General features: G+C 32.5%; 2 protein-coding genes and 2 long non-coding RNA genes across 4 annotated transcripts; 2 read left to right on the top strand and 2 right to left on the bottom strand.

Annotated features, from left to right (window-relative positions):
* Positions 1-25132: 25132 nt before the first annotated feature.
* On the bottom strand, positions 25133-30845 carry LOC134277374 (uncharacterized). The gene is made up of 3 exons (XR_009994231.1): positions 30751-30845; positions 30300-30355; positions 25133-25218 (listed from the first exon to the last, which is right to left on the bottom strand). It is a non-coding gene; the product is annotated as an uncharacterized LOC134277374 (long non-coding RNA).
* Positions 30846-62131: 31286 nt separating this feature from the next.
* LOC134277383 (uncharacterized) lies at positions 62132-65958 on the top strand. Its single transcript, XM_062759722.1, has 4 exons — positions 62132-62243; positions 62346-62410; positions 65534-65671; positions 65855-65958. Exons 1-4 carry the CDS (start codon positions 62158-62160, stop codon positions 65956-65958), a joined length of 393 nt encoding a protein of 130 aa, XP_062615706.1. The 5' UTR covers positions 62132-62157.
* A 24021-nt stretch (positions 65959-89979) lies between these two features.
* On the bottom strand, positions 89980-127197 carry LOC134277373 (uncharacterized). The gene is made up of 8 exons (XM_062759717.1): positions 127110-127197; positions 123859-123937; positions 106679-106767; positions 106018-106240; positions 105430-105546; positions 96211-96307; positions 92500-92599; positions 89980-90149 (listed from the first exon to the last, which is right to left on the bottom strand). The coding sequence occupies exons 1-8, from the start codon at positions 127128-127130 to the stop codon at positions 90006-90008; spliced, it is 870 nt and encodes a 289-aa protein (XP_062615701.1). The 5' UTR covers positions 127131-127197; the 3' UTR covers positions 89980-90005.
* A 4043-nt stretch (positions 127198-131240) lies between these two features.
* On the top strand, positions 131241-132364 carry LOC134277372 (uncharacterized). The gene is made up of 3 exons (XR_009994230.1): positions 131241-131366; positions 131916-131975; positions 132295-132364. It is a non-coding gene; the product is annotated as an uncharacterized LOC134277372 (long non-coding RNA).
* The last annotated feature ends 11815 nt before the right edge of the window (positions 132365-144179 follow it).

The raw sequence follows: 144179 nt of genomic DNA, 5'->3' as shown, positions 1-144179 counted from the left end.
GGAGGGTTATCAAAATTGCTTCAAATGGTGTCAAAAATAATTGTTGGAAACCTAACACAACAAAAGTATTAGAATCGTTTGAAATCCAAGCCTGGGAGGTCGTAACTTGCCAATTTATTGTCACGCAAAAATACATCATATATGTATCTGCACTCAAATAAATCGTTTTAATTTTTTGACGTGGAATCAGGTCATTGGTTTTCAATGCCATCCCTTGCTCCGACCCACTCTTTTGAACAAGCTGTCCACGGGTTTAACACTCACTAGTTAGTTGATATGTATTTTCTTATCATTCAATTTCTATAAAATGCTCGATACTGATTGGATTAAAAATTCTTTTGATAAGTGCATAAATAAAATCTAGAGTTCGCTTGCACTAAGCAGTCGGAACTACTTTGATAGTCTTTAAATGTATATTTTCGCTTCCAGATTACTTTTTGAAGAAATAATTAAATACTTTTACTTTAATAAAAATTTTCCTGAATTTAGAAACCTGTCCGTTACATTTCTGACTTATTTTCTACTTTCGTTTCTTTTTTTAATTACCCCCCCCCCCCCCTTTTCTAAACAATTCACATCGTCTGTATAACAACAATACAATTTTGGTAAAGAAGGAATGAAATCGGCATACTTTTGTTAAATATTTGACTTAGGATATCTGGTATGAACAACAGAAATCTGAAGAAATGTTTTTTTATGCTACCAGAGCTCGGAAAACAATTAATCTGTTAAATCCTGGGAAACGAATGATCAAGAAAAACGACACTGCATGAATGAGGAGTGGAGGAAATTCTTTAAATCTTAAACAGTCGGTAGCAGACTCCTTCAAGTTTTACAACATTGACAGGTGATACATATTTATATATATGTTCGGATTGAAATTCAGATGAAAAGATGCGCAAGTGAATTCCTGTTTTTGTTACCTAGAACTGTTTGAGTAGCTTCTCTTTGTTACATTTACAAACTTAGATAACTTACCGGGGAAAATATACCCATTGGGACAACACAACAGGTAAGTTCTTTGTGTTAAAGAACTGTAAATTATCTCAGAGAATTCTAGTAATGACACATCATTATTTGAGAACGTCTTTTCGTCCGCCAGAGCCACTTTGAATATCAGCAACGTTAACGTCGTTGTGATGTATTCGTGCGCATTGTTTAAGATGCTAAAATTAATAGAAAAGTGAAAGAAAATTTCGTCTTATAAATTTAAAGTCATAATTAAATGATAAGAAATGAATGCTACGCGCATTGATGAAGTATGCCGTCCAAATTTTTCTTTGATACATCGATCATATGAAAAAATATTACATTTATTTCTTAAATCCAATAAATTGCTGATTTCATAACCAAAAAAAAAAAATGAAGCTTAACAGAGGAAAAGAAACACTCGTGACTTCATTGTTTTTTTCTTATTTGCTCGAATTCGAAAGATCTCAAATATTATCGATCTATTTCACTGCATGCCTGTTTCTAGCCTAAGATTATTTTGGTGTAAAAGAATGAGTGCACTTAAGATATGAGAGTTGGATCCCGATGTTTTGCGCAAAATAAAATTCCAAAATTCATTAAATCTATGTTTTATAGGTATTAAACAATGTTATAAGAGTAAGTTTTGGTATATTATATTACATGAAAGCATTAAATAATGCCGAACGACACTAGCTTTTGAGACGAGGGTCAAACAGTTTTGTCTCATTTCTATTGTTATTCATATGCATACCAGTTTTCAACGACTTTGTTTACATCGAGCCGCAACTTGGCCATTTTTCTTATTTGCACAGAATATGTATTATAACTTAAACTTATACATATCCAAAGGACAATGTTGGCCATGTTGCGGCTCATATCGAATTTTCAAAAAAATGTCCCCAAACTAGGGTCGTGATAGCTACTAAATTAACCGGTCACTGAGCAACAACGATTGATATTATAATCACCTTTCTCACGTGACCTTCTGCTTTTCGATACGCTAACGCTTTCATTGAAAATATCATTGTGTTTAAGTCTCTGTTGTGACATTATCTATCGTACTTCCAACTTCAAACTATGGGAGATTTTTGCGCAAATTTTAATAGGGTTTGAAGATAATATGTCCATTATTTATCTTTATGCTTTTCATTATGGGTGTTTTGAAAGAATTCTGGTTTTGACAGTGTCATTAGTAAGTACATGTATAGGCTTATGTCGCCTCTGTATTATGGTCTGCACAGCGAGACATTTACCCCATCCCTTAACATTAGAATCATTTAATAATTGTGCACCATGAAATCAACACGATCTCTCTCTCTCTTCTCCATTTCAATTCGCAATGCGAAAAAATCATATGTGCTAATGTTTACATTCCACAACCATGCGGTTTAAATGTCTCCGCCTATTTGTGGAAACCTTAAATTCGAAAGTGGTCCCGTTCAAATTTCCGGAATTTAATGCTTTTACGTGTTCTTTGCAATTACATTTTCTGTATTTATAGAAATATATACAGGTGTCTCATTATATCGCGGTACTTATAACTTTTTGCATAAAAAGTATAATTCCAATTTTTTACTTTAACTTTCATCAAATGATTTTCATAAACCAAACTATGGCCTAACTTTTTAGTGTCAAATTATTTCCCAAGCTAGCATCGTTAAATTTGTAGTCTATCTTTAAAACCGGAAGTCTTATTTACCTTTTAAATTGGAGAGTCTCGTAGTATCGCGGTATGGGGAAACAATGAAAACTTTTAGTTAACACGGACTTCAATTCTTATTTTTAAATTTACGATGTAATTCTACATTAAAAATAAACAATTATACAAACTAAAGACTTTCAAAACATGAACTTTTTATGGATTTCACTAGGTTATAAAATCAATGGTCTAAATATAATAAAAACGGGATTGGAAATCTGTAAAATTACGTTTTATTTGAATAAAAGAATTTCAGACGCATGTTCCACTATTTTTAATCATCACAAAAACTTACATTTAGACGACAGACAGATAGTCCATTAACAAAAAGGGTATGAGCTACGTATCCGATTTTTTGGAATATACCGCGATACAATGGAACCCGCGATATATTGAGAATCGAGTATATATGACAAAAAATTCTAGAAATAAATATCAAAAGCATATGCTTGCACATTAATCATAGATTAATTTAGCGATATATTGTAATGTTAAGCTTAAAATGGGTAGCCGAAAAGGTTCCAAATGACGTATTTAAGTGCACTCATTCTTTACAATGAAACCACTTTTTTGGTTTGGAGGGTATTTTCCCCTGGTTTCAAGGTTTTGAAAAGATCCAGTAATAGTTGTTCTTAAAAACAATTAATTGCATTCATATGTAAAAACACCTTTAAATAAATCTCCAAAATATAAACCAAATCCTCAAAAATCAATATTTTCCATTCCATCTTTGAGAAATTGCTCCCATGATAATGTATAATTTTCATTAATTGAAAAGATATCTCAACAAATAGCCCCTTTACCCTTACCCTTAATTGCATTGACATTCTCTATAGACACATGTTACATTACAACAATTAAGAAAAATTATTTGGTGTGAGTTATCCGTGAGTAAATTACACAGACCTGTCACGTTGGTATATCATAGAAAGCACGCTAGTTTACATCGCAGGGGTAAAAAGGAAGTATTCTAATATATAAGCAAATATTCTACCTTGACTAAATCAGTGCAATACCGTAAATCTGGAAATTTTTACGTCGATTTTATTTTGCGAATCTGGGTCAAAATGCTGTTGATTAATTTTTACGTTTCAAAATTTTGCCAATTACGTCTACTTTGTTTACATTTTCTTATTGTTGAATTATTTTTAAGAAAAATATTTTTGCGAATGCAATGAACTCGCAAATTTGCTAAAAAATTATCTACAGAAAAAATTTCCAGATTTACGGTATTATGACGTCATAGTCGGTGAGATGAATTAAATTTTAGAACACAAGTTTTCGTAAAAATGGTATTAGAGATGTAATTTAACTCTATAAAATGAATAGGAACTTATAAACATTATCAAAAATTAATTTTTTTTTTTTGTTCTGCTGTATCTTTCATCTTGATGCAAATATACCACTGATGATGTCATATGTCACAGGCGCGGATCCAGGAATTTTTCAAAGGGGGGGGGGGGGTTGAAGGATTTTTCAAAGGGGGGGGTTGAAGGAGAAAAGAGTTATCTTAACAGATGTTGTACTCATACACATAGTTATAAATAGCTCAGTAGGATACAGGGTAGAGTATGGTTTTTAGTTGGAGAATGATCCACCTGGGAAAAAGTATTTGTATGGATTAAATACCAGAAAGTGTTTGAAATAGGAAGGAAATTAAATTTTTGAACCTGAAAATCCTATTTTTGTAAAGGGGTAGGGTATTATTTTGTTTTTACAACCGATTTTCTATATATATTAAAAAGTTAGGCTTTTACTAAACAGTTTCTATAGTAAAAACACAACAAAACATTGGAATTTGTTTCTTTCTCTTTCTTTTTTGCGAATCCAAAGGGGGGGTTGCAACCCCCGTAACCCCCCCCCCCCCCTCTGGATCCGCCACTGTATGTGTACATCAAGTAACTTGGAAATTGGTCATGTCGTGTAAAGAGAATTTGGCTGAGACGACATGAACAGATGTACGTTAAATGGAGTTTTAAAGCAAAAATTGTAAATAGTATGTAAATTTCATATTGAATTCAGTTAATTAAGCATATAATTATTTGATGACCCATTTATTTTCATCGGTTATATTCTCTTTCAAAGACAGTCAGCTATATACGAATCCCGGTCGGACTTTCCTCTGTCATTCGTGACAAAAACAATGCAACTGAACAACAACAATCTGTATATTTAAAAACATAAGATTTTTGCAGAGTTAAGCATGGTTTTACGAGACGTCTCTGTTCATTTGTATAAAATTTTAAACATCGGGTAAGGTTTCGTGCGAATATGTTGTGCATTACTCTTGTTTCATTTAATATTGTATTTAATATTTTTCAAAATAAACGATATGACTTATTAGCATCTTTTTCATAATACATGTTTTGGCATTTAAGTTAAAACTTTTCGTTTTAAACTAATTTTCCAATGATGTGTCTCTAAGGTGTAATTTTATATACACTCTAATGCGCTTTGAAAAATCTTAAAAGTGCGTTGATGTGGTACCTAAGCAATGCATTTTGATTTTTTTTTCAAAGAGTTTTGTTTTTGTCTAAATTTTGACGCACTTTGATATATATATTTTAAGTACTCGTACTGTTAATAATATAAATACTTTTGAAATCCATTGCTTCTTGGGTAGCCTGAGCGAAGAAGTATGTAAACAAATGGGGGTCAAATATGGACTTTGGAAGGAGAAATGGGACCTCCATGTTTTACACGGATTTCATAAGCAGAAAAGTTAAATTTTCATACACATTACCTGTAATTTTTGATTTATTCTTTCGTTACTGAATCATTTAAATGTCAAAGGGAAAAAAAGTCAAAGATCACCTGCATGTTTATATACAAGGTTAAAACCGGATGTTGTTTGTGCTATGTAAAATTTGAATCAACAAGAGAGCAAAATACGGAATATTTTTAAGATCCATTTTGAAAATGAATTTATCTTTTTTTCCTTTTTTCTTTCTTTTTTTCCCTTGTTATTCAGTCAAAAACTAATTATTTACATGAATGTACAAATAAATAAAGCATGATATCTAAAAAGTCATGATATACAAACCTGTTCTTTGTAATTAAATAGATATTTTATCTACATGTATATACAAATGTTTATTTAATATGAAATATTTTTCAATGAAATAGGTATAATTGTGCAAATAAAATAACAGCATTGATGAATAACCATCATGACATATATTTTTTTATTCTTATTATTATTTTTCGATTGTGTAAACTTTTGTAAATTGAACATTGAATAAAAAATGTACCGATCCAGGGAGCTCCTGGCACCCCACGTGAGGTAGTAACTGAGGGCTTCTGAGGAAGTTTTACCTCAAAATGTATTGTATGTTTTGGAAATAAATGCTTAAAAGAAAAAAAAAATCTTTTAAGTACATTTTTATTCAAACTGTGTTGTCACAGATCTTTATGTACTATCTTAGTGATTTAAAAGGTAAAAGAATAAAAAGCAGTTCATGCAGTTTTCTAAAAACAGATCTATAATTGATTGATAGATTGTATACTGTTTAACGTTTCTTTCCAGAATATTTCACTGATATGGAGACGTCACCATTGCCGGTGAAGGGCTGCAAATTTAGGCCTAGGCTCGGCACTTACGGCCTTTGAGCAGGGAGGGATCTTTATCGTGCCACACCTGCTGTGACACGGGGCCTCGGTTTATACGGTCTTATCCGAAGAACCGCTCCATTTAGTCGCCTTTTACGACAAGCTAGGGGGTACTGAGGACCTATTCTAACCCGGGTCCCCACGGGGCGATCTGTAATTGAAGATAATGTGTCAGAACTGAAAAGTTTTCCTTTATGAGAAGGTAATAAGGCTTTTAAAGCCCAGTAGTTACCATTACATTACTAGTTTCTCTCCACAATCCTCTGATGACTAGAACACTTTATTTTATCCTTCTTTAAATAAATGTACTAATGATTGAAGTGAGAGATTGATCTCTTCAAATTTTACGTACGTTTTGTATTATATACAATGATTATATACAATATGAATATTAAATTTTGGATAAGTACGCAAACTTTACATGTGTATTATTTATATGCATTGCGTACTTATCCAAAATTTAATTACAATAATCATTTCGACTTCAACAAGGGAAATTCTCATGCTTTTCTGTGTAAATAGATTACTTATAGGCATTAAAAAGGTAAAGATGGGGATTCTTTTAAAAGAAAACTGATTGCTTTCATTCTTGATTTTCGTAAAAAGAATAAAGGAGAACAGGGCCAAAAATAGATACTACATGTTTTAAAGCATGCTATTAGCACAAGAAGAAAAAATGACTAAAAAAGCTTAATTGATAAAACATTAAATATATAAAACAAATGGAAGTGATGGAAATGTAATCAAATCACATATCTGTATGGAAAAAATAATAAAGCATTGATTGCGTACCTTCCGAAGTACCCAACAATTCACTTTCATTTGGTTCGTCTTTCACTTTTTTCTACAAATATTAAGAAGGATTTTTATTTTTCAAAGAAAGAGGGCGTATAAGGCGTGTACAATCCCCCGCTTTGAGACAAAATGTTTTTCAATTTTCAATATTCACAAAAAATATTTTTCTAAAAACATGTTCTCAGTTATTTCATCTTCAAAATATTTTATTATTTTATTTTACTGAACGACTTATCATTTGATAATCTTTATTTCAAAGTTGACAGTTAAGCATATTTAGTGGAAAATGGGTTTAATAGAGCTATAAAAAACGAATTTTGAACATGATTCATGAATGGATCAAGTCTCCATTCTTCGTGAACGCTTAAATGATGGAAATGTAAATGTGAAATCCATTTCATTTGTCCAAAAAATGGAATCTGAACCCATTCTATATAAAAATCGAACTTTTCTGAAAAAAAATTCGCTTCAACAAACCCGTCCATTTAAATCACACTGAAAGACGTCGATAATGCATATACTTCGTAGCGTAGTGGTTAAAGCGATTGGTCTTGGACCATAACTGCGCTATGGAGAGAGTTCGAATCATTCATGAAGCTTTTTCTTTTCAAATGTCTTAAAAACATGAGTGAAAAATAAATAATTAAAAAATCATTAAAACAATGAAATATAGAATTTGATATGTAAAAGATGATATAAACCATAAAATTTCGAAAAAATACTACTTTTTGAATTGAGAAATGTCTTTTTTCAGAGCGGGGGATTGCCCTCGCCTTGTACGCCTCCATTATTACATTTTTCTGCGTTTATATGCTCTAAGCATCACATACATTTCATTGAAGGTCAAAATACGTTTCCACAATCAATATGAGGAATCACTGCATTAAGATTTCTAGTGTTCAGTAACTTTTCTCCAGATTTTAGTGCTCTTACCATATGTGTCTGTTCTGTCCACTGTTCCTGTTGTCTTTTTGAATTAGAGTCTATAAAATGTGATCAATAAAAGTAATAATATCATAAATATATAGACCAGTAATTGACTTATGTATAATGTATAATGTTTTGGGCCTATTTGATAATCTTGCACGCATATTGAGCGCGTCAAATTTTGACCTTTACTCGGCACAAAGGGCAATCGAACAGTAAGGGATTTTTTTTGTGCCACCGCCTGCCGTGACAAGGGACCTCGTTTTTTTTTTAGGTATCAGTTGTTGAGCCTACGACTTTTACTTCAAGTTCAGAGCGCATGGTAAAGAAACATTTGCAACGAATTCTATTTCAATTTAGGTCAATCGCAACCGAGATTCGAAATCAGGTCCGTCTGATCACGGAGTGAGCACTCTACCTACTGAGCAAACGTGAATGAAATATGGACGGTTGATGAATGAATATAAAATCTAATAAGCAATCGAGTTAGAATTTTTTCTTCTCATGGACTTAGTTTGCATACAAAAATTTATCTTTAAAAATAAACCACGTAGCTTGAATGAAGATTAATTGTAAATGTATGTTTCTGTTTTTAAAATTGACTGACTCATATAGCAGCTTCAGTAACAGTGACAAAAACTTCGTGTTGCCTGTTTGTTTTCTTTATTTGTTTGATGTATATGGTATTGCCCGTAGAATTACCGTCAACCGTACCATGATTACGGAAAATTCAAACTGGCTGTTCACATAGATAAACCGTATCATATTAACATGCATGTGTGAAAAGACTTCATGTCAGATCTGTGTTGACTATCGTAAAATACATGTATGTAACGAAGACACTCCGACGACTGATTTTATTTTAATTTTTGGTCATGCAATCCAATGAATTTTGTATAGTTGCTTACCCCGCGATTGTTTAATCTGGTTCCGTACCAAACATGGGATATCTTATTAAGTGAATGTTCTTTCAAATCTATAAGACGTGAATATCATTGAGACAAGACCTTTAAAATCAATAAGATATGTTACTTTCATATATAAATACGATAATGAATCACATTTGTTATTATTGTTAGACCCTACATAAAAAAAAATGCAGTACCTTTAAAAAACCATTAAACTTTCTACAAAGAGATTCACCAAGAGACATTTAAAAATCCATCCATCAGTCGAAAGAAATCAGAACTAGTGCTAATTGTAACGGGGACCGTTACAGATGTTCCCCAAACGCTCCTCATGTCCCTTTTCGTGCCTTATTCCTCTGAGACCTTTTATAAATATGCTATATATCCAAGGATTTCATTTAAGAATATAAAAGTTACAATGATATCAACTATCAACTGTATATCGTTTAACGTATTGCATGCGCGCACATTACATGTACATGCATATGCAAGATGATTATGGCATGTTGGTTAAGCGATTAACATACACGTATATTTCTATTCCGCGAATCAAAGAAAAAAAATACATATATAAAGTTACCATATTTCAAGCATATGTCATTTTTTAATATTTCGATTCACATTTCATTTCTCTACCTATTTTAACCTCGGGCTCAAAGTTGGTTTTATTCCGACGACAAGGCAGGGTTAAAGTCGACAAATGGTATCACGCCGATAGCTAACCAATCAAAATGAACTTATCCAATAGTAGTTCCATACATGGAAAAGGGATTTTCCTTTCTGTTCAGATTTTTTTATATATCCTCTCAGGCCATTTTGACAACGCTGGTACCTGTGCCTAGTAAATTTTATATACATGTACTTTGTAAATGAATATATAAAGATTTTTGACCGGAACTATTCATTTTTTCCAATGCATAGGGGGCTACTTTATTGGGTTTACAAGAGATGTTTAAAAAGATATTTGTGTCAGCTAATGAGACCAATATTGTTTAACACCTTATTAATATTTTTCTCATGAATGCAAATACCTGATTATTTTACGAAGGAGCGTACATGTATATTGATTTATAATATACCGAAATCGCTATTTCTGGGGATTGCGTAATTTTAAAAAAAAATTCAAATAAATTTCAAAGGTTGAATACACAAAGGATGCTTCGTATTAAAATATTATTTCAAATCAGTGGAATTGAATGCTATTAACGACATCTGAATGAATAGGCTATAAAAGGCTTATATACCAACTTTGTTCATCTGCACTTTAATTATAAACACGACAGGATTTGTAATTTTTTCTTTATACTTTGGAAACTCAAATCAAATATTTTAGTACACTTTCCTCGAGCTCTTTTCTGCAGTTTTCCTGAAATTTTATGTGGGTCCGAGGTGTTAATTGAGATTAACAGCGATTCTCTATGTTGCCATTAATTTGATTTTTTGGTTATTGCGGGGGGAGGGGGGTATTTTTATTCTTTACCTATTTAACGTTGGAGTTGAATCTTGTATCTTACTCCAAGAACTTAAGATTGATTGTGACATTTGGATGAAAGGTTAAGGTCATTAAACCCACCACCTCTTTAACTTCTATACTGCCAACCGAAATAAACTCTGAAAGGTGTTTCTAGATACATGTACATGTACTTCATGTTTCTTTTTACCTTTGGGTCAAGGACAAAGGTTAAGGTCGATTTCAAGTTCGTAGGTCAAGGTGAATTTGGTAAATAGCTAATATCAACATTTTGTTCAGGTTACCGGTGAGCTTGACCTAAGTTTTAAGATCAAGGGTCAAAAGATCTGCATGCTTCAGTATGTTACATGTCTTGACATTTAGAAGTTCTTAATTCTGCATGAACATCAAAAACTCAAGTATACTGTCTTTTAATGCATTGTGTGCAGGCGCATGTGCATGCACGTCCTTGCATTTACTTTTGATAGAATATAATGTAGGCAATCATTATATCTATTCATATTCGAAATTTCACCCTGTATTATTAAGAACCAAGAAAGTTGTAGGCATTTAAAGTTTTAGCCAATCAGATTGCAGCAGACGTGCATGTGCGTGCGTTCATGATTATTCTTATATATCATGCTGTAGATCTTCATAATGTACGACTATGTTCAAAATTTCAAAGGATTTTGTCAGAAAACAAAAAAAAGATTTGAGACTTTTAGTTTCAGCCAATCGGAACGAAGCGCACGTGCATGCGCGTGAGATCTTGCTATTTTGACCATGTCATCATGTCTTTACTACTAATATATCCTTATATTATGAGTTTCAAAGCATTTCATCCAAAATTTAAAAAGTTACGGCTATATCTATTATATTGGTCATTTCATGTGTTACACGTGTGCGCACACGCACGCACGTGCGCGCAAAATGACCTTCGTTCCGCACATCTACATAACATACCTAGTGACCCTAAAAAGGTTTCACCTAGATCAGATGAGTAGTTTATGAGAACACTCGCGGACAAAAAAGTACCGGAGAACAAAGTAAAATATTCAGAAAAAGTAAAAACAATATGTTCCCAAACTTCGTTTGGGGAGCATAATTAACGATAAACTTATATTTATCGGCAACTGTACAGTAGGACGCAACTGTTCCTAACTGTTTGATTGTGTCAGTGTCTTTCTAAAGTTAAGTCTTTTAAGAATTTCCTCCATAATTTATTCCATGGAAAACACGGACCTTTCAGTTCAATAATTAAAGCAATTAAATGTTTTGATATATTAACCTGATGTTCCTCTGCAGTTGACCATACACTCAGTTGCTTGAATACTCATCTCCTGTAATATTGAGATGCATGTACATGTATACACTGTACATATACATCTGCATATCAATGAAAATCATTTACTGTATAATGGAAGTAGGTTCTTAATTTGTCATATTTTTCATGTAAATTATCGACATGTTGTTCAGAATGTCAAAATTTCTGTTCATTTCATATGCACATAAATTGTGGTTATTTTTGTTTTTCACACGAAAACCATTATTTATGGATATACTTATGTTATGCTTCTCATCGTGCATAACGCCATTTAAAACTGATTGAGTTCTTAAAGGCAGAGATTTTAAGCACCGCCTTCAAAAATACCTGGTCTGGGTAGTTCTGTCAATCAAGTGCATGAAGGTCCATCATTGGATGCTGGAACTTGTTTGACATTTACTTACTGGTCTCTGTGTATACCCTGTACATCTTGTTTGGGACTCGTGGGGACCTTCTAATTAAGTTATGATCCTTTAATGTTTATTGAATATAGTACACAGAAACTGTTTTACCATAAACATTTTTAGATTAATAATATATTAATTTAAATATACCTTTAGTATTTGAAATGATTTTAATAATATAATATGCATTAAAAAAAAAACAATTGGTTCATTTTCTTTTTCAAATGAAATTTCAATATTAATTTTAATATGCTAAATGGTAAACCTAAAGTGGAAATGTTATTAAGGTTATAAAGTTCAGAGAAGCACTGTGTAAAGTAAATAATTAAATTAAAAAATAATGTTTCTAATCATGGGTCACTTTATATATTTTCCTATTTTAATCAAATTTACAAGCAATCTTCTTAGCATGTTAATTGATGACAAAGCTTTATTAAGGTTAGGATAAATCTACTAGATTCTTTTTTTACCGAGTTGTAGTTAAAACAGCTCTCTTTTCATTTAATTAATAAATGGGATCCTGGGGAAGAATGAATTATTTTAGTCTAATTTGGTTGTTATAGGAGTTTTTTTCTTATTAATACATGCATTAAAGTCTAAAACTACGAAAGCCGGATAGGCTCATTTCTGAGAAGATAAAAAAAATTTAACTCGTTATAACGAGTTAATTATCTCGTTATAAGGAGTTAGTATCTCGTTATAACGAGTTAATAATCTCGTTATAACGAGTTAGTATCTCGTTATTACGACTTAGTTATCTCGTTATAACGAGTTAGTATCTCGTTATAACGACTTGGTTATCTCGTTATAACGAGTTAGTTATCTCGTTATAACGAGTTAATTATCTCGTTATAACGAGATAGTATCTTGTTATAACGACTTAGTTATCTCGTTATAACGAGTTAATTATCTCGTTATAACGACTTAGTTATCTCGTTATAACGAGTTAGTTATCTCGTTATAACGACTTAGTTATCTCGTTATAACGACTTAGTTATCTCGTTATAACGAGTTAATTATCTTGTTATAACGAATTAGTATCTCGTTATAACGACTTAGTTATCTCGTTATAACGACTTAGTTATCTCGTTATAACGAGTTAGTTATCTCGTTATAACGAGTTAATTATCTCGTTATAACGAGAAAATTAACTCGTTATAACGAGTTAATTTTTCTCGTTATAACGAATTAATTTTCTCGTTATGACGAGTTAAAAACTGATCTAAAGTTGATATATCTAAGTGATAGGAAGTATAGTAGTATAACATATAAAACCGAGTTGATCAAGTTTGTTTATAGTGTGTATGATAAAGATTTTTATTGAAAAACAGCAAACTAGTTTATTTTTTTTTTGTTTTTCGAGGTGTTGTGCCTGTGATTGTATTCTGTTTATGTATAAACGATGCAGTTGATATTTTATACTTAAAAGACCGAAGACAAATACATGTACATGTATACGGAAACTTATGACTGCCGCTTGATGTTGTGTTATGAGTGAGCAGTAGCCCCCGAATTTTACGCCCATAGCCTCATTGCTGATGTCTCCATATCCCCCTTCTTCAAAATATTTCTGACTCTCAAAATAATATATATATCACACTGTAAGTGTATATGATATATGTTGCATTAACGCCTGCGTTAGCTTCCTATTATACTGTATTAATTTCGGTACTAAAACATTGGTTATGAAAGCTAATAAGTCATCCAAACATATCAGAAAAATTAGTGTCTTTTATTGGAGAAAGTTGTCAAAAATAAATTACCAAACTTTGAAGCAAGTGCATTTGGTAATAGATTCTTTTTATATTGTGTCCTTGGAGACGTTCACGTATAAATGTGTAAATAAAGATTGCTATACTTATCAAATTGTGATTATTGACAGCAAGATAGTTCAGGATTAATATTATTTAAACCATATCGCAAATTAAAATTGCAACTTTCTATCAATATTGAAGTGAAGTATGACTGATAATTATCAACTAAACATCAATGACATTAAAACTACAGTCATTTGTAATTCATAACTAACTCGTTATAACGAGTAAATCATCTCGTTATAACGAGTTAATTATCTCGTTATAACGAGTTAATTAACTCGTTATAACGAGATAATTAACTCGTTATAACGAGATAATTAATTCGTTATAACGAGATAACTAACTCGTTATAACAAGATAACTAATTCGTTATAACGAGATAACTAAGTCGTTATAACGAGATAATTAACTCGTTATAACGAGATAACTAACTCGATATAACGAGATAATTAAATTGTTATAACGAGATAATTAATTCGTTATAACGATATAATTAACTCGTTATAACGAGATAACTAAATCGTCATAACGAGTTAATTAACTCGTTATAACGAGATAACTAAATCGTTATAACGAGATAACTAAATCGTTATAACGAGATAACTAAATCGTTATAACGAGATATTAACTCGTTATAACGAGATAACTAACTCGTTATAACGAGATAAGTAATTCGTTATAACGAAATAAAACTAAGTCGTTATAACGAGATAATTTACTCGTTATAACGAGTTAATTAACTCGTTATAATGAGTTAAATATTTTTTTATCTTTTCAGAAATGAGCCTATCCGGCTTTCGTATAAAACAATCTTTTTTGTTTTTATTAATTTTTGAGTTTAATATCATAATAATCTTTTTAAATAGGTAGGGGTGTTTTCAAAAATAAATCAATATACGAGGGCCGTTCAAAAATTACGCGGACTTGTTGCACAGAAAAAATATTTGACGACATAATCGGGCGAAATTTCACAAATAATATAAAAGAGTCTTTAATTATATGGTCTTCAAAATTTCATAGCAAAATGTTGTAAATTGGTATTAATTTTGAGTGATTTTTCAGGACATACCATTAAGTCACGGCGCAGCAAAATCTTCGACGTCACAAGCATTATAAAAAATATGTGATTGAGCTTTCATTTTCTCAATATTTTCCCTTGAATACCTTATCTACTCAACATAAAAACACCATTTCTTGTCAAGCTTAAAATCTATTAAACAAGTAAAGAATATTCTTTTTGTTTTTGTTTTAAAACCAAAAACTACTTATGAGATATATTGTGATATTGGTGACTCTCAATCACGTTCTTTACAGTCCGGATAAAGTTAACTTTTTGTCTATAATCTTCTTCCCGTCCTCCCGTATAGCCGTTTTACAGAGGTCTAACTGTCTAAAATTTCAATTTGCTATTTGTGGGCGAATGTCACGAGTAGCCTAGTTTACTACATGTTTTATTATGCATATTTTGGATCTATGTTGCCGATATCTCGAGCATTACACATATTTTAACAAAAGTGTGGTGCGCCGTCAATTCAGGAGACGCCATTTTCACAGTCGTTTTCACGGGAATCGCATCAGAGAAAAATCACTATATTTCTGTTAGTACTTCAAATATTATGTCCGAAATCTAAATACATAATATTAGAACACTTTAAAGGTACATCTGAGAAAATTGTTGAAAAATATCGCATAATTTAGAAAATAAATGAGTTAAATTTTTGAATCCGCATGCTTTTGCTTCAATTTCTTTGTCGTGCGCCGTACCTCTCCATCAACGATATCAACATACCGATAATTTTAGTAAAAATTTTTTAAAATACAGAAATTTTGCCCAAAATTTATTGGAATCTTTAAGATACATATTTCTGTGAAATTTTATAACTATATGACGTCTGTAAGAGTAAATAATAGCACAGTCCGCGTAATTTTTGAACGGCCCTCGTATAATTGAAAAAAAAAAACTTTTACTAGTAATTTTAAAATTCTCTCAAAATCACCAACACAGGTAAAGTTTGACACCTGGGGTATTTCACTGTGTTTTAAATCACTTTCTGTGTGTAGGGATAATGAGACAGATGACCACAGGTAGACTGCTAGCCCCAAGGCATTCACACCTCTACAAAATAAGCCTCTCCCTCACCTGGAATTTACCACCCGGTAAAAAATCTCTGCCTTTAAGAAAGTATTTCTAAAAATGTGTATCCATACCGTATGACTTTTCTTCCTTCTGTTTATCCTTTTCGTATTATTTTTCTTTGACTCTTCATCAAAGTAAAAACAGAGGAATTTTAACTGTATTTGCTATTATGATATGCATCTTTAAAAAGTATTTATTAAACAGGAGAGTGCTTGTTTTGTTTAACAGGAATAAACTTGTCATAGCTAACAAATGAAAAAAAAGACACCTAACAAAGTTATTGTATAAAATGTTTCTCTGCTATATTTGTGATCATTTATCTTCGTAAAAAAACATCAGGATATTTCTTTCTTTCTTTTTTGTATACATTCTTAGAATGTTGGCTTGAGTATTTAAAATGTAATATATCATGTATCGAATGATACTCTCATAGAAAAGCATACATGTAGATCTTTAAGAGATCTTTCCTTAACCTGGTTTTCTCAGCATGGTTTCTACGTTAACAATAACGATATTTATTTACCTGGTGTCCCGTCGACTGCTTCCATAAATTCAGGTGTCTGAATACTTATTTCCTGTAAATATATATAAAACGTAAAACGGCTGTTTTTCCATTTCATTACTATCAGCAATTAATACAATTAATTCATTTAAGGAGAAAAAGATTTGTATATGCTTCTTTTGTTTTCCACACACTACAGAATATAGAAAGGTTTTAAAGATTCGTTTTTCTTCGTTTCTCATTCCTGTAACTGAAAGAGTGATTTAGATACAAATGGATATTTTGGTAAATATATCATAAATGTTTACAAATCTAAATGATCTTAAAGCAGAACTAAAGCAAAAACAGACTCTTGAATTGTTGATGATTTCTGTTCTTTCAGTCGCTAAAATGAATAAGAAGTTTTAGAATATATGCATATTTCTTGCTTGAATATTGAATGAAAAAAAAAGGTTCTTGTTTTTTCAAATGTATCTTTCTTCTATGTAAATTTGGAAGAATATCATTATTTATTTGTTCGCACAGTCATGGAACAAGGATTATTTTCGTGTTTTACACAGATTTATATGCAAATGCTTGCAGAACTATTTTCAGCTTGCTTACTGATTTAGTTGTTACATAATTTCATTTATGTTATAATACATATCAACACGTTTTTTTTTTTTTTTTTTTTTTTTTTTTTGTTTTTTTTTTTTTTTGGGGGGGGGGGGGGGGGTTGATCCTTGTACTTAATCATATTAGAAAGTAGTTATTTAAATGTATCTTGTAAACTTACCAGATGACTTTTCCCCCTCTTTTTTGACCTCTTCGATTTCTTTGTATCTTTATTAAATGCAAAATAACAAATGAATTTGAAGTTCATTGTTATTATGTTATACTTCAGGATAAATTTCGTATTAAACACTTTGTCTACAATGTTATATTTGTTTTAACGAGGATAAACATTTGACACATAGCAGAAAAATGATAAAAAAAACCCTAAAGGTTTACATTATTTAAAGATTTTCTGCAATGATTACAATCGTTAATTCAAGTATAAACAAAATTCATTTTATATTTATCTATTTCTCCTTTACAATGTCGTAGTTGGAATGTTTTCTTGAATAATTATGTTTTTTTACATATCATGTTCCTTTCTATATATTCACAGAAGAGAACTGATTTTCAAGAAATGTTTACCTTCGCTCTTTATTGTTTTCATGATTTTAAGTAGAAGTAGAACATTTTTTTTTTACGGAAGATTGATAAATTGTAGTAAATAAATATGCTGATTTTATTCATATACACAATTTAAGACTTGAACGGAGACTTCTCAAACATGGATATCAACCATTGTGTTTTTAGCTATTCTCTTAAATGCATTTAATATTCGATATTTCAAATACTGATATCTCGAATACCATGATCGTGTCAATGGATCTGGAAGTCCAAAAACGTATTCTTGAAGTATTTTACCCTCGATATCTGATCCAGGGTACATGTAGAATACTAGAAAAATACTAAAGAAAACAAATGTTTTGACTTCAAACTCACTTCAACATGTCCATGGTGTCTGATTTATCTGTGCTAAAGAGACCAAAGTCAAACTCTTTATAGAATATGTATACTTTATTTCATTTCATCAAGTTCAATCTAACGATTAATGATATTTTGTTTGTATCTTAACTCACAGGCACCACCTTTATTGATTATAAAAATGCAGTACATATAAGCACTCGAATTGTAAATTTTATACCGTCATGATACCTGTATTTAATAACATTGTGACTGAATTTCTTAATAGATAGAAGAAAAAGTGATTTGCCTAAAACTTTGAAATGTTAATGTTGATTACATTTTTACTGCATAAATATCTTCGAAATGTGTTATTTTTCCCGGAACAAAAACTTATCAAATATCTTTAATTTTCTTTTGTAATCGCTGATAAGCATTTGTGACCATTTTAGATATCCTACAAACATCCATGAACTCATAAATGAAAACGTATCCCCTTAATTTGTATTTTTTCTTCATCATTATCGACAAATTGTCCCACAACTGGAATTTCAGGGGATCTGTATATCTTCTTTACATATTTGGATTTTTTTTTTGATTTTTAAAGTACACGTAGATCACTACTCGTTATCTTCATCCGTTTCCTCAATTTCTGTTCCAGCTTTCATAAAGTCATTGAACATATAGACGTTTAATATTATAAATATTCCAAACTACTGAATACATTTTTAATCTATGAGTAGATTCATGCATTTGTGAAAAAAAAACATTTTGTTTGATGCGAATATAACATTTATAATCTTAAGAGAGTGTTGATTTCAAAACCAATATCAATATAGGATTTCATCAGTATATTTTTGTAAACAGTATATGATTTAGATTTCATGAAATAAATTTTTACATCCTCAGCATGAAATCTAATCTTTTCATCTGAAAAAAAAAAAACCCCTATGTTTTAAGGGGGCCGACTATAGTTTTATTGTGTGAAAACTACAATAGCGAAACTCTTCATTTTTATACCATATATAACTAACATTAACTCCAGTGTACAGACTGTACATGCAAAGTTTGGAGGAAATCTACCGTCCAGGTATTTTTTAGGTCTCAAAATACAGGTACATTTACTTAAGGAATAACTGTCTTATTTTTCGAATTCATGAAGTGATCAATGGATTGGCTTGTGTGATAATTTGCATAAACGCCGAAGGCGTTTATGCATAAAATTATCACACAAGCCAATCCATTGATCATCTTCATGAATTCGAAAAATCTGACAGTTATTCCTTATATTTACGACATGCTTTGATTCCGCCAATCCACGGGCGTCAAGCCTGCTTCTCTCTAGGTGTTGTCCCGCCCTGCACGTGTTTTTTTTTTGGAATCGCGCCAAAACATTCATGAGGAAATCAATTACATTTACAATTGGTAATTTTATCTCGGACAAAGACATTGGAAATGTAAATATTATAGGATTATATAGGAAAATGCCAATTTTTAGCACTTTAAAGCAAATTATACAAATACTACAATAGATATGTTGTTCAAACTATAATATTTGATGAGTAATACTATATTATACAATATATGTAAGAAACACAAAATTCTACCGTCTTGTTACCAGAGGGGGCATCTCAAAATGCAAAAAATTAGCAAATTTTACTATTTTTATAGAGTATTACAAATTATGACGTACACAATGGATTCACATGAAAACACAATAAAAATATTGAAGATATTCTCAAATTTCTATGTTTTAAATTTCAAGAGGGTATGTTTATTATTTTTTCTTTAATAATATTTTTATTATCCCTTTCTTCAAGAGCTACAGATTATCATAACGTCAAAAACACACTGCAACGACGTCAACCTACCTACCAATTGCAAAATCGGTTAAAAAATCAGTTATATCAAATTGTAATTACATTTTTATACCTATAATTTCTTAATTTTGTTTAATTTTATTATTTAAGCGAAAAAAGTTGCATTGAAACAGTAAATACGCTTCATTTTACTATGATGCGCGAAATATTGCGCAATGGAACTATAGTCGGCCCCCTTAAATATTATCTATTTTGTTATATGAGTTATTCATCATTACGACAAAAACTGGCGCAAAGATTTCCTGCCAGATCTGAATCTGTGTGCCTACAATTTTTATATGAACACACTTTAATTCGAAATCTAAGGGAAAAAAATAAACATTCAATACATACAAGGGAAGTTGAAAAGACGAAATAATATTTGACCCTTAAGTGAGACAATTCGACATTATTAATATCATAAACCGTTGATCATGTCCTACGTGGTACATGTAATTCATTTCTTGATCAGTATCATCTAAATACTAACAAATTCCCCATGCATATCAAACCGTATAAAACCTTTTCATACAAACTCAACACAGATTCCACGGATTCGAAGATAGGGTCAGTGTCTTCTTGGAAAGTTTAGTATAAGTATTTAATAACTCCGCAAATCCTAGCCGACCCCTCCCCCCTCTCCATTTAGATCCGCGCATGGATGAAAACTGGATAGACAGACAAAGTAGGTAATTTTTATAACTTAATCCAACGAATTCATATCAAATTGCTACACTGTATCTTCTCAGAGGAGAGAAAAAATGTGAAATATACACATCCATACACATACACAATACCAAGCTAGCATATTTTAAAATTAGGATCTATGAAGGCAACTGCATGAGATAAATCTGATATAATGGGACACCCCATGTATTAAACATGTTAAATACCTGCTGTCATTTTATATAATGGTTTTATACCCCCTTTTGATCTGAACCTGGAATATATGTAAGTCCGTTCAAGTGTAGACCAAGGTCAGTTGTATGTTATATATGCAGTTGAAGATTTTAAACAAAAAATTAAAAATCACCCCCACTGTGATGTGGAAAGCTGACGACCATAAAACAAATTATAAGGTGATATCTGGCCACCGGCGATCGAACCCAACTGACCGTCACACTTAGTTAATATAAATTATAGAATAAAGAAAAAAAATTCTCTAGCCTGTTGATCAAAATAGTAATCATATGCAATATACAAGTATTTATGAATACATGTACCCCCCTCTCAACCACTATCGAATAGATTAAATTCTCTTTGTCAGCTTTTCACTTGTAAAAATTGATTTTTTTTTTCGATTGAGCATGTAGGTATAATTTCTCTGGATTTGCCCTTGCATCTACCTCCAACTAACTGACGACCTGAAGAATAGATTACTTATGAAATATTTGTAAAACCTACAGATAAATATTTAGAACACATTGCAAAGGCGTTGCGAAAATATTTTATAAATACTGAATTCTAAGACACACCAATACGTTGACATATATCTGTACTTTATGTTTTTGCCAAATGGAAATTTATTTGTTTGAAATTTTTATGAAAATATCAGTATACAGTATGTATTGGATATATGCCGAATACAGTTCTGTATTAAAAAATATCAGACAGGTTTGAGGCCCGTAAGGGCCGAACACTGTCTGATATTTTTTAATACAGAACTGTATGAGGCATATATCGTACTTAAAATATTGCTTTTGATTTACCTGAGACAGTCCGATATTAGAAGAAAAGACAAAGGTGTTAATGACCACTGATGCAATTATTTCAAGAATGCAAATGAAAATGAAAAGTACTCAGTATTTAGGGAATTGGCTACACTGAAGAAGGTATTTGAAAGAATTTGAAAAGGAGAGTAGGAACAAAATTTTTTTTTCATTAAAATATGCACGGAGATTGAAGCAGTGTAACGAATTAGATAATCTAGGGAATGATAAATTTGTAATCGAACGGAAAGCGCCGATATGAAGAATATCCACAGAAAATTAAGCAGATGCTAAAGGTACACTAGTCCATTTAATTTTTTATGTTAAGAGTCTACATTTACCTCTGTTTTTGCTGTTTCATTATAGAAAAACAAACATACTATTAATCAATATTCCAGGAGTTTTGAGGGAAACGTTGAAATTCTTCAAATTTCTTTCAAATTTTGTTGCGAATCTGTCAAATCAAGTATTAATTATCACATACTAGGCCTAGTTACCTTGATATTGCATCTAAATATTTTTCTTTTAAATAGAAATCAAATTGTTTGAATGCTGCTCTTTATAGTGTCTAAACTTTGTGTAGTATTATGAATTTATTTTTGGAACTTAAATTAAAGTTTATGTGACACACCAGTGTACAATGTACCCACTCTTTTTCAAAAACCAGAGAAAGGGGTTAAAACACCTCCAATTTTTAGAAGTTTACCCGTTTTGTGTGTTGTGTTTTTTGTTTTTTAATTTGGATTATCTGGTCTGTCGCAGGTTCTTCTTCCTGTTACAGTATATTCGTGTCATTGAAAGTTTATTTCTTTTTTTAATTTTGCAATACTGTAAGTTAAAGACTTTGTTTCGTGGAATTGTAGACAATTAATACCTAAATCCTTCAATTTCGTACATTATTATTTTTTTTATCAATATTTTAGCAAGCTAGCCCAATATTATTTTGTTTTTATAACAAAGGGCAGACGTGATTATAATATTCCCTGTTTTAAGCATTGAATTCATATTTTTGGCTGTCTTCGGTCTTATAACACACCTGGCCGTGCCGACAAATTGAATACCGCGCGTTAGCGCGGTATGATAAATTTGTCGGCACGGCCAGGTGTGTTATAAGACCGAAGACAGCCAAAAATATGAATTCAATGCTTATATTTACATTCTCTAATTTTTCTGCTTCATAATTACTGATTTCGTTAATCTTTAATGTGAATTTAGCGCCCTTCAAAACTGACGTGGTTAATAGACGTAAGAGCCGTTTGTGACGTCAGATGACGTTGCAAAGTCAAATAACGCAAACAAACATTGCGAGGAAAAAAAGTGACAATTTAATTTAAACGCACATTTGTAGTAATTTTACGTTAATTTTAAAGGATGATAATTTTTGCTTAAATTGAGTCAACAAATTGTACATGTTGGTGTTCCTTGATTATAGAAAATGCATATTGTTCCTACTGTGTATTCTAACGCGCGGTGACAAGGTTTTGCGTGTGTTATAGAAATTTGAATGTTGTGGATTTCTAATGAATTTCATAAGGAAAAATACACGGAATGTAAATATTTCACAGCGATGGATCCAGAATGGGGTTCCATTCTTTGAATTTGCTAAAAAGAAGAGAAAGAAGAGTCCCTAATTAATTTTTGTTGAGTTTTTTTAAGAGTACTTTATTGAAAGGCTCAAGTAGTAATATATGTAGAAATTCAGTTGTGAAAAAAAAATTGGATTTACATGTTCAGAGATTTTAGATTTCTTTTCCTTTCTTTCTCAAAAAATTTCAGGAAGTAAGTCCATAACTTTTCCCAGTCTGACAACTTTTCCACTTTTAAAACGATACCACATCCCTGTATCCGTTTATCTTTCTTTAAGCGTACGTTATAATAACTCTTTAATTTCCCCCTCTTTTTTGGAAAAAAAAATTCTAGATCCGAGTCTGTTACACTTATGTTTTTACAAGCTAATAATCTAGTAATCATATAAAGCAGTATTAAGATTTGTCTTTTGAATAACAATAGAATCTTAAAATTAAAAAAAAAATTAAAAACGAAAATAGTGTAGAGCTTTAGAATGAAAACAGGCGATTGAAAGGGGTACATGTAAACTAGGCGGTAATAGAAATACATGAAGAGCTCTGTTGATAATTTAATGATATTATCGAGTAAAGTTTAAGTGAGTCATCTTGAAAAAAAAATTCAATAATTTGAAAGAGCACCATCTAAAATAATTACAGTCTTTATGACGTCACAATTGACGTATATGTATTACTTTTTACGTCATGTTCGAAGATAAATGTAACTTATTTATATCTTTTTCGAGTTTTGAACTCAGATAATATAAATCAAATATCATGCCTCTCCAAAATTATCGTTTCAAACGAACTGCTAACTTTTTTTAATGTATAGTGTATAATTTTTATAGCACTTTGTTAAATAAACCAAATATTACCGAATGATTAAGAAAACTGATGAATCTTTGCGACATCAAAATTTAAATGTAAAGTCATATTTCATATAGGCCACACGCATGAACATAGATTTTATTAAGCGTGTAGATTCGTATCAGCAATATTTAATTTTTTATACACATGGTAAGTATGAAAGTTGTTCTTGACTGTGGCCACACTTAATTTTGGCAAATTCTGTCGAAAAATCGGCATTTTTGAACGTTTTGACGAAACCTTTGCATTTTCAAACCATCGCACGTGCCTAACAGCACATTATTTAACACAATGAGTTATGTAAGGAAAATAAGTATGTTTTCCTCTAATAATTAACGTATAATACTGGCCATAAATAGAAACTCGATTTTTGTGACAAACATAGGGCCAAAAATGATGGTTCGTGGCTTTACCTCTTTTCTATTGTCAAAGGTTTATAAAAACGTTAAAACATTATACATTATTGTTAAAAACTCTAATTCGTGTTATCTATTTTTTGACAGAATTGAGTTCACAGGGTATGATGCAGTAACATTGATGCATTCAAACATGGTTCTCTTGCTTTTAGAAAGATAATTGTTTCCATTGAATTCTTTTTAAATTAATTTTTATCCGCCCCATATAAATCAACTTTATATTCACTTTTAAGGGGTGCTTATATATCCGTATGATTAATCAAGGCCTAATACCTTTCAAAACTTTTATCTCTAATGATATCAACTATTGAATCCTCTACTCTTGCCCATGTTACCTGTGAAAGTCATAATTAATGGAAACTTAAAAAATACAAAGTTTGTAATACATGTAACACCTTACTTTAAATAATAATACAAAGTTAACACTTGTTTATGTTAGAGCTATCATTTCTAAAGTCTACCCACAAAATGTATATAAAATACCCTTTTCGGAATTTTTTTTAGGAAAAAACATTTTGTTGAATAACTCCTTATTTTGGATCTTAGTAGAAAAAATTTGCTGTATTTGTTAGCAGTTCTTTCAAAAACATTAAGATGTTTACAGATGATTAAAAATCATGAGATATCCGGACATCGGTCAAAATATGATAAGAATATAACATTTCCATTAAATTAAAAAAGTACTTTATCATTAGTGCAAGACAAAACATACCTAATGTCTCGTGTAAGGATTCTATGAACTCGGACGTTTCCAGTTGTAATTTCTACAAAACCAAAAAGATGAACTTGACATGATATGTTTAAATTTATGTCTTTAGAGTAAACATATTAAAAAAAGAGAGAAGACCAGGGGCAACCTTGCTCACCTGGGCAACTAGCTACGTAAAAGCAAAAATCAGTTCAACTTATATTAAAACTTCCTGTACACATTTTTTACTGCATACACATATAAGATTTTTTTTTATTGATATAGCCTTTATATTCCCTTACTATAAGCCACTTAAGTTGCTCCTTTATTCTTCTGATTGGTCATGATTTTAATAATTCAAATATACATTTTCGCTTTGTTAAATTGATGATCGATTACTTTGTTAAAAATTCTAACGATTTTTTTTTCCAATTTTTTTCTATTTAAAACATTGATTACCCATTCTGGCCCACTCTCCCCCACGGGTCATGGTTTGAACAAACTTACCTCTATAATACCCGAGCATGCTTCCACATATATACTGTATAGGGGATTAATTTCACGGGGTGTAATTTTCACGGTTTTCTCTCATCGGACACGATCGCGGTTTCTTGAATTCGCGGACTTCTTATGTTATAGAAGTTACCTCCCTTGTCTATACCCGTTTAATCCATATCATAGCTACATATTAACGACAATTATCAGCGTCCTGTCTTTATTTCACAAACAACAGGGTAGGTTAATACAAAATACCTAGACTTAATAAATAATTGACGATGAATGAAATCAGATACAGCCATCAAAAGTCCTTGACTACATGATTGTATAAACGTCAAATGACTTTTCTGTACATGCTATTACAATGAGTGCATGTACACCCCACGCCTTTCAAAACAACGCGGCGAAAAAATACTGGACGGTAATAAATGTGTTAATGTAGGTCGACGAAATAATATCCTTCCAAATCTTCAATAAGTTCAATAGTTATTTGAATGATTTTTTAAAATCAAAAGGTTGATAAAAACTATAATATGCATGATAATGCAGGTAACAAATACACCGTGCGTGGTAACATTAGTTACGCACGGGTAATCAAAACTCATGGCCCACGTGTTTTGATTGAAGAAACATGTAGCATTGGCTATTTAAAAAAAGCCTTTTCACAAACACTGGTTATTATCTGTTGATTTGAATTAATGGGAAGCGTGTTAATTAAAATAATTGAATGAAAAATACTACTCGTAATTACTGAAATGACCATGTACTGTGGTACATGTATTTAAACCTATCGTAGTCTATTCTCAAATTTCCAAATTAAACATGGAGATAATTGAAAAATTATTCACTGTTTCTTGAATTCGCGGATTTATAATCACCGTGAATATAGCGAATATTAACACCGCGAGTTATTTTCCCCCTATACAGTAACCAATTTTAGATTTGCTTTTATCAAGAAGAAGAATTTGAAAGATATTTCAATGCAATTCTTTTTTGATCACCCATAGAGGCCTCACCCTTACCCCCAAGTGTCAAGATTTGAACAGATCTGAATCTATACTGCCAGAGGATGCTTCCATGTTACTACATGCATGACCAATAATGGCTGTGCTGTTCTTGAGAAGATTAAGATCTTAAAAGATTTTTTTCTATGTATTTCTATGTAAAACTTTAATCCCCCATTGTGCCGCCCTACTCCCGAGGTTCATGATTTGAACAGAGTTGAATCTTCACTTTCAAAGATTGTGGTCCCACCCTATCCCCGGGGATCAGGTTTTGAACAAATTTGAATCTTCACTTCCAGAGGATACTTCTAGATGTGTTTCTTTTGTTGCAGGTTTAGTTGAAATTGTCGTTCTTGAAAAGAATATGAAAATGTGAAATGTTTACGACAACAACAACGTTTATGATATCTGGATAGTCCTTCTGATGGGACCGTATAAACTGAGGCCCCTGTCGCAGTAGGAGCTGGCACGAAAAAAATATTTCAATGCTTAATTGCCATGAGTGCCGAGTATAAGGAGCAGCTCTCCACCGGGAAGTCGTGGTGTCTCCATGTGTGTGAAAAATTCTCGAAAGGGACGTAAAACAAGAAACAATCAATCGACGACAACGGACAAATTTCGATCAGAAAACCTCACTTGAGCCTTCGGCTCAGATGAGCTAAAACACACGATTTTAATATTCAGAAATAGGTACAGTACCGATCATACCCAACCTGACACAAGGCAGTCCCACAGCAGTCCCGGGGACTGCTTTCTGGGACTGCTAAAGCAGTTCCACAGCAGTCCCAGTGGTCCCAGAAAGCAGTCCCAGTGAGCGGGGTTTATTAATTTAATGGGCGGCACTAATTCAGAAATGAGATTTCCAATAAACAACGGAACTATAGAAGGCGGTTGAAATTGATTCTGAATAGTATGCCAGGAATATTTACATGTATGTGAAGGTCATTTATGAACAATACGCGCAGAGAAACGATTTGAAATAATATAAGCTATAGGAAGAAGGCTTTCACACTTACATGTATGAATTATTCTGAACATGAATATTTAATCACAATTATCTGGTTTATTAATAACTCAATTTCTATATTTTCTGTGATTGATACCGGTTCCCAAATTTATTTTTTATACAGAAAATTAAACTTGAATTGATTATTTTCCATCAGAATTAGCTTTAAAAAGATCTGATTATTCCATCCTTTTGGGATACCCTAAAGGCATTTTCTTCAGTATTGGGGCTTTTGAAACATTCTTTATTAATTTGCCAAGTATTATTTTTCAGTAATTATTATTTTTACTGACATGTCAATTTAATTTTAGTTAGTTTCTCTAGCTCTACAATACTCAGCTTTGGGTGTTTTATTTGTAAACACGTCTGAGTGTACATCTGTAAATTACATGTACCAGAATTGATCCTACGGATTATGTTCAACATTTAAGAAATTTATACTCAGTTCATTCATCATTTTTTGTATTGACCGAGAAAACAGCAATAATTGTTTTATTATATGATTCACTGATAAAATGAGACAGGTCATTACTTGTTTGCATTTAATTAAGTCCTAGCCAAATACAAGAGAGAAGCAGAATTAGAATGTAATTAAATGAACCTTACCAGTCGTATAAATTTTAAGGGTTTTTTTTATCAATTTTAGTTGCCATGAAAAAAAATATCACGTCAGTCTTTTTTTATAGGATAGCTTTTCACAGGAAGGAGTGTTATCAGGGAAAACTGACTGCTAAAAAGTAAAGATTGTTGTTCAGTTAAAGTGTTGGAGAGGGATTCCTGCATCCCTTCTTACCACACTCGCCCGAAAATATAAATTCAATTATGTTTTGTTCACATGAAAAAAAGTCATAGTCGTTTAAATAGCTTTTAAAATTAATTTGTATCCATTTGGAATTTCCCGATCTATTTTTAGATCAATGTAGAGGAAATAAATCCTTGTGTTGACCTGCAACGTCACTTGCAGGTCAATACAACGTAGTATTTTTCTAACATAGTTGGATCTCAGCCAATCAGAGAGATGGAAATCATTCAATCATATAATAAAATTTTATATACATTAATCGGCCTGGTAAACACAAGAAAAACAAAAAAGAAATGAATCCCAATTCCCGGTTTTTTCAACTGTTTATTTTTAAAATTAAAAAAAATAATTCATTAATAAATTTCCCACATGACCTACATGTAGATATCTTTTTTCTCATAATTCTGTAGTTTATTTCTATGGATAAAAAAATCTTTTCCTGACTTCCTTATTAAGCAAACTAATTTTTTTTTTAATTATTCTAAACCATATTTATGTTAAAATACAGTCTCATAAAATATTAATTAACTATAGTAATCTCTACTTATTTAAAAGATTGTAAGAAATCCTCGCTTTTTAAATAATTTAACCTCCTCTCTGCTGCAAGTAAACAAAACGACTGGGGACCTGCAAATCCAGAATACACAAGGGGATGGAGCTATCATATCACTCTGAAACTTTTTCACACATGAGTGAACAAAACAGTTCCAGGGACAGCTGGGACTGCTTAGACTGCTGGGTATCCTTTTTAGAGCAGTCCCAGAGCTGTCCCATAGCGGTCCCAGAGCAGTCCAACAGCAGTCCCAGAGCGGTCCCAAAACAGTCCCGGGGACTGATACAAATATTGAGTATATTTTTGATGCTGTTAGACATTGAAAATTTTAATATAAGGAATGTTTTTAAGTTTAGTGTGATTTTTTGGTGTGTGAATCACACCAACATACACATAGGCATACTTTTCATAAAACGCGCTAGCGCTTCATGAAATATGCCTAGGTGACAAGTCTTTGTGATTCACACATCATTAGCTCACACAAAACTTAAAAAAATCCTTAATTAAATAGAATTTAATTTTTGTTTTATCACTACATTTAGTTTGATTTGCAGTGTAGGATCCAGATTTAATGTTAAATCTTAAAAGTGATGCAGAATTTTAGAAATAAAGGTCCTGACCAAAATCAGCTCAAAAGCCCAGGTTTGAACCTCCTTTATCAAGAGGACGTTAATTAATATACAATCAATCAATCAAATCAACCTCCTGAAAGTAAATCACTCATGACTTTTATCAAAATGTAATTACAATATTATTTACATGTAAGTTAACCTATTACATATATACTCAGTATAGCATGACGGGAAATTTCAAAAAGAAATAGCAGAGTAAAGTTTTAGATTTGCAAATTGATTATTTTGCATTAAAATGAATATAATTTTTCTAAAAACTAAACAGTAATAAATAGTTCTTTAAGATATCTCAGTTCTGACCCAACGTTTTTCAATAGCTAACAAGTGATATAAGTTATATGCATTTGATTTGCAATCAATGTACATTGTTGTACTGGAAATGTTTGCAAGGGGAAGGGGGCATCTGCGAATTTTACGATGACTATATGCATTTTGCAAAATTTATCATCATGCAAAAGGGTCAAAGAAAAGAACAATTAAAACAAATAAGTAAAACATTATTTGATTCCTTTATTTTTTTCCCAAAAATTACCAATTACCTCAACACAAAAGATCTGAGACAATGACAACGTAAAAAGAAATATGCGCCTTTTACCAGTCAACCCGCAACTCCTCTTCGTGAATATTATCATTTAAATAATCAGAATTGATAAAAAACTTACTAATTTATTCTTCTTTCTTTTTTTCTTTATCCCTTTTGTTCTCCTTTTCTTCACATCTTCAGACACATTAGGAAAAAATCTCAATTACATGTATAAGACAAATTTTAAAATCATCATCCAAAATTTAAAAAGTATTTGTACTTAAAACAGACCAATGGACTTTGCAAAAAAAAATTGACTTTTACAGTTGACAGTTATTTTTGATATTTAAACCTGTATCGTGTTCGGAGGTACAGAATTAATATTAGAAACTTTTCTATTGGAAATACATGTAGGTATGATGCTAAATGATTGTCGCAACTTTTTGTACCTTGCAATGACTCTTTTTTTTCGCTGAATGAAATGCTTATCTAATTTTTTTTTTATCGTAAAAGAGCCTCATTACATTGTCGTTGTGTAAATGTAAGCTGTAAAATGTAAAAGTCAGCGCTCCTCGAAAAAGTCCATTTACCTTTCTTGTTTTCTGTTATGGTGTCATCTTCCATATCTTCGTATTCTACTGCACTTGACATTGAATGCATTTCCTCGTCCTCCAAAAGATTGTTTTTCTAAGAAAGATCAAGTAGTTCTTTTCTAAATTATTTTTCAAATGGGAAACCCATAGAAGTTATTAGGTGATATCACCTTTTCCCGTTATTTCCCAGAATGCATTCATGGCAATTATTGAAAAAGAATTTAAAAAAAACATCGCATAGGAGATCATAGAGATAAAATTATGTAATAAGATGAGAATAGGAATCGTATTTTTTCGAAAAGAAATGGATGCTAGTATGTTTTCGAACAACAACTTTATTGCATATAAACCAAATAATTATCGAATAAAAAAGATAAAATTATCGAATAAGAATGACAACATTAGCGACTAGCAACCGATTGTTTTAAATATTAATGACATCGAATAGGAAACGCGTGTTTTCGAGAAAAAAAAAATAAATTTTATGATATATGAATCATTTTGTCACATTTCCTGTAATTGGAATAGCAATTTATCGAATACAAATTACAAAAAATGGAATAGAAATTACAAGTAATCAAAAAGGAATCACATTCTATAGAATAAGAATGTTTTAGAATAAGTATAATCTCATTCTCAAGGTTATGGTCCGAAAGCAATCAATTTTTAAGCCGAGACAGGCTACTGACAAATAAGTTTATTATTACAGGGATTTCAACAATTTATTTAAAGTTAGCAGTACTTACATGCTATTGTCGCTATATTGCTCTTTTCACAAATATAACCTGTCATTGGAATCATTTTGGTCGATGTGTTTCATTCTAATTTTTAGGCTATAAATTTTGTTATTTTTATACTGAATTTGACTAGTTGGGATGTTCCACCCACCTGATCAATATAATTATGTAGGGCTCACTTTCTAGACAGCAGATTTTTTAAATTTTTGTTTTACACCCTATTCGTTGTTTTGTTGTTATTTATGGATTCCATGAATTTTGGAAAGTATTGTCAAAAATAAAGTTGTCATGCTTGAAGATAACTGAAATCGTGCACTGATCAAAATGTACATGTATACACGGGGTGATACTGTATGTTTATTTCTATTATTTTTGAAAAGGGAAAAAATTGAAACCGAAATATAAATAAATTGATACTGATAAATCCCGTAAAACAACTTCCCAGCTAAAAAAAAATGTTCAAACTTTGAGGTGGGGTCAATATTCAACAGGGTCAATTTTCAACTTGTTGACGTCATCAGGTGTAAGAAAAAAATTATCAAGCTGTTGAAAAATGACCCCGAGTATATATTCAACGACTTTTGGTCTCAATATTCAACGTTGAAAAATGACCCCGGTTCAATATTCAACGTTGAAAAATGACCCCCGGGTCAATTTTCAACTCGGGTCAATATTCAACGTTACACCTGATAAAGTTTTCGTTTATAATTTTCTTCCTGTCCTCCAGTAAAGCTCTTTTACAGGTCTAAAATTTCAATTTGGTTTTTATGGACGAATGTCACGAATACCTTAATGATTTCAAGATCAGAAATGGAATGTCGGTATATATACCTAACGAAAGACCATGTCAAACGAATTACACATATGAAATATGAAAGTCATTGCTCCGTATAATCAACATTTATGGGCAAGTATGGAGTTGTTGCCTACAGACAACAATCAGGGAGATGATTAAACAGGAGAATTTTTAAAATCCCGATTCTTCGATTACGGGGAATAATGATCATATGACATATCACTGCATCATATTGTTTCGGGATTACCAATAGTTTTATAGCTGTAAAATGCTCAAACTTAAAATAAAATAATTAATAAAAAATTAAAACAGTTGTTGTTACGTTTCTTCTGTGTTCAATTCCTCGTCAAGAATAAGTTCATGTTAATGAAAGTGCTAAACGATAGAGAAATTAACATAATATAATTTACCATGTGTTTGTTTGGTTCCAGATGATTTCTCCATTGCGCAGCTGGAATATGTCCCATTTTGGAAAATACGATAATTCACCGTCTGTTTGCTGTAAAAAATTTAATTAAAAAAATATGTATTAAAAATTAAGTTTCAGATTGGAGATTTATTTTTTATTAAGTCTGTCTACCAATGTATATTATATTTCCTTTTTCGTGACATTGCTTATTAATTTGTCATCAATGGAAAAATCACTTCATATCACAGTCTGCTCATTAAAAATGTTGTTTAAGTTAATTCTATAATCTTTGAATAACTAATTTGTTTTTATTTTTATGTGCTAAGAGAACATGTACAGTTTATCATTTAGTCAAATGCTCAATTACTTTCTTCATAATGATTGTCGGGCTATTATTTTTACACTGAGTTAAATCCTTTTTTCTCGCTATTTCTCGATTATATGTGATGTTTGGCAGAGGATGCGCACTCCTCCATGGCATCTGATCCTACCTCTGCTGCTTTGGAGGTCGGTGTTTGCTTTGATCCTATTTTTTAATGTTAAATAGACTTTCACGCTCAAATACTGATTAAAGAGTCTTAATCAAGAGCTTGGTGATTACGTGTTGTCCAAAAGTCACAACATTCTCAAAATTCTAAACTGCCATGTAGAAACATTTATTGTTTCAGTTTGTTAAATAAATAAATATATAAATTGAAGTTCTTTAATCTCAGACGATATATTGATAAATATGACGTTGCGCACGATATTGGTGTCAAAAAGTTAAAAAGAATAACAAGGCGGCAGCATTTGCACATATTTTATGATTTTAAAACAAAACACTTCATGAAAACTCCATATTCGGTTCATAATCGAACACTTTATACATTTTAACAAAAACTATATAATATTTTTTTTTATTTGACTATTACGCCAAAAACGTCAAAAACGCATGTAGATCTGTATAGAGCGTCGCATAGCATTAACAAAATGTTGATAAATTCCACAAAACAAACAACAGTTATTTTATCATATTGAATGTTTTATACTAATAAATATAGAAGAAATTGCGGGAATAATGCTTGGCATCGCGATTACTTAACTTAGCGAAACTATTTCGCTAAGGAGATAGGAAACGTCTGTTGGATGGGGGCAAATATGCCATTATATACATTGCAAGATCAGTCATTGTAGAATTTATAAGGACAGACAAGTAAAAAAATCGTGGTGGGATACATTTTTTAAAAATAGCTGGATCTGTTAATTTTTGAGACGAGCTAATCCTAAAATGTTACATTTTTAACCTTAGTTATAACGAAGCGGACTCTTCTTTTTAAATTTTCATTGAAGATAGTCACATTTTAAAGCTGATAAATATTCTAAACTTTCCTTATTTGACAATTTACCATTTAGAGTTCAATTCTTGGCAAAACAATGTACATTGTTCGAATTATTTGATTGTTACTAATGTAAACAATGTCAATTGCCCCAAAAATCTAGAGCATTACTCGCTTTTATTTTTATGGCGCGAAAAATACAATGTTAAATCTCTTCATGAATCGTCCATTAGAGAATAATTATTCTCGATAATAAGAACTCGCAAAAATAAGAAATCTACAGTAGTTTAAGTTTTTGTATGTTTCAATTCATTTCTATGCGATCAGAAATCAATCTTGAAATATAGATTCTTAGAGATCTGTACCTCTAAAGTTTACGTAATATAGCTGACTATGACATTATATTGTATTGGCAAGTGGAAAATTAAGTTGTCGTCTTTACAAATCCGAGTGAAGCAACATAAGATGGACCCGCTTCCTGATGTATAGCGTATTATAATTTCATTGGCAAGGGACCGACGACAAGGTACTGTATTAATTAATTCATTTATTTAATTTTATTTGTTTCTCTCCGTATCCTTTAGCGGAAATATTTCGATTAGTATGCTCTATTTTAAATTTACCATAAAAATTTTGTTGAGTAGAGAAAGGAAAAATATTCAAAAAACGTATCAAGAAACGTTATTGTTGTCAATACAATCTAAGTAAGGTCGGGGAAAGCAGGGGATATAACTCTTTAAAGAAGTATTTATATTTTATTATATGTAAGTTTTATTAAAGCCCATATAAAGATTAATAATAAAAAGGACCATAGAGTAATTTTTCCTTGTGAAAATGTTATTCTTGCATTTCACTCTCATTTGGTCTGCACACATTATACAGAGTGTTATCGATCAAATTGTATGTGAATTAAAGTGTAAAGACCAGTAAGTTTGTCGATAGATTTGTTTTAAACCTATAGCTATCTCTAAAATATCTCTAAAATAAGTATTAAGACGTGTCATCGTTCACCGCTTGTTTACTGACGATGTTCAAAGCAATTTACCGCCTGCTTTATGTTGTAAAATTCTTTTAGAATTAAACGTGCATATTTTAATAACTTATGTAATCGATAAAGTAAATTATTTTGAAGACAGCAATATGGGAATTTCTTTACTTTTATAACTTTCTAACTTTCGAAAGAAAATTATACTCGCCTCGTGTTCTGAAGGCTTCTGGATCTGCTGATCCCCAGAATCATGTAATTTTCCATAGAATAGATATATTTCTAAGCAGTTGTCGGTATGTATTCATTTCATACGCAATTTTCCGAGTTCACTATATGATAAGTATGTTTATTTTAAAAAAGGAATTTGTTTTTAAATAAAATTTATTTATAAGCATCGCATTTATTACATGAAATTTTTTCGTTTATAAGAAAATAGATTTAAACAAGCTAATTCAGAGAATTTGTGTCCCCCGCTTAGGAAAAAATTAAACCATGCGCAGGGGGGTGGGGTTCGGATCCCCTTGACTGAATTTGTAGAATTATTAAATGTATACTGAAGCAAATAAAATATGCCAATATGGATATAAAGGTTTGATTGATTATTCTTTATTATATGTGTAGATTACTCTTTTAATATGGAATATTTATCACACTGTGATGATGAATTTATGAGTTTTTACAAGCCAGACCTCATAAATTTTTCATTTCACATGTTGAATGCAATCATTTAGTAAAAAAAAAGTATTTTGGAAAAAAAATTGATTATTCCGGGATGCGAACCCTGGCCCTCTCACATGTGAAACGAGAGACATACCACTAGAACACGGAGCCGCGTTAACCCGGCGAAAATTATATACAAACATTAAGTCACATACATGTATATATTCACGTTCGATATATTGTCAAAATTAAACATATAATGCATGGTATCTAATTTAACCTTTATTAAATAGTTCTAATAGATGTAATAAGAATATAAAGTCCGCCGAGAACCTGTTTTATACGTAACAACTCTCCTTCATGCCCCTGTGCTAAAAATAGCGACATGTAATACAATCAATACTAATAAACAAACTGGGCGGGGCACTTTGAGAGGGGTGAGAGAGGTCCTAGGGAATTTTGATATAAAATAACATTGCAAAAGCTCAACATCCTCTTGAAATATAGCCCGAAAACGATAGTGTTACACACAAACAGAATGTATGCATTTATGACCTTGAAGTTTGACCTTTTGACCTCAAAATCAATAGGGGTCTTTCTTTGGCCACAGGGAGTTGTTATGTAAAATTTCATTGCAAAAGCTCAAAGGGTTCTCGAGATATCGCCCGGAAATGAAAGTGTTATAACAGACAGAATTTGCGAATTTATGACCTTGACCTTTGATCTTTTGTCCTCAAAATCAATAGGGGTCTTTTTTAGTCCATAGGGAGTTGAAATGCAAAATTTCATTGCAAAAGCTCAAAGGGTTCTCCGAGATATCGTGTGGAAACGAAAGCGTTACAGACAGACAGAAAGACGGACGGACGGACAGACCGAAATTAATATCCCCCACTTTTCAAGCGGGGGACAAAAAAAAAAAAAACGAATGGCATATTTCAGGTGAGCCGAAATGCCTTTGCAATGATTTATATAGTAAATCATGTAATATAACCAGAATATTCACTTTAATCAGGAATGTCAGGCTTAATTAGAGAAAGCAAACTTTTCTACGATTTATTAGAAAATACATGAAAGAAAATAAGAAAGTTTGAAAATTTCATTTTAGGCACATATGATCTAAGACAAAATAGGCAAAAAAAAAATAAATAAAAGAATTGTAGTCCCCCGTATTTAAAACTTAACATTAAAGTTGGTTTTAGTTTTGAAAATTATTTAAAATATTAGGGTCAATAGGTCATAGCATGCTCGGAAATATCTTGTCAAAATATGAGTATCCTATTCTACATGTATTTTATTCAAACGTTATCATCAATGTTGATTTTTATTTTAAAAATTAGATCAAATCTGAAGGTCAAGTGGTCAGGGATCACATCATGCTCGGAATATCTTGTCACACGTAATGCACATTTCAAAAATGAAAAGTTTATCTCTTCTTAATTTAGACGGAAAAATTAACACTTTTGGAAGGAATGTCGAGCTTCAAAGTCAAGGTCACGAGATAAAAAAAGACCACAGTGTATTTAGAAAGGATATTATTTTAACATGTACTACAATTGTACTACACATATTTAATATGGAAAAAAAAACTCTTTTCATTCAAAAGTGATGGCCAAGGTTAAAGTTTTTGTTAAGAAGATCAGACTTTAAGATGAAGGTCACAAGTTCAAAAATAATATTGTATTTTGAAAGGATTTGTCACCGATAATACACAGATTTAATATGGAAGCCATATATCTTCCCATTTAAAAGTCATGGTTATTCGAAGTTATGTTTACGTTTCTTAAAGTAAGGCAAACTTCAAGATCAAGGTCACGGCTTACAAAATTGTAGTGTATTAAGAAATGTCTTGGAATAGGAGATATGCCGTTTTGATATGGAAGCCCTGTAGCTTTCTCTTGTTTTAAAAAAAGTGATGACCAAGGTTTAAGTTTTAGAAAAGTAGATCAAATTTCAAGGAAACTGGGTCAAACATCGTAGTGTATTTAGAAAGGTTTTGTCAAAGGTAATTCAAAACAAAAAAGTCCTTTCACTTCTATTTTAAATGATATGATCAATTGCAAGGTTGACGTTTTTGTGACGGACGGAGAGTCTGACAAATGAATAGAATATAACATTCTCCCGATTTCGTGAGAACAAGGAACATAGTGTTTAAAAATTTTCCCACTCGTTTTAACAATAATCAATATTTGGTCTAGAGCCAAAAACGTGACCTTTTATCAAAGGAGTTGATAATGTTTAAGCAGAGTATCTGACCCACTTATCAGATACATAATGCATATGTGTGATCATATGCAATCATTTTAAAACAAAATCTACAATGTGTGACCAGTTCTACTTGTCTTTGTAAACACAGAGTCATTTTTTTGAATTGGGTATGTATTTGTCCGACAAACGATAAATTAGAATAATGAAATTAATCTTATTATCAAAAGAGGTATTTTAGTACAATAATTCATGGACAAAGGGAGAACAAAAAAATACAAAATTATTATGTAAAGTTTTGACCTGCTGCCTTCTTACATGAGGAAAATTATTATAAAAGTCAAATATTTTTATTATGTTCGTTAAAATGTTATCATAGCTAGAAATAAATGACAAAGTAATATATTCTCAATTACATGTAGTAGTTCCCTACATACAAATGAATACTTTATAAATAATGAAGGTAACCTGAAATTGATATAATCATGAAATTATATTACAATGTAACCCTGGTCCTAAAGTCATTACAGAAAAAAATGAAATTATGACAATTTATAAACATATGTCTTTTTTATGCTAATCTTCAATTTCCATTCTCAATACAATTTCCTTTGTTGTACGACGTATATACCCAAAGAATCAAATACTACAGTGTATATGTCAAATCATCTGAGATGTTACAGACAAAAGTAAAATGAGAAAGAAAGAGAATGAGTGAAAAACTTTTTGAAAATGGGGAAGCTGTAGAATGGAATGAAATTTCCACAATAGATATTCCATGTTGTGAATTTTATAAACATCCAACTAAAATTAACAGCCCATTGAAAAATATCGGTGAAACCAGAGCTAATTCTTCACACCTGATACACATACATGTACAAACATCCACAATCTGTACAAAAATTCACTATCATACGAATTTTGTACTTAACAGTCCAAATAAACAACTTATTTTTATTTCGATCCACACCTTAAATTGTTTATGCCTTAAACAGCTCCATACCAGCATTAATGAATTTAAAGTTCCAAGTAACTTATTTTGCAAGCAAACGATCGGTCCTTTATAAGCAGAACACTGGGTGAAACAACTATACCTTACCTTTGCTGAATGCACAGAAGCCGTGTGTGACAACCTTTGGTTGAAAATGTTTAAATACCCGGAGAGCATGTGTATAAATATGCGCATAACCTTTATTGAACGAATTTTACGCTTGGTTATCAGAAGAGACGCATGTTTACCATTTATCTATCTATATGTATAATAATTAATTTAGACAAGCCACTTAAATAATTTAAACACGTATAATACTTAACATTCAAGTAACATAATTCTAAGTAAATTATGATTAAGGAAGAATATGTTTTTTTTATTTTGAAATTTTTAATATTCCAGACAAAAATGAATTTGAATTACCATATCTATATTGAAAGTAAAGGGGACTTTTTACAAACAAAGATATCAACCAAGCCTCTTTCTTTACTCTTCACTAAATTATATACAGCAAGGAGGGAGAAACTTCAGACATATTTTATTACAGTGCATTCATTCGAGATGTGGTTTTACTTAAAAACACCAATGCTTATTGTAAGAAAATTTAAATCGCAAAATTTTACCCAAATAAATAACATCAAAACATACAACTGCTTTATACTTTTACAGCCATTCTACTTGATAAATTGAAGTCAAGGCGTGATATCATAAACCATTTACTTTTTAAATAAAAAACTTACCTTGTTACTAGTCATTTGCAAAATTATTAAGTCAGAAATGCCCTGATTGTTACCCATTGAAACTGATTCTCTGAAAAACAATATCTATGTTTTTTGAGAGATCAGTTCTTCCAATAATATGTTGGAATTATTATCAGTACACATTTCACATAGGTTACACAAACCTATACTTTTGTATCATACACTGTATATTTCGTTAATCGTTTAATTTCAATTATTAAAGTATGAACCAATTTAAAGAATCAAGAAAAGGTTCATTTTTACGATTGACACTAATACTAGTAATATAAAAAGGACCAAATATAAACACACAAAGATATGTTTTTAAGTTTGTGATTATCCTGTAATGTTATCGAGATATCCAGTTATAAATGAATATGTCATTTTAAAATTGAGGATTGATAGAAATTATTTATATTATTAAAATAATGCACACCTGATCGAATGTTGCTCATGCTAAACTTTCAGAGCCTTGCTTTTATTTTCAGGCTTTATAAATCAATTGATATATAATTTTCAATAACATATTACAAATACACGTAACCATAAACTAGGTCATGGACGTTTATTTCCATAAACGATTTCCCTGTACCCACAATACTTGGAAAAATTAATTAAAGGGAATCTTTGTGAAGAAAACAAGTTTGATATTTTGCCAAACACAGGTCACATTTGGCGGAAAAAATGAATTGTTTATTTTTTAAGATAACAGGTATTAGAAATTCAAATGAAAGCATCCTATTTATATCAATATTAGGCAAAAAATATGAAATTTTGTCAAGGTTCAAATGTACATGCAATGAAATATAAGGAGAAAACAAACAGTATTCTAGATCAAGGTCCATATAACATTTTTTTTTAATGGGAGAAGAGTAAAGATGGACCTCCAAAGCATCAGAGGTGGGATCCGGTGCCATTGAGAAGTGAGCATCTCCTGTCGACCACCGATCAGAAGTGCACAAAACAATGCAAAAAAGAGCAAAGTGGACTTCTAAAACATCAGAGGTAGGATAAGAAGTCATGGAGGACTGAGCAGCCCATGCCAACCTGTCACAGCTCAGCCGCCGTATTCTCATGAATAAACACTACATACCTTTTTTAAATAATCTCATCAAAAGCATAATAAAGATATAAATAAATTTTGAAATTTTGAAAGGAACACAGGGAATGCCAAATAGGATTTTGGAATGTGTTTCTAATCTTCATTGTTTTTCACTTTGATGTGTGTTCGTGAAGGACAAATTAAAAATCCATACATGTGTGAGTGACGCAACTACTTTTTTTTTATTAATTGATAAGAATGGTGATCTTGGTTCTATTATTTGTCCATGGTACATGTACCTGAAGGGAAAAATATGGCCTTTAAAAAACTCTAAATAAACAAGAGATATAAACATACAATAAATAGATTTCTCTGTTGTGCCATATATTTGTTTTATGTTCTTTTACCCACCTTTTTTGATAGCAGGCAGCAATGTAGCACATTTATTTTCATGTATGTTTAGAATTTTTTATGTTTAATAGGGGGTCAACTGAAGATATATAATATGTATACTTTACATGACAATGTTTTTTCCAGGTTTTGATTTCTTAATTAGTCTGCAGGTTGATCCCCCTTTTTTCTATTGTATATCATTTACAATGACATAATAGTGCTGGGGGTCAGATTGTGCAATATTGTGATAAAGATATGTAATATATTTTATTTAAGTCCCCTTTCCTGACCCCCTTTCTAGTATTGTAAATATGTTTCACTACTTTTACGTCATTTACTTCAATAAATGACATTTTTCATTTCTACATCAGTGATGTTTGCTTTTGTCTGCTTTAGCCAAAAAAAACAAGCTCAGTTGTCTGGCAGACGAACTAAGGAACATAAATGAAATATATATTATTCTCTACATATCAATTAATACCTTAAGTTGGAAACCTTAGAGAAATCAACTACGCTTTCAGATATAGTTTTAATTACTTATAATTTTAAGAACTTGGCTCTTACTTCTAGTCTATTAATTAGTGTTTACTGACGTTTTACTTAATTGGACGTAATAATACCGGACCATAAGGTGTTAGAATTTTGTCCTAATTAAGGTATTCAATCCCTAATAGCTCCTTGAATACGTAACAGACGAGCAGGTGTTAAATTTTTAGACATAATTCTATATATGTATAGCATGTAAGGGTGGGATGTTTCCTAATTTATGACCTTGATTTTTAGTAAGTGATATGTCCCTCTATTTTAAAAAAAAAAAAAAAAAAAAAACAGTTAGAAAATACTTACTTCGGCAAAATAAAATGTTTTGTGGCCAACAATTTGACACGGAGAACATAGACTTACGACAATTCCTTTGTCTACGATATAAATCTGTTTTCTATATTAAGGTGAACTCAAATAAAACCTAAAACGTTATCTTCCAAATCTATGTCATATTCTATCTATAAACATTTTTCTCAATTTATGAAATTAACTTCATAATATAACATTGGAGGGATATGGATATAACGAACAGTATTTCAATATGAAAAAAATACAAAATATTAGCAGAGCAAACATGGACCTCCGAAACATCAGGTGGGATCAGCTGCCATGGGAATGTTCTGACTTTTAAGAATGTAGTACTACATTACATTGTTTGAAAAGATGCATTCCACCTTGTGTTCATTGACACATGGATAAAGATGTTATCTTCATATTATGCAGAATTATTACCAACCAATAATCATGGCGGTCAGAACTGGTCTTCTTTGTTACTTCATTAAAAAGTAACTGTTTGATCACATATAGCCCTAAAATGTTTAGAATTTTGACTCAAGGAAACATATCTGTGAAACCCATCGTTCATACACTGTTTCAAAATAATTGAGAAATGAACTACTATCACTTCACATAAATGAGAGTTTTGTGAAAGTATGCAAAATATTATCCTTATTTCCGCACATATGGTATTTCAACCCTAAAAAAATAAAGAGGAATACCTATTCTAACAGAATATGTGGATAAAAAAATAATAATAATGGCAACTACTTTTTTCATCATTTTATTATTTTTTTTTCTGTGCATATAACTTTCATAACATTATAAGGTTTAATATAATTGTAGAGTAGTTCAAATTATATCGAAGACCACTACAGACGTTCCCCAAAACACTCACCCGATCCATTTTGGTGCACAATTCCCTAGAAACTTTATGCTAAATATGTTTATTTTAAGCTTTCATTTTCCGAAATATTTTAGGAAAGTATAAACCATTCAAGCTCACGCAAGCCATTTTGCGTATATATCTTCTCAATACATTGGACGTTTCCAAAAAAAAATTGAAAATAAATTGATAAAATTAATCAAAAAAGCTTCACATAAATTATTAAAATACTACTAAAAGAAATGTTCCCTGTTTTGCAATAATTTTTTGTTTCTTCGAATATTCTTATAAGGTACTGTTATGATTTCTGTATTATTTCCCGTACGAGTTTTTGGTCAAAGTACGAGGGGTGATCAAAACGTTCGCGAACTATCTCTATATCTACAAAACCACAATTCAGAATAGAATGAAATTAGGTACACACATAGCCATACACAAGTTCTATAAACAACATAATTTTTCCTTGTTTGTGACGTCACAAAGTGAAAACGACTTCACCATGTAGGTCAGTTGTGACGAAAAATGGTTGTCTCAGTCGAACTCGTTCAACAAACGACTGTACAATTTATTGTTGATCTTAGAAACCCCTCTGCAGTATCATATAATAATTTGTTCACAGTTTATTGAGATAAATGAGTTCCTATAAATTCAGTTAATATCGGATTGATCGTTTTAGTGAAGGAAGGCTGATGTTTAAAAACGATACTTGTCATCTTGCCCAGTGAAAGCAAGTTTGAAAAGATATGTATTTTTAATTAAGCAATTTGTTATCAAAGGCCTCCAATTAACACTTTGAAAAATATTTGAAAAATAATACATGTATAATTATTAAATACCTAAGATATCGTTTACTTTAGATTTTTAACATATTAGATATAATAAAAATGAGGCACCCATTCTCTATCCACCTTAAATAAAGGTCTCTCCCGAGACAGAAGATTCGTGTTTTAATGGTCACCATGCTTATTTTAGAAAAGGATATTTTATCCACCCATTCTGTTGCCGAGAAATGACCATTTCTGACAAATGAACGTTTCTTGTCATAAAAATTAATTCACATGGAAAGAATTATAAAATTAGGAAATTTTTTTTACTTCTGTGACAGAACGCTACGGAGGGGGTCACGTGACCGCCAATATCACGTGATTCACGCATGCACAGAATGGTGGTTGACGTGCATTAAAATCTGGTAGGATTAATTCAAAATATAATCAACATTTAAACCAAATATTATTTCTTTTATGCAAGTTATTCAATTAGTTCGCGAACGTTTTGATCACCCCTCGTATTTTATACTCCAGGTAATATTTTAGATTTGCCGAAACACAGATCGTTATGCAATTAATTTTAGACCACAAAAGGGTGTTTTCCACACAGTATGCATCATTTTTTTTAAATAAAAAAAACTACACCATTTGTTAAAAAGTTTAAATATTTCATAGGCATGTAGTTTCGAGTTCCTTAATCATTTTGCGTTTGCTTTGTATTTGATATTCATCATTGTACAAAGTGCCAATAGCTGACTCATACATGTAGGTGTGCTTCCAAAGGACATTTTAAATGTCCTTTACCTTAGAACAATGCCTTAGGAGTGCATGGTCTAATATATTTTTTTTAATCTAACATATTTATGAATATATAATAAATTATAATTATTTACTCAGCGTCTAAAATATGCATGTCATATTTCAGACAAAGCTTCCAATTGCTTTTGATTGTCCTCATGCAACCTGAGAGAGAAATTAGCCCGATATTTTTTTTTTATTCCGTGAACTCCATATTTACCTGAAGTCCACTTTGAATACCTATCCATAATCGGAATATATCTGAGTTCGATGTTCCTGATTTTCAGATTTGTTCGATGAAATGTAATTTGATATACATTTTATTTTTCTTTTCATTTTGTTTTTGATGTCATATATCAAATTTGTTGAATTTGGTTTGAAAATAAAAAAAAATGTTGTAATAAAAAATTTCCCATTTACATTTGATGAAATATGATTCGTTAGACTGACATGTAAAACAGAGTTTGAATAAATTAAGTTTGGTTGAAGGAATTATTGTGATTCATAAATATAGAACTATATAGACTCTAAATTACAACTTGAATTAAACGATTATAGTTCAAATTTTTGAATTCGTATAACGAATTAGATCTATGAAAAAAATTATTCATCTTAATGAATTCAAATTATTTTAATAAAAATTCATTTCTTTTTTAATCGTATACTTTTCAGCTGTTGATATATAAACTAGAGGTACTGTGAGCAATGAGCTCACTAAATGATACCCTCCGCCTCCCATATGAATAAAATGGCAGTGTCCATGTTTTGCTCTGGAAAATCCCAAATATATGTCAGATCAAAAAGTAAAAAATAGGAGGTGCGCAATGGCAATATATAATAAAGACTCTGTGAAAATTTCATTAAATTTCCTTCGGTGGTATGAGAGGAGTTGCGGATAAGAGATGGGTACCCCAAAGAGTAACAGACAGACGGAAGGACAGACGGACGTACAGACGGACGGACGGACGGAAATACCGATTAATATTTACCCTCCCGCTTTTCAAGCAGGATGTATAATAAATCTTGCAAGACTTAATGGTTAAGCAGTACCTGATCATAAATGAAACCACAGTTAATGGAATTTCTAATTACTTTCAGCATCATTTTTTTCTATTAAATCCATTTTTTAAAAATTCACCTTGGTTCACATTTTGAGGTCATTGGTTCTTTTTTTTTTCTTGTTTCTCAATTCTCATTTCTCAATCCATGCTTTACACATATCCATAAATTTGTGATCTTGTTTGCCCTCTCCAAGGTTATCGACGTTAGATATCGATCTTGCACGCATGTTGTGACACTTCTCAATTCTCATTTCTCAATCCATGCTTTACACATATCCATAAATTTGTGATCTTGTTTGCCCTCTCCAAGGTTATCGACGTTAGATATCTTGCACGCATGTTGTGACACAAAAGCTTAGTTTTTCTCAATTCTCATTTCTCAATCCATGCTTTACACATATCCATAAATTTGTGATCTTGTTTGCCCTCTCCAAGGTTATCGACGTTAGATATCTTGCACGCATGTTCTGACACACAAGCTTAGTTTTTCCGATGAATTGTTACCATTTTTAGTTTATAAGTTATAGGTTTAGGGTTATAAAATATAAAACGGTCATTGATGTTTTGATTTTTAATGTGGTATTTAAATTAGAATATGATTAAATCGACAAAAGATTTTGAATACGTTTTCTGAATAAGCAGTTGACTATAATAGACATCATTTCAACTTGATTTAAAACACATCATGTTTAAAGAAAAGAACATAATTTTGGGGACATTTATAAACTTTACATTTCCAGGGAAAATGCAGTTTATCAACGTAATTATGTTTTCGGAAATGTTCCCAACAATAAATATTTACTTGAGTTACCGTACCTATTCTGAATTCCTAACTTGACATAAATTCCAGTTAATTCTATACCGAGCCCTAGTTCTTTTTTTTCAAAGCAGCTGTCTGACCGATGCCTTAATGTCTGGTTTTTAATTTATCATTGAAATGTGTAAGATTAAATATTGAAAAGTCGTGTGCTTTGATGTTACTGAAATTTTGTCAAGTTAAGTGTTCAAATCTTTAGTCGACTTTATCCTTGAGGCTGAATTACCGATCGATGATTTTGCTGAAGTTTCTCCTTGCCGTTGATATCTACGTGAAGAGTTATGAAAGGAATATGACTGCCGTCACGAGAAAAGGGCCCGTCAGGTCAAATTCTAAGAAATTGATTTTTTGGTAAATTTTGATAGCCGGGCTCTTTCTAAATGCAAATATACTTAAATGTTGAAAATATTTAATTTTCAGTATTTTATAAGCATTTTAGTAAGGCGAGCCCAAACAATTTTGACGTTATACTTTCTGAAAACGTAATGACGTCGCCTGCATCAATTCAATTTCCAAAAATTCTTAAAATCACATGTTATTTAAATAACCTCAATCGTTTTGAAGATTATATACTTGAGAAATTATTAAATTTTTTCCTTCAATATTTCTATCTATTCCTAAGGGATATCATATGTTATTACTATTTTCATACTTTTAGAGCAGATGTAGTGATTCCGTTAAGGATGTGTGGGTCTATACATAATCTAGAAACGGCTTATAATGTATTCAGTAGGAAAAAATAATACTTGTTTAAATCCATACAAATAATTTTTTAGAAATAATCTAGCTCAACTTATAAAATATATGAATCACTTGTATCATTTAAACGTTTTAAAAGGGAGAGAAATCCAAGGACATCACGAAAAAGGGGTATCCCTCGCAAAAAAAAGCACGTCGATCCTGATATTTTTTGAGTATTAGTCAGGAATCACTCACAAACAGACACGCAGTCACGTAACTTTATTCGCTATATTATAGTTTGCAGCTAACTGTTAAGTTTCACATCCAGTCATTCCCGTATAATTCATACAATTACCAAGTCCAAAGTATTGAAAAACGAATTAAAGAGCAATGATATAATTTTGTGTTTGATTTATAGCTATTCCAACTCACCACATGCAAGAACTCCGTAACGGATGTTACAACTCAGAAAAAAGCAGCTGTAAAGTTATTAAAGCCTTTGTTCATGTTTTAATTTTTATTGAACTTCGAAGCTTTATCAATATACAGCTAAATTATAACAGAAGAAATTCTGAACTGCAAACATAAAAAATATTTACTAGATATGAGGGTTGTCCCAAAAAGTCGTAGACAGGGAAAACAGTTTTGTTTCTCTTTACTTTATTAAATTTCATTCCTTGTCATAGCAAAGAGTAACATTTTATGATCATGCAAATCAAGTTTCATGATGAAATCACATCTTATAAGAAAATTATGAAAAAATAAAGAAAGAATATAAGTGTACACCGGCGCATGAAAGCAAGCGTAAATTACGTCTATTATAACGTCATGATCTTTAGGTCTGCTTCAATTGCGGGTATTAACATTCGATAATTTTTTAAAGTGATTAGACCACTCTTGATTAAGGACAGACGAGACGTTCCTTAATAATAGATAAATTTTTCTAAGAGTTTGTCATTGAAGTATTGCTATTTAAACATGTTTACTCACAAATAATTGAGGTACCTTACCAGGCATTTCTGCAAGATACCAGGGGTAGTTTTTCTTATATAATCCTTTGGGGAAGAAAAATAATTTTCCAATTTCAAATGTTTAAGTGTTTGGATCTTTTAAAAACGTTTAGAAACTGGTTTTAGAAATAAGAATGTTATTAAAATTTTGAATATTTTTCATACATTATGAAGATATACAAAACAGATTTTGAGGAACGTCTCATCTGACCTTAAGGGACATATTTAAATTCACTACCGTCCGTTTGTTTTTTACTTGTTTTTTTAAAGCAGATTCAAATTTCAATCAAAATTTAGTCGAAAGATCGTCTTGTAGGCAACAGAGAATACAAATTGTGTGACGTCGTTCGCGGCCCAGATTGTTCCCAATTGTTTTAAGTTTTACTTAAAATATTTTATGTACATTGGAATGCTCTGTGTGTAGGAGTTATCGCGCTTGCATTATCCTTGGGAAGTTTTTGGTGTGTCCAAATTAGGAGAGGCAGATGCAAGCGATTCTTGGAAATGTAAACATTTAGTAAACGCCCAATGAAAATCGTTCGCGGTAAAAAATCTGGACCCGGTCGTCCAGATAGCGTCATTTTTCAGTTTCTTTTAGGACGCCGTGAAAAGTACATGTGTGTTGGATAGCTTCAAAATTATTTTAAGCGGTAAGGAAACACGTTTGTTTTTTCCTCATACTTATTGGTTTTATTTATCTAACAATCTTTCAAAGATGAAGTGCATAACATTTTGCTGTTATCGATATTAATAATTGCTATCCATCGATATTGTTATTTTGTATACTATTTGCATATGTGGATAACTTGCTACTGTAGAATAATATTTAAAAAAAAAAAAAAAGGAGGAAAAGAAATAAACTGATCGAGAATCGCTATCATAGTAGCGATAGTAAGCCTGACTGTAGGAAACGTAAATATTCCGTTTTCATTCTTAAATAATTGTAAGAATATTGATTATTCATTTTGCTTTCCTCTAAATTGACTCAGTCTAATTTAATTTTGCAAGAATTTATGTTAGATGGCGTCCGTTTTCGATTATCTAGGTTGAAGCCTTTGTGGCCAGTACTGGCCACGTTTGTTTTACATGTGTAGGTCAACATGACCTCACTGCGCTCACTGCGGAAGTGATAAATCATTTTAGACGGCTGAAGCCATTTCTATGTGTACAAGTGTACAAGATAAAGAGAACTTTTGTCCGATAGAGAGTAGAAATGCATAACGCAGAAATAATAATGATTTATATAAAATTTTATATTAAAAAAAATAACGATAAAAAAAAATTATGTTGAAACGATAATCGAGTTCTGATATTGATTATAAACTTTGCTTGTTCTTATAATCAAAAAACGCTCATTTCTTTGTTGAGGAAATATGTTTTTATTCAATTGACATGTACTTTATCAATTGATTCATTAATCATTTATTTTGTGTTTTATTGACTTAACTACTGATCGATCTATTTAAATCTATAATTTATTTATTTATTTATTTATTTTTCTTTTTAATTTCCGATTTACTAATATTTTACCTCATTAAGATCAACACAAGTTGTTTGAATTTCTTGTTGTCAATATAGTATTAAAACTCCTCTATCGAGGTTTTCCTCAATAGGATCAACACAAGTTGTTTGTGTTTCCTGAGGACAATATTTCAAACTCCTCTTTTGAGGTTTTCCTCATTAGGATCAACACAAGTTGTTTGTGTTTCCTGAGGACAATATTGATTAAAACTCCTCTCTTGAGGTTTTCCTCATTAGGATCAACACAAGTTGTTTGTGTTTCCTGAGGACAATATTGATTAAAACTCCTCTCTGAGGTTTTCCTCATTAGGATCAACACAAGTTGTTTGTGTTTCCTGAGGACAATATTGATTAAAACTCCTCTCTTGAGGTTTTCCTCATTAGGATCAACACAAGTTGTTTGTGTTTCCTGAGGACAATATTGATTAAAACTCCTCTCTTGAGGTTTTCCTCATTAGGATCAACACAAGTTGTTTGTGTTTCCTGAGGACAATATTGATTAAAACTCCTCTACTGAGGTTTTCCTCATTAGGATCAACACAAGTTGTTTGTGTTTCCTGAGGACAATATTGATTAAAACTCCTCTACTGAGGTTTTCCTCATTAGGATCAACACAAGTTGTTTGTGTTTCCTGAGGACAATATTGATTAAAACTCCTCTACTGAGGTTTTCCTCAATAGGATCAACACAAGTTGTTTGTGTTTCCTGAGGACAATAATTTTTTATTAAACATTCTATGGTAACATTTTAGTTTTTGAAATCAGCATTATTTTAGAGGGTAAAAGTTTTATTCGGAAAGGCTAGTATATAAAACAAAATAATGATAATGATATTATATAACAATAATTAAAAGGGGATTTTAGTAAATGTATTTATCTATTTGTCGTTGTTTACAGGACAAATCTTGAAAATACAAATCTCACCATATCTAGTGATTTTTATTGACAATAAGTATTTCTTTTTACAGCATCACTGAAGAATTTAAAAGTATATATTTTCAGTATATATACAATGCCTCCAAAGAGACAGTCAAGTAGGGCACGAGCGGTTCCACCCGCTACTTCCCGACTAGGAAAGAAAAGACGATTGGTAGCAGACCAAATCTCGGTACCTGATGATGTGGTGGAGGAAATCACCAAAAGGGTTACGGCTTCAATAACAACACTTATTAAAGAAGTTGTCAACGCTAGATCATCGGATTTAGATAATCAGGGGAGTATAGATAATAGTAACGTGCAAGCATCTCCACAGATTACCATCTCAGATAATAGTGCCACGGTAAATTCTCAATTTAGTGTATTGCCCGAGGCCACTGAAGCAAATAAAGGTAAGGGACAAACAGGATTTGTCAGCACAGCAGTGCCAATAGAAGCTCTTGTGTCTGACCAAATCAAGTCTAAGATATGGTCGAATCAGTGCATTGATTTTGTCAAACTTTTATCGAAAGAAAAACAGAAAAAGGGTAAGTTTTCTTTGCAAGTAGAAAATAGTGATTCTCAGGGGAAATTAACCATTCACCAGGTTGAGAACGATGCTGAAGACAAGTCAAGTGTTTCTTCTATGCATGACTGGATTACAGCTTGGAACAGGTATGCAGCAATATATTGTATAAAATATCCTGAACAGCAGTCAAAATTAGCCAAGCATTTAGAGGCAGTACGAGACATTGCTGATGCCAAAGGTAATTGGAAATATTATGATGCAGAATTTAGACAGCTTGTATCTCAAGGACAGGTTGCATGGGGTGATGTTCATATGGAATTGTATGTTAACGCTAGACTCAAGACCGATCTATTGACAAAAGTAAGTAGTGAAGACGCACCATTAGGGCCAATTCCAAAAGGGGCTTGTTTCAATTATCATGCAGGCAAGCAGTGTCGTGCAGGTCTATCCTGTCGCTTTCAACACAGGTGTTACAACTGTGGTAGCAACCACCCATTTAATCACTGTAACAAACAAACTCAGCAGCCCTTTCGTTTCCTTAGAAAATTCCACACCCAAGCAAATAATAACAAGGAATCTACCAACCCCTCCAAACAAAGGGATGACAAAAGTAAGTAGATTGGCAAAATTGTTGGCTGGGTTTTATTGGTGAAAGCCCGAGTATTGAATCATAGAATTTAAATTCTGCTCTCCAAAACTCACAGCTAATGTCTCTAAGATAGAAAAGAAATTTTGGCTGGGAGGGTTCATGGACCTTTTGAAATCAAACCAATGAACTGGATTCAGTTAAAATGGAATGTAGGCTTCCAGATGATAAGATCCTTAAGTGTGTTAAGAAAATTTAATGAAGTTTACAACAACAAAAATTGACGCTTAAGGAATTGCAGTCACTATAAAGTTTATTATATTTTGCATGTAATGTAGTATTTACCGGTAGGTCTTTTCTTAGAAGACTTATAGACTTGACAATTGGAATTAAACACACACACCGACAAAAACAATACTATAAGATTAGAATTAAAAAGAAAATGTAAAAGGAGATCTTAATGTTTGGCTGAGTTTGCTTTCAAATCACAATAGATCTACCAAGTTTTTTGCCGGACAGGTTACTGATGCATCAGGGTCTATTTGATATTCTGTAGTGCTTGGTAGTCAGTGGTTTCAAAGAAATTGGGATATTAATTGGAGACACCAGAATATTGCTATTTTTAAATTTTATCCTATAGTATTCGCTATGCAAACGTGGTCAAAATATCTTGCAAATAAATGTAATTTGTTTAACACTGACATTCAAGCACTTGTTTTAATCTGTCTGGAATTTAATATTCATTTTAAAGCAAGACTTTTGTCAAGCAAAGAAAATTTGCTATGTGACTATCTTTCTCGTTCCAAGGTACAGCAATTCCGGGAACTGGCTACTTGGACAGAACAGACTTCCAGTAGGGATACCTCCCCTTCCGCCTTTTCCATCTTGATCGGCGTTAAGGGGAAATTACCAACCCTGGACATTTCATTGGAGATCATCTTAATTTCTGATCCATACAATATTTGGTGATACTTTTTTTTTAGCAGTAACGTAAAAAAAGTTAAATAAGAACATACAGGAGTGTGACAAACGTTCCACCTAGGCAAGAACACGTGTTTACATGATGTCGTCGGACATAATTTACCAAAGTTAATATCATTGTCGGTGAATAAACCTTCCATGACATATTCAGTCCAGGGCATATGTTTATCCCTGGTTTGGATTAAAACAGTACACTTGTGGCATTTTTTTCCCCCCCCTCAGTAGCAGTAGTTCTAGTAATAAACTGACTTGAGTAGACTTAATTACTTTTGTGAAAGACAAGCAGGGCATATGTTTATCTCTGACTTGGAATTTTTCATCTAGTTGTATATTTATGACTCTTGAATTCATTTTGTACATGATAGGACATATGTTTATTCCTATCTGTTCATATGTGTAGAAGTGTTACATGTGTATACAGACATTCAAAAGGACAAGCAGGGCATATGTTTATCTCTGCTGTCTTAATTGTACAATTACTTTTTAATTTGACAGGTATAACTGCACTTTGCCCCTTTGTTTTGCTTCTTTTTCTTGGGGTCTGAACTTGATTAAATTTAATTTAAAGTATAAATTTAATCAAGTACATGGCGGTTTCAGACCACAAGAATGTTTGATATATTATGTAATCAATTACGCAATATATTATGTAATCACGATTTACATATTAATCATATTCATAATTCGGTTTCATTCTGCTGTGAATTTTTGATACAGATAATAAGTTGTTTATTAATAATTTTCTGGATTTTATGATCAATTATTACATAATTAATTACAAGTATTTTCTACAATTAAAGTCACATTAGTGGCAAAGTGCAACATACCTAAATGTCTTGTTGTTTATGAGAATGGAGAGTGAAGGCGGTTTCTTGAAATTCTGCGATAGTACAATAACTGTGAGTTGGGTTCTTGATAGTACACGAAAATGTTAATGATCGAAAAGTTCCATAAACTGGTTATTATGTCAAAATGAATTTGCATTGGCAATTGTACATAAATGAATTTTAAGTTTTACTTAAAATATTTTATGTACATTGGAATGCTCTGCGTGTAAGAGTTATCGCGCTTGCATTATCCTTGGAAAGTTTTTGGTGTGTCCAAATTAGGAGAGGCAGATGCAAGCGATTCTTGGAAATGTAAACATTTAGTAAACGCCCAATGAAAATCGTTCGCGGTAAAAAATCTGGACCCGGTCGTCCAGATAGCGTCATTTTTCAGTTTCTTTTAGGACGCCGTGAAAAGTACATGTGTGTTGGATAGCTTCAAATTATTTTAAGCCGCCTCCACCCCGTCACCTTTTCCTTTTTTAGGATGTTTTATTCTAGCTTTATATTCTTTTCTTGGTGTTTAATGTGTTTTACTTCGTTTTCGGTTTCAGACCACAAGAATGTTTGATATATTATGTAATCAATTACGCAATATATTATGTAATCACGATTTACATATTAATCATATTCATAATTCGGTTTCATTCTGCTGTGAATTTTTGATACAGATAATAAGTTGTTTATTAATAATTTTCTGGATTTTATGATCAATTATTACATAATTAATTACAAGTATTTTCTACAATTAAAGTCACATTAGTGGCAAAGTGCAACATACCTAAATGTCTTGTTGTTTATGAGAATGGAGAGTGAAGGCGGTTTCTTGAAATTCTGCGATAGTACAATAACTGTGAGTTGGGTTCTTGATAGTACACTGAAAATGAATTTGCAATGTACATAAATTACATTACTTGAAAAGTTATATCCATAAACTTTTAAAAGAAAAGTTATTATGTCAAAATGAATTTGCATTTAAAAGGCAATTGTACAAGCGATTTTTAGACTACCTATTAGCATTACAAACTTATGTCGCTCAGCATTACTAAGCGTCAATCAACTTAACGGTGTGAATGCGTTTACCTAATGGTAAATTTAAATAAAAAAACAATTAGAAAACATACTTTATTTGTAAAGAAACGATAAAAAAAAATGTGTGTAAACGTTTTTTAGGCAAATACATTTATTTAAAAAAAAAAAAAAATTATAACCTCCGTTACGAAATACCTTATTGAACCTTGTAATAATGAAGTGATCTATTGAATCATTGTGAAGTAACTGTAACACATCACCATTATGTTTTAAGAAAACTTATTTAATATATCATAACATGTGACAAATTCACTAAAAGACACAAAAATCCATTTTTTCCCAACAAAGATAGTTCTGCTCTTTTTTGACAAAGTATCTATGTTTCAAAGCTTTCGAGGCGTACATACTTACGAATGGCATCCGAGTTCCATCGGCCCATTTTTTGAATGCTGTTTTCTGAAATAACTTTGCAGCATGTGTAGCTGCTCCTATCCTGACCAATGAATTGAATTGTATTTGAAGATGTTTTGCCACAAAAGAATATGGGACTGGTTTCCCATAAATGAATTGGTAAAGAGGCCCGGTGTGATGACCAAACAAATTTACATATTCATACAAGGCATTCACATGCAGGACACGCGATGTTGTTGTCTTTTAAGGCCTTCAAGTGGATCTGGAAGAGGCCCTTTGTTTTATTTGTTTTAAAGTGTTTCAAGACAATTAAAACTTCGATGGGTGAGTTCTCCTTTAGGGTAAATGAAACATCTTCTCGTTGAATGACTGTGCTAGCTAGACTTTTTGACTTAACTTCTAACTTCCCCTAGCCGTAAAAATGCATTGAAAGCAAAAAAAAAATAATTTAAAAGAATTCTTTAATGCTGATTCAAAACAGAGCACTGAAACCCTTGAAATAACTTGTGTAAATTGGAACCTGTGATTGGTAAATGCGAATCTTTACAAGGGGCTAAATGGTGGCAACCTTGCAAGACCTTTTCTTTTTTTACCAAAAATGTATCCGATGGGTGTGTTGTCCCTTACAATTTATAAACATAGCTAATTGCTATCAGCAGTGATAATGTGTTTTCTTGGAATGTGTTTTGCTCGGATATGAATGTTGTTTTCTAAGGTTGCTAAAACTAAGCGGCGCACTAATCTCATAATTGTTTTGTCTTTTGACGTTTGTTTGTTAATGATTTATGCTACTGCCATATTGTCAGGCATGAAAAGAATTCTTTTATTTTTTATTTTGTTCCCCCATATTTCTATAGCTTGTACAATGTGTCTTTGACTGTTATTTGACAATCCTTTTGTAAAAAGTCCCAGTGAGATGCAAACCATTCATAACCTAAAATCGTCGCATAGCTCAATGACCCTGATGCATCTGTGTAAAGGGTAAGATGATCTGTGGATAAACACTTTTGAGGAAGAAAAACTGACTTTCCGTTAAAGCAGCTTATGAAAGATAGCCATGTTTCCATATCTTCTTTTGTTTCTCTAGAAAAGTGAATGTGTGATGCAGGTTCAGTTACTCCACAAGTTAGATCGATCATGCGTCGGAGAAAAGCACGCCCTGTAACCACTACTGAGCACGTGAAAATGAGTAACCAATCAGAGATTGAAGTTCACGTAATGTAGTCTGATCTTTTTTGTAAAAGTTCTACCGAATTCATTTTAATCTTGTTAATTTTGTCCGCTGGTAGCCGTGCTTCCATTTGGTCAGAATCAATTTCAATACCATAGATTTTAATTTTTGAAGTTGGAGTCTGTATCTTTGACATTTTGATAGGGACACCAATATTTTGCACGGAAAGAGGAAATTTTTTAAGTCGTTCTTCCAGTTTTCAGAGTTCGCAGGTCTAATAAAGAAGAAGTCATCTAGAATATCTGACATTCCCCCAGCCCCGAATTTTGATTGTAGTAGTTTTTAGGGTACCAACTCCATAATAACATATGCAACCCCAAAACATGACGGAGGCCCGACAGTTCGTTTCCCAATCACCACGCAACCCGACACATTCAGGACGTATCCTTTCCTCACTCTTCCTCCATACATGAACTTTATCGTTATTTCCAATAACTATCTTCACTCATCACTAAATATTATAAATGACCAATGATTGTTACTGTTCAGTGCAATTTTTGTCTACAAAATCGGATTCTCTTCTCTCTATTCACGCGTGAAAGGTTTTTTTTTTTTTAGAAACTACACACCTCTTGTAACCTTCCTCTGATAATCGTCAATGAACTGTTCTGAGTGACACATTTGATCCTGTCCTGGCATTAAATCTGGACGTAATATCTTTTAAAGTCTGACGACGTTTGATTTTAATGCTTCGGAAAAGAACCTTGTCATCTCTCTGCGAAGTTTTTCGTTTCACCCCACTTCTCGGTAAATTTTCTATGTTACCTCTTTCCCTCACACGTTTTGGATGATACGACTGTTTATTCCGGTAAGATTCTCAATTTTGTAGCATGACAGGCCTTAAGTTGACATCTGAATGATTATTTCCGTTAGATCACTCGTCAATTCTCGGCCATGGGGAGCCATCTCTAAGCAGACGATAATTGTTTATCAAAGGGGAATAATCCACATTTACAACAATGGACAGATTTAGTTAAGTCGTACCTAAATTTCAACTAAATATTTTTTTTCTTTAAGAGAAGCTTTTACGTTAATTCAGCAACTGATTCACCGCCCTTCTAAATACTTACGATGACGGTGGCCATTTTGGGAGCTCATTTATGTCGCACTACTGTGGGTTCATTCACATTTCTTTAATGATTTGCCTACTTTTCCTGATAGTACTTTCATAACATGCACTCCCAAAATCTCCATCGACGATCATATCTTTGAAGTTGTGGATTCATTCACCTACCTTGGGTCCACCATATCAAGTAACCTGTCTTTGGATACAGAGCTAATGTAAATAAGTGCATTGAGAAAGCAGCATCAGTAATGGATCAGCTGGGAAAACGAGTATGGGACAACGACATGCTGACAACAAACACCAGGATAGTGGTATACAAGGCGTACTCAACACGCTCCTGTACGGCAGCGAAGCCTGGACCCTGTACTCTCGCCAAGAGCGTCGACTCAACACAGCTGGAAGGATCATATCACCAACAAGGACGTATTGAGACAGTCAGGGTTACCCAGTTTGTTCGCCTTGCTAAGCCAAAGGCGATTGAGATGGCTTGGCCACGTAAGCCGCATGGACAACGGCCGTATACCGAAGGACGTGCTATACGGAGAGCTGGCAACTGGATCAAGACCTACAGGAAGGCCTGCTCTTCGCTACAAGGATGTCATAAAACGTGACATTAGGGCTGGAGACATCCACCCGGCGTGCTGGGAAGCAGTGGCTGCTGACCGAAATCGATGGAGGCATGTTGCCAAAGCAGGCCTCCAACTCACCGAAAAGAGGAGGGAAGAACAGTGGGATGAGAGAAGACAGCGCAGACGACAAAGAATAGCTTCAGTCCCAGCTCAACCAAGCGAGCATTACATCTTTGCGATCTGCAACAAAGGATACCGCTCCCGAATCGGACTTTCCAGCCACAGTCGGCGCTGTCACTCAACCATAGACTGATCCTGATCCTTGACACGATCTCCATTGTCTCCCGAGACAGAAGGATACCAACAAGAACAACTTTCATAACAAAATTGTTAAACTTTATCACCAATTAGCCTATAATTTTGTCATTTTAAAAAACCGGACTGTTTTGATACCTGTAACACATAACGACTGAGACTTGACATTTTATCTGAATTTATACGGAAAAAAATATGATTAGAATATAGTTCTGTTGGTACACAAGTAGCACACGTCTGTGGTACGCATATTTTTTGAAGCCCCCCCCCCCCCTCCCGGAAAACCTTAGCTACAGGGCTCTATCTAGCTGTATTTAGATTACTGCATAACAAAATATTTTGCAGGCCTTGATTTATAAAACTAATACCAGTAAAGACTTGATATATTTTTAAAAGCTAGAACTAGTGGTGGAATGAAATTTGGAATTCAAGTTGTTAAGTTATCTATATACTGCAAGTTCTTTCTACTTTTTAAAATGCTTATGCCATAGAAACAACGTTTAGCTTGTATATAAAAGTATATGTATAAGAAAGAAATTCTGATCCACCAATGAATATATAAATACATGTACGATATGCAGATTTAAAAATGAATCCTGGCATATTGTATTTCAACTAGGGCGGACAAGTTGTTTTAGAAGCGAACTGTCTAACATTATCGCACATGCGTGGCATGACGTTTGCCCATGGCACCCTGTTTAACCTCGATTACTTTAGAAGTACATTTTTCCGCGTGGAATTAATTTACATTAAGTTCGCATTCACAAATTATCCGCGGAAATTTGTCCCAGCGTATTTAATATACATGTAAGGCCTTTAGTGATAGTTTAGGAAATCTGCGTAGTTTTCTACCAGCGGATGAAACATAAATTGAGATTCCGCGGAATTATGACGTGAAAAAAAGTACGTCTACAGTGTATATTTTCTGCGTCGACCTCAAGGTACACGCTATATCTACAAAACCACAATTCAGATTAGAATGAAATTCGGTACAGACAAAGTCATACACAAAGTCTAAAATAGAATATGCTGAATAAAGTTTTTCTTCTTGTTGTGACGTCACATTGTGAAAATGACGTCACTATGTAGGTCACTTGTGACGAAAATGGTTGTCTCAGTCAAACTCGTTAAACAAACGACTGTTCAATTTATTGTATATCTTAGAAATTTCTCTGCGTTATCATATAATAATTTTTACATAGTTTTTTAATGTAAATGAGTTCCTATAAATTCAATTAATGATTGGATTGATCGTTTAAGTAAAGGAAGGCAGATGGTTAAAATTGATACTTGTCAATTTCTCAGTGAAAGTAAGTTTGAAAAAGATATGTGTTTTTAATTAAGCAATATGCTATCAAAGACCTCCAATTTACACTTTGAAAAACAGTTGTATATTTGAACAATAAGATAATTATTAAATACCTAAGATATTGTTTTGTTTAGATTTAAAACATTTTAGAAATGATAAAAAGGAGGCACCCATTCTCTATCCACCTTGAATAAAGTTCTCATCCGAAACAGAAGATTTGTGGTTTAATGGTCCCATGCTTATTTTTGGAAAGGATATCCATATCCATCCATTCTGTTGCTGAGATTTGACCATTTCTGACAAATGAACTGTTCTTATCATAAAAGTTAACTCACATGGAAAGGAATATTAAACTCATAAAAGTCTTGCAATATTTGTAACAGAACGCTGCAGAAGGGGTTACGTGACGGCCAATATAACGTGATTTGCGCATGTGCAGAACGATAGTTGATGTGCATTAAAATAGAAGAGGATTAAGTTAAACTATAATCAAGATTGAAACCAATTTTTTTTTTCTTTTATGGAAGTAATTCAATTAGTTCGCGAACTTTTTTATCACTCCTCGTATATATATATTTGATCTCTTCTTTGTTTAGCCAAAACGACTTCACTTATACCAGCAGTCTCTCACGGTACATATTTTACATAAAAATGTATGTTTATGGCTACAAAGATCATAAAATTTCAACGATATGCATATTTTACCCCAGACCATAAAAATGATTTTGTTTCGTTTTAGAAAAATTGCTTTACATGAAAAGTGCTCCGGTAGCAACTTAATCATTCCACGGAATGGTGTAAAACTAAGCTGTCTTTGGATAAACTACCGAGATTGACACAATACACATAACAACAAAGTTAAAAGACGAAACAAGTTGCTGTCCTTAAAAAAAGGACTGCAATACGTGGACCATATGCAAGTGTTTCTAACCGAAATTCATTTTAAGAAAATATCTAGGTGTATTAAATATTCATGTAGGTTTGTTCAAAATTTCTACAATGATCGCTTACATATGACAGATTTTAGTCTCAAAGCAAAATTGTTAACTTTTATCTCTGATTAGCCTTTAGTTTTGTCAGTTTTAAAAATCGAGCTATTTTGATACATGTATCCCATAATGGCTGGGACTTGACACCTGTTCTGGATCAATTCGAAAGAAATCTATTATGGGAAAAATAGATCTGAAGGTGCACGTGTAGCACGGCTCTTTAGTACGTAGATTTTTTCTCGAAGCCCCCCCCCCCCTTACCCACATTAAAAACCGTTGCTACAGACCTCTATCAAACGGTATTTGGTTTGCTAAAATATCGATAATTTTGAGAGCCTTGATGCACAAAACTAATGCCAATGAAAAAGTGTTCTATCTTTTAAAAGCTAGAACTAGTCGTTGAATGACGTTTTTTTTAATTCAAGTTGTTAATTTACGTGTATCTTTATACTGCAAATGCTTGCTAGTACTTTTCAAAATGCTTCTGCCATAGAATAAATGTTTAGTTTATTTATAAAAGTATATGTTTATGAGAGAAATTCGGATCCGCCTATGAATATATAAAAAAGATATGCGGATTTATAAGCACAATTTGCCAATGAATGCATACTCTTATTGGAATAAGGCGAATTATTCTACGGGCAAGTTTCCTTAGGGGCAAACTCTCTAGCATTCTCGCGCATGCATAGCCTGTCGTTTGTCCATGGCATCCGGTTTAACTTTGCTTATATATTAACTGCGTGGACCTCAGGGTCAACGCAACAAGCTCCCAGCACTCTCAAAATTAGTTGGAAAAATAGCCATACCTTTTTACAAAAATCTAAAAATTTTATAGAAACGAATATATCTGAACTTTTCAGATGTTCGAAGGACTGTGTCTGTCATTTAAGTACGTTTCTGTAAAAAAAAAAATGTGACTTACTGTGTCTTTGTGTGGGGTTTATACATTTTCAATTTAATCAGTTTTACAAAGTAATGATCTTTACATTCGATAATATTTCTCCGTTTTGGTCAGGAAACACTTGTTTAATTTAATTTAAATAAATATATACATAAGAATACGTAGTTTTGACACGTTTACTTATTCGTCGATTTTTGCTAATGTTATTTAAATGAAAACATTTTTTTTTTTGAGAGTGTATGAAAATGAAAATTAATATTTATTCACCAAAGTAGAGTTAATAATATAAAGTGAAACCTGTATTTCAAATATTTGTGGGAATAGAGAGGGTGTCTGATTTCACAATGCAGAGTTAATAATATAAAGTAAAACCTGTATTTGAAATATTTGTGGGAAATGAGAGTGTGTCTGACTTCACAATGTTCAAACATCGAAATAAGTAATATGGGAAAGAAATCTTTAACGTCAAAATTCACAGTGTGTCGGATTATTCAGGTGTCGGATAAGACAATTATCACTGTAGTTATTTTATTGTTTTAATGTGACATAATAAATGTCTTCCCGAACCTCTGCATAGGGCGATGTAATTATGAGAGTCCTTAACCTAGCTGCCTTACATGTATGTGTTCAGCAATTTAGAATTAAAAGGAGAATTCGATTACACGGTCAGTTTGTACTTGTTCCTGATGACAAAGCACTCATCAGTCATCAATCTTGTAACAAGATTGTCTTTATTTGAAAAACTCATTTTCTTAAATGTAATTTCGAGGAACTATGGATTAATTCTCCTGGTAGTCATCCATCGTATACATACAGCTTCCTAACAATGGAACATTTTTTAAAATCATATATGGATTTTAAATATATTAATATTCCCAACAACCGGAATGAATTTGAAATTTCCCTATAAACATATATATATAATATATCATTCAGGAAGATAATATCATCAAAAATCAATTACTTCCTTACATGTTTTGGAACTTAATGGCAAGGCTTAATATACCATAACGGAACTATTGAATGTATTAATATCTATGCAAGTACTTTGAATTTTTAAAAATCGCGTACATGTATGATTTATTAGACTATTACATATCATTAACTGGAATGGATGGGTACAATTTCAAATACTCCTTTCTCCTCTGTTTATTTTACTTCAGTATGAATAATGCACAACGCAATTTGGAATGCAGGTAAAGATATCCGTTTTAAAATTTTATTGAGATTTTTTTTTTAATTTTTGACAGAATTATCATTTACACTTTTAACATGGTCAATTTCTTCTTGATAATCAGTTTCCCTTATGGTCTGGACTGTTGTGATGGCTATTACAGGAATGTCTCAAGCAACAAATGCATAGGTTTGCTAATACATTATTCACAATTTTCAATTATTATGTTTTGTTTTTTTTCGGCCCGTTATCGAGGTTACTGTTTTTCATAGTCTTTTGGCTTTGGTTGTCTGCTCATATATTACTAAGTAATCTTCTTTTGTATAAATAACGTTTTATTGATAAGAACTAGATTTTATTAATCAAATCTGCATTTCTTTTGACAAAACCTTTCGTTGGATACTAATAAATAAAATCACTTTGCCTTGATTTTTGAGGTTGACCTCCTTTTACAAATTCTATCAAAATTTAACCTTGTACAGAACTTCGGTCGGTTAATACTTTTATGTTTATATGTATTTTATTTTTTACCAGACCTTTCTTTGGAAAAGAAAAACCCAGAAGTTGTTGAGTTTATTTTAAGGTTTTGCATTATATACGTATTCCTCTTGGCAAGTCCCTGCCTTCGGGGTCATAATTTTTCAGTGATTGATGTTAGACCTTTCACATTGAATTCGTTTTATTATTTTTTTGATATACCAACATTTTTACTCTAGATATTGTTACCCTCGAATCATGAGTTTTCGTGGTATTACGGTTAATTTGTAATAAATTTCTTCAAGACTGAATAATTGAGTTGTTTGTTATTTATCACACATACAAACAATAATTCTCCTTATTTTAAAATGATTTTAACTCACAAATCATTTATTATTTGTTCAGAAGGTCATTGAATTCTTGCATAGTTGCTCTTTCAATTTTTTTGCCGACGTCATATGTTTTCGTGGTATTTATAAAACAAGTAAACTTTGGAAATCTAGTTGGGAAAAATCCTTGTAAATTTTACAGTGTCAAAAATACTATAGTTAATTGACAAAATGATTACATTATTTGACATGGAAATTTATTTGTTGTTAATTAAGACCACATCTATCTAGGCGTGTCTCAGATGTATTGCTAAATAATGTAAAAAAAAATTCTCTCTCTTAAGAGTGGCCTAGAAATAATTTTGTAAAGCTTTATTTGAATGTTTCATCTTTTAAAATATAAATTCCATGTATACTTAAAGAAATTAAATGTTTAATTCAATTAATTATCAATGGCATAATATTTTTCTCAGCATATACCTTTTTAACACCCCCGATATTTTCTTTGAAAATTATATAAAAAATGACGTTACTAGATCACCGTAGAAAAAATATCAAAAGTGGGAAATTCCAAATTATTGTCACATGACCGGAAGCTGTTTGGATAGTTAACAGACGATGATATGCAGGATCGCCGGCTATTAGTTTGTAAGTTTGATATTCTAGTTCAAAACACGACGAATAAGCATATATTACGCAAATCGTCAAATTTGCGAACTATGCATAACTCATTCGCTATATTTTATTTTGGCAAAGGCAAAAAGGTTTAACATTTGGTCATAAAACATGCACAGGGTTCCCCTTTATTAATAGCATATATGACGTCATTCCGATCTCGCATTGCCGGATTATTCCTAAAAATAAAAAATACCACGAAAACGTATATACCACGAAAACACATGACCGGACGGTATATGGATTTTTGAGTTTGAACTCCTTTGCAAATCTTTGCTCTTTAAGTTTTATAGATACAAATATTATATAGATATTTTCAAGATATTTAATCACATCAATAAAGAATTGTACATGTATGTCTATATTCTATATGAGAAAATAATTATGAAGTTATATCGATGTAACTACTGTTGAGCTTTGTCATCGCAAATGTTTTTGTCGTCCCAATGAGTCCAATAATCCGGGAGTGAAAAAAGAATGAGATAAATTAATTGATCAGTACGTATAAGTCCTTGCTGTCAAAGCAGGTAACATAATTGTCTTCGTTTGTGAGGCTAATTATAAATTGTATTTTTTTCTACTTGGATTTAATTCTGCAAGTGGTAATCCAAGTTATACTCGTAGTTGGGAATTCTCCAAAATCATAAGTCAGTTTAAAATAACTTTTTTTTTATTAATATTGCAAGAACCAAAACGAATTGTTTTGCTTGAAATAGACGTTAATGGTAATCTTACAACCAAGTTCTATGAAAGACGTGAAGTCTTTAACTTTTCTATCGTCAACGCCCCTTACTGCAATATACTTTCATAACATATATACGGGTTTAATATATCTTTGTTGATTCGATAAATTAAGCAAAAGTATGCTACGTATGATCATTTTCTAAAACGATGTAAATCATTGACAAAACAAGTAGATGAAACAAAATTATCAGAAGTCACCTTTAAAGTCATCATTTCGTACGATCTACGGTCGATACAATTGCCTTGTCAGCACACACAATTTATCATTGAATCTAATGCTGGCTGACATACTTATGGACTTTTACGAGAAGCTTTGACTTTTACAGTTGACGACCTACTTTTACACAAGGCAAATATACGGACTCTTTTACGATATAAATATTTACCTAAACATTTCATTCAACAAAATAATGGGTTACCCCCATCTCTCGGCCTTCTTACACCATTACTATGACCACTAGAAGATTGTCTGATGAATTCTGTGCCTCCGATACAGGTTAAAATATCCATGTAAAAATCAACCGTAAAAGTCAGTGCTTCTCGTAAAAGTCCAATTATAAGTCAATTATTTATACACTGGATTAACGACGGATTTTTCCGATATTTCCCAATAATGACAAGATGCACACGGCGGCTGTGACCGATTGGCAGGGAATGCTTACACCTTTATGGCATCTGATCCCACTTCTGATATTCTGTAGGTCCGTGTTTGCTTTTCTACTGTTTTGTATTGTTTCATTTACATTGATATTGAATACTGTTCGTTATCTCTATATTCTACATGAAGTAAGACAATGTACAATAGTTTAACACAAGTATAGAGACCTTTAAGCTTCCGTTTTATCTTGTGATAATGTCTTTCGTATGGTATCAGCATGCATCTTTTAACTCTTAAGTGTGAACTTCCTTTAAAAAAGAGTCAAATCTTAATATGGTTTCTTAAATTAATTTTCTTAAATTTATACAAGGAATTATAACAGTTACTAACGGACCATTTAAAAGGTGTTTTGAGAACTATTTGTTGTTTTAACATACATTCATTATCAAGATGTTATATGTACCTTTATATATATGTCTTATTTTTCAGCTTGTCAAATTGGCTATCATGGACAAAACTGCTCTGTAAAATGCGTGTTTCCTTCCTTTGGGATGGCTTGTGATAAAGAATGCAAAGAGTGCAACGAATCAGAATGTCATTATGATGTAGGATGCAGTGGAGAAATGGGTAACTATGAAGTGATTCTATATGCATTGTTTTTTTTAAATTAAAGATATTATAGTTATTGAAAAAAGGTTAATGTTAAAGGGAATTTCGTCTAAAATACCTTTTTCTGATGTTTTATTTTCTGCGTTATATTTCATTCATGATATATTAACGATCGTCATTTTAATTCTATTTTTATGTTAGATGTAAAAATCTCTACATACGTCACATTTCAAAGGATGCAAACAACAAGACTATATCGGGTTCTTACAACAACAGGCAGCAAAAAAGGCAATATTAATTTTTAGTAACATAAATATAACACTGAATATGAAGGAAGAAAATATTAGAACATGATTTTCACTTTCAATTTGATGTTTTAGAGTTCATCGAAGAAAATACAAAGAAGATGGAAAAGGTCATGAATAACATAATCTATCAACTAATTGTAATTCTTGCAGTTGTTTCTGGGATTCTCGTGTGTGTTTACTTTTTACTTTATTTTCAAACGAAATGTAACCGGAATGAAAATAACGAATTCGAAATGGATGTTGCTGTCCGACATGAAAACGTAATTCCTTGAGTTAAATTTCCTAATTGATTCCATATATAAGTTTAACGATTGCAGAACAAAATGTGGGATTGTGCAAATTTTTGAAATGTTTAATGATTAAAGATAACTTGGAAGTACATCAAAAAACTTAAAAGATGACTTTTTATATATTTATTCATATTTAAGATCATTAAGCAGCATTGGTACTTTCAATACATTGGAATAATACAATTCATTTCAACTTAAAATTCTATTTCAAAGACGTACCGGAATGTTATTAATCATTTTATCTAATGGTGCTCAGTCGGTAGAGCGCTAACTCAGATCAGAAGATCGAGTGTTCGAAACAGGGTGTCAGTTGATCTAAGTCAATACAACAGGTAGCAATAAATCATTCACCAAATTGCATTTATATAAACATATATTTGAAAAATTTAGGATAAGTAAAAGGTATAAGAAAAAAGGGGTTATTTGGTAAAATTACATACAGTTTATATAGTATTTTTCATAAAACAACACAATTGCACAACTAGATTAATAGTGACATTCCAATTGAGTGTTGAATTTGGGAAAACAGAAAAAAAAGTTTTTTTAATCATACAATTATATAATCATTGTATCAAATTGGGATATTCACAGAACTATATACGAGGGTTGTTCATAAAGTTCGTGGACTCCTGCCATATCTTTTTTATTTAAAGTCATATACTAACCAAATTTGGTAGAAATGTTTTAACAATAAACCCAATGATTTGTATTAAAAATTTCTAAATTATCATAATTTACTTCAAACCTATCCAGATTGATTGATCGATTATATGTTGTTTAACGTCCCTCTCGAGAATTTTTCACTCATATGGAGACGCCACCACTTGCCGGTGGAGGGCTACAAATTTTGTCCTATGCTCGGCACTCAGGGCCTTTGAGCAGTGAGGGATCTTTTTTGTGCCAGCACCTACTGCGACACGGGGCCTCGGTTTATACGGTCTCATCCGAAGGACCGCAAATCTATCCAGAATTAAAAACTGCAAAAATCGGATCGCTGAGCAGGTCAACATTAAGTAATTTACAAACAATACACGAAATAAATATGACAATTTCTTCTCTGTCAAATGGAGCATAAACCAAAAAAAAAAATCCTTCTATATTATTTATGGTCCATTGATTAATATTCCAAATTATGCCTTATATCTTAATTCGTTGAAAAAGAAATCAATTTGGGAAGTTAGGTAGTCCTCATTAAAAGTTCCAAAAACGACGACGTTGTTGAACGTCAAAGGGCAGCATGCAGATAACGATGCAATTGTGTGTCATACTCGAAAGAAAATTCTAAATTAAATCTAAAGATGTAAAAGGAATCAAAAACTATGTCACAATTAAGTCGTGTATGTGTTTATTGATGGTATAGGTGGTATTTGAGTGCCAGACACTCTGTATCGGACGAGAACAATCTGTGAAGAAATGGTTTGTTTGACACAATCTGATCAAAAACTTAGAAATTTGGATCGTCATGAAAAGACATACTAGACAGATGCCTCTGAGTTGTTGATCTTGTGAAAGTACAGCTTAGTGGAAAGAAAACCCAGACTCGGGAAATTATACAACGAGAACAATTGTTAGAAAAATGAATTTCAAATGCTAGAAAAAGGCTTTTAATAAGTATTTGTTAAACTAAACAGTTGAAATGTACAGAGATAGTATTTGTAGGAAATTAATGATAATAATCTTTATAACTAATAATCTTTTTGACGTTACATTGTCGTTAGGTACAATATTTTTACACAAAATTTCAAGCTTATATGAAATTTTTTGAAAGTAGTATAACGAAAATTGACAGCGTCCACGAACTTTTCGAACAACCAGCGTACATTGTATTTCTTTTTCTCAGACCAATCTTTCAATCTTAAACCATATTTAATGTTGGTTTCTTAAAGATATTAATTACAAAAAGGTAAGCAATGTAGCAGTTTTTTCTTAATCAAACTAGCAGCGCTAAGTAAAAAAAACATTGATATGAAAAACAGAAAAATCAAAGGACGATTATACTTGATGAAATTGATTTCATTTTATTTCAGAAATTTTTTGAGCATTTCCATTTTCTTTTAAGTGTTCATTTTCATTGTTTTTTAGTTAAGAAATGGGTGTGTTATCTCTATTCCATTCTGACTATACGACGTAATCTCTTAACAATTTGCTAGTTTTACCCAAAATAAACATAATGTTTATATGTGAATCATTTCAAGCCAAGATTTAAGATTTTAAAGAATTACAGGCCTTTTCTTTTTCTTTTTTTTAGAGTGATCCTCATTTTTCAGCAGGTTAATCAATTCTTTTAAAAGAATACAATTTCCATTTATTTACTTACTATTACGGATAAATCTTTTGTATTGCACCACAAAATATGTGTTGAGAGGAAACTGTTAATAGTCTTGTTGTTTTGAACTTTGAAACTTCGATATTAATTATAAAAATTAATATATTTAAAAACCATATTGCTCTATAAGATGCAAGTTTTTTGTACAAATATGAAATGAAATTTTGAACTTAAAAATATGAAAAACGTGTATATTTTAAAGTATAATCACTCTTTTACACAGGCATACACAAAAGAACGAAGTTCAATTGTCGACAAATTAAGCTCCATTTCAAAATTAAATAATGATTCTCCGATTTCTATAATAATATATATTATTATGAAATTGGGAATTTATGCTTGGCCAAAGATTTGTAAGTTTGACATAACTGGAAATGTAGCATAATTTACCATAACCCTGCGATATTCTTACGTTGCTTTTTGCGACTTCATGAACAAAAATGGCCAGATGTGAAATTTCAAAATAAACCAGCTACATATTGTAACATGTATATTCCATTTTGTACTTTCATTTAATCTCATTCATAAACGTGCATTGCAATGGGCTGTGGTGCATAAGAGTATATATGTAAGATAGGAGCGATAGACCTATATGTAGCATAAACTGAATCATAATACATAATATATACATGAAGTAATGACAAAAAGAATAGACAATTTACATACTTATTCATTAATTGTCTAGAATCACAAGGTTTGTATGTTTTTCAAGAAAGCATTGCCTATATCTGCGTGTATTTACAAATATTTAATCCTTATCTAGACATTCATCTTTGCTGGAATTTCTGATCCTACTATGTAAGTTTCATGCAATAAAACTTGTTACCTTAAATAGTATTGAAAAAACACCATCCCCTCCTCCCCCCTCCAGAAAAGGTGTAAAAAGTAAAAATTTTACTGAATGCTACTGATCGAAATATGATCGAACGCAGAGCGAACGGTGAGTGAACGATGTGCGAACGCTGAACGCAACTTTGTGAACGATGTGTGAACGCTGAGTGAATGCAGAACTCGATTGGAGCGCGAACGCAAGCGCAATGTGAACAATGAACGAACGGTGAACACAAGATGAACGATTTATTCGGAATGCCTCTTATCATTTCAAAGCATGGAATTATTCTATCATTCTATAATTTTTAATTGCAGGTGCTAAAATATAATTAAACAATAGATAAATAAATAAATAATAAATAAAACAAGCTTTTTTTCTGCTTATACATGTACTGTACGTATGTTTGAAATCGATATTTTAATAACACGATTTTAATTGCCGTAAAACATGTGTATTTATTTCGAACGGAAATTACTAATTGATGTGGACTTCGGAAGATAAATCTTGTACTTATGAAATGAATTAATTACATTATACCCGGTTGAAACAACCATACATGTATTTCCGTGCCAAGGTGATTCTGAATAGAATAACGGATTTCTTTTTTTAAATTTACAAATGTCTGTTGATGTATTGCAAAAGTACACTTGTCTTTTAAAATTCTAATGCAAAATATTATATATTTATTTATGTGTCTTTTTTAAAATTCTTTTATGATGATTATTTTACATGTGGCTAACTTCTACATATGTATCTGTAGACATTTCCCGGCTGTGATTATACTCGGACAAGATGATAGAAGGAGGCAATCAAATTATTTAATTGTAATACATTAAATTTTCAAAACTAAAGAAGTAAAGTGATGTCAAAGTCTTGTTTGAAAAAAGAAATGTACAAGAGAGAGAGAGAGAGAGAGAGAGAGAGAGAGAGATATCCCCCTCCATACTTAGATATCTGTTTTATCAGTTTGAAATAAAAATTCTTATTTTTTCCTAAATATTCCAAGCAGTAAAAGTAAATATTTTATTAGAAATTCGGTAGCGCACAATAAATTTTAGCTCTCATGGGCTCTTGCGTTAAAGGTGCCAAACTAGTAGTGCGCCATATATTCTCGTTTTAATGTAAAATGATATGTTACCTAGAATATCAAATAAGAACTTGAGGTTCAACATTTAAAATATTAGAATGGAACTTGACACATGACAAATGTAAAATATTAAACGGAAACTGAAGAGTCAAAATACAGAATATTCTGCTTGTTTGATTTGCTTGTTATTGAGCGCCAAAACCAAACTCTTTTGATTTCGGTATGCATATTTTTTTTAATCAGCTGTTTTCCACATAAACTCTCAAGCTTGATTACATTCAATTTTAAATTGAATTGTCTTTAATCATAGATTTTATAGTCTTTGAACACATGACCTAAACTGCAGCATTAAATATCCATACCCATTATACGGATTTGTCTGTCAAAAATAATGTTTTATCTCACGATCGAGATTTATGCTATGCATCCTATAGATTTATCAGTTCTTATGTTACACAAAGAAAGTTGACATGACCTTTTCTTTGATATTTTATTCATTGATTATATTTACGTATATTTATATTTCCAATGTCTTTGTCCGAGATAAAATTACAATTGTAAATGTACTTGTAATTTCTTCTGCAATAGCTGCTACCGTCCATTCCAGTAATAACAAACAAAGAAAGAATTTTATTGTTTATATTTATATCTGTTTAAATAATCATTTAAAGTTTGAATATAAAGGTAAATTATTGTATTAATGATGCAAATGTCTTTATACGTTTCATCGATGGAACAGCCACTGATCAAGAAATCTGTACTGGCGACATGCCTAATGTAGTTCATGCAGTGATGAACGCAATGGGTTTTTTTTAAGAAATAAAGGAGAAATTATTCAGTGGATGTAAATATTTCTCCATCAATTTATTGGTGCGGTTCCAAAAACCCACGTTCGGGGCGGGACAAACAGCTAGAGAGAAGCAGGGCTTGGAGCACGTGGATTGGCGGAATCAAAGCATGTTAATATAAGGAATAACTGTCAGAGTTTTCAATTTCATGACGATAAGAGAAAGTCACGTTTTTTCAAATCTCATATTTTATGACAAGCGGATATCTTGGACATTTTAAGAGTTTCAAAGGACTGTGTCCGTCATTCAACTGCAGTTTCCATAAACTGTCTTGCTACATTTTTATGTGAAGTTTATACATTTTAAAATAGTTTATTTTACAAAGAAATCATTTATTCATTTAAAAATACATGTATTTCCCAGTCCTGGTCAGAAAACACTTGTCAAATTTTTCTTTTTTTTTATTCACATGCTACAATAAAATCTTAGCTCTATGTACATACATGTGTTTACGACTTGAGAATAGAGAAACTATGTGTCAAACTGTAGTCTTTGATGACATCAAAGCCAATACATTGCGATCAAAAAGAATTTATGTATGCATACGTGTAAGAAAAGTGTATTTATTGAACTTTAAGTTTTCGATTTTTGCATTATTTTATATTATTTTAAGCAGTTAAATGGACTTACATTTTTTTATTTATAACACAGATTAGAACAGCATCAAACATTTACAAAGTACAAAGCCAGTCTCCATTTTATAATCTTTCTAATACTTTTTTTCTTCGTCAGCAAAAAGAATAAATATCAAATATATTTACATGTATGCAACACCGAATCAATGGTAAGGAGTGATTGTCCTTACAATGTAATGCATTTAGTCTTAGTAATATTAGTTATGCATTTTTTTTGCTACACACATGTAGCAGAACATTTTTATTTTTAAAAAAAGTTTGATTAATGAAATTCCTAAAAAAGAAAAATATTAAATTGTTATTGTAGTTGTTAAATTAGATCCGTAAATTCTAGTAGACAATATCTTATTAATTAAAATGATTCGATTAGGATTGATGTTTGCTTCATTGGGGACGATCAAATTCATCATTTCCTTCCACCTCTCTAGATCCCTTCTTAAATATGTTTCTTTTAAAAGAATAAAAACAAGTATTTGTTACTTTACACGTTACACTCTGACATTGTGTATGTGTCGTCAATTAATATGAAAGATGTGACTTTTCAGTAGATTTCAGTTCTTCCGCCTTCGAATATATACTGAAAGGATTAAGAAACGCATATTAAACTTTTGAGTTAAATTAAAACAATTATTTCAAATATGTTTTTCAGCATTTTTATCATACATTTTAATTCATCTTTAATCAACAAGTTACAAAAATTTTGTGCGATTTTGAGTGATAGTTATTGAGATATTGATATCAATATGTCGACACCCCCCAAAAATAAAACTAAAAATTCTCATAATCTCCCTTTTGCATTAGTAACAAACTTGATTTTCCTGTGCAATGAATTCACCAGAGCATTTATTTTTTCATAGCATTATTAGTCAACCCTTCCGACGGTAGTCTTAATGGCTGACTATAGCTGTATTATTTCAAAGTCAACAAATCCCCCCGCTCGATCGAATCCCGTGAATTTTCGATTTAGGATAGAATATACAGAACCCAGCAGGTTTGGTACTTGTTAATGTTTGTAAAAAAGTATCGACAAATATTAGCTACATTTTTCCAGTGTAAACATGCTAAAAAATATTACGCAAACGACGCGTACGTGCACATTTGAGAGTAAAATCGACGTAAGCTGGCCAAACTCGCGGCCCAAATTAGAGCGGAGAGTTTCTGTCAGTTTAGGGTGAAAAAAGTGAGTATGTTTGTCTGCTGTATAAATATCAGTTCCGGTGATAATGCCTTGACAATAACCGAGGTGGCGTGATGAAAAGCTCTATCTTGTTGTGACGTTGGTACGCGACAACGTCACCGTCATGGTTGGTTGGAAACATTTTAAGTTCACTCTCTGACAACCAAACAACACTTTTATTTGGTTGAAAAGTTGAAAACAATCTGTACATCAGTATGTTTTTGCCTTTTTATTCACTTATGCAATATTGAATTCAATTACTAAACCCACAGTAGATTCCGTCAGCCATACCACGATTGCAAGAAATTTATACTGACTGGAAATATGCAAAAACGATGTCTATAAGTCTAATGCATAGTATGGTACTACAAAATTTTATTACAAGATTATCTTCATTAACATGCACGTGTTTTTTACATTTTTTCATTTCCCCTACGTGATGCCATACATTTCATGGTTGAGTAGTTTTGACTAAGGATTTTAGTGCAAAGTAACGAAAAATAAACATCTGACCAATTTTCATAATTTTCGGTCACATAGTCAGAAAATTTTCCCATATCATGTTCTTGTGCGTTTCTTTTTCCTTTCAGTATAGTTAAAAGGCCATATTTTGCAAACTTTCCTCTTGGAAATACATGTATTTGCATATTTATATTGATTTAGCTATAATGCATATGCGGTGTATTTTTATTGGAAGTGTCGAGCTATGTGTAACTTCATGGACACCGCCAATTCTTATGATCAAATTAATATTGTCAAATCGATATTATTTATTTATTAATCGTTTTCAACTTAGCAATAAAATATACTGTTCTATGAAGACGCTTTCAATTATATGAAAATGCTCTGATACCATACAACATATAATTGAAAATAAGAAATTAAAACAGTTTATATGTTGAAAAAACAATATGAAGTTAGGCAATGTTCAATAATTTAAAACAAGTGTAGAGACCTTTACGCTTGTGTTATTCATTAAGGTGACAATTTGTCTGTCTGTCCGTACCTTCATGCATCTTTTGACGCTTCAGTTTGACCTTCCTGAAAAAAAAAGAGTCTAATCATAATAAAGTTTCTCAAATTATTATTTATACAATGATTTATAGCAGTTTACATGTACTAAGGGGCCTTCTAACAAAGAAATTTTGAGAGCTATTTGAATGTTATTATTCACTGTAGGAAAGCGGCTGACCGTAGTATATACTACGGTCATCAAAACATGTCGGCTGAGGTCACCGGTTAGAATTTTTCAGTCAAGATTTTAAACATTTGCAGGGTTATCTGTGTTAATTCATGCAAAATTTAAATGTACGCTAAAGAGAACTTGCTATTGGTTATTATAACTTACTTGAATTCATAGAAATAAAGCTGTAGGACGACCTCAAAGTTTTTGACAATGATGACCGTAATAACCACATTCAACAAAGTAGATGACGACCGTAATATAATTATAGAGATGACCGTAGTATATGTACAAAATCAATCGAGACGAAAATGTCTTATTCAGTATCAGTACTAGATGTTCAATACAGATTACATTACAAAGATCTATATACTAATTAGTATGGAGGTCATAAAAAAGAACTGAAACGTTTTTAAATATGATTGATTTAATACTTATTGATAAGAGAAGCCACAGTTGATTTAGAATGTTAAACAAGGTATTTATGAAAAAATCTTGAAAAAGTAACACTTTGAATTCTCTTCGACCTTATTTTATTTTTATCAGTATCATTATACACATTATTCATATAAAAATAATGATTAATGATTTCGACTATCAAAGTTAATTTTGCATTCTTCAGGAATAATATTAATATTGCGACCATCACTACATTGTAAGTCCTAGTCTTCCTCTGAAAAAAAAGACAAACCTCGCCCTTCAAACAGTTTTGCAACTGTTGCCTAAAATGACAGTGACTCATCACTATATCTCATGTTATAAGCCGTCCTTTGATTATAGAACTGGCCGATATCAAGCAACAAGTGAAGTGCAATGTTGCCATGTTTTGATGAATTTCATTAATGCACAAAAGTCGTCCAAACGACTAATTATAATTTCTTCCATTTTCCCGATAACATCAGAAAGAACACTAAATTTCACTGCTTTCTGTGTTAGTCTCAGCATCTTGTCCAAACTCTTTTTTTTAATTCTTGATTTATTTTACACATTCTGTTTCATAATTCATAATACACAATTTAATATATTACAGATTGTTTTTTAGAGAGAGAGAGAGGGGGGAGAGAAAAAAGAATAAAGAGAGAGAGATGGCATGTTAATTCCTTTACATAAATAAGACTATTTCCTTTTATAGCATTTTATAAAAGCAATTGATTCCACTGTTTCCAGTTGGTGTCAAAAATCTCTCTGTCACCGTTTTTATATGCTAAATATTTTTGAGTTTCATAAAAAAATTTAATATGTTAAGTCACAAGTCTGATATCTAGGTTTTTTTCTAAACATCTCATTGTATATACATGTATATAATATTTTACCCATAGGAACAGCAAGTTATGAATATCTTTGTTTTTTCTAGAAATCCCAAAATAAAACTTTACTTTGTAAAAGAAAGTTGTAACCCTATTCTTTCCTCACAATATCCTTCAAAACTGTTGAGGAAGGTCTATACATTGTCACACTCCCATAAAATATGTATTATTGTTTCTTCTTCCATATTACAGAAAGAACATAAGTTATTGTCTCTTTTCCTTATTTTACATAGATATTGTCCAAACTCACATTGCTGATGACGTTTACTTTCATGAACTTCATTTTTTTTTTACTCTCAACATTTATACGTACTGTACATGTATATCCATTATTGAGTTCTTTTTTTTGTATTTCAGAAAAGTACTGTAAATCACTTTTTATTCGAGAGAACTTTATTTCGCGTAATTACGCGAGACAGTGTGCTCGCGAAAATTTTATTTTCGCGTATAATAGTATTCCTTATGATAATATAGAGCGACAACCACAATTCGTGAAATTTTTGTCTCGCTAATCAAGAGCCAATGACTATCTCGCGGAAATAAAGTGTCGCGAAAATTTAGTGATCTACAGTTTATAGATTTATATATATAGTTTTTCCAGTTTCTGCATTAAGTTCTAACTTACGTATGCTGATTTTTTTCGCTTCCAAATGGTGAAATATGCTTTGTACACTGAATCAAACTTATAAGTGTTCATCTTATGTATTTTTGAAATTATAAAGAACAAATGCAAACAATAAATTGTTTCTTTCATTCTCGTTGATGATACATATTTAAGTTCAATGTTGCATAAATTTCATGCAAGTATCTCGTCACAGTTTTAAGCAAAATGTCAAGGAAAAGATGTACGCTCAAAATGAAAATTTGCTGAATACCATGTAAAACTGAATAGGAGATTGACCCATCTGCTGCCACATCTACTGTATTGTTCTTTCCAAACCGTTGAGATTGTGTGGAAAGGGAGGGCTTTGACTTTTCTCATAAAATCCCAAATGTGTTCACTGGGATTCAGATCCGGGTTTTGACAGTGTATCTTCACATAGATGCCTTTTAGTCAATATCCTAGGATGTGAAGCAAGTAAGTGCACCGATTCAGACTACTTGGACTGATATTAGACTGTCACGAGCACCGATTTTTTTTTTTATATTTTCGTACGATTGAAATTGTGTTTTCATGTTTCTAAGATTGTTTCAAAACAATTTAACACTTTTTTAACCTGGTGTGACGCGAAATTTTGTCCTCAGACGAAGATCAAGGTCACTTCCGGTTTGGTTGATTTTTTAAAAAAACTTTCAAATTGTGTTATTTTAGTGATCGATGAAAAATGACGCACAACATATAGAAAAATGTGCTAAAATGGGTTTTGATACTGTTTGTTAATTTTTAAAAGTTAATAACAAGTACAACTAGAAAGTCTGCTATTGCAAGCAATAGCGTATGTCGCCCCGAACTGTCCCCCTATTCCCATGGCAATTATTGATAATTTTGGATAAGACTTTCATTTTTTTTATTACACAATTACTAATCACTAAAATAAAAAACCAGAAGTCTCTGTCGAGACTGAAGCTCTACTGGTTTGTACTTATAGCAAAGGAAGAGAAAAGTACTTAAGCAGTTGGAAATTGAAACTTTTCAACAGCAATAAATAGAATAATGATCCTTGATTAAGTCTCTTTATGTTCTTAGTGTAGTCTACTTGCATGCCACATTATATTATAACCAAACTAAACTGTTATTTGGAGTAGCATTTTGAGAGTATTTAACAGAAATTTCTATTTTTAGTAACCATGGCAACACCATTCATTGAAGTGAAAAACTGATATACAGAATTATGTACCTTAGTGTAGTCTACTTGTGTGCCAAGTTATATTGAAATCAGACCAAAACTGTAGGAGGTGTAGTATTTTGAAAGAATTTCACAGAAATTTCTATTTTTAGTAACCACGGCAACACCGTTCATCAAAATCAAAAACCAATATACAGAATTATGTATCTTAGTGTAGTCTACTTGTGTGCCAAGTTATATTGAAATAAGACCAAAACTGTAGGAGGTGTAGCATTTTGAAAAAAATTCACAGAAATTTCTATTTTTAGTAACCACGGCAACACCGTTCATCGAAATCAAAAACCAATACACAGAATTATGTATCTTAGTGTAGTCTACTTGTGTGCCAAGTTATATTGAAATCAGACCAAAACTGTAGGAGGAGTAGCATTTTGAAAGAATTTCACAGAAATTTCTATTTTTAGTAACCACGGCAACACCGTTCATCGAAATCAAAAACCGATACACAGAATTATGTATCTTAGTGTAGTCTACTTGTGTGCCAAGTTATATTGAAATCAGACCAAAACTGTAGGAGGAGTGGCATTTTGAAAAATTGTTTACAGACAGACAGACGGACAGACAGACAGACAGACGGACGGACGGACGACGGACGCTTTACCATCGCATAAGCTCTTCTGGTCTCTGACCAGTAGAGCTAAAAATTATGACGTATGATCAAGGGACCAGAGAGAACACTCGCGGATAAAATTCGTCGCATTTTACAGGTTTCCATGGCAATGGTAGCTATTTCGAACCTGAATGACCACATGGTACAACTACCATCCTTGATCGTCCTTTGAGGAATGTTTCAGGAATATTGTCCAAACCAACTCCGAGAAACCGCCTGGACAACAAAAACATGCGTACATTCGCAATATGTCGTCCCCGACTTCCTTTGTGACGACATAACTATAGAGTCTACTATTGCCAGCAATAGCGTATGTCGCCCGAACTGTTCTCCTATTTCCATGGCAACTATTGATAATTTCGGACAAGGCTTTAATTTTTTTTGTATCACTAAAACAATACCCATTAGCTAGGCTTGGACAACCATCAATTCGTATCAGTCGTTTCAGTACTTTGATTCCAAAATTAATGTTAAAGAATTTCAAGTTCTTCTAGTTTCCATGGCAATAACCGATTATTTGAAAATTTTGAATGCGAATCGCACATCTACAATTACAAATATCTAGAATTTAAAAAGTTTCATGACGAATGTTCAAGGGATCGGAGAGGACAATCGCGGACAAAATTCGTCGCTTTTTGTAGGTTTCCATGGCAACTGTTATTTTGAAACTGAATGACCACTGAATGGCACAACTACAACCAGTGATCGTCTTTTGAGAAAAGATTCAGGAAGATTGTCCAAGCCAGAAACAGCCTGGACAACAAAATCGTGCGTACAATCGCAATATGTCGTCCCCGACTTTGTTGAGTAAAACGTGGTGCAAAGATGGTCCAGATATAAACATTCCAACGATCTTTCTTTTTCAATGGTCAGTTTGCCAATGTTTTGTGGTTTTTAGTGAAACCAGTTTTTTTTTAATTTGATGATGATCACAAATGATGCAAATTACACAAGACACGTGCCGCAAAGTACAAATTTATTGTTTTTAAACTTAGTCTTGGAACATTGCTTTTCATCGGTGATACTTTATTTACTTTCTAAAGTTGTTGAGAAGACTCATTTGTTGTAATAATTTTAAAATATCATACCATTCGATTTCTATAAAGTAGTTTTAAAATAAATACATTTTTAAAGTGAACACTTAGAAGTTTTGTTAAGTGTGTGGCACGTCAAATTCACAAAAATGAGCCAAACACAGTTTCACAGTTGATAAAATAGGTTTATCGACTGTACACTATAGTTTACAAACCGTGAACTAAGTTTTCATCTGTAAAACTATATTTAAAATTTGTTAACTATAGTTTACGAATAGTAATCTAAATTTATATGTCTTTAATAAAACGTTTACATTAGATTTTATTGATAAATATAGATTCACGTTTGTAAACTATAATTTACAATCGTAAACTATAGGTAAGAATTGTTAATCATAATTTCACAAATCGTGAAACTATATTTATCAGATCGTTAACTATAGATAAGAATTGTAAACCATAGTTTACAAATAGTGAAACTATATTGAACAGATAATCTATGTTTTGCAATCGCAAATTATTTTTTCGGTGTTAAGTATAGTATACGGTTGTAAAACATAGATAATAGCGTTAATTATGGTTTACAGATGTAAAATATAGATATATAAAACTATAGTTTACAGGCGATAAACCTAGTTTATCGATTGTGAAACTATGTTTAGCTCATTCTTTGTGAATTTGGCGTGCCATAGCTATGGTACAAATTTACATTAACATCTTTGTCTTTTTATACACAAAACTAACATAATATGTCTGTCTCTACAACAGAAAAGAAAACACATTAGATTATATTTATGTATATTACGGTCATCCTACTTCATTGGAAAAATCCATAATACGGTCATCTTAATATTTTGTTACGGTCATCATTGTCAAAAACTTTGAGGTCGTACTACAGCTTTATTTCCTTAAATTCAAGTAAGTTATAATAACCAATAGCATGTTCTCATTAGAGTTCATTTCAATTTTGCAAAAATTAACACAGATAACCTGACAAATGTTTGAAATCTTGACTGAAAAATTCTAACTGGTGACCTCGGCCGACATGTTTTGATGACCGTAGTATATACTACGGTCAGCCGCTTTCCTACAGTGATTATTATCACACATTTAGTATCAAGATGTTTTATGAACCTTGATGTATCTATTTTATTCATAAGCTTGTCAAATTGGCTATCATGGACAAAACTGCTCTGTAAAATGTGTGTTTCCTTCCTTTGGGATGGCGTGTGATAAAGAATGCAAAGAGTGCAACGAATCAGAATGTCATCATGATTTAGGATGCAATGGTGAAATAGGTAACTATGTAGTAATTCTGTATGCATTGTTTTTTGAATTAAAGGAACTATCATTATTTAAAACTGTGTATATGAAAGTTAATTTCGCCTAAAATCTTTTTTTCCGATAATATTTTATTATCTGCATAATCTCTTATTTATGATAGATTTAACAAACGTTATTTTATTGCTATTATTATTAAAATCTCTACATACTTCACATTTCAACGGTTGCAAGACAACAAGACTATATCGGGTTCTAACAACAGTAGACAGCAAAGAGGCAATGTTTTAGTACCATAAATATAACAACAAAGTATAAAGAAAACTAATAACTAGACCTGAAAATGATTTTCACATGCAATTTGACGTTTAACTCTTTACAATGTACCGCATTGTTTTGCAACATATACTTAATGTCACGTCATAGAAATATGTCGTTTCCGTTTTTCACACAAGCACTTTACAGCCTGGTACAAGATTCTCTGAAGATAAGCGTAAATAATATTATGACACGATTTCTTAATGAGAAAGTAACTGATCTTCTTTTATGAGATTTAAGCAAGTATGAAACAGAAGAATTTGGCAATAAATTGTTGATTAAGTTATCTTTTTAAAGTGCGCGAAAATGCGTAATTGCAGGGAAACAGTATATGCGTGATTTTGCGTTAGAAATATGTCTGGAGTGGTAGATTCGTTGAAATGCGTGACTGCAGGGAAGGGGGTAAAAATTTCATCAACGAAGATACAAGGAAGATAAAAAGTCATGAATAACTTATTCTAATAACTACATGTAATCCTTGCAGTTGTTCCTGGAATTTTTGAAATGGATGTTGCTGTCCGACATCAAAACATAATCCCTTGAATTAAATTTTCTAATTGATTCGATACTTAAGTATATATAGGTTGCAGAACAAAATGTGGAATCATTCAAATATTGCAAGAATTGATTATTGAAGATATTATGTAAGTACCTAAAACAAGTTATAAAATGTCCTTAAACACTGATATTCTTTTTTTTTAGATCAGTAAGCAGCATTATTTCTTTTCAATTCAATAACACGATTCATTTCAACTTAAAATTCGATTTTAAAAAGGTATAATAATGTTATATTATAGATTTAATAATTCCTAATGGTAAAAGCTCAGTCGGTAGTGTACTAACTCAGATCAAAATATCGAGGGGTCTTACTAGCGTCTCCGTTGATCCAAGTCGATAAAACAGGTAGCAAAAAATCAATCAAGAATTGCATTTATATAAATATATATTTGATAAACGTAGGATAAATAAAAGGTAACATCAACAAGAAAAAAAAGTTCTTGAATAATATTATGTATTTCTAACAACAATTTTTCAGAAAACAACATATTTGCAAAACATGATTTATATTGATTGGGTGTGACATTTCAGCTAAGTGTTGAATCTGGTTAAACAGAAATAAGATTTTTAATCATAGAATTATATAATGTAACGAAAATTATACATTTGATTAATAATTAATATGCCGTGCCTTAAATATTTGTAATAGACCCGGTATAAATAACTCTACAGCTTTTCGTTATAATAATACGTGGGCTCTGTACCTTTAGACAGTCAACAAAACAAGAGAAAGTCTTTGTATAAAAGAAACATGTAATAATTTATTGTATAAAAGTACATAAAATTAACGCGATATTTGGAACCTCCAGGATACTTTGGGAAGGTGTAAAAATAGAAGGTGCACCACTCTGGAAGCGAAGGTGCAAAGATATGGAAATGAAGGGGCGGTAGCAGACGTTGCTAATGTAAACAAATATATGTCAGGAGTATATAAGGGAAACTCTGGTAACTGGAGAAGGTGCACACTATTACAATTAAATAGTCAACTTCTGTAATTTGGATGGGTTATTAAATAACACCTTCTAGGCCATTCTAAGGCTCCGTAATCACAATCTAACTCTGGCAAATGTAAATTCCAAACTGGTACCTACAACGGGCCTCTGTTTATAAACACAGAAGAGTTACGTCATTATCCAATCAGCGAGCGTCTAACAAACAAGGTAGCGCGTGCGAAACTTCAGGCCGAAGTATTGAAATACGGAGGGAAATCGAAGCACATTAGGGCTGTAAACATGGATTATGGATAAAATATCGCTTATGGTGGATGGTAAAACATGAAATAAACACAGGTAAGCATTACTGTGCGTAATGACACATATTTAATGCCACAAGGGTCGAGAACAACATCCCGAACGAATGTAAACAACACATTCAGTCCTTGTGAAACGGCATGTTTCTACTTTCGCTTTCAATCAAAGCTAATAGATTATAAATAAATTGGCATCAACACAAATAATCACTTGAAATATGGTATCTACACACCGTAGTAATTTGTAAATATCCATGCTAAGGTAAAATAATAATCATAAGTAATAACTATGGTTGGCACAAGGTACAGGCCCACCTAAATTCATAACATTATCCCCCTTCTTTCAGAACATTTGTCCTCAAATGGAAACAAATAAGAAGGCATGGATGGATGGAAATGGAACCTATGGAAACTGTTGGTATGGACGGTAAAGCAAAGTATGATTAAATACAATGTATGACAATGAAATGATAAAACAATAACAAGTACTACGACGTACATGTCAATAAAATAGTTAACAGTTAAATACAATATGACTTTCAACAACAATATAGCATAACATCCTCATAATGTCAATGAAGATCCATAATGTCACAACACATAAAACAATATTCACTTATAATCACAATTTTCTTTTGTAGTCAGTCCCTTATAATCCTTTGTCTCAGCTAAAGGTGAAATGGATGAATAATGGAAGGCAAAGGTAAAGGCAAAGAAATCCAGCTATGGTCTGAACCATGTCGGAACACTATCTCCCAGGTAAGGTTTTAACCTGTCGTGGTGTACAACTTTGGGTTTTGAATGGGGGGGACCTTTGGATTCTGAAAAGGATATCAGTAATTTTATGGGTTATTGTGAAACCCAGGGTCTCTGGAGTTTTGGGCATCTCCCTTTTGTTCTAATAGGATTATATAACCAAACGGTATCCCCTGATTTGTAAATGTGGGCATTACTTTGGTTGTCATATCTTCTTTTCATATTTTTAGATGAAAGGTTTAAATGTTGTCTGGCCCAGTCATGTATTTTGTCTAGTTTTTGTCTTAACTGTTCTATATGGTCAGAATGAAAAACGTGGTTGTCTGTGGTTTCAGGTCTTCCTAAAATTAGGTCTATTGGTAAGGTTGGCTGGGTGGCAAAAACCATTTGGTAAGGGGAAAAACCTGTTGACTCGTGTTCTGACGAACGATAGGCCAACATGAGTAAATATATGTACTCATCCCAGTCGTTCTGATTTTCAGAGACAAATACTGTCAACATGTTTTCTATGGTTCTATTGGCTCTTTCAACCATGCCATCAGATTGAGGCCGTAGTGGGGTTGTGCGGGTTTTGGTGATTCCTAATAGTTTACAAAGTTCTTGGAAGACTTCAGACTCAAAGTTCGAACCTTGGTCTGAGTGGATGGAAAGGGGTACACCAAATATAGATATTATTCTTTCAACTAGTTTGCTTGCTACGGTTGTAGCTTCCTGGTTTTTCAGTGGAATAGCTTCCAACCATTTTGAAAAGTAATCTCCAACAACAAGTAAATATTTATTTCCTTGTTTGGTACGGGGTAAAGGTCCTAGAATATCAATGGCAATTCTCTCAAATGGAGCACCAACATTATACGTCTTTAATGGGGCTTTGTATTTCTTCTGGGGATTTTTCTTAGAGGCACAACTATCACATTTGGAACACCAATTTTTAACATCACTTCTCAAATGAAACCAGAAATATCTGGCCTGAACTTTAGACAAGGTTTTCTTAATTCCCAAGTGTCCTCCAATGACACTATTATGTAAATGTTCCAGAACAAGGGCCTTTAACTCTTGGGGTACTACTAATTTCAGAATAACATCTTTTCCACTGTCTGACTCCCATTTATAATACAGGATGTCATTTTGAATAAGAAGGGATTCCCATCTTTGCCAATAATATTTGACAATTTCATTGTATGAGGCTACGGCTTGCCAGTCTGGTTTTTGGGAAATCTTTTTCCATTCTAGTATAATTTTCAAATTTGGGTCATGGCTTTGTAATTCAACCAATTTTTCATGTGGAATTGGTACTGTTTGGTCAAGGGTTTCTAGGGAACCAGGTTCTTTATTTAACTTTTTCTTTCCCCGGGTAGTAACATTGTGTACACTGTTTTGTACAGTAACATTGTGGGGTTCCTCTAGTTGAGATTCAGGGTCCTTGGTAATAAAATCGGTCTCTTTCCTTTCGGTTTGTTGGCAGTGTTTACACTTGGTGCTAAAGCATGGATGTCTGGAAAGGGAATCTGCATTTTGATGGGATCTACCAGCTCTGTGGACAATTTCAAAATCGTAGGATGACAAAATCTCTAACCATCTGGCCATCTGACCTTCAGGGTTTTTAAAATTCAGTAGCCACCTTAAGGCTCCATGATCAGTTCTAACAGTAAATTTCCTACCATATAGGTAATGGTGAAAATGTTTAATTGAAAGGATAATGGCAAGAAGTTCCCCTCTAGTCACACAATATTTCCTTTGGGGACCACTAAATGCTTAACTAAAGTAACAAACAACTTTCTCACATCCGTTCTGTATTTGGGATAGCACTGCTCCCATACCATAATTACTAGCATCAGTGTCTAAGATGAAATGGTCATTCTGGGAAGGGTATGCTAGGATGGGTGCCTGGACAAGGGCAGTTTTTAAGATTTCAAAGGAATTCTGGCAATCCTCAGACCAAATAAATTGCTTGTTCTTTTCAGTAAGGTGGTGTAAGGGTGTGGCTTTTTCGGCATAATGGTGGATAAAACGCCTGTAATAAGAAGTTAAACCTAGAAAACTTCTGACATCTTTTATAGATTTTGGGACTGGCCACTCTTGGACTGCCTTGACTTTTTCAGGGTCAGTGGACACACCATCTTTACTAACAATATGTCCAAGGAAAGACACTTTACTCTGAAATAGACAACACTTTTTGGGACTTAATTTTAAATTGGCACATTTAAGTCTCTCAAAAACTTTTCTCAAGTTTTGTAATTGTCCTTGAAAATCTTTGGAAAATACAACTATATCATCTAAGTACACTAGGCACACTTTCCATGAGAGACCATTAAGAACTTTCTCCATGAGTCTTTCGAATGTGGCTGGCGCATTGCATAGGCCAAAGGCCATGACAGTAAACTGCCAAAGTCCTCCACCTGGGAATGAAAATGCTTTTTTTGGGCGGTCTGCCTCAGAAATACCAACTTGCCAGTACCCGGACTTTAAATCAAGAGTACTGTAGAATTCGGCACCAGATAGGGCATCTAGGGTATCATCAATTCTGGGCAAGGGGTGAGAATCTTTCTTAGTAATGTCGTTGAGTTGACGGAAGTCGACACAAAATCTTAAGGGATAATGTTTTTTGGCTTCAATTTTAGACACACACACATTGTGGAAATTTTTAGTATTTGGTTTTCTTGTATGTCACTGTCATTGACTGGTTCACAGTTGGCGGCAATGGTATTTTTGTAAATTTTGCAAGGCTCATCTTGCAAGTTTAGTATTCGCAGTGGTACAATACCTTTACTAGGATTTACTAAAGACCTAGCAATCATAAGACCTTGTTTTTCAACAAAAGTATTGGTTGGCTCCAATAAGGCAGCACATTTGTTGATATGACCAGTGGATCTACCAGGAACTATCATTTCAGTTCCAGGAGGAACAACAACGTTCTCTGTCACAGTAATTCTGCAACAGGCAGGTACTTCATTAGAGTATCTGAAACATGGAATTTTGTCGCCTTGCACATCAAGACAACTTTTGCTTAATAGCACATCACATTTGTTGGCAGTCAGAAAATCTATACCAAGGATGACATCATTATTTATGTCAGCCACAAGAACATCATGGGAAAATTTGTGCTGGTCAATTTGTATTTCAACTCGAGTCTGACCAATGAAAGAGGAAGTGGTTCCAGTTGCAGTAACCAATTTTGTATTGACCGGGGTAATTTTTGTGTGTTTGGAGGGATTTATGGTTTTAAATGATTTTTCACTCAAAATGGTAACACTGGATCCAGTGTCCACTAATAATGACATAGGGGTATCCTGCACTTTGGCAGCAATGAACAATCCCTCATCCCCGGACATGGTTTCATTTACTAACACTGTTGAGGGCCATTTTGAGGAAGTCGATCTGAGGCCCCCAGATGCGACCTCATCTCGTTTCCCGGATTCTGTTGATTTCTTGTGTCAGGTCTTGGCTGGTTTTGTCTGTTGTTGTTAAAGTATTTGTTATTTGGTTTCCATTTGGATTGAACAGGTCTTGGTTCATTGTGGTTTTGGGGAGGGTATCCGTATTGGGGTTGTGAGTTGACATTTACTAATTTTCTGATCTCCCTGGTTAGAGATCCTATCTCGTTTTTAACTTCTGAAAAACCTTTTCTAATAAGGTCTAATGAATCACAGTCATTGGTCTTGTTTGGTTTTTCATTGACAAATCTAACTGTTCGGTTTGAACCTCGTTGTCTGTCTGCTAAATGGTGTGTCTCCAGTCTAATGGCTTGGGCCTCTGCCTCGTCAATGTCATTTGGATTGGCTTCTCTGATTCTCAGTCTAATGTCACTGTCAGGAATGGAATCAATAAAATGGTCCCTAGCAAGAATCTTGGTAAGTGAGGATGGTGCGTCTGGGTAAGCGTGTCTTGTTAACTTTTTAATAGACTGGGCAAGTTCAGATATGGATTCATCTTTATTTCTTACTCTAGTTTGGAGTTGAGCACGATAAATCTCGGCTCGGCCATGGGATCCAAAACGTGTCGTAAGGGCTTTGACTAAATGGTTATAGTCACGTCTCTCTGTACTGGACAACTCACTAAGGGTGGCACGGGCATTGCCTTTCAAGGAGCTTGCTAGGTGTAATGATTTTTGATGATAATCCCACCTATTTAATTCACACAAAATTTCAAATTGGGCTAAATATTCATCTAGGTCCTCAGACCCATCAAAACATTGTGGTTTGGTTTGTGGAAATCCCCCAACTTGGCTATGATGGTGTGGTAAGGGCTGTTTAGTAGAAATTTCTGGGTAGGAAATGGGAGAAGGATTCAATGCATTTTGATTGAAAGGTACCTGGGGACTGACAGGAGAAGACTGGGGTTTGGAATTTTCTGATTCAACCTTCTGTTGGATTTCCCCTATTCTTTGTTTCATGTTTGAGAGTTGTTCATCAAAATCATTTTTCATGAGATTTACATCTCTGGTAATTTGGAATTGCACCTTAAACATATTTCTGTTGGTTTCATCACACATATTTCTGAATTGCTTGGTCAATTCACATTGCATTTCTTTAAATTCATTTACTAAAGCTTTAGTAATATTTTTGGTAGGGTCAACTGGTAATTGGACACCTTCTCCAGCACCAGCAGAGATGCTGCGGTCAGCAGGGGAGATTTTCTGGATCACTATCATTCATGGTAGAATGATTTTCATCACTTGGTTTAAAGAACACTTCATTGGACTCAATGGAAATATCCATTGTAAAATTATTTGGAATAATAAAAATGTTTATAAAAATATTCTTGTGAACTTTAGTCTTGTTTGTCAACTGCAAGGTACAGAAAAAAAAAATTCAATCAATTTTCTACAATCCCACTTCTGACACCAATGTAACGAAAATTATATATTTGATTAATAATAAATATGCCTTGTCTTAAATATTTGTAATAGACCCGGTATAAATAACTCTACAGCTTTTCGTTATAATAATACGTGGGCTCTGTACCTTTAGACAGTCAACAAAACAAGAGAAAGTCTTTGTATAAAAGAAACATGTAATAATTTATTGTATAAAAGTACATAAAATTAACGCGATATTTGGAACCTCCAGGATACTTTGGGAATGTGTAAAAATAGAAGGTGCACCACTCTGGAAGCGAAGGTGCAACGATATGGAAATGAAGGGGTGGTAGCAGACGTTAATTGCTAATGTAAACAAATATATGTCAGGAGTATATAAGGGAAACTCTGGTAACTGGAGAAGGTGCACACTATTACAATTAAATAGTCACCTTCTGTAATTTGGATGGGTTATTGAATAACACCTTCTGGGCCATTCTAAGGCTCCGTAATCACAATCTAACTCTGGCAAATGTAAATTCCAAACTGGTACCTACAACGGGCCTCTCTGTTTATAAACACAGAAGAGTTACGTCATTATCCAATCAGCGATCGTCTAACAAACAAGGTAGCACGTGCGAAACTTCAAGCCGAAGTAATGAAAAACAGAGGGAAATCGAAGCACATTAGGGCTGTAAACATGGATTATGGATAAAATATCGCTTATGGTGGATGGTAAAACATGAAATAAACACAGGTAAGCACTACTGTGCGTAATGACACATATTTAATGCCACAAGGGTCGAGAACAACATCCCGAACGAATGTAAACAACACAGTCCTTGTGAAACGGCATGTTTCTACTTTCGCTTTCAATTAAATCTAATAGATTATAAATAAATTGGCATCAACACAAATAATCACTTGAAATATGGTATCTACACACCGTAGTAATTTGTAAATATCCATGCTAAGGTAAAATAATAATACATAAGTAATAACTATGGTTAGCACAAGGTACAGGCCCACCTAAATTCATAACAATAATAATTGTATCTGATTGAGATGTTCACCAAAGCACCACGCTGGAAATGAAGATGGAACGATAAGGAAATGAGTTCGATGGTAGCAGACGTTGATAATTAAAAAAAAAAATGTGTCAGGGGTGTATGGGATATATGTTATTCTGGTAACTAGAAAAGGTGTGCACTTTTAAAAGGAAATATTCACCATCTGTAATTGAGAGGGGTTATTAAACAACACATCCTGGGCCATTTTACTCTTGGTCAAAAGCTTTGTAATCTTTCTGTGTTCTGGGAAATCTAAAACCGAATCTGGTTTCTTCAACAGGTCTGTCTGTTTATAAACACCGGCTAAGTCATAATCCAATAAGAGATCGGCTAACAAACAAAGCAGTCCGTGTGAAACTTTGAGCTGAAGTAGTCAAACTCCGAGGGATATCTAAGCGCATTAGGGCTGTACACGTTAATTATGGATAAAATATCGCTTATGGTGAATGTTAAAATAAATAAAATAAAATAAACACAGGTAAACACTTCTGTGGTCAATGACCCATATTTAATGCCACAGAGGCAGAGGACAACATCCAGAACGAATGTAAGCAACTCATTCAGCCATTGTGAATTAGCTTTCCAATGGCATATGAAAAAATTGGCATAAAACACATACAATCTCTTAAAATATAGTAACTACACTGATATATAATCATAAGTGATAATCATAATTTCCTCAATTTACAGACTATTTCAAATTCATAATAACAAAAAAGTCAGCAATGAAGCATTTTTCATTCAGCAAAATAGGAGCCATAAGTAAAAGAAATATATTGATATGAAAAACACGATGATACTTGAATACTTGATACCTGATAACATTTGAATTCCTTTTATTTCATAGAAATTTTTGAAGATTTCCATTTTCTTTTAAGTGTTCACTTTCAATGTCTTCCTCTGTTTTTTCTTTTAGAAATTTGTTAGTTATCTCTATTTCATTCTGATTAGCCAAGGCATCCTTCCGACAAATTGCTTGTTTTACCTAAAATATACATAATGTTTATTAGCATATCATTTAAGGCCAATGTTTTAGATTTTAAAGAATTGCAGAACTTTTTTTTTAGAGTGATCCTCTATTTCAATGAGGTGATTCAATTTTATAATGAAAAAAAATGTCAAACTGTACACTGTATATTTACTATATATAGGCTCAGTTTATAAAAATTTGAACATTGTGAAAATATTGATGTAATGACCTCATCTTTTCATCTTCATCTTTTATAGTAACTAATATTCAGCAAACCTGAAAGTTATATAAATATATTCTACCAACCACGCCTCGCGTGTTTGTACATGAAAAAAGGACACATAGAAAAGATAAGTAGAGTACCTAAAATATCAAAATCGAAACTTTACATATAGAGTGGTTTAAATGGATGCTTAATCTGTGAAAATTTCAAAATTGTTTTATGATGCAGACCTATTGAAAATGTTTTAAAAGTTGTTGTTTTAAAAGCATTTTCCGTAATTTAGCATTCCATGCATGTTTGGACTGTCAAACAATACTTGAATATGGAACTTTCTAAATAGTTTGCTTTTTAAGACAGCATGTATCAAACATTTTTTTCTGTACTGTATACCGTTCTGATTCCGTTAAAACTTTAATAATTTTATGGAAATTCTTGGGGTCAGAAATTTATGAGTCAGAACAAGAGCTCTGCAATTTTGAAAAAATAAATTGGAAACTGATATTTTGAAATAACTTTGATTTGTTGTTGGAAAATTGAAATAAAAATTAAGCAAGGTTTGCATGTACTTTTCTTTATAATATGCTGTGTTTCAAGAAGCACAGATAAATAGTATAATAGGTGGGCTCAAGTCATCCTCTGCAAATAAAACCCCGGTAAAGCAATGTCAAGTACTGGTGGAGAGGAATAGAAAAAAAAATCCCCATCCAAGATTTGAAAACTTTTTTTTACTTTACATGTTTGTATAATTTTATACACAACGTAAATGCTACATCCATCAATCTTTGCATATCTTTATTTAATCGCTATTCATTATATTAAATAATAATTATAACATATTTTTTTTACGATCTCGAAAATTTATTTACCCAAAATATATACTTTTACAGGACTAGACAGCTATTTTGTCAGAAAGGTTAAGTTATTACTTATAAATCATAAACATGTAGGCCTGTAAAATAAAGAATATTTAGGGACGAGGTTGAGTACTTCTTATATGTACGTACGTACTTTGAAATCTAGATTGAAACGGTACTAATTATTTCGCATCTATAGTTTAAAGTGTTTTCTATGCGAATTGGTACGTTTATTGTGATATTTAACTGATTCGATTCATAGAGACCAAGTCATAGACGTATAAAATAACTTAGTTCAGGAATACGTACATGTAAATTGATTTAGTTGTTGGTTTTTTCCCAATTAGTCTATGGCCAAATATAAGTGAAACAATTTTAAGGTCAATGAGGTATTCAAAAACTGTTTTATCGATCAGTTTTCAAGGAGCAAAGGTATTAAAAATAAACTAAATGTTAATTACCATTTAATAATTATTTGACGGATTGTTAATACTTATATAACATTTTGAGACGTTTCTCTATTTTCTTACAAGCCATTTCTACAACTTGTGTCAAGTAAATTTTATGTTTGTATAATCTGAAGTTTTCTATTTTTTCTTCTACCTAACATTAACATTAAGACTGTAACCCTGACACTCGCTTAGTAAAAAGGACGTGGAAATAAATTGCTATCAAGATGTACAGGTCCAGTTTTTCGGATTGAACAACATGCAAAATAATAAAAAAAATGATGTTCATAATATTGTTAAGATCACTTCTTCTTTTAACAATATCATTATTTTAGCAAACTGTACGTACTGTGCGCATTATATTTTACAGCTCTAGCAAATGATGTTATAAATGTGAACACATTTAAGTAAAACAAACAAGTCAACACAATATTGCTTTTTACATATTGATTGCTTTTAAATCAATGTTTTATCTGAGAATATTTTAGAGTCACCGTGGTGATATGAGGCAGACCTATAAAAATGTGTTAATGTAGTTGATTTTTCTTTCCGGAATTAAGCATTCTATACATATGTTGACTGTCATATAATACTTAAACAGGGGTATTTTCTCAAACTTTTGGTATGTTTTTTAAGCTGCCATATATCCAACATTGATTTCCACTTCTAGTATACAATTTTGATTCAGTTTAAACCTCAGTTTAAACTTTTATTAAGTTTTGAAATCCTCGAGGCCTAATACAATTTAAAAAAAAAACCTTGCTATTTTTACTAAAAGCATATTTTAAACCTTAAACATGTGTCATATTGTATATTATTCTGGAAGGGAAAATACTTACATTTTTTCTGTGTTTGAGGAGAACTATGAATACCAAGATCAGTATCGCTACACAAGCAGCTATGCCAATAATGTGACCATCGTTTAAACCATCGTTTAAACTGAAAAAAAACAAAACTATTTATTATTATATTATTATTAACATGGTGTATTCTTGGTATAGACTTAAAGTTAATTTGAAGATATATCGCAGATGTTTAATCAATTAACTAATAGCAGACCTATTTTTGTATTCTTATGAAGCAGAATTAGAACAAAACCTTAAGCGTTAAAATAAGAAAGCACTTGCTGCGGCATTAAGTTTGACATTCAAATATATCGACGACGCGTTGTCAATTAACAATGGCAATTTCCATTCCTACGTCGATACGATATATCCTGGAGAGCTTGAGATAAAGATACCACATAGTCTGTTTCATACTTGGAAATTTTACTTGAAAAAGACCTTAATGGTTATCTCACGACCAAGCTACATGTGCATGATAAACGGGATTACTTTAACTTTTCTATCGACAGCTTCCATTACTGATGCTGCAATATATCTTCATCACCTGCATACGGAGTGTATATTTCTCAGTTGGTTCGATACTCAAGAGCATGCTCTTCCTATAAACATTTTTTAAAGTGGTGTAAGTTATTGAAAAGCTAGTTAATGAAACAATAATATCAGCAGTCTCGTTTTAAGTCATCATTTTGTAAGTTCTATGGGCGATACAATAACCTTGTTAGCAAATATAGTTTATCATTGAGTCAAATGCTAACTGACGTTTATCATACTAATTGTTAGTCCATTATATATATATTGAATTAACTACGGATTTCCCGTTATTTCCCGACCATAAGGAGCACACGGCGGGTGTGACTGGTCAGAAGGGGATGCTCACTCATCAATGGCACCTGACCCATCTCTGATGTTTCTTAGCTCCTTTTTTGTATTATTTATAGACTTTGATATTGAATACTGTTCGTTATCTCCATATCATTCTTTCAATACTTTGTAAATGAAGAATTGCCTTTGACCTTGGATTAAAAAATACCAGAGTCTGACACATTTTTTCATATTTTAAAGTTATACATAATGATTGTCAAGCATAACAAATCGATAAATGTGTTGCCTTCACCTTTTCTTTTGTCAACTTTCCATATATATGCTGCAACTTCAAGTGCCATTTTAACATGCATTTAGCAAATATCTCCAAGTAGATCTAATAAGCAAGGGTACGTAACGACTTTGTTGGCAATCTATTATCAAGTATTTAGACTGATTTTTTTTCATAGAAATTGTCATCTTATATTTTAAAATTGAATTTTCTACGGAGTTTTTGCCTAGGGGGAATGGTCGAAGGGAATAGTTACTTCTCCCAGAAATCTATATCATTTAATTTCTATGAAATACTTGATTCTGATTGGATAAAAAATTCTTTTGATACCTGCATCAATAAAATCTAGAGTTCGCTTGCACTAAGCAGCCGGAACTACTTTGACAGTCGTTACATGTATATTCCCGCTTCTAGATTATTTTTTGAAAAAATAATTAAATACTTATGCGTTAATAAATATTTTCCTGAATTTCGGAACCTGTCCGTTACGTTCCTGACTTACTTTCTACTTTCGTTTCATTTTGAATTATCCCCCTTTGCTAAACAAATGAAATCGTCTGCATGACGACAATATACAGTTACGGAAAAGAAGGGAAGAAATCGTTTAATCGGCATATGTTTGACTCTGAGATATCTGATATGAAACAATAGAACTCTGAAAAAATGTTTATTATGCTACCAAAGCGGGGAAAACCGTACGTAAATCTGTTAAATCGTGGGAAAAGAATGATCGAGAAAAGCGACACTGCGTGAGGACGGAATTCTTTAATCTTGAATTAGGTTCCTATCGGAAGCAGACTCTTTCAGATTTTACAGCATTGACAGGTTGTGATACGTATTTATATATTCGGTTTGAAATTCAATTGAAAAGATGCGCAAATGAAATCCAAAATTTCTGTGACCTAGAACTGTTAGGATATTTGAGTAGCTTCCCTTTACATTTACGAAATTAGAGAACTTACCGGTGAAATTGTACCCAGAGGGATAACAGAACAGATAAGTTTTTTGTGTTAAAGAAGTGTAAATTATTTCGGAGACTGTTGGTAATCACATGACAATATTTGAGAACGTTTTTCGTTAGCATCATGGTTAGAGGCTTAGAGCCATTTTGAATTTTCAGCAACGTTAACGTTATGGTGATGTATTAGTGCGCACTGTTTTTGATGCATAAATTTAATAGAAAAATGAAAGAAACTTTCATTTTATTAATTTAAAATCATAATTAAATAATAAGAAATTAATGTAATATTTTTTTCTTTGATCGATGTATCAAAGAAAAATTTAGACGGAAAACTTTTTCATCAATGCGCGTAGCGTCCAAATTTTTCTTTGATACATCGATCAAAGAAAAAAATATTACATTCATTTCTTAATGCAACTTTGACGTTTGCAGGGGTCCATGTTTGGGCTGCTTTAATTTTATTTTGTAAAAGGACATTTTGTGGTCATGCTTTTTTGGAAAAAAAATGTTTTAAAAATATCAAAGTACCCTTTACCATATTATTTTTCTATCAGTGCTCCTTGGTGCAATTGGTGATTATAAGATGAGGTTAAGGGGGGCTTAAAATATTTCACCATGCATTATTTACATAAGCTAATATTGATATAGAACAGTTTTTCACAATAAATTTCATTTCATTTTTTTTTTAAATATAAACTTTCAATAATGAGATCTTAACCAAACATGTAGATTTAAATAACATTTATCAAGATCAAAAGACTTTAATAAAAAATAAAAAGTACATAAAAAGATTCAAAATAGGAGCAGAGCAAACACAGGCACCCATATCATCAGAGGTGGTATCAGGAGCCATGGAGGAATAAGACTCCACTGCTGACCTGTCACACCCTCCGTGTGTTTCTTGTCATGATCGGAAGAGCGGAAAAATTATGTCAACTTCTTTAAACAATAGAGTGAAAAGAATTAATTAAGTTGTAAGGCTCGCATGCTATTAAGATAAATTATGTTTTATATTTATAATGAGTATAAAGATACTTTTTTATGTTTGTGCTATTGAAAAACATGTTATTTAGAATTAATTTCTGCCAATATTCACCGGTCGTTTGTCAATTTTTTTTATACAATTAAATATCATTTCGAATAATTGTTACATCAAATAAAAATAAGATCATCAGAAATTACCCCCCTTGCCATGAACGGCATTTCAATCAATTGAGCTAATTGAAAAATGTCTCTTCATGCAATTCACTAATCACTAAAGAGAGGAAGGGTATTGTCCGAAGACGGTAAGAAAACTGTCAACTATGTATACCTTCCTCCAAGGAAGACGGTAATAAGAGAATGAGAAGACAATGAGAGACGCCACTTAAACGTGACGATACATAAGATACTATTTTATGCAATAAAAACATTTTTGCGTTAATTTTGCAATTCATAGAGATAATATGGATGGCATACATTCATAAAGTAGCTTTACAGGATTTCTTCTTTCATCTCTTTCAAGGTAAATGTATATATTCCAAATTCACTTCCCCATCCGGTTTGAACGACTTTGAAATATTAAAGCAGAGAGTACCTCTTTTTTTTTTCAGAAGTATGTAGAAAACACCTCTCAAAAACTCAAAAACAAATCACCTTTTTACATACTTACAAAAAATGGTTTGTTTCTGGTTTCTTTTCTTCTGTTTGTGTTGTTGATTCGCTTTCTTCATCTTCTTGCGATGATCGCAGCTTAAAACATTTTGACTCTAAATGTAAAGGCAATAAAAGTTGATGAATAAGTTATAAATCCACTTTCCTCTCTTTCTCTCAATCTCTCAGATCAAAACAATTCAAGTATTTTGCACAAGTAATAATAAGCATCAGGGAAAACATAAGGTCTTTTTTGTTTGTGACCTTAAAGGATTGAACACTTGCATGCACATGCATATGTAAGGTATAAGACATTTAACAAAGCAATGCTGCTTCGTCCATGATATTGTTATTTGTGTTAATTTACCATTGAAATAATTCTTGCACAATATTTACTATCCATGCTTTCATTTAAGCTAGGGTCATACTTTCAAATATTTCTGTCAATCTGATAATTTTTTTTTGATTTGAATACCTTGAATAAGTCATAAACTAAGTAAAACATCCATAAAAGACATAACTTTTCAGGTTTATTTTCATACATCATATCTCAGAGTAGGTACCTCTAAAATTAAGTAGCAGAATTGAACATAAAGAAGTAAGATATCATTTTAATTCAACTATGAACCAAATCACTTCAAATCTATATTAAAACTTATGAAATTCAAAAATATTCATTTTACCAAGAGAAAATTTGAAATCTTTTTTCTTTATTTAAACAAATTAATGGTGAATCTGTCCATGTCCTTCAGAAAAACAAGAGGCCCATGGGCCACATCGCTCACCTGAGAAGCTTTGACCATTCTGTTCTTTACTAGATTTCACCCTTGTTATACATAATGCATCCCCACCTTACCCCACTGACCATAATTTAGACATTTTGAAATCTACACTACCCCATGATCCTTCCATGGGCACATATGTTTCAGCTTTTTTGGCCCAGTGGTTCCTGAGAAGAAGATTTTCAAAGATTTTTCCTATATATTTCTATTTAAAACTTTGATTCCCTTTAATGGCCCTGCCCTTCCCCCGGGGGTCATGATTCCTACAAATTAGAATTTACACTACCCCAGAATGCTTCCACATAAGCTTCACTTTTTCTGGCCCAGTGGTTCTTGAAAAGAAGATTTTCAAAGATTTTTACTTTATATTTCTATATAAAACTTTGATTCCCCATTGTGGCCCTGCCCTTCCCCCGGGTGTCATTATTTGAACAATTTAGAATCTACATTATACCAGGATGCTTCCACATAAGTTTCAGTTTTTCTGGCCCTGTGGTTCCTGAGAAGAAGATTTTCAAAGATTTTTCCTATATATTTCTATATAAAACTTTGATACCCCATTGTGCCCCCCCCCCTTCCCCTGGGGGTCATGATTGAACAATTTAGAATCTACACTATACCAGGATGCTTCCACATAAGTTTCAGCTTTTCTGGCCCAGTGGTTCTTGAGAAGATTTTCTAAGATTTTTCCTATATATTTCTATATAAAACTTTGATTCCCCATTGTGGCTCCATCCATCCCCCGGGGGTCATTATTTGAACAATTTAGAATCTACAATATACCAGGATGCTTCCACATAAGTTTCAGCTTTTCTGGCCCAGTGGTTCTTGAGAAGAAGATTTTTCAAAGATTTTTCCTATATATTTCTATGTAAAACTTTGATTCCCCATGGTGGCCCCACCCTTCCCCCGGGGGTCATGATTTGAACAATTTAGAATCTTCACTATACCAGGATGCTTCCACATAAGTTTCAGCTTTTCTGGCCCTGTGGTTCTTGAGAAGAAGATTTTCAAAGATTTTTCCTATATATTTCTATATAAAACTTTGATTCCCCATTGTGGCCCCGCCCTTCCCCCGGGGGTCATGATTGAACAATTTAGAATCTACACTATACCAGGATGCTTCCACATAAGTTTCAGCTTTTCTGGCCCAGTGGTTCTTGAGAAGAAGATTTTCAAAGATTTTTCCTATATATTTCTATATAAAACTTTGATTCCCTATAATGGCCCCGCCCTTCCCCCGGGGGTCATGATTTGAACAATTTAGAATCTACATTATACCAGGATGCTTCCACAAAAGTTTCAGCTTTTCTGGCCCAGTGGTTCTTGAGAAGAAGATTTTCTAAGATTTTTCCTATATATTTCTATATAAAAATTGATTCCCCATTGTGGCCCCGCCCTTCCCCCCGGGGTCATGATTTGAACAATTTAGAATCTACATTATACCAGAATGCTACCACATAAGTTTCAACTTTACTAACCCAGTGGTTCTTGAGAAGAAGATTTTTTAATGACCCCACCCTATTTTTGTCTTTTCTTGATTATCTCCCCTTGCGAGGGGATATGTCCCTTCATTTTAACAATTTAAATTCCCCTTTACCCAAAGATGCTTTGTACCAAGTTTGGTCAAAATTGGCCCAGTGGTTCTTGAGAAGAAGTCGAAAATGTGAAAAGTTTACAGACGGACAGACGGACAGACAGACGGACGGACGGACGGCTAGACAGACGGACGGACGACGGACAAAATGTGATCAGAAAAGCTCACTTGAGCCTTCGGCTCAGGTGAGCTTAAAATCTCTATATATCTTATTTTTGGTAATTCTCAAAATCTAAAGTGTTTATATGCCATTTTTTCTTAAAAACTATTAAGAATTATATGTAAGGTTAACAAAAACACATACTTTATTAAAGTTGACCAGAGAAATTGAACGAAACAGCCTTTTCAACACGTATACCCCCATTTTTGGAATATCAATTTTGTTTCAATCATACTTTGCAAAATTAAAAAAGTAAACTTTGAAAAAATGATATAGGCTTAAAACCAATCAAAATTTAGTTTGTATAAAAAAAATTAAACAGCTTTAGGTTCATAAAGGCAATTAAGAATTTTATGTCTCTGTATGTACTTAACTACAAAGAGATCCTTTGGATATAGTGCAAAGTGTTTATTTCCATATAATAATGTATAAAAACAGCTTTGTATGCACAACGAAACTAAAACAAATAAATAAATATTTGCTATATTATTCTCCATCATCCAAAAAGATTTTTATTTCAATAGACAAGTGATAATCCGAATTTTATATTGGTGTGTGAAATTAAAACCGGATTTGTAAAAGTATGGACCTTCCTTAAAAACAAAATTCCAAAATTTCAAAATTCAAAATGCAAATTGGTACATCTTTTTTTTTTTCATTTAGCCTGTTAATGAGTTTAATTCTTTTGAGGATAAAACTGTATCATCTTTAGAATGTTTCATGTCAGATAACATTTCTTCTTGGTTTGCCTTTTTTATGAATTTATAGCAGCAATTTATTAAGCAGATGTTCATAAGATACCGAAAGCTTTTCGATAATAATATCTTCTCTGTTTCTCTTTAATCGCCATGTTCATAAGTTCCTGTGTGAGGTTTTTTTTTTCCAGATATAATAACATTTAGACCATATATTTCTTTTGATCTCACTAACTAGATATAACACCTTCTCTTTTTCATATAGTTCTGTGCCCTTTTGAATGCCAAATTCTCCATAGTCATAAAAAGTCCATTTTTGAAAAAAAAAAACAACACTGAAATTCTCTTCAATTTTTTTAATTCGATCTAAGCTAAAGTATTTAGAGATGGTATTTCAATCTACTTTAAATATTTAATTTTGAATAAATGTGCACACACACACCCCCAAATCTTACATCAAAGGACAGGCTTTTCTAACTACAAACAAAAACAACAAATCAAAAGATTAGAACTCTTCGATATCAAGCATTCAAAGCTTCTATTTGATGGATTTATTGGAGGTTTTGCTCGTCCTGGAATTAATGATCTATATAAAGAAATAAACACATTTGTATAACGTTTATATCAAATTGGGAATACGCATTTTTCACCGTTCGCTGTGATTCTTCGATTGTTCATAAATGACATATTCAAAAAATTCCCAAGCACTTTCTGTCGACGTTGACACTATCAAACTCTATGGGGCATATTTCGTTTGCCCGAGTTTTATTACTTCAAACAATTTTCTTTCAATGATTATGTCCTCAAGAGTGTAACTTTCTCCATAAGACATAACCATCAGGACCCGGTTGTATCAACGATTCATTAAATTTAATGAATCATTAAGCCTAATGAATAGTTAAATTCTTAATGATACATTAGTTAATGATGGCAAAGTGTGTTGTACAAAACATTTGTTAGAGTCTTATTACTTAATGAATCATTAAATATTTAAGAATTCATTAAAGATGTATTAACAGTAGAGGAATATCCCACAATGCAATGCATTGATACTTCCCGGGGCGTATCCATGGGCGTTTCCTTTGTTTACAAAATACCTATGATAAATAAGCTATCAATAAAATAGTTTTTTAAAAAATCAACTGAATAGAAATCGTTTTAATTATGACGTTAAGATTTAAAAAAAAATTGTGAATACGTACGTCATTTAACGAAGTCTGTGAGTGACTTGAAGGATATAGGCCTAACATAAAAAAAACGTCATCTCATAAAAAAAAAACTGCACTAGAATTACAGACGGAATTCAAATTAAATGTAATAAAAATCAGGGAGAGAAAATTAAATCTTGCTTAATTCATCTTTCAACTGTTATGGAGAGAAATATCGAGATCATAAATACATGTAGCGGGTGGGGGGGGGGGGGGGGTATGGAAGGGAAATACAACCAAAAGTCTGTGTATTTCGGTTTCATTTTCATTCTGTCTACTTGTATTACTGGCAGATGGGGGGAAGGTGCTCCGTCCATTTTTTTTTTCAGCTTTTAAATCTGGGGTCGACTCATTTTTTTTTCTTTTTTCCATAGTATTTATGTATTCTTATATGCACTATACCTGATTTAAGCTTATAATGTAACTCTTTTGTCTCAATAAGCTGTTCATATTCGTGCTTATTATATTTCGCTTTGATTTTTCTCTTCATTTACTCATATGTTGTTCTTTTCTTATAAATTCATTCTTAAATTCAGTCACACAAACAACGAAACTCGTTCAACGAATGTACATGTAGATATAATTATTATAATGGGAGGGGATTCCAGCAAAATTCAACTTATTTCTAACCATACTAATAGAAGAAAGTATCAATATCGTTAAAAGCAAAGTCATGAAGAATGTTCAATACAAACAATTAAGAAAAGGATAAAATACGGGAGAGTATCATGGCGCAAAATGGAATCACGTTTACCTTTTTGCGAAAAAGATTTCATATATGTATTGTATATGTAATTTTGTTCTGAATTTTTTTTGTAATAATTTATTAGTGTCTTTCCGACAATTTTCTAGATACAGACATAAGAACTTAAAATACGTTTATTCATAACTGAAATATGGTATGATGAGACATCATTTACTACAATGTAACTGGATCTTTCAATTATGATTTCTAAGAAAAAAAAAACTATTACATGTTTATAAAATGTTGGGTTGGTAGGCATGATTTAAAAAAAATACATAAAGGCAAATACTCGTATTTTAAAGATATTATATGTAAAGAAGGTTACAAGCTCTTTAATTCTACTCAAAATATATCTTTCTCAATGCAATGAAAAATTTATAACATCTTGACTTTAGCAATAAATAAAAAAAAATAAACCGTTAAAATATAGATCTCTGAAGCGATTTTTATATGTTCTTGTGATGTAAGTATCGGGCTTGTGGCAATATTTTTCAAAAATGAGAAAAAGTTAATTTTTTTAAATTAATTTACATGTAAGAAAATGTAAACACACAGAAAATGATAATATGTGCAAATATTTCGTGATGGTAGGCTGAAAGGAGTGTGTGTGGTAAGTGAGTGTGTGTGTGTGTGTGTGGGAGGGGGGGTTGCTATTACAATATATAAAATCTCTGATATATCATTCATATGCATGATTTTATTGATACCCGTAGACCATAAAATAGGAGCTGTATAATTTATTCTTTTACTGTTTACCTTTGTTACAAAGACCTAACCACCTCTTAGATGATGACGAAAGGAATGACGTCACTTATTTTACAATATACACGAAGGTATTTTGGATTCACTGGGATTACAGTTGGGAATTTTTATTTTGATTTGATTGAAAGAAGCATCTTTATACCTATAATTCTTTTCACAAGGTAGATGATGTATTTGTGATTCTGAATTTCTTTATTGTCTGTATTGAATGTTCGCCAGACCGTCCATTAGTCCTTTTTTCTTTACTTTTTAAAACGGTATCATTTCCGAATTTCCTCGTCCATAATGTGCAGTGAAAAAGGCTCACAAAAGGCAGTGGTTCTTCTGCTTCTGCCAAGCGGGGAAAACATCAAGTAGGCCGCCATACTTAATGATCACTTAATGAAGCCCCCTTACCTTCATTAAAATTGAGGAATTTAATGAAGGTTTAATGTACCGATTCGTTCATTAAAAAATTGATACAACGGAATTTAATGACACATTAAAAATAATCAGTTTAATGAAGCTTTAATCATTCATTAAATGTTGATACAACCGGATTCTGACAGAATTTTAATAAACATGTTCAGACCAAGATATCAGTGTGGTTCTTGTTTCAAAACTATCTCTCATCTATCCTAAAAGTTGGCATTGCATGCCTTTTGTTGACTTTAGTGATTGAATCTCTTTGAATGTACCGTCTGTTTACAAATTCTTATATATTGTATTCTTAAATCATGGAAAAAATATATAATAATTGGGCATTTTTATCTTTATTTTCAAGGGAGCCGGCATGGTTTAATTTGCAAGTTTTAAAATTTCCAAAGAAATTTCAAAGAAATGTTTGACAAATTCGTATTGATTTCAGACATTCTCCTTTTAAAACCTACAAGAACACACACGTAACTCATTCAGTATCATATAATTTACCTCTGAAATTATCCGGTCTTGTGTAATCTTGTGTAAAATACCTATAAATAATTGTGATATATGTTTTAGGTAAGATTCCTTTCTTTTTCCCCATTATACTTAATTATATTGATCAAATCTATGAAACTAGAATCACATAGTGATTTCTTTTAAAAAATATGTTTCTTTTCTGTACAACTAAAATAAAACAAAAATGTTTAAAATATATTTTGGGGAGGGGGGGATAAATTAAAGAGGTGGGATCCTGATATAATTTTTTTTCACGCATTTTAAAGTACAAAGGTTGATCCAAAAGTAATGCCACAACTCAAATAAAACCGCTACCAGTCAATGTAAAACAAGATTATTAAGGATGAAAGCTTCATTTCTTTCAAATCAAATCTGAAAACTTCAATTTAACATGATTTATACTTATCAAAATATCAGATTATATAAAACATGAGATAATGGTAGTCGCCGCAACTTAATAACGTCATCGGGCGGATACGCGCCGTCATACATTCAAACGCTTCCATTTGTTTCATTAAAATATTTGAGATTCATAAACGCGTTCTCAAATTTCACTTTTCTAATGAAAACATGGTACCCATCATACACTCACTCTTTTCATGATTAATTCCACTGTCAAGAATATTTTAACAGTTGTATAACTTATCTTCCTAACCGTCTGTCTTTTTTGACAACGTCACACACCGTTGAACGTTTCCATCCACCCCTTATCTTTCGGTCTTCATGTCATCTACTGAGCATACTATGACCCATCACAAACCCAAAATCGCTGAAACCATCTTAACAAATATTATTTACATTCTTTCCTCTGTGAGTCTGATAAATCATCGTTACTTTCTCTAATGGCGATATCTCAATTTTGAAGTAAGAAGAGGCCAATGGGCCACATCGCTCACCTGAGCAATGTGGCTATGAAAAAAAGCAGAAATCAGATTATTATTGAAATGTTTAAATTTTTCAAAAGAATTTTCATAAATATTTTTCTGTTAAACTTTGATCGGCCATTGTTGGCCCGCTCTACCCCGGGGTCATGATTTGTAGAAATCTGAATCTACACTACCTGAGGATGCTTCCCTATAAGTTTCAACTTTCCAGGCACAGTGATTCTTGAGAAGACTTTCAAAGAATTTTCCTTTATATGTCTATGTAAAACTTTGATCGGCTATTGTGGCCCCGCCTAGCTGCAGATCTGTAGCTCTCCGAAAAAATATGTATTGCTAGACCCCGTGGGTCATGATTTGAATATATCTTAATCTACACTACCTGAGGATGCTTCAATATAAGTTTCATCTTTCCTGGCACAGTGGTTCTTGAGAAGAAGATTTTAAAAGATTTTTCCTATATATTTCGATGTAAAAATTTGATTGGCCATTTTGGCCCCTTCCTACCCCCCAGGGGTCATGATAAGAATAAATTTGAATCTACACTACCTGGGGATGCTTCATGTTTCATTATTCCTGGCACAGTGGTTCTTGAGAAGAAGATTTTAAAACAATTTTCATTATTTCTGAATTATCTCAACTTGAATAGGAGCGTGGCCCTTCATTTGACAGAACTCGAATCTCCTTCACCTCAGGAAACATTGTGCAAAGTTTGGTTGAAATTGGCCCAGTTGTTCTTGAGATGAAGTCGAAAATGTAAAAGTTAACGACAACAATGACGACGACGACGACAGACAACGGACAAATTTTAATCAGAAAAGCTCGCTTCGGCTAAGGTGAGCGAAAATGGATTACAGTTTGATTTGGCGTTTTTTTGTTTTTTTTTTCATTTCGACATTTCCTTTTTTCAATGTAACGGAGTAAAACAGCGATATTTTCTTTATTAAAAAATAGCTTATGTTCTATGTTTTAAACATCCATAAAATAAATTCTGTTAAACATTAACAAATGCATATTTTGGTATATTATATAATATGACGCCAAATATAAAAGATATGGACACAGTGACATTACTTTTGGATCAACCCTCGTATATATTTTAAAGTGTTTAGTTTTTACACATATAGCTTCATTAAAAATCAAACCAAAAAAACTTGTCATTATGTCTCTTTTGGCACAACAGTTCATTTAATATGATGCAGATACTTAGAAATAAAGGTCCACACCAAAATATGCTCAAACGCTCAGGATCGAACCTCCTTAATTTAATATATCCGGGTAAACATTTAATCTCCATTTGAAGCAGCTTTGCTTTAGCACAGCACTTTATGAATTCCACTTTCCGATGTAGCAATTTTATGTCCACAGAATTTTTAAGTAGCCATCACCCTTTACCAGGACTTTGGACCTGCTGCCGAAAGACAGGTGGGTTTACCACTTAAGAAACATACAACATCTAACATACTTTTACAGGACTCTGCTGTACTTACTTTTATAAGCTGTATTTGATTCGTAAAATCCTTTGCAATCAATTGAATTATTTGTGCAATTTGTATATAGATTCTTTTGAATCCTTGCTCCATAAAAAGTGTATTGGGCACAATAATCTACAAATAAGAAGAAAATGATTTTGTCATGTTCCATGTAGCTTAAACAAAATGTTATATGGAAGGCGGAACTTGCAGCGCTTAACTTCGAGAGACGTCAGAAGATTCTTAAAGCCAATGCCTTTAGTTAATTATTCATGTTTTTTATTGAATTTCTATTGAGATTTCAATATGTTATGCTGTATATAAGATGTGTTAATTATAGCAGTTTTGTGACATAGAGCCTACATTTCGTATGGAAACAAAAAAGAGAAACAAATGCTACTTTCATGCTCATCTTAATTGATTTTGTGTGCTATAATAAAAAACTCGATATGCAAACCCTGCATATATATCCAAGAATTTGTTATCGCAAGATTTTGTGAGAAGCACAGTTTGCAATCAAAAGTTGTTCGCTTCTTTCTTAAAAAGATAAATTAAACGTATCCTAAATTTGTATTCAATTGGTGTGTGTAAATGTAAATTACTTACTTAGTCTCATTTTTGGTGCACAAAATTCTACTGTGTTGTTAAGAAAATCATTCACTAGACAGTGGTAGGTATATTTTTCTTTAGGGCAGCATGACTGTTCTTTGCCTTCACAAGACATTTCTTTTGCTTTCATATTCCAATCATTTTCATTTAGAGGACAGGATGAAACAATTGTGACTGTTTCTCTACTTTCTGGACAATACATGGCCGTTGTATATTGAGTCTAAAATACAAATGTATATTTTTTGGAGAAAACATCTACTACATGTTTGTAGGGTATCTTTCTACATGAAATGCGCAATAAACGAGGAGTACTTAGGCTACAAAGTCAAATCAAGAAAGATCTTAACACTAACCAAAAGTGTGTTTTTGGAATAGGAGAACATATATCAAGATTTGTATATTGAGACTATTTCGTTTATTTTAAACAAGAAGGGACCTGTCTTATTTCAGCAGTGAAAATGTTATTAGAGGATGGACTATTTGTGAACAAAGACCATTGTTGTAAACTTTGTAACATTGAGTAAATTGATTGAAATAATAAATTCAGTTACTTATTCTTGGTATATAATGTGAAGAATATTTTATCCCAACATAAATTGTGTAATTAACTGGAAATTATTTCGTGGCTTTTCTTCAATTGTATTTCTTTAGTACTTACCAACAAGCAAAAGAAAAGTATGAATAATATCCATTTTCCGTTTTTTAAAACACCAGATCCTTGGAAATAGGTATGATAGGAAATTTGATCTGAAATACAATCACAAAAATGACCTGCTGGAAGAGATTATTAACATTTTAACATTTCAAAACGAGTTATAAATATTTTTTCACATACAAAAACTCGGGGGTGAGAGGTGCATGTAATGGGGGTGGAGATACTGATGTATATGGCTTGATATAAGTGTTGAAAAACATCAAATCTGTGAGTACTGGACTTTTACGAGAAGCGCTGACTTTCACAATCGACGCTTACTTTTACACAGATTAAATGTACGGGAGCTCGTTTTTAATATAAATATTGAAATAAACAGTTGGTAATTAGATACGATTAATTTGGTCATTTAACATTAGTTTACTCTTAGTTAAGTATAGTTACTGTATATTGTATTTTTTTTAAGTTTTGACTTAAGTAAATAAAAACATTTTTACTATAAATTTCAAATAGATATGTTTTATTATCTTAATATCCTACAACCATTTTTCTGACGTCTTTAGTAAATTATAGTTAACTATAATATAGACAATTTTTGTTATAGTTGCAACCGCCCTTTTTAAAACCCCTACACAATCCACAAATTGTTGTTTTAGCTCTCTATAACACATGTTCATATTGTATACCATGTAAGCGCTCTAAATACAATTTTTACTTTTAAATTTTTCTTTGGCTAGATTATACGTAGGAGGAAAATGCAATTGACTAAATAATCCATGAATTCACTCTATCTGTTGATTATTTTAAACACATTTGATATAGTCTTGTTTGTAGTCATACCGGTATTAATTTTCCTTTTCTGATGTTTTGTTCGGGAAAAAACTGCAAATTATTCACTGCATTAAATTTAATGACAAGAGAATTTTGGGTTGTGTATTTTTTGACTTGACCCCCCCCCCCCCCCCCCCCCCCCCCCCCCCCCCCCCCCCTAGAAAAAAAAATTCAGGATCCGTGCGAGTTCATATATGAATGATTATAATTTTAACCCAAAAGTGAATACAATGACGTATTGTTTTAGTGTTAGATTTATTAATTTATTTAATAAATCTATGATATATTTCATGCTTTTAATTTGTAAATAAATGTATTGATAAAGAATATATAAAGGTCACCAAAGGTAGAACAGGTAGTACCTGTACTTAATTATTATAGCCTTGGGGTATGAAGGTTCTGGTCTTTGGTCTTTGGTTTGTAGTATCCATCATTTTCATTGGTTTGGACATTGTAAGGTTGTGTTTTATTGGTTTACTTATTTTTTCCCTCCAAAAGTTGTTGTTTTTATGGTCATTCTTTGTCCAGTCTTTCAGTAGAGAGGGCCATATTCATAGATTTGATAATTCAGACTTTTTGACATTTGACTTAGACGATATTTCTCTCTATTAAGGTAAGCTAATATTTATATACTAATTCTAATATGATTTCTAATATTTGATTTAACTGTAAAGTCTGTAATTTTGCCAAAGTTAATTCCATAGCACTTTCACGGTTAGAATCTGATTGAGAGATAGAATTTCTGAGTAACTGTTTTATTGATGCAGATAGTAGTTTTTATTTAAATAGATATGTAGATATTTTTATGATAGGTTTACTTATGTAAACTATGGTAATTTGTAGTTATATGATATGATCTGGACCTTGTGAGCCATACTGAGTCAGACACTCTATTGATTGGGAGAGGCTCAATCCCATAGATTGGTATGCTATTATTGTTTTATATATTTTATGATATCCTAAAAGAGTAAAGTCTGTGTAGACGTTATTGTAACATGTAGATCAATATTGTTGTATAAAGGTTTTATGATTTTTCAAAGAGTATAATATTGAAAGGGAGCATTATTCTATTTTATAATGTGTAATGTGAAGAGTTACCTCCCTTTATGCAGCGTATCTGTTAACCGCAAATTGTAGTAACTATATTGATACGGATATGTTAGAATATTTTATGCTATGTGTTTATTATTTGTTATTATAAATTTCAGGGCATTTTCCTTTATCCTGTTTCCTATTTTCCATTTCTGTGTTCATCTGTATGTGAATAAATGGAGATGTTATGAACCCTGAAACGGACTTACTTATACTTCTATTATAACTAAGAAACCGTTACAGTATGATCAGGAACACATGGTATTGTTAATTACGCATGTACGACCCTTGTGTTTTGAATGATCACACAAGCAGTAGCCTATACTATAATTTCAATCTCTTAAAAATTGAAAACTTAATATTCATTGTTTCATGACTTTCCGGATTAAACAATACTTTATCAATACTGTGAATACAGTTACAATAGTATTTCCCCCTATTTTCTCGTAATTTTTCATTTTGATAATTTGACTTTGTGTAGGCCTCAGAACCGGAGGCTGGGGGCATCATCCGGAAATATGATGATGAATGATGATGAATGCCTTTTGCTAGGTGACAAAATTTATCCAAACTGACATCCAATCCAGGCACGTAGCATCGTTTTTGAAATTAAGGGGAGGGGGCAGCCTGAGATCTGAGATAATTTATTTGACTTACCTGTTAAAGTTGAAAAGCAAAAAATAAATAAATTAATAAAAAATTGCCCAAACTCGAAAGTAGGAGAGGCAAACTTTTTTCAATGCCAACTTCTTTCAGTAACAATTTTTCTTTACATTCAATACTACATTTCCCTAATGTCGACTTCCTGTAGTATCAAGTTTGGGGGAGAGGGGGGGGGGTGAGGGGCAACCATCCTTTTAATGTACATTTCCAATAGTTAAAGTAATGTTGGGGAAAAAAGTGCCCCCCCCCTTGCTACGTGCCTGCAATCACAACCCCTTTCACTATACATGGTAGGGGTGTTATAGATATAAGGAAATTGTCAGAAATTGCATGAATAGCCTGATTTAAGAAGACGTGTACGGTAGAGCGCACAATATGTAAAATCAAAACGTAAATATTTGAGTAGTGTGTGGAGAAAACGTAGATATAAATTACGACGAGTTTTTTTTTATATTGTATATGGCCTCATTTATAGAAGACATTGAAAATGAAACATTTTATTACAATTTTTTTTTCTTCAATCAATATAATGAGTATAAGTTTGAAATTTTAAAGTTATTTTTAATTGAAAAGTTGATGCTTAGATTGGTATGATATATAGCTTCATTTATTTGAAACACTAGTTACTGTACTTTTAGAATTTTCGATCACTTTTTGGTAATATGTCTTTTGTTAACTGAAAAGGTAAAATCACTTCTTTTCTTAAAGAAATCCCAATCAATATAAATGTTAACGTCTCTATTTGAGGGAACAAATTCTTATACTGGACGTAAAGAACATGCAATCAATCAAGCAGACAATAATTTTCATCGTGTGATCGTCAACTTTAAAATTCATCTTCGATCGTACTTTTATTTTGGATTTAATTATATCCACAGAATAAATGAATATTATCAATTCTGTGCCTCCTTACATAAGGCAGGTTTAAATGTAAATGTAAGCGTCGATTGTAAAAGTCAGCGCTTCCTGTAAAAGTCCATTATTTGTGTGTTTTCCAATTGGCATCATTATTTACTGATCTTCTTTCACATGCACGTTTATTGAATCAATAGTTCATGGACTTTTTCCTCGTATGGCAGCTCTCTCTTGAATGAGTATTGGTGACATAAATATTTAAAGAATGATTAATAATCTAAGGGGGACTGGGGTTTTATTTTGTAAAACTACAAAAGCGAAACTCTTCAATTTTATACCATATAAATTTACATTAATTATACATTGTACTGTACAAGTTGTTTTGGGGAAATTATAACCGCCCGTTTTTAGCGTCTATTACTCCACCTTGGCGATTACTAGGGAATTAGCTCAACACTCGTAATATTTTCCACATTTATTAAAGTTCATAAAACAAATAACAACAATCTGGGGAATAGGCTACTCTTCACTCCGTACAATATGTATATGGGGAAACTCGCTAGGTAATTTACTAAACAGACAGACAGGCGGACCTTATGACAATGAGGTAAACGTTACGGCTTATACGGACACTTCTTAATCTACATGTATCTTTTCTCCTGCTCTGATTCTAACTAACTTACTATATTTTATTAAGTAACATTTTATAAAACATCTACTTTACTTTGATTGACATGTCCAATTATAAATTAATCAATATGTTCTATCCAATCACTGTCAATCTTTATTACTCAAGACTGACCATCGCTAAAGGTTAACGTCCATTACTTGACCTGCGTTAATCCTCTAATTGCTACCTGAACGTTTTAACTCAGTTAGTGTCAAACACTCTTTTGATCTTGAAATATATTGTCCATCTGTCCACACTATCTGATAAGTATTTGTCCTTAAGCAATATTTAATGGCTTTGATTTATTATTTCATTGTTACAATTAATACTTTTTATAAACATTGAGTTACATTTTATCACTTCCGTATCAAGAAGAATTTCACAAGATTGCGTATGTTAAATACATTAATCAATAAACAAGCCGAAAATGGAAAATATATAGGAATGTGCAAAATATACATTTTGCACGGTCATAATACCCTCTTGCTCCCCAAAGGATTCTCCGAATCCGTTAAAAAAATGAAAGAAGCAAGTAAAAATTTAAAATAAAAATCAGTGACTATGTAAAAAAAAAATTGGGGAATGGAGTGAAGAGTAAAAAAATGAATACAATTTGTAAACATGACTTAAAATATACAAAGCTGTATCATTGAATGAATTGTAGTTACGGTAGATTATGAATGAAATTAGTTAAATTGGTTAAAAGTTTGTTCTTTATTTGAGATATGCGTAGTCTATAGAATTTGTTGACGGATTTCCATCTCTAATTCACCTTCACGTGACTAAACCGCTCGTATGTGGATCCAAGGGGTGTGTGGAATGTATCACAGTCTAACATGTGTCCACGGAATCTTTAAAAGTCCATCTCTTTGTCGGATCATCCATGAATCAGTAAACACATGTATCAATTAAAATTCTTATAATAAACTTTGGTAAATTCGTTTAATTCAATCGGATTAACAAAATATAATTCAGGCATAATAAGTGACAAGGGTGACCATTTGCATAAACACTGTCGCTGTTTTACTGACACTTTTACATGTAACCATTAAATTCATATTTTATAGACCGAAAATCATCAGTTTTTCATGTCACCTACTAAAATATTTTATTACTCAAATTTTTTTTTAACAGTTCTTCTTAAAATTTTCGTAAACTCAATTTCAATCTCAACTGAGATTAATAAGAATATTTTCTTCATTTTTGAGCAACCTTCTTCGAAATTTCAACAAATCTACTCATGTGCAATCAAGAGAGTGTGAATTAAATGAATTGAAATTAAAATCAAATCAATATTTCAGAAAAGCAGCTTGTAGCAGATACCACTCTTTGTTTTAAATGCACAATTACAAATAAACAAGTTAAAAATAATCTAAACTCATTTTCAAGATACGTGATCATTTAAATTTTGTAGCCGAATGAAACTTCATTTTTTTAAGGGGGGTGGGGAAGTGTCTGGGTTTAACGACCAAGCTCGTCACTTCTTGCTCGCTAAACTTTTAACAGAGTCAAAATATGGGTGACGAGTCCATATTTCGAGCCTGTTTGACATAAATAAAGTAAATTTTGAATTTAATTGATTTCTACTCATAAGTTTGAATATTTAATTTTTGTTTTGCTTCATCATTTTCTACGATTTCTCTGCCTTTTCCGCGCGCTTTTAACACGAAAATATTCTTGAACCAACTCTTTCGGAATATTTTCTTCTGGTTCCCATGAATTTTCTTTGCTGCTAAACCCTTCCCATTTAATACGGAGATGTCTTTTTCCTCGAATAATTTTGTCGTTAATTATTTTCTCGACATTGTATGTTGGTTCGTTTTCGTCGTCTACGTTATCGTCTTCCGCATCTGACTGATTATCAGCTTCACTACTTGAGTCATCTGCTTGTGATGGCTCGTCGTCACTGGAACTCAGCTCTTCATCTTCATCCGGTAGAGGATCTAATCTGTTTGTGGGGCGGATTTCAGGATCATGGAAAGGTTTCAGATCATCCGCATGTGCAGCAGATTTGAGCTCTGTGTTGTCAGCACACTTTCTGAGATTGTAGGTGTTGTTATTATTGTCCTCAATAATGAAGAATGGACCAATCCACTTGTTACAAAGTTTAGGTGTTAAACCCACTTGCTTCTTCTTTGACCTCAGCCACACCTTTTCATGGATTCTAAACTCTGGAGGCGCTGCCCGTTTGTCATGCTGAGTCTTGTATTTTTCCTGTGCTTCCTCTATATTTCTGGCAGCTAATTCTCTGGCTTTCTTGAGTTCCTTGTGTATGCTATCAACATACTCTTTTGCATTTTGACCAACAATTTCTGCAGGATTTAACGAAGTATCCATTGGTGTCTTACATTCTCGACCGAACAAAAGAAAATAAGGACTGTATTGAGTGGACTCTGTAGCAATCGTTGTATTCATGGCAAACGTGATTGGAGCTAGTAATTTCGGCCAATTTGTCTGCTCTGCATCAATGTATGTTCTAAGTTTGTTTAAGATGGAGCTATTAGCTCTTTCAACAGCTGCATTCGTCTGTGGTCTGTAACTGGATGTTTTTAGTTTTGTAATATCAAAAATTTTGCACAACTCTGTCAGAACTTTTGACATGAATTGCTGACCTCGATCTGTAAGAATAGAGTCAGGGCTTCCAAATCTACAAATAAAGTTTCTGAAGAATGCATCTGCAACTGCTATAGCTGAACTTTCTTTCAGGGGATATGCCTCTGTCCATTTTGAAAATGCGCATGTGATGACTAGAACATGCATGTAGCCTTCTGGACTTGTTTTCAGGGGACCTAACAAGTCTAAGTGAACTCGGGAAAATGCTTCCGTCATAGGTAATGGTCTCAGTGGAGCTGGATGTTTGTGTTTGTCATCTTTCGCACGCTGACAGGAAATGCATGTTTGGACATATTTACAAATATCTGTGTACAGAGATGGCCAAAAGTATTTGTATCGAATCGTCTGATACGTTCTATCTTTGCCTTGGTGGCCTCCTAACAAAGAGTCATGGTATGAGATGAGAATATCTTCTCGCAGCTCGTGTGGTACAGCCAGCTGTTTGACAAGTCTATCCGTTCGGTGCCCTTTGCCCTTGGGGTAATAGAAATGATACAATATGCCCTCATCAATCACATAGTCTTGGGCTTCGAGTATTATTCTTCTGTCAAATCTACCTCTGTTTGGCAATTCCTTTTCTTCCATATACATGATAATGTCTTGAAATTCAGGATCATTTCTCTGGTAGTCTTTTAGTTCTTTTTTTGAAACCGCTGTAATTTCATTTACACATGCAAACGAGTCTAAATCTGTGTAGACAGTTTCTGTCTGAACTTGAACGTTTTTCATTTTGCTCTCTTCCTTGAGCATGGCGATATTTACTTTAGATTCCTCTGGATACTCTCTTCTGCTTAACCCATCTGCATTTGCATGTACTTTGCCCTTCTTATGAGTAATATCAAACTGATAACCCTGAAGGGAGATCGCCCATCTTGCTAGTCTGCTATTCGTCTCAACTTCTTTTAGTTTCTTTACAAACGTAATGGCGCTGTGGTCTGTGTAAACCTGAAACTTTTTGCTAGCAAGGTAAATTCTGTAATGTTTGATTCCTTCCACTAATGCTAAGCACTCTCTATCAGATATAGACCAGTTTCTCTCGGCCTGTCTGAGTGCACGTCCACCATAAGCTACGACTGTTTCTCGCCCTTTAGAATCTTTTTGTCCCAAAATGTAAGAAATAGAAAAACCTGACGCATCTGTGTACAAAATGAAAGTTTTATTGAAATCTGGAAATGACAGAATTGGCGCGGTAGTAAGTATTTGCTTGAGTGTGTCAAAAGCCCTTTGACAATCTTCGTCCCATTGGAATTTTGTTCCCTTGACTAGTAGTCTATTGAGAGGTGTCGCAATTTCTGAGAAACCTTTGACAAATTTGCGGTAATAGTTCGCAAGTCCCAAAAATGCTCTAATGTCAGTTGTATTCTTTGGTTCAGGGAATGACTTGACAGCTTCAATTTTTGATTGATCTACAGAAATTCCGTCTTTTGAAATCACATGGCCTAAATACTTGACTTCTTTTACAGCAAAATCACATTTTGATGGTTTGAGGCGCAAGTTTGCTTCTCTGAGTTTTTGAAAAACTTGACCTAAATGAAATAAATGCTCTTCAAAATTCTTTGAGAATATGAGAATGTCGTCCATGTAAACCAAGGTATACTTCCAATTGACATCTCTGAGTACATCTGACATTACAGACATGAATGCGCTGGGACTATTTTGTAGACCAAAGGGAATGCGCTTGTACTGATACAAACCTTCATGACAAATGAATGCTGTTTTGTGTCTTGTTTTAGGGTCTAAATTCAGTTGCCAGTATCCAGAAAACATATCTAGGGAGCTGAAAATCTGAGCATTGCTCTCGCCTAGAGTATCTATGATGTCTTCCATTCGCGGAAGTGGAAAGTTGATTGGTTTTGTCACAGAGTTCAACTTCCGGTAATCGACTGCAAACCGGTAATCACCGTTTTTCTTGCGCACAAGAACCACTGGGCTGGACCAATCGCTGACAGACGGTTCGATTATGTCATTGTCGAGTTGTTCTTTGACTTGGCGCGAAATTTCGGCTCTGGCTTGCGGAGATGCGCGATACGGTCTTTGTTTAATCGGATCAGCGTTTCCCGTGTCTATTGTGTGTGGGTGTCGATTTGAATTACCCAATTCCGACAAATCTTTGGCAAAGACATCGCGATTTTGACCAAGCATATCTAACAAATTTTCTTTTTCATTTGCTGACAAGCAACAATTCGACAAGTTTATGCCTAAATCTTTTGCTTTTTGAACATTTTGGGTTTTGCTTTGTTTGTCTGAAGTGGTTATGCTTGCAACTTGTTTGATTTCATTGCTAATTTCTGAAGTAACATTTTCAATTTCATAGAATTTGCCAACTGTCAGACTTTTAGATAATTTGATTTCTGAATTTGTGGGATTCATGATTCTTGCTACAGCTTTGTTTTCTTTCAATTCAACTAAACAAGTTGCACCTACGACTGAATGCGTACCTGCTAAAGCGGGATTCATTTCAATGATACCAAATTTCGATTTTATAAAATCTCTGTGATTTGATTGCACTGGAAGAATAATTTCAGATCTGGGGGGAACTTTAACATTGTTTATCAATGAAACATGAAACAAACTTTGATCTGACCTCAAAAATGGTACAACCGTAATACCCTGTTGTAAAATCAAATTTCCCTCTTTGAAATCAATTTGTGCATTTTGTGCTTTGAGAAAATCTAAACCTAAAATGAAATCTTGAGAACAATTCTCTATGACATGAAATGACTGATGTAGCTCAAGGTTGCCAATTTCAATGGGTATTGTGACTTTACCGATTATTTTGAGGTGAGTGCCAGTCACACCCCTTACAAATGTAGTTGAGTTTTGCAAAGGATAATTTTGTTGCAATTTCGCTTTCTGAAATAGTTTTTGTGACATAACGGAGATGTCTGCCCCAGTATCAACTAAAGCTGAAATGACATGACCGGCAACCCTGGCTTTTACTTTGTTTTGCTTTTCATCTCTAGAAACCGAATCAATAAATTTTGGTTTTTGATGGGGCTTCGAAAATTGATTTTTAGATCGACACATTTTGGCAATGTGTCCAATTTTCTTACAAATTTTACATTTTCTAGTAATGCAGCGACATTGTGAAGGAAAATGGTCACACTTACCACAACGAAAGCAGGGCGTTCTGTAGTGTTTGGGAGGTTTTCTTTGTTGATAAGCACTATGGGACACATCTTTATCAAATGATACATTTTTGCACTTTTGATTCATAGATACATTTTCAAATTGGTAATTTTGATTTTGATACACATTTTCACTTTGATTTGTTTGCACTAATGGATTCACAGGTACACGATTGATATTTGACGAATGAGATTCACTTTCTGATTTTTCACTAAGCACTTGATTTGAAATTTGGTTGCACACTTCCGTTGAACTTTGAGTTCCGGAATCCACTTTCAGTAGGTCTCGGAGTTTTTGTCGGACACACAGCTTGTTGGCTCCCTCGGCGATTCGCAGACGCTTTTCCATTTCCTGTGGGGAGTCTGGATCTTTTCCACCAACAGCGGACATCAGGTATTCCGGCAGAGTTCGGAACATCAAATTCTGGATCAGGAAGTCATCTGGAAGCTGTGTTTTCCTGGATAAGTTCGTAACATCGTTGATGTAATCGGGTACGCTCTCGTCTCTGCCTTGTCGTCGCTCGGAAAGTTCGTCGAACGCTAATTGTCGATCTGCTACTGTCGTTCCATATTTGTCTAGAAACGTTGATATTAGCGTCTCTTTGTTTTCTTTAGCACTGTTCGGCAAATATTGATACCATAATAACGCATGGTCATCAAATAGTAGCGGCAAAAATTCCAAAATTTCTTCATCATTGAGCTTTGACGCTTTTGCAAACAGCTGGAATTGAAAAATCCATTTTTCGGCATCCTCTTTGAAATCTCCTTTAAATTTATTTCGCGCAAATTTTGAAATGTCCATATGTAATTTCATTTTTTTGAAGTAAATGTTCTGAATTTTGACATCTGACGTTTTTCTTTAAATCTGACTGACTGGTTTTTGTCCTACCGTACATAATACGTTTCCTCAGGTCTTGGTATAACTCTGTCCTCTGGAATCTTCATTAATGTCTGTGAGAGGCACACTTCTGGAATACCCGGATTCTCCACCAATTATAACCGCCCGTTTTTAGTGCCTATTTCTCCACCTTGGCGATTACTAGGGAATTAGCTCAAGACTCGCAATATTTTCCACATTTATTAAAGTTCATAAAACATAGAATAACAATATGGGAAATAGGCTACTCTTCACTCCGTACAATATGTATATGGGGAAACTCTCTAGATAATTAATTAAACGGACAGACAGACGGACCTTATGACAATGAGGTAAACGTTACGGCTTATACGGACACTTCTTAATCTACATGTATCTTTTCTCCTGCTCTGATTCTAACTAACTAACTATATTTTATTAAGTAACATTTTATAAAATATTTACTATTCTTTGATTGACATGTCCAATTATAAATTAATCAATGTGTTCTATCCAATCACTGTCAATCTTTATTACTCAAGACTGACCATCGCTAAAGGTTAACGCCCATTACTTGACCTGCGTTAATCCTCTAATTGTTACCTAAACGTTTTAACTCAATTAGTGTCAAACACTCTTTTGATCTTGAAATATATTGTCCATCTGTCCACACTATCTGATAAGTATTTGTCCTTAAGCAATATTTAATGGCTTTGATTTATTATTTCATTGTTACAATTAATACTTTTTATAAACATTGAGTTACATTTTATCACTTCCGTATCAAGAAGAATTTCACAAGATTGCGTATGTTAAATACATTAATCAATAAACAAGCCGAAAATGGAAAATATATAGGAATGTGCAAAATATACATTTTGCACGGTCATAAAATCTTCAATACAGGTATTTGTAAGGGACCGTCTCAAAATGCAGGTACATTTACTCTAGGCCTATAAAGTAAAATGCCGATTTTTGGCACTTTAAAGCAAATTTTACAAATGTAACAATAGAAATTTAAAAATCTATTTAAATTATGATATTTGATGAGTAATACTATATTGTTCACTATATATAAGAAATACAAAAATCTACCATCTTGTTACCAGAGGGGGCATCTCAAAATACACCAAAAATAAGGAATTTTCCTGTTTTTATGATGTATTACAAAATATGGTAGGTACAACGGATTTGTGTAAAAACATATTATAAAATGGAAATATTCTCAAATTTCCATGTTTTAAATTTCAATAGCGTACTATGCTCATTACTTTATTTTTTAGAGAAGATTTTTATTACCCCTTTCTTGAAAAATCTTAATTTACCATAGCGTCAAAAACACACTGTAAGGACGTCAACCTACCTATAAATTGCAAATGCGGTTTGAAAAGCTAAATAAAATTACAATTCTAAGCTTCTTATTTCTTAATTTTGTCTAGTTTTATTCATTGAGCGAAAAAAGTTGTTTAAAACAGTAAATACTCTTCACTTCACTATGATGGCGAAATATTGCGCAATCAAAACAACAGTCGGTCCCTTTAAATCAGGTTTTGTTTATTATTGCAGCCCGGAGGACCGGGCTGCTCTATACATATAAGTTTAAATGTCGGTGTATGGGGATTGGAGTGGGAGTAGTTATAAAGAATTAAAGGTTTTCTAAACATTGAAAAGATTGTTAATCAGAATGTTTTTTTCCGTTTATAAATTATCGGGAGGCCCGGGTTCGATTCTCGATCGCGGCGCCGCGTCATACCTAAGACGTAAACAAAGGTTGTGACTGTTCCTTCGCCAAGCGCTCGGCACTAGAAGTGAAAGTCACGGGTCTTTCGGATATGACCTTAAAAACGTAGGTCCCGTGTCACGGTAGGCGTTGGCACGATAAAGAACCCTCACTGCTCAATGGCCCTGAGTGCCGAGTATAGGTCTAAATTTGAAGCCCTTCACCGGCATCGGTGACGTCTCCATATGAGTGAAAAATTCTCAAGAGGGTCGTTAAACAATATACAATCAATCAATCAATCCGTTTATAAATTACGAGATACATAATATATTTACTTCCATAAAGCGAATCTGTAAAAATATATATGTTTTTCATACTTAATATCATTTACTATCGACAAAATGACAGGTCCCTTTTTTTAGAACATCGAATTTTACTTCTCGGATAAAAACGAACTCTGCACAATTCATGTTTTATATATTCTAAAATTGAAAATTTATACATTTTATATATAGGTGATGCATGTGTCTAACTTCAATTTATATTTAATGCAGCCAACATTTACTTGAGGAATAGATCAAGTTTAAAATGGAATCGTTTTTGATTGATTTTTATCCGACTACAAGTTTTCAAAATATTCGCGACTATCGTTTCCATCAATTTCACGCATGCCTTTTCACACATATCAAGCGGTTTAATGATCAAGACTCATTTTCATTGTTTACTTTATATATTTCCCGGGCGACAATTGATGGTTACATCAATGTGTTCTTGTTTTAGAATTGATGAAGCTTTTTAGTAGAATAATGGTATATGTGGACTTCGCTATTTGAAATACTTTGATTTACCTATTTAATCTCTTTTTTTCCCCAGTAAAGATAAAAGTTACACCATGTACATGTAGACATGGGCATATTTGTTGTATAATTTTCAGTTGAGTTTCCTAATAGTAAAGCATAACAAATGCTTTTTTTTCAAATTGTGTCTCCTGATTATTTAATATTACAATGTATACAATTATTGCTGATTTTTGAGGTCAATACAATGATTTAGCCATCTGAGGAGTACAATATTCAGCGAGACCGAAGGGCGAGGTGAATATATCCTTCGAAGATGGCTAAATCATTGTATTGACCGAAAAAACAGCAATAATTGTGTTATTATATGATTCACTGATAAAATGATACATCTTATTAATAGTACTTGTTTGCATTTACATGTATATTATGTATATTATACCCGAACTATTAGAATCATGCTAATAACATACCTTTCTGAAAATCAAAATGAAAGGCTATCGGATGCATTAACGGAGGTCAATCAATATGCCAGACTTCTAGAAAATTTAACAAGTCAAGAAAATGTTACTTCATGTCTTTAGAACCTGTACCGCCAAACAGGGAGCGTAAAGATTAGACCAGGGTTTGGTTCTAAACGTAAAACAACAGCGTGTAATATTACGACCATGAACCGGTGCTGCTTTCCCTACGCAACAGATTCAAAACAGCAGCAAGATTAAATTCTTAGTTCAGGGTGGCAAGATGAATAAGAATTGTAGACCGTACAGACAGAAACAAACTTAAAGCAGCTGGCTTAAAGTCACGTCGTCCTGTTGTAGGAGTGAGAATGACTGCTGAACACAGGCTTTTCAGAAGAGAATGGGCTACACAACATCAAGCAAGGCAATTCCGACTTTGGCGCTACACCATGTTCAGCGATGAATTTTGGTTCAATTTGGACTTAGCTTTTTGAGATGCCTCTCTGAACGTTATCATCAGTGTACCATCAAACAACATGATTCCAATTATGGTGGATCGATGATGGTTCGGGGCGGCAAAATCTACGACCACAGAAATGATCTTGTTTGACTTGATGTATGGGTGACTGCTTTCCGTTTCCGGGATAAAGTATTGCGGCCTGTTGTTCTTCCTTTTCGCCGTAAAGTCGGCATACATTTTTAGTTTCATTATGACAATGCTCGACCCCAAATGTCTCATGTCAGCAGGGATTTTTTGACGCAGAACAACATCAGGCTGTTGCGATGGCCATCCAAAAGTCTAGTCCTTAACCCCATCGAACACCTCTGGTATATTCTTGGACGTCTGGTGAGGGATCGTGATGCCTCACCCAAGGCAGTTAATGCCATGTTCAAGGCTCTTCAGGAAGAGTGGCGCGCAATTCCTCGAGCTGAGATACAAAAGTTGATACAGAGTGTTTCACGACGGTGTGAGAAAGTCATCAAAAAGCAGGGAAGACACACCAGATCCTAAAATTTTACTTGTGAAACACATATTTAGTGAAACATACTTGATCCAAATCGACTTACAAGAAAGCAAATTTTTACCATGAAATATATGTGTTCCCTTATTAATTTCTATCAGTATATTTGGATATATCAGTTTAAAAAAAATAAGACACGTTTATTTAACACTATCTTTTTGAAACTATATGTGCAGATTGAAACATGGTGTAAAGTTTATGACACTCTACCCATCAGTACAGCTCAAGTTTGCAGTGAATTGATATCATTTTCAATTATGACGTCATGCATTTGTAGTTCAGAGAAGAGCATGCACAGATTACACTGCAATATTCTCTGGGAAGCCTTATCGTACCTGCAAATAAGTGATATCTCAAATTGAAATTGGGTAGGAGAAATCACTTATTCAAAAGGGATGACTTATTCGAACAGGTGATATCAACTATTTAGCACAAATAAGTGATTTCTCCTTTTCAAAAAGTGATATCACCAAGTCATTTCCAAGAAGCAATATCACCAATTCGAAAAGGTAATGTCTCTCAACTTACCCGTAAAGCTATTTTAATTTATAATAAAAAAACTTGTAACATAAGTTTTTGATGTGTACACTGCATCTATTTTGTTTATATTATATTACTTTTCACGACAGTTTTATGTGATTAGAGCCCTTACATATCTATTATCTCATGAAATGTTCCTGGTGTCAAACGGCAACAGTCTAAGTGGGCATTTGGATGATGAATTTTAGTTCTTTGAATACATTTAGTTCATTAATAAAAGTCAAACCGGTATATGCACACTAATCATACTATACTAATCAAATATATTTTATACGTTCCTCCGATTATTGGTTTTTAAAACTGCCAACATACAGAGCTTAACATTTCTAAAAAAAAAAGTACAGTTAAATGTATGGTTGAATGGCTAACGGCACATTGAGTTTTAGTTCTAATATGGAATAAAATAATTTAATAAGAATATACAAATAATTGTACTGTACATCTGTGACACGCTCTTGCGGTGAAAAACACAAAGAAGAAATTGATATTTAAAACATCTGTCAAACATGAAGTGTTCAATATCGAACAAGGAAGTTCATTTCACAACAAATTCATTTAGAGTTAAAGCCTCTGTTCCCAATATTTATCCTACTAATCATATTAGAATGTTAAATGGGTTTTACCTGATACTTTGAATAGATTTACCTAGCACGATTGTTGAGGGAAAAATAATTGAAATAAATTTTACATATGCTCTATTTTAAAACATTATTCATAAATTTATGTCTGCATGTATGTTCTCATTCGAGCTACGCATTAGTATTAAAAAATTACATAATTTCAGTACAGTATATATAAGGTATTTGAAAACTTGAAAATCGACCTCCCTGCACATGAAATAAAACTTTTAATAAAAGTACACAATTCTATTATATTTAATTTTATTTCTTTTTCACATTTTGAAAATAATATAGTTTAAAGTAATTTTAACATGTTTGGCGTTTGAGAACTCTACTCTTCCTACCGTTTGGATGCTACAAGTAGACTAAAATACTGTAAAGAGGGTTATTTTCGCCCTTTCACACTTCGCTTCACATTTTTCCGCATAAAATTTGCCAAGTCCCAGTCCTGTTTTAGAACTTACGTTGTGTGCTTTGATTTTGCCTTATTTTAAATTCGACAAGAGCGAAAGGACGGAAATAAAACGGTGGCGAAAATTTTCCTGCGTACAGTACTATACAAATTGTTTTGTCGGTTTTATTCGCCAAACAAATAACCCATGTCCTTTCTTTACAACCCTAGCCTTTGATACTAAGACTTCAGATTTTGAAAATACTTGTAGTGAGTTTGTATGGCTGTGGGGTTAAGGCCACTATTTTTTTTAACTTTGACCATTACTTAAGGTCAGATCAATCTCTTTACTAAATATGCTCAATGCAATCACATGAAAACATTTTTACATTAGAATTTTGAACTTGTTTAATAGAAAAGACATTTACACAGGATTTAATGAAACAATATGTTGATCTCGACTCCTTTCTTTATTCAATGTCAAATTATTACTTTAGAACTCTTTGCCATTAAAAGCGTAACCTTAAACATGGAGGACTTTTATACATGTTTTACACAATGGTGACGTTTTCCCAAAGATGATTAGGCTATCGCTACTGCATAGAATGCAAGAAGAGTTGTAAACAACAAAGGTTCTTTGTATAAAACCTTCTGAAAATTGTGAAAGCCTTTTTGCACATCAACAGGATACCATCAATTATGTTAATGAAAATGATTATGCTACTGCAACCAATGTCTTAATGCATTTAACTATCAAGTTCTAAAAAAAAACAAATTTAACTTTGCCGTGTCAAACCATCTGGAATTATCGAAGACTATCAGACTTTGGCTTGAGCATCGGACTTTGGGTTGACCATCGGACTCTGGAGTAAATTGCACTTTGGAGTCCATATGTAGAATTCAAGGAAACACATGAAAACTAAGTACCATATGTACCACTACTTGGAGGAGTATGATGCCTAGGATGTCCAATAGATGGATTCTTCTCAATTCGGTGTATTAAAACCTGAAAAAAATATGCGCCTTTCATCCTTCATATTGATTGTCATTGGTTTACATGTGGTTAGTGTCTGAAGTGAGCGTTAGTTTATTTATTTATTTATTTTTTTTTTGATTTATTTATACACATTTTATCCATGGATAGTTTAGAAATACAGTATTACAGCAAACGTACGTAATTTTTGTTATAGAACACGTACATTCTGATACATATTGCCTTTCGGCTCTACGAGGGTGTCAAGTAGCATTATTTCCGAGTGCAGTGAGGTGTATCCCAAATCTAAATAGCTAAAAAAGAATGACCCGTGTGACGTAAACATATCTTCAGTAAGTCGTGTATGAAGCACAGCTCTACCTGCAGAAATAATTCTTGAAAGCTCGTTTGTGACAACCAAAAAAATATTATATAGTAGGGTTATTATTACACTCAAATAAAATCAATTGGGCTGGGTACATGATACCCCCTTCAGTCTCAGGATCATTACAGAGAATGACCTTCGTCCTGTGCATCCAAAAGGATGTTTTGAGGAGGGTCCATTCTATTAAAAATCGCCTTTCCCCTATATTAGGGTAATATATATATGTAGAATATTTAAGTTGTAGGTCAAAAACGAATAAAACACATTTTATAAAATAATCAGTAAGAAGACCACTTCATCAGGATTTGATGAAAAATAAAAAAAAAGTCTGATAAGTTTATAGATAATGTAACGTGATAAGGCTCATTACATATAGAATGACCCTCATCCTTACATATTAAAGGATGCTTAGAGGAGGGTCCAATACTTTTTAAAGCGTCAATATTCGTAATATTTTCTTATTATAAATCGCTGAAATTACGTACACTTCAATATTGCAAACATTGTCGCCTTTTTGCACAATTTTCAAAACGCAACAAATCATATACAAAAATGTTGCATTCGATGAACAATAGGTCTGTTTTTGTTAATATTAAGCTTTTTAAAAGATTCTAAAACTTGTTATTCAGATGTGCTTCTTTCTTTCCATCGAGTTCCATCTTATCCCAAAAATTGAATTTAAATTGCATTAAATTTACAATATCATTTGTTTTTCTTATAATTATTGCTTTGTCAGTTCTTAAAAAGTTGTTTTTGTACTTCAGTCTTAAAGCTGAACACTACTCGTAAAAAGGCATACGCCATTTTCGATAGCATTATCTACGATATCTCAATACTAGGGTATACTCGTCGCATTCGTTACACCTGACTGCTTTATTTTCAGTGGTATCGGCGTGGAATGGCAACCCGTGTTTGTGCTGATTATCTTCCAATACCTTTGTTCATATTTTATTGCAATTACGTTTATCTGTGTTGCTTGTATACTGCACTGACTTATACAACTATAAATGTAAATCTATTTTGGTATTTAATTTTCCTGCATTAGACGAAGTATTGCGTTATTATTCTCGCTACCGAATTCTGTATAGAATACGTCCTTCTACACCGGTGTCGACTGATTACACTGAACAGTGACTAAGTTCTGCCCTATTTATAGGGGTCTGCAGAGTAGCGAGATTCGGGAACAAAAATGGCGGACAGAATCCTTTAACGAATCGCATTATGACCAAAATGTATCCCGGTATTAAGCTTTAAATGATTTTTTTAACTAGTATATCTAAGATATTCTCAGGCAGTGTTGAGAAAAAGGATTTGTTTTTAAATTATACCACACAATGTTTGCTAATTTCATTTTTTTACCCGGATGTAAATATTGATTGTATATTTTTTAACATCCCTCTCAAAATTTTTCACTCATATGGAATATGCCGGTAAAGAGGTTCAAATATACATGTATCAAATAAAAAGGAGAGGTTCCATGTATTTAGGACCTTTCAACATAACTGCTTTAAGATTTTCATTTTCAACTATCTTGACTCACCAGTAATGATATACTGGTATCCACCTGGACTGTAGTTGAAAGCAAGATCACCGAAAACGTTTTTGTTTTAGATATTCAATTTAGGCACTGGTATACTTGTTTGTAATTGATATTTGGAAGCAGAGCTTTCGGAATAGTTTAGTTAATTTGTATCTAACTCCTTGCAAATACAGCCTGACCAAAACAAACCAAAACAAGTATCATGTTTAACAAGATATATTTGCATTTGATTGTGCAAACGGGGCAGGTTGTAGCCATCATAAACGTAAAAAGTCGGACAAGGAATCACATAATCTAACAAAACTTGTTTGATTTATGCCATAATTCAAATAATTCTATTCTTAAATGCAGTAAAAGAGTAGCCTAGTCAAGTTATAAGTCGTATTTTTTGGGAGTTAATCTCTGGCCCAAATCTCATTGTCCGACTTATAGGCGAGTTATACAGAGAATGGTATTAACTGAGGTCAGTCTCTTTAATATATAAGCTTATTAAATTCAACCGACTGATAGGCGGACAGACTTATAGGCGAGTATATACGGTATGTTGAAATAGTTAAAAGTTATAGGAAAGAGCCATCATTGTAAAGAGACTGACTCTTGCATCCGAATAATGGACAGAAAAGTGTAGAGAAAAAAATGAATGGACAATTTGGTGAACTCATTTTCATAGAACATACATGTACGTACACCATTCAACAGCAGAGCTATGCCATTTAGGAATTTAGCAACGTTTTAGTAAGCTAAAAAGCAGGTATTCAGAATATTCTTTGTAATATAAATTGACATGACAGAATTTCATGGCGTAAATTTATTTCGATTTTTGCGTCCCAAATATTGTAAAAAAATTTTAACGATTCTTACACGTTCATTAACGCATAATTACCCCCATTACAATTCATATACTTATATTGCAAGTTTATATACTAATTTTCCTTCAAAAGAAATTGAAGATTACCTCTGAAATTTTTTTTTGAGAATTTTTGTACAATATTGAAGACTTTTCTTGAAAACAAAAATACAATTTCTTTAGAAGAGTTTTGGATAATAAATTATAATTATACCGTAATTATAGTCATAATCGAAAGTAAGACTTTGAAAAAAATTACTCTCGTAAAAGGAAGAGAAATGCCAAGTAAATGTTGCAGCACAATCTAATCTTAAATACACGTAATAGTTTAAATGTTATCAAGCTAAAATATGCATTTAAGTTTCTTTTATCTTAATTATGTGAAACAAATTAATAAAAAGTGGAGTTAAGTGAAATATATATAAATACTTACAACAATTAACAATTGTAACATTTTGACCAGGAGTTGGGAACGATGGCACTGAGATATCACGGGTGATTCTTCTTAGAATGTACTCTGTAATAAAAGATTGGAAAAATAAGATAGTAGCATTAAAAATAATAGAATATCACTTTAAAGCAAAATATGCGGGTATTTAAGGCAGCTCATAGATCAGAATTCGGCTTACACTTTTTTGTAACATGTAACACTGATTAATCGGAAAAGTAATAGATAAAACTTTTGCTATCATTATGCATTCTACAGACTTCGATAGGACTTATACTACAGGAATCACTACACCACTAAGTCATCATGTGACGTCTATAAATAGAACGCATGCTTTAAAGCGGCACAGTGAGTCAAAATCATATCTTAATTTTAAGATATATCTGTAGCATACAGAGAAAGACCTATGAAAATTATGAGTATATAGCGAAGATATGACAATTAAACTGCAAGAATTGACTGCACAATATAAGTGCCGGAAAAACAAAGGTTGTATCTACCGTTTCGTTGTTTCGTATATGTCAAGGTCACGCAACTCTTGTTTTTAGCTCAAACTTGTAAACAACATTCAACTGGAGTATGCAAAGGTGAGAAATATGTTGTAACAACTTTTTTAAAAGATTAACTCAAATCTTTTGGTCTTCTTACATTCATTCGTGGATACCTGAGACCATGGTTACTATGGAAACTTATTCAACACTTTTCTGCGCACGCGTACAATAGGGAGGAAGAAGTACAAGGGTATTTTGCAATATTTTTGTTCTGGGGCAGACAGAAATTATTTTTACTTTTATTTTTCCCCATTAAAATATAATTTTTTGATTCTGAAATCTGTAATTTTCTGAAACTGAATACTTTTAGTAATTGAACAAAATTTACAGAGGTCATGCGAAAATTCCACGTTTGTCAATTTTCCCCTTTGTGCGTCACTGTGCCGCTTTAATAAAAAGTGACAAGTTTAACTTTATCCCGGGGGAAATAAATTTACATTTGTAATAATACAAATGTAGATATGTAAAAAAATCTCTGTACCATAAAGATTGCTGCTAGAATCTTACCATCTCCTATCACAGAAAAAAATATTCAACACTTTTGGATGAAACTTTACTAAAATGTTTACATTTTGTACATAAGATTGATCTAATGCATAAATTCCAAAAACAGTAGAATAAGAAACAAAATTTAATTTTAAATTACGCAGCTTATTGTTGAACTTTTGCAACCTTTTTTGTCACGTACGACAGAGGAGAGGCTGATCGGGAAGTAAACACACTGTCTTTATCTATTTGAAAAAATGTAGAATTATAATTATTAGGACACCTCATTTATAAGCTTTATTCCTGCACGAATTACACATGATATTTTAAGACTTGCTAAATGCTTTTAAACTCTGATTTCTTGTGTTTGTTTACATGAATTCTCTACATGTTTTACTCACAGGCATCTGACGTTACATATTTTTCTTCATATCTTATTTTTCTTTTTAATTACCGTTCGCGGTAGCTCAGTCGGTAGAGTGCTCGCTTCGTGATCGGAAAGTTATGAGTTCGTATCTCTATAGCGACAGACCTAAGTCGCTAAAAAAAAAAATGGGTAGCAACTGTTCCTGCGCTATGCGCTCGGCACTTGCAGTGAAAGTTGCGGGTCCTTCGGATAGGACCTTAAAAATTTAGGTCCCGTTACAAGGCGTTTGCACGATAAAGATCCCTCACTGCTCAAATGGCCCTGAGTGTCGAGTAAAGGTCAAAATTTAAAGCCCTTCACCGTCATACGGTGACGTCTCCATGTGAGAGAAAAATTCTCGAAAGGGACGTTGAACAACATACATTCGATCAATCATTCTTCTTAATTTTGTTTTTTTTCCAAGATAGTCTCGATATAGCTTGATAATAGAACGAATTAAGTTATGTTCGCGCGTATGTGAGGGGAAGGGATAAAATTTAATTAATATTATTATATTCCGTCGTATTACTATATGTATCCTATGGATTGTTTTGGGAATCAACACTGACTGTAACTGGTTGTATTTTTAAAAATGAATCTTACAATTATATTGACCAATCAAATGAGGGCTTTCCCTAAGAATTTCAAGTCGAATGTAAACTTCTGGCCCCCCTTTAGCACTTTTTCGCACTCTTTAAGCAGTCGATCGAGTTTGATGAGGGATTTTTAATATTTGCAAGTGTGATGCGTCCTTTTTGTTGCACTGTCCGTGCGTTTAGGCCTCGAAAATATGGCCACAGGAATGATATACAGTACTTGGCCATAAGTGAGTCATAATTTTATTTTTCCACTCTATATTTCATTGAAAAACGCATTTTTCTAAAATATTATTGCAGTGTCATTTGTTGTTTCTTTTTAATGTCTAAAACACCATAAAATGCAGAATTTGATGTAGTTTCTTCACATTATTTCAAAATAGTTTTATCTTTATGCATTAACTTGAATTCACAGGTCAAGTGCAAAACAAAAATTTTAAGACTTCAATTTGTTAACAAATCATAGTAATTTGAGGTTAGAAAATTTTGTCTAGACAATATTTTATAATTTATTCTCAATGTTGTAAGTATAATTTTGTTTATCATTTAAGATAAGAAAATTTGAATAATTCTGCATGTTTCATTGAAAAAATCATGAAAATTGAGCTAAAATTGACTTCACAACAAGTTTTTATAAAAATAAGTATTTCAATGAAATATATAGCGTAAAAATGCAATTATGACTCACTTATGGCCAGGTACTGTAGTTGCAGGGAATTTATTTTCCTGAGTTTCAGACGAAATACAAGTTGATGTAACCAACTTCGAAAATTCAAGATGGCGGCCCGATGGATACCTTGTTTTATTATTAGTTAAGGGTATGTTTTTATTTGAAGAAACATAAGTAACGGATGTCTTTGGTTTAACTTTTACTCTGTTAATACTGATCAACTGTGACGCCACGGGTTTGGTGTTTAACCCCGTGATAAATACATCAATATATATACCATACGATTCTGTCTATATTAAGCTTCTACATGTTTCAATTCATTTCAACGGCCTCAAATCAATCTTTAAAAATAGATTGTAACAAAAATCGTTATCTCTAAAATTCATATTCTTGGCTTACTATGACGTCATATATATAGGCAAGTAGAATATTTGGCTTTGACCCTTACATACCCGCGTATACAGAGGGGGGCAGAAAGATATATTGTGACATCAACTCGTAATACTTACATGTACATTAAAGTGTCTGGACTGGTCACATTTGACATGATGTCAATGTTTTATCAATTTATTGCTTGTATTTGTAAGAGGTGTCTTTATTTGGCATTACGAGTTACCGTCTATTTCATTACGCTTTATTTGTCACTGAGTTTTAGGTCAGTCTATGTTGCTGTACTTTATATCTATACTGAAAGAAAAACGAAATCTACGGCAAATTATTGAGGTGAAATAATTTTCTTTTTTTTATATCTCAGTATTTCTATCTAACGTTTGAAATGATCTTTAACATGTTTAATGAAAATGTCACCAAATTCCATTTCATTTTTTTATTTGGAAATTAAGTGTCACTGGGACATATATGGACTACCCCCTATATGTGAGAAACTAGAATTCTGCTTTTCTTTTATGATTCATTCGTGCATCTCTCACACCCTTGGTTCTCCTATGCAAAATGTTCATCAGAGTTTTTATCCTTCAAATAGGGATATTATTACACCCTTTTAACGTGGCAACCCGTAGTTGAAAGTGACCAGCTTTAATATTCGCAGTACAGTTAAGGCAACACATAAAAAAAAAATATGGTAATGAAGTCATAATGAGGTCTGACGTCATGACAGTTGCTCCGCCCTGATTGATCCATATAAGGAAATGGTGCTCAAAATAACTATTTACCGATATTTGCAAGAATTTGTAATAAACAGCAATATCTTCATGTTTAAATAGAAAATAATTAGTGATTTTGTCGTATATAAAATAGCATGTCTTTGAATTAATTCTCTTTTTAATGTGTCGTTTGTCTGCATTCGGCTTCAGCCAAACGCTTGCACTCGGTGACACGGAATGTTGTTTACATCTAAAAACGTGGCGACATCAGCTGAGATTTGCAGTCAATCTTTAAAGAAAATAGGGATAAAATAAGAGACAAGGCATTGCTTCTCCCTTTTGCGAGAATATGAGGACATTATTTCGGAAAATAGCAGAAAACCGAGACAATTTGCACCAGCTCCGTAGATCCATCACTGCACCAGGCCAGGTATGTATACGCAAATGTACATGTGTAGATCAACAATATGTAGACATGCTTTTGTTAACATAAAAAAACCCAAGGGTGTTCATGTTCATTTAAATGTATTATGACAGTCAGTGAAAAACAGTAATGCAGTGTCTTGTATGTACCCCCCCCCCCATATTAAGTTGCACACTTTTTAGATTTATAAAAAATAATTGCATTGTATATGTACTGAGTTCCAGTCAACTAGCTCATTTTCTATGAGTCAATATGTGTAATAATGGAGGTGATCAGTAACACATATTTAAACTAAATTAAATGAGATATGTTTTCATTGTTTCAGTCAATGATTCACAAGTGACTAGGCCTAAACAAGCAATGATGTCTTTTGGCATACAAATATGCTACACAATTTAAAAAATATATCAGTATCATTGTGTTGAAAATATAGAAGCCCCACATCAGATCTATGGTTGTAATTTTGTAGAATTTCTAAATTAAAGAAAAAATATTCATTTTTTGTTTAGATAACATGTACGTTAAAATATTTATATAATACTTTTATCATTGTAGCTGTCAAGAGTTTCAGGCTTAAAGAATGAATAAATAAAAAATGCATCATTTCTCCACAGGGTATGTATACTTCTAATGCATTTCACATTATTAAAGTTTGCAAGTGCTTTACATTTTTTTTTTATTTTGGTAAAGGAGAAACTCAGATTTTTTTTTTTTAGAAAATATTCTCTCAATAACTATTGTAAATGTCAGTGGTTTCACTTTCCCAGAGAAATTTTGTAACACTTTTTTTTCCATTTACATGTGTATGAATAACAGAAATTCACTACAGTATACAATGTAGCATAATTTGTTTTGTCAAGTGTAATTCCATTTTATTCTACAATGTATATTTAGTAATCTCATAGCATATAACTGCATATATATTGTGTTGTAGGCCTAGCTATTTCCAAACGTTGGGCAAATGGATTCATTCAGGCAGCAAGTTAATCCATCATTTAAGGAAATGGTATGCTCAATATTAGCTATAAACCATACGAAGTTTTGATAATAAAACTAACAGAAAAATTGAAAACATGTATATGCATTCTATGTTAAATGTTTCAATGCAATTTTGGTATTTCCTGATTTTCTCATATTTTCAGAATTCATTTTATCCACAAGAACATGAAGTGATGGAAATAATTTGCACCTGCTCAGCATTCCTACAGTCTGTCTTTGGATTTGAAAAGAAATGTTTATTAAATAAATTTTCTAGATAAATAATAATTTGACTTTTTCATATATTTACTGCACAGGTGTTGAAAAGGCCATTAAGATTTGAAAATTTGGCATACTATTTTGTGTAGAGGGTACCAATGTCCATCAAAATCTTATTTCCAGTCTGTGCATTGTGTTAATTTATTTTTCAATAATATTACCAAAAAGAGGAGACTAGAGATCCCTATAATTGATTAAAAATAGGATAGGGGACCACCATTTGATTCTGAGAGAAGGGGGGGGGGGGGCGGGGCAGGCGAGTTTTTCCAAGTCAGATTTTTTTTTCATTTCCATGTCAATGCAGGACATAATTTAATGTTTATTTCTGATTAATAAGATGAAGGACAGATAATTTATTTATTTTCCTCTTCATTGAAAAGTCTACCATGCAAAAAACAAAATTGTAAAAAACTCTGATTCGAGGAAGGGGGAGATCACTGATCTGCAAGTATTTATTTGTAAAATCTGACAGCCCCTCACCCTCAAAATAAAATGGCTGTCAGTTTGCAAAATACAGGAGTTTACCACAGTCCTTTATAATTAGTTCCTAAAACTTATAACAGTTACTTAGTTTATGTCCCTTAATTAACAATAAGCGGTCTGATTGAAAGCCATCGTACAAAATCGTAGAACATGATCTTGTATGCAGAAAGAAAAAATATATTAACACAAGTGTGTGTACCATAGGCGTCGGAAGCAAAATGAAAGGAGGGATAATCGAAAAGGGGGGGGGGGGCTAAACCAAAAGAAAAAGGTAAATTCCAATGCCTACATTATGTTTATAATTTGCAAATAAGCAGGGAGGCTCAGCCCTCCCCCCCCCACCGGTTCCGACGCCTAACGTTATGCGTACAGGAGTGAAAGAGGGGAATAGATATATAATTAATTATTAATGAAGGCTATAATTTAATTAACCATTTGTGTTCTACATAAATATATCGGCAATATTTAGACCTATTTGTGTGTAATATTACATATATCTACACATCTTTGAGGAATTGCGAAAGGTTTGAAAGACATTTAATGTACACAATGTATGAAGAACGAATCCACAGAAAAGAAAGAGATATCAAGGATTTTTTTTATGCATAGCGTTTGATTTAGTAAAAAAAAAGAGTCCAGTCCTGTCCGCATGTATATTTATTTAAAATTTACGAGGTAAACAAACTGTATCAAGTACTCAAGAGTTATCTCCCATGCTGGGTCAATGATGCGTTTGAAAACTATAATTAGATTGACTCTTCCAAGATTTCAATTTTTAATCAAAAAGTGCAAGGGCAAGGCGACAATCTAAAAAGTAGGTTTTTATTTTAAATTATTTATTTTATTGTATATTTTTCAAAAAGTGATGCTTATTTCTTTGTAATCGTTTAGTTGATTTATAATTCACGATGAAATTAGGAAAATATCCTATTTTTCATACAATACTGTCTGTTTTAGCTGAATAACTTAATTATATCGGAAAACTAACTGAATGAGCATCACTTTTGAGAAAGTATAGATGCATAGAGACAATGCAACATAAAACATTGTGCAGTTAATTTTTTGTTTGCCTTGCCCTTGCACTTTTTGGTTAAATTTGACATCTCGTTTTTTGACCAAAAATCGGAGCCCCCGTAACGTCAGGGGGTGACATGATGTCAAAAAATACCGATGTGAAAAGCGATGGACATACTCTTCAAGATAACAAATAACTATTTTAACTAGAGTGTCTTGCTAAAAATTAAAACTGGTAAACATTATATGTATCGGATTCCGTGAGTTTTTATAGAAAATGTTGCCTTAACTGTACTGCGTTTCGAACCCATCAAAACTATGTTCAACATATACCAAATAACTAAAAGATAAAGTAAAAAGAGACCTATCGAGTGGGTTAATGTGACAGTTTGAAAGAAAGTCTCAACTTACAATCAACTTACCTCAACTTACATGCCTGCATTAATTTGGGGTAAACACGTCGAAAAAAAAATAGGCAAATGACGCCCGCATGTGCCAGGTATAGGCACACTAAAATAAAGTTGACCTGCTCAAAAACCCAAATTTCGAAAGGGGTTTCTTTTGGTTTTAGAGTATATGAAATGATTCTGATAAATTACTTCATTAAAACCAGTTTTGTGGTAGTGAGGTGACTTTAAACAAGTGGCAAGATGAATAACATAATCTTTATATGACTCTGTTAGGTACCAATGTTACCGTCAAGGTTGGTTAAAACCAACCCCTGTCCTCATTGACGACGGGGAAAGACGTTCTATGGATGGAGAGTTACAAGAAACTGCACAGCAATCTGTTGCTGCCTTTGTCAGTACTAAGGCGCTGTACCAAGATTGCAAGAAATTTACCGCGGTATATCGTTCGTAAATACTGAAAAAAGGAGTGTGTATACCTTATAAGTATATTTAATTAAATGCAAATTCAAATGGTTAAACAAGAAGTGCTGACAAACTTATCGTCATTAATTTGCACGTGGTTTTGCTTCATTACTACCTTATCTATGTGATCATGACTTCATTAATTTTTTAAGGTGATAGTAATTTTGCACACTGATTTAGTGCACAGTACCAAAATTTCTCAACTGACCGAATTTTTGTTATTTTTGGACATGCTGTCAAAAAGAAAAATGCAAACCGTGTTACCCTGTGTTTTTCTTTTTAGTATATGTACTAAATACTTTCCAAGGTTAATAGTTCCCTTATATGATAATTAAATATTAAAATTATCTACACAAGTAGTGTGCATGGAATAAAGACTTAATACAGAGGTATTAAACTAACGATGACAAACTTCTGCCAAAGACTATCCTAAACCAGAAAACATTGTGTGAATTATTTTATCTCTATATAGTTGCGCTTCATTACATTTAGACATTATTATTTAAAGGTTTTTTTTTGGAAATTGTATAATATTATGATAATTTTTTCTTCTCCTGTGGTCTTATTTTTTCCTATTCCACGTAAGATAGTTAGGTGGTACAGTGGTGTGTTTACTGGAAGGTAAGTATGGTGATTGCGTGTTCGAGTCTCACATCTTCAATTTGTGATTTTTAAATAAGTTTTCTTTTTGTATATTTCTCGTTCTTTAATTTTTGTATAATGTGCTCTTAATCAGTGACAATGTTTAAATATTTCAGTTCATACGAACTCAAGGCACTGTTACAGCTTTGTTCTGCAACAGATAATAAAATAATAAAGAGGGTGTATGTAAAGAGAGCATAAATTGCAAATGCAAATTGAATATACAGATTTTACAATTTAAGAATGGAGCAAGTGGGGTCCCAAAATATTCACTCCTTAAACAAAAGAAAACTTGTACATACATTTATACAACAAAAATATTTTGGGGGATTGAGGGTCGAAAGCTAGTTACAATTTCATATAAAATTTTAGAATTCGTTCGACTCTCGTGTAGAACCAAGTATTAAATTTCCTAAGAAGAAAAGTTTGTGTGTATTGTTTATGTATAAAGGAAAACAAAATAGATGCAATTCGCTAAAATGAGGGTAGAAAATGTTTAAGATCTTAAAAAACAGATGTTAAAATGGTAAAACACAGAACGATTTTGACATTGTGAGTCAAAATATTTTGACGTAAACGTTATATTGCTCGATATTCATCGAATACGCTGTCAATTCAACATTTTGATTAGTTAGAAACATTATAGAACATTTATGAAGGAGTCGCCCAAAGGAGCAATTCAAATTCAACTGGTAATAGTTTTCAGATGGTGGAATTGGAATAGAAATCTATATGGTATTAGTTTCATATAGTCTTATAACAGTAAAGGTTTACAAAATAGAAAATATTCTTTCATCTGAATAGGTTGAATATGCTTCATCGAAAACATTTGTTAAAACTGTATTATCCTCCGAATACTTATCCCCTATCCAGCGTAACAAAACTCAACTTTCTTGAAAAAATATTGAACGCACGTAATTTATATGGGGAGAATGTATTTCTATATTTTTGTATCAAACAAACGATATAATTTTAAAAATATAACATGCAGTTGAAAGTAACATTGAAATTTTTAACCACTCGAAAGCAGTTGTTAACCTCGGCTGCGTTTCGGTTGACTATTGTTTTCTTACCTAGTTGGGCTTAAAAATCATGCTAACATCAACTACATGCAGTATTTATATAATGTACGACGTTTGAAACAGAACGAGAAATCTGACATATGTAGATCATCAAAAACGTTCTCTCAGAATTTAGTTGGCTTTTTATATTTGCTAGGCTTTAAAAAATATATTTTGTACATTTTCTGAGAACCATAAGATGGGGTGCCAAGCAACAAATCGAATGGCAAGGGGAAGGTTTAAAACAAACTTAGTACATGTTTCACACGAAAATATAACCTTTATTTGTCTCCCTCTATTTTTAAAATTACGAAGTGCTCCGTGTTTCTTGCTGTTTAATCAAGATAACAATAGTTTGATGCTGATTATTGTCATATTTACAGACCTGGACTTGACAGTTATACCCTTGGGGTAATATCTGTCTGCGACAGGCCATGTGACAGTCTACAGCGAGTAGCTTTCAAACACAATTCAGGCTCATTTCTCTTGATTCCAAAATTAGGATAGTCATTTCAGTTATCATGGATTTAATTTTTTTCCCCTTTAAATTAGTTATTTTTTTAGTGGTTAAATTAATATTTTTCTTATAATTTAAAAACAGAGAACTCCACAGAAAACGAAAAAAACAGGAAAAGAAAGCCTTTCGGTTGTATACACATGTACATATATCCACGTACACCATTTGAGCAAAATAGGACTGTTCCTATATTTTGTTTTTGACCTTTAAAAAATCAAATTTGTTCTTTTTGAGGTGTCCCCAATCAGTCAATATCTCTTCAATTATCATCGAGGACAAATGAAAACATTCACTGCACCCACTACTTGATGAGATTTAATTCTTCAATGATGAATATGGAAATAACGAATAGTATTCTATATCAAAGACCATAAAAACAATACAAAACAGGTGCAGAGCAAACATGTGCCTCCCAAAAATCAGATGTTGGATCAGAGGCCATGGAGAAGTGAGAATCCCCTGCTGTCCCGTCACACTAGCCGTGTGCTCCTTGAAATGATCGGGATATAACGAAGAAATTTGTTGTCAGTTTAGTGTATAAACAATGGACTTATTATAATCATAATTAAAAACGTCAGTCAACATTTGAAATAATGATAAATTGTATTTGCTGACAAGGTCATTTTATCGATCATAGAACTTATGAAATGATGAATTTAAACGAGAATGCTAGTATTCTTGCTTCATCAACTTGTTTTTCAATAATTTACCTCGTTTTAGAAATTGCTCATACGTAGAACATTTACTTGTGTATCAAATCAACCAAGATATATAAACTCCGTATGTAGTTGATGAAGGTATATTGCTGCATACATTGTAAGTAAAGGAGATGACAATAGGAAAGTTGTTTATCATAGAGCTTGGTTGTCAGAATGACTCAATTACTAAACCTTACTCAAATATTTGTTTTACTATTTTATTATTATTTTTTCTTATTAAGGTCTTTCGTTTTCAACGGAAGACCTTATTGTTTTCGTTTGGTTTCTTTTTCTCTATTATTATTATTATTATTAAGGTCTTCCAACTTCCTGGAAGATCTTATTGTTATTCGTCTGTTTTTTATTATTAAGGTCTTCCGTCTTCACGGAAGACCTTCTAGTGATTCTACTGTTTCTTATTATTATTATTATTATTATTATTTTTTTCCCCAAAATTTTGTGCAGGCGATTTCTCGAAAACTAATCGATGGTTTTCTATGAAACTTTCAGGAATTATGCGTCATTATATGAACTTTGTTCATCAGAAGGAAAATTTGGAATACTCACCTTCGGTTCCAAGTTATGGACAATTTTCTGATTTTAAAATGGATTTTTGTCCCCCCTTTTTTACGAAAATGGTCTGAGATATTAACTGGAGACTTCTTAAAGATAATAGATGATGAATTTTAGATATGTGAAATCACCTTTTCGTGTGTCGTCAGTACTTCCGGTCGCTAGCGGAAGCGAACTTAAAAAGTCCGTATTTTCTAACTTTTTTGCTTTTTAACATTTTTCATTTATTTTTGGAATGTTAATAGAGACCGTTCTTATAATGCTAACTGTATAGTTTGTTTGAACATTCATTAATCGTAACTCTAGATATTAACATTTAAAAATCTGAAGCGGGTCCAATATGGCGGCTGCCTATGTCAACTCCGACATTTCGCAATAGGGGTTTTCAGAGGCAGCCAAGCGTTTGCTTGAACGAAAGTAAATAAGGATAAATGAAATGTAAAGGAATACGGGGATTATCACGATGTAGTTACGTTGCAATTCTGTGTCAAACTAAGTTTAAATCGATGGTCGTCTCAAACGTCTTCTATAATTGGTTTCGGCTGGTTCTCAAACAAGAAAAAGAAAAGACTAAATGTGCAAATGAAATACATACCTACTATCATTTGTTTTGCGGAAAAAACAGATCTTAAATCATAGTTACAAATAACAGTTTTAAGAAACAATATCGATGTATATAGTAAGTATTAAACGTATCTCTTGTTTTGCTCATGCACACTTGAGTCATATTAAACTAATAGGAAAGACAAACATAGTAAAACCACTTTTTAGAAGAATTGAGTTTATATTAATATTCTTGTCTTAAAGAATAGATTTAAGTTATTGAACATAAATGGTATCTGATTCCTTGGCCGTCTTAGGGCGACACATGTTTTTCGGCGAAACATTTCAACCTTTTTATGAAAGATTAATAGTTAATAGGGATAGTTCAGTATGGGGATAAGCAGAAAATTTTTAAAAGTAAAAAAAAATTATAGCAGTTTCGCTGATTTAGTGTTACTAATCTATCTATGCATAGAATTTGTAAATGTGTTAAAAACAATTTCTTTACCTTGAAATTTTAGCTATAAGAACGTTCTTTTTTTTATTTCCATTGAAGCTATAACACCTATTTAATTGGACATTCCAAAGAAAAGGCGCGAAGATTTACTAGTGGCGTTTGGCGCAAAAATATTAATAGTAGCCGCCTTTCATTATTCAGAAATATATAAAAGTAGATTTAGAGCTGTGGTCCCAATAGCGTAATAGTAAGCACTTTGGATTTTCATGCTGGCGACCCGGGTTCAATCCCCTTTGTTTCCATGAAAGTTTGATCACTTTTCAGCTCGATTTTGCGGGGTTTTTTTTTCAGAATCGGACGGAAGACCTCTCGTTGCTCGCAACGAGTTTCTTTTCTAGTTATTATTATTTTTTCTTTTTTCATAGTTAGGGCGATATATCAGCTGTGCGCGGACGGATCTTAAAGATTTTTACAGGGATGATGCATCATGAGAATATTTCCAGAAGTTTTTTCATTTTTTCGAAATTAACTTTCGTTCGCGATTTTTGGGGATTTTTGTTTTTTAATAGGCATTTTGTCCAGCAGTTTTCTCGAGAACGGCTAAAGATATGAAAGTGAAACTCACTAAGGTGATAGAACATCGAACTCCGTTATGGGCAATGACCTTTATTTTTCGTCGTCGACACTTCCGGTCGCAAACGGAAGTGAATTCAAAAAGTCCCATTTCTCAACTTTTTTGTTTTTCAATATTTTTCTTTATGATTTACAGGGTTTATAGAGTGTCTTATGAGAATTCTAAATATGTGTTCAGTATCTTGATGCGTGAATGTATTGAAAAGATATAGGCGAACCAAACTTTGTCCCACTGTCGGGGATTCGAATCCCGCTGGAGGCGTTACAAATTTTTTTTTCTTTGTTTCTGTCTTTTTCATTTGCAAATGACTTTTGTCTCTTTTGTAACACGTATGGAATATTTTGCCGATTTTTAAAAGCTAGTTTTTGAGATATTTTGAGGAATACGTGTAATTATCATTATGTATGTTGAGAGACTGCTGTGAATAAACTTTGACAAAAATAAACATCCTGAAATCTATTTCATGGGATGGCGCAGCATAGAACTCTAACGAAAAGTCGGTCGGAAGACTGCTTGTTGCTCTAGCAACAAGAACGCATCTAGTTTTTATTATTATTCTTCCAACCGATTTTGTGCACGCGATTTCTCAGAAACGGCTCGGCCGATTTTCATAAAATTTTCATATGTAATAGCAAATCAATGGATCTTAATAGGTTTTTAAGCGTTTTATGACGTCACTTCCGGTCGTGAGATATAGGGAATTTTCTGATTTTAAAATGCAATTTTGTTTTGATTTAGAAGCGAAAACTGCTTAAGATATGAACTGAAGATTAATTGGAGATGATAATTCATGATTTATAGCGTTGCAGAATCGCCTTTTCGTGCGTCGTCAGTACTTCCGGTCGATACCGGAAGCGAATTTAAAAAACGCAATTTTTTATTTTTTATTTTTTGATATTTTTGTTCTTGATATTAACCGAAACATTTTATCATTTTTTCTGGTCGAATTTTCGATATTTCGATTTCATTTAATTTTAGATCATTTGGAACCATATATTATAAACTTTTAAGCATATCTTGCGTAATTAGGGGTCACGAAGGGCCAGAATGTAAAATCTTTATATCTCTTTATATCTCGAAAAGGGGGAATATTTTGATAAGCAATATTGAACAAAAGATGACCAGAATAATGTTCTAAACAATATGCATACTTTGAATTTTTGTAAAACGGTCCCATTAAGGACTCGTAAGAGTGGTCTCTAAATAGTTCAATTTAGCATATGTCCACAACGAGTAGAAATCTCTGAATAAGTGTTGAACAAAAAATCTTCAAAATCACAAGACCTTTCATTTGATATCAAGAAAAAAGGGGCCGACCCCTCAAATTAAGGGCTCAGAGGGGTCAAAAGTCTTTTATCTATAACTCTCTAATGAACAATATTTTGTTATACATTACTGAAGCCAAAGTGTTTATCTTAACGATTTACAACAATATATGATACAATTATGATCATATGTAGCGTAATTAAGGGTCACAAGGGGGCAGAATGTAAAATCTTTATATCTCTTTATATCTCGAAAAGGGGGAATATTTTGATAAGCAATATTGAACAAATAATGACCAGAATAATGTTCTAAACAATATGCATGCTTTGAATTTTTGTAAAACGGTCCCATTAAGGACTCGTAAGAGTGGCCCCTAAATATTTCAATTTAGTATATCTCCACAACGAGTAGAAATCTCTGAATAAGTGTTGAACAAAAAAATCTTCAAAATCACAAGACCTTTCATTTGATATCAAGAAAAAGGGGCTGACCTCTCAAATTAAGGGCTCAGAGGGACCAAACGTCTTTTATCTATAACTCTCTATTGAACAATATTTTGTTATACATTACTGAAGCAAAAGTGTTTATCTTAACGATCTGCAACAATATATGATACAATTTTGATCATATGTTGCGTAATAAGGTGTCACAAGGGGGCAGAATGTCAAATCTTTGACGCTTTATATCTCGAAAATTGGGAATATTTTGATAAGCAATATTGAACAAAAGATGGCCAGAATAATGTTCTTAATAATATGCATACTTTGAATTTTTGTAAAACGGCCCCATTAAGGACTTATAGGAGTGGCCCCTAAATATTTTCGTTTAGCAGATCTCCACAACGAATAGAAATTTCTGAATAAATTTTAAACAAAAAATCTTTAAAATCATAAGACCTTTCTTGATATCAAGAAAAAGGGGCTGACCTCTCAAATTAGGGGCTCAGAGGGGTCAAAAGTCTTTTATCTTTAACTCTTTAATGATCAGTATTCTGTTATACATTACTGAAGCAAAAGTATTTATCTTTTCAATTTGCAACAATATATGATGAGATTTTGATCATATATTACGTAATTAGGGGTCACAAGGGGACAGAATATCAAATCTTTGATGCTTTATCTATCGAAAAGGGGGAATATTTTGATAAGCAATATTGAACAAATAACGACCAGGATAATGTTCTAAACAATATGCATACTTTGATTTTTTGTAAAACGGCCCCATTAAGGACTTGTAGGAGTGGCCCTTAAATATTTCCATTTAGCATATCTCCACAACGACTAGAAATCTCTGAATAAGTGTTGAACAAAAAATCTTCAAAATCACAAGACCTTTCATTTGATATCAAGAAAAAGGGGCTGACCCCTCAAAATCGGGGCTCAGAGGGGTCAAAAGTCTTTTATCTATACTCATTAATGATCAATATTTTGTTATACATTACTGGGGCAAAATTATTCATCATAACGATTTGCATCAATGTATGATAACATTTTGATCATATGTTACGTAATTAGGGGTTGCAAGGGACAAAATGCTGCATTTTTTATGCTTTACGTCTCAAAAGGGGGTAGTATTCTTATAAGCCTAATTGAACAAAAGATGTTCAGAATACCCTGATAAAAATGAGAAATTTTAAATTTAATGAAGGAAAACTTAAAGTCATTCTCTTTTAACGATTATATCAGTCAAAATCACATCTCATCTTATCTAGAAATTCAACGGAAGACCTATTCGTTGCTCGCAACGAGATCTCATCTAGTTTTTCTTATTTTTGTATGTATTACATTTGACTAAAGTTGAATAATTCAGAAAAAGACAAGCGAAGAGGTCGAGATCTTTCTTCCTTCACTTTTTAATGTAATTTTGTAGATTTTTTGTCTATGTTGCACTTCAGGTCCAACAGTCATTGTCTCGAGACCTTGCCTTATGTCCATTAAAGTAACCCATTCATTATTGATAATAATATGTTCAATAATTGTGCACCCCATGGCAAAGTCATCCAATCATGAAGCTTTGACTTCAGGTACTGGTGTACCACGTGATTTGTGAAAATTTCTTTGTTCGAGGTGTGAAACATGTACTGAGGAAACATGGTCGTGAAGAAATCAGAAAAATATTAGCACTTGTTTTAAATTATGGTGACATACTAAAGGTATCGAAAAATTTTGAAACCGATATGTTTGATATCTTAACAAGGGGTAATGGGAGCTTTGATCAACTTTATTTAATTTGATACTGAAGATGAATTTTAATATTCTGATCATCATGACCTCAAACTAATTATTTTGTATTAGAAACAATAAACAAGTTGAGGGAAATGTAAATTCCGCTACGACAGTGGTATATCACTATTATAGTGAGATTCCGCTATATTTTCAGCTTATTTACCCTCGATATCATCTAAAAACACGCCTGCTGTTTCAAGCACAAGTCATCATGGGTAAACATGGGAATAAGGAAATTAATTGGCATTATGAATTTTATTTAAGTTTCTGCCGATGCGATTAATAATGCAAACGCACTTTGAAAAACGGAAGTTACATTTATAATATAGCAACCAGCGATTGTGGTACATGTAGTATAGACAGACTAAATTCCATTTTTTCGCACACATGTGCAGAATATATATTCAACTTTTATATTTATTTTTGAAGATAACCGGTTCTTCTAAATATACTTGTAGGTCTAGTTCCTCACCGTTAAGTTGGTCATTAGGCGGGTTTTTGACGTTTAACTTTTCTAGAAATCTGTTAAACTGTGAATTTTTTCGTTACAATTTAAACATTTTGCTTAAGTTTATAT

The sequence above is a fragment of the Saccostrea cucullata genome, unplaced genomic scaffold, assembly GCF_032062105.1.
Source record: "Saccostrea cucullata isolate Sc308-1 unplaced genomic scaffold, CSIRO_AGI_Scuc_v1 ctg360, whole genome shotgun sequence".
In the NCBI taxonomy this organism is placed as follows: domain Eukaryota; kingdom Metazoa; phylum Mollusca; class Bivalvia; order Ostreida; family Ostreidae; genus Saccostrea; species Saccostrea cuccullata.
The sequence above is the reverse complement of the archived record's forward strand: the minus strand, read 5'-3'. Positions and strand labels throughout refer to the sequence as shown.

Bases quoted from the DNA above. Each gene is read 5' to 3' on its own strand.
- LOC134277383 (XM_062759722.1), top strand. From the start codon at position 62,158: ATGGATGGGTACAATTTCAAATACTCCTTTCTCCTCTGTTTATTTTAC. The intron at 62,411-65,533 runs GTTTGCTAATAC...CTTATTTTTCAG, and splicing joins CTCAAGCAACAAATGCATAG to CTTGTCAAATTGGCTATCAT. The intron at 65,672-65,854 runs GTAACTATGAAG...TTTTTATGTTAG, and splicing joins AGGATGCAGTGGAGAAATGG to ATGTAAAAATCTCTACATAC.
- LOC134277373 (XM_062759717.1), bottom strand. From the start codon at position 127,130: ATGTTACAATTGTTAATTGTT. The intron at 123,938-127,109 runs GTAAGTATTTAT...TATTTTTTTCAG, and splicing joins TGTTACAATTGTTAATTGTT to GTTTTAATACACCGAATTGA. The intron at 92,600-96,210 runs GTAAGTATGTAA...GTTTTTTTTCAG, and splicing joins CCAGAAACAAACCATTTTTT to TTTAAACGATGGTTTAAACG.